Here is a 143,889-nt window from a genome sequence, read left to right as displayed (position 1 = left end):
AGAACGCTTAGGATGCGTAATACTGCAATATAATGTGCGTTGGTTTATGTTTTAAAAGTTTAGTCCGTTGGAAATACAAAAAAACTTAACATGCGCAATACAGTAACATAATGAACTTTAAATAAGACGTACGTCTGGTGTTTTTTTCCGGAGATATTAATATGCGTAGCATTTGATCTTAATGTGCGTTGTTGAATTTTGTCTAAAGGTACTCGGATTTGCATGTTTATTTACCCAATATGAAAAATAACCAATTGACCAAAATGAATAAATTGCAATGGAATTTATTATTCATTGCAATAACTTACACTTTGAACTGCTACTTCAACAAATATAATAATATTAATAATAACAACAACAAGATCAATAATAAAGGAAACATCCACTTATTATCAACCACCAAACACAATATAAAGAAGCCATGAGAGCTTATTTTAAATAACAGACAAAAAGAAAAAAAAAAAAAAACCCCAGGCAAACGACAGGATCCATCTATACCTTTTGAAGATATTTCTTTTGGATAAGCCTGCATTAAGGTACCAAAAGATATATCTACAAAAGGATTAGAGGATCCTGCCGTATGTCTGGGCGACACATTCTAAACCTGAAAAGATCGACATTTGTGAAGCTAAAATTTAACCGATCCAACACATCCAAATCAGTTAGCGTTTAGCTCCACAGAAGAAAATCTTCTCAGGCTTAGAATGTGCTGTTTTAGATGAAAACAACTAAAACATGTGCTCTGCACGAAGAACGTCTGCTTCGCTCATATCTCCTGTAACTCCTCGTATAAACTTCCGGGTTTGTGGTATTTTGTATTTGATACATGGGATGTTTAGAATAAAGTTGCTATTGTTATCAACTACATTGACAAACAAATAGAAGGAGGGCGAGTAAGATGATAATATGTAAACATCGTTATGAATGCTCTGTAAAACTCAAATTACAACATTTCAATATATATACAGTATGGTAATGAGATACTCCACTATTATAGGCGAATAACTTGAATGCGTACGTTTATTAACGAGTGATTGCTTATCCGAAGCCTAATAACACGCACCCATTGAAGAATCCGTTTCCTATTATATAAAGGGTATTATTATTCAAATAAATTTTTATTTTTATTTTTTTCTGTTTTCAATTTATATTATTTCGCATATTGAAATATTTTTGTTCCATTTTTAAATAACTTTCCATTGTAATATGGCGTATGCATGTATTACTTAACATGTGCATCAATATATTTTAAAATGCGCACGTTAACACGCTATTGTGCGTGTCTTTCATACTTGATGTGCGAGAGAGATTATATACTCGTTTCAATATATATATTCAGTATGGTAATGAGATACTCCACTCTTATAGGCGAATAACTTGAATGCGTACGGTTATTAACAGGTGGATTGCTTATACGAAGCCTAATAACACGCACCCATTGAAGAATCCGTTTCCTATTATAATAAAGGGTATTATTATTCAAATATTTTTTTTTTTCCGTTTTCAATTTATATTATTTCACATATTGAAATATTTTTTTTTCTATTTTTTAAATACGTTTCCATTATTGTATGGCGTATGCACGTATTACTTAACATGTGCAGCATTATATTTTTAAAATTCGCACGTTAAAATGTTATTGTGCGTGTCTTTCCTACTTAATGTGCGAGACATTATATACTCGTTGACTTGGACGAAATAAAAATAAAGATTAAAAAAAAACAATGGGTACGTTTTTTAAAGATTGAATGACTAGACAACTTTAAAAGATTCCCATTATGGGAACACCTTTGACGGGACTTATTGCCCTAATATGCGTTACATATGCACTTAACATGCGTGTTCTTTATGTATAACTTAACATATATTTTGAGAAAAAAAAATTAAAATGTGTCTATTAATATTACAGTTTGCTTTGGGGTGATCTTAAAAGCATATTTGTCAATTTATTCGTTAATATGCGCACTTTTATACTTTATTATTCGTGTTTTTCAAACAAAGTATGCATTATACTGTATGCTAACTTACTTAGATCCAATGAAAATAAAAAATGCGTTAACAAACCATAAAACTTGCGCAACATTAAACATTATCTGCGTTAAAAAAAAGAAGACAATATGCCTATATTAAACTCTTTATATGCGTTGAATTGTATAACATGCGTATATAAATATTATATTGTGCATACGAAAAATAAAGAAATAATATAAAATATAAAATATATATGTGTATATATTTAATTGGCGGAACATTAACGCTTAATATGCGTAACAAATAAACAATTTGCGAGTTGGCTTGTGTATTAAGACTTTACTTTATTAATAAATTTATCCAATGAAAATACATGCGTTACATAACATCTAACATGCGCAAACTGCCAAGATACAATATTATCCCCGTTCTTAATCAAAAACACAAAAAAAAAAAAACATTAAAAAAAAACACCACGTTCATGTCCTCTGCGAGCTTGTAAGTTTCTTGGATCTGCTCTGAATGGGCGGGCAGACCACGTCTTTCAAACTGGAATAGGTGGCAGAGACCATCCCAAACTTCCATCGATCTCAGGATAGAAGTTTGTATTAAGTGATGTTTGATTTCAGGTTTAGAATGTGTTGTTATTGAAATCAATTACAACGAAAACACAAAGGAGAAGGAGGGCGAATATGATGAGGAGGGTACACACTGTAAAGAATGTACATAATACGACGATGAAGGATTGATGGTGGTTGTGGTAATGGAGTGAAAGACTCAAACAGTGCCATTACGACGTATGCTTTCTTGACGAGTGTTCCTCCCCTTTTATAGGCGAATAACTAGGTTAAATTGAATAATTTGAAAAATACAGTGTTACCCCATTTTATAAAATAAATAATATATTCTTTCCATCTTTAACTTACCTATAATTGGTGTTGTATACAGTTAATGATATAATCAAATATTATCCTTCCAAAAATAATAATATGTGCACCAAAAAATTATATAAAATGCGTATGTTAATATTTCAATGTGCGCGACTGATATTTAACACTATATTATAATGTCTGTCCATGAAAATATTAATGTGCGTGACCAGTTGTATTAACATGCGTGAATGCATACACCATTAACGGTACGCCAATACTTTAAAAAGCGTGCGTGATTTTCATCTCTAACATGCGCACAGAAATACTAATTTATTATGCGTAAGGTCAGGTCTTAGTGTGCGAACAAATGATCAAAGACAATTTGCCTTATTGATTACTAACACTCTGAATTTCTTTATTTGAATAAAAAAAAATTAAAGTCTTGTGGTGGGGGAAGATTCAATCCTAGGCGGAGTCGATAAAGACAAACAACACTACCACTTCGTCGTTAGGCTCATCCGTTTATTTATTGTATCTTAAAACATATGTAACCTTTCAACTGATCACAGATTAATAAGCTTGTGTGAAATGCACATTACGGCCTTAATGTATTTTATAGACTAACTTAATGAATATGCGTTAACTTAGTTCTTAATATGCGAACAGTAATATTTAGACGTTTAATAATTTAAGTATGCAACATTGTATTCTTATTGCATGCATTTAAAACACCAAATCAACGCATATTACGGATTTTGCACCACTCATGTTCAAAAAAAGGGTATTTACTCCTTCTGTGTTGATAATAATATTAATTAATAATAATAATAAAAATATAACAATAACAACGCGCGTTTGAATTTTGTTTGTTTATTTAATGACTATCAAGTAAATAAACAGAAAAAATATATAACAACCAAAAAAAAGATTTATTATTTACATTGAACTAATTTATACATTGATCTGCCACTACCACTCACATAATGAAAATAATAATAAACAACATCCCCCTAACGATCTAAATCAACACCAACCAACACAACAATTCAAATCAAATGCCCGAAGATAGCTTATTTAATTGATAAAGAACCCCAGACAAACGGCAGGATCCGTCTACATCTTTTGGAGATATTTCTTTTGGTTAAGCCTGCATTAAGGTACCAAAGGATATATCTCCACGAGGAGTAGAGGATCCTGCCGTATGACTGGGCTAAAACGACACATTCTAAACCTGAGAAGATTGACTTCAATGAATGTAAACCCCAACTAATCCAAAAGTGTTAAATTGCTCCAACAGTTACATGCAACTTATTGGAGACCAACAACATCGGGATTTGTTACGGTTTAGACCCATAAAAGAACCTTCTCGGGTTTAGAATGTGCCGTCTTAGTTGATATAACCACACGGTTCGCCACAGCTACCACCGCCGAGCTCCACTCAAAGGATGTCGAAGCGTAGCAGTAACTGCTCAGCGACGTAAGGGACTGGCTGAGTATGCTAACTTCCCGCTCTAGGGCCAGTGTGGGGAAAGATGGGGGCATCTGGGGACGGCTGAAATATTGTGGTGTTGTATTTCATTAATGGGATGTTTATTCTCAGGTTTAGAATGTGTTGTTTTTGTAACTAATTACAATCACAACCAGAAGAAGGGGGGCGAGTATGAAGAACATGAGGGTAAATATTATGAACAACATGAAGAACGCGACGAGGAAGAAATGATGCTTGTTGTTGAGATGGAGTGGGTAACTGAATTGATGCCATTTCAACATATAAAAATGTAAAGAAAACCCTTGATACTCGGTCGTTGAGTGTTCATTCCTTTTTATAGGCGAAATACCTGTACACATTCCCTAACTTGACACATTTTATTATTATTTTGACATTTCATAAACATTGAAATGAAATGGAGCTCACACATTTAATGTGCTTCACATAAATTTATAAAGTGCGCCAAACATTAGTACTGCGTGCGTGAAAAAAATAATGTCCGTTTTTTTAGTCCTTTAAAGCATTGAATGACCACTATAAAAATACTGTACGTTTCGCCAACTACACATGCATAGTTAATAGTCATAAATGACAACTCAATGTTGGAAGACTCCCTTTATGGGGAAAAGGTAAATAACTGACACCGATTAGTCTTTTCACCTACCTTGCCGATACGACTGGTAATTGAATAGTGACGGTGTCCACCAATTTTTAATGTGCTTTAATTTACACTGTAACATGCGTGAATAAATAATACAATGTGCGTGTTGATAATAATTTATAATGTGAGATGACTTCAAAAAAGTTACATTTACCAAGATTTCCTTTATGGGAAGTAGATAAATTGCTGACAACGATTAGTCTTGTCGCCTGACCACGCAACCCCATCGTATGGGTGTGTGGTGAGCGAGGATTTATAGGGGTGAGGTGGTTAATTTGCCTATGCATGACAATTATATATGTGCGTTGGATACACGCTTAATGTGCGTGACAAAATACTTTAAAATGCTTTTATTGTTTACTTAATATTAGCTCATGAATACAATACCATGCGTATAGTAAACTTATACGTTGACGCACGCTGTATTATTTTGAAACACACATAAGCAACTGAGTAAGCGCATGTTAAAATATGATGATCTATAAACACGAAAGTAAATGTCACCCATCCACACCCCGTACTATGTTATTATTGGACTATAAAAGGGAGGTAAGATGCAACAATCCAACATCAAAATTCATTACCTATATATATTGTCTAATTGTTTATTACTCCTACTTGGTTTCTTTGCAATACATGGATATACACAATGCCGTATGGTGACTCTTTCTCACCCACGCTGGATCCTTCATCTTTTCTTCATCTCCTTCTTATTCTTCGAAATCTTTATCCTCCTCATATTAACCACTCCCACCACCCCATCTCTTGTTGTTTTAAACATAATTAATAACTAAAGCGACACATTCTAAACCTGAAACAACCGACCTGGACAAAAAAGACCAGGTGACGGTTTTCCTTACCCCGACAACGCTGGATTGTTCAAGTTGTGGAAGGGAATATCCACATTCCATTTTCGGAATTCAGCTTCCCAGGTATGAAGCATGCTTCGAGGGGCTATAATTACCGGATGGAAATCGGGGAAGAGCTTTATAAACGACTGGAGAAACACTATCGTGAGAGCGGGTTTTCCCAGTATTAGGCGCGTGCGAGGCTATGCATCCCTTCCCACAATCAGACTGCAGCTTTTTCAGAATCTCGATGTGAGTATCCCCACCAATGTTTCAGCACAAGAACTCAAACCCCTCGTGTTGATGAAGATACACTGTTCCACACTGTCGTTCCACCATGTATTGAATTACAATGATTTCCAGAACCACCATCCAATCATTATTCAACTTTATATGCGTCTTGATACTTTGACAAATTGAAAACAAAACTATATGCCTGCATTTAATTGTTTATGTGCGTTACATTATTCTATCAATGCCTTTTAACAAAATCATTAAAAAATTCCGTTACTTCGATTTATATTCGTCCAATTATCTCAATCGTAAAATGTGCCCTTACGTATAACTTAATGAGCGTATCCACATGGATTAACATGCGTCACAATTTGCGTGTCCAAATAGCTTAATGTCCGTGTACACATGGATTACATGCACATATACACAAACCATTGAACGTGCGCCCGTATTTTAACGAGTGTGCGTGAATTTAATCTTTAATATGCGCACAATAATACTTTAATATGCTTATATTCTGTTCTTGCTATGCGAACAAACGGTAAGAAAACTTTTTAAGTCTTTTAGGGAGATTCAATCCTGGGCGAAGTCGATGTGTTCAAAGAATTCTACCGTTTCGCCAGTGGGCTCATCCGTTTATTCCTTGTATACCAAAATATATGTTGCCTGCCAACTGCTCACAAATCTGAAAAAGAAACAACATGCCTGTATTTAGTTGTTTATGTGCGTTAGATTATTCATTCATTTCCCAGAAATACATAACCTTAATTAACAACTAATAACAAATTAATTGTATATACCTTAATGTGCGTGTACACATGCATTACATGCGCGAGTCCACACACCATTGAACGTGCTCGATTACTTCAACGAGTGTGCGTGAATTTAATATTTAATATGCGCACACTAATACTTTAATATGCTTATATTCTGTTCTTGCTGTGCGAACAAACGACCAGAAAAATTTTTAGTCTTTTGGGGGGATTTGATCCTGGGCAGAGTCGATGTGTTCAAAGATTTCTACCATTTCGCCAGTGGGCTCATCCATTTATTCCTTGTATACCAAAATATATGTTGCCTGCCAACTTTTCACAAATCTGAAAAGAAACAATATGCCTGTATTTAGTTGTTTATGTGCGTTAGATTATTCATTCATTTCCCAAAAATACACAACCTTAATTAACAACTAATAACAAATTAATTGTATATACCTTAATGTGCGTGTACACATGCATTACATGCGCGAGTCCACACACCATTGAACGTGCCCGATTAATTCAAATAACGTGCGTGAAGTTTATCTTTAATATGCGCACACTAATACTTCAATATTCTTATATTTTGTTCTTTCTGTGCGAACAAACGGCCAAAAACATTTTAACTCTTTTAAGGGAGGGGTTCAGGGATTCGATCTTGGGCGGAGTCGGAGTGTTCAAAGACGTCGATTAGAATTCCGATCAATTCAAATCAATTTCGTCCGATGTCAACGGAAATTAACTAAAATACCACCCCGGGTATTAACTAAAAAAAAAAAAAAGAAACAAAATACGCAAACCTTTCTTCTTCCCCACGACCGGTTAGAAACTCATTATCAGAGCTTCTTACCTTTAACAACGCGATTTTCCAGTTTGTTTCACAGTCCCACTGCGCAACCTTTACAAGCTTTTACTACTTCGACGGTGCTTAACTACCAACACCTTGCGTGAAGCAAATATGGCGTCTGAAGAGCATCCAACCCACACGGCCGAATCCAGCAAACAGCGACCTTCTAGAAAAGGTAAATTTCATACATTCATATCACATGCGCATCTTACATATTAATTTCATGCACGTTAGCTCTTGTATGTATAATTTTAAGATTTCAGTTTCTCACGCATTGTGATTTTAGTTGACAATCCCTAATAAATTCGAATTTAGGAATATTATTTCGTTGAATGTATACTTCGCGTGGATTCATCTTAGTGTTTTTTTTTTGCCGCACATTGTTTACTATTTATACGCATATTCTATTTCTATGTTTTATGATTAGCCCCAAAAATTATGAAATTGTTGTACGCATTTTGTTTTCATCTTTAACGCACACTAACCTATAGACTGACGCACATAAATTATAAACTCGCACACCTTCAAACAATGAACACTCATTCTGCATTTAGTCTCTTTTGCAGTTTAAAATAGCAAAAGTTTGTATTTGTTTGCAAATATAGGTTCCAAACGCAAGAGGGAAGCTAATATGCAGATTGTTGTGGCTCCAGTGGATGATGGACCTATACAATCTTCAAAAAAGAAACGATCACGAAAGCCTAAACCTGATGACATTCTTAGCAAATTTGAAGAAGCTCAGAACAGGGGGTCATCACCAATGTTGGTTAATGCCATTGCAAAATTTAGTCCAGAACAAAAAACTGCAGTTCGGGAGATGGGATTTGGAAGTATTTTAAATCTGAAAATCAAACAGTTCCCGAACTACCTATGCTACTGGATCCTAACACACTATGATGGCATGGTAGGCAAGCTGACTCTACGTACAAATGAAACTTTGGACGTAACAGAAGATGATGTGGAAGTTGTTTTAGGATTGCCTAAGGGACCCCTTGAGATTAAATACAAGGGAAAGAGGATCTCCTCTACGAATGCATTGTTCAACGAGTGGAAGAATAATATTGTGGCAGAAAAACTGTCATCCGTTAAGTATTCGGAAACTGTAAGAGCAATGCTTGCCTGCACTGATGGAGGGAAATTGTTCAAATTCCATTTTATTCTTCTATTCAACTCCATGTACATCGAAAGTACAAAAAATGGGTATATTGTGCCACATATTCTGGAAGTTGTGGACAATGTAGACAAAATTCCCCATTTCAATTGGTGCAGATTCATCCTCCGAACCTTGAGTGCTGCAGCTGTCAGTTGGAGGGAAAACGAAAAGGGATATTTTCCCGGTTGCATGCTGTTTATGCTTGTAAGTTTTGAAGCATATTAAATTTGTGCAAAAAAAATTAAAATGGCAAAATGTAGAAGATATTTATTTTAACGATCTTTTCATTTGTATTCAGGTGCATTATGTTGATAGGGTGATCCTCCACTTCGACCGACCTGTCCAGAGGTCTATTCCGGCATTAGTGGGGTGGACAACTCGACTTCTAAAGCAGCGGCAGAGAGCAGAAGCTGTGGCTGGTGGATTTGGACGAGGAAGAGTCGAGCCACACAATCCAGAATATATACCAACCCAACCAGCTTCTCACATTCCTGCTGTTAATGCTCAGAGTATCCTTGAGGTACAGAATGTTAGGATTGATGCTGATGAGGTATGTTCATTTTTTGTTTTGTTTTTTTGTTTTTTTTTTTAAACGCATATAAAGCTATAACCATACTCACATTTAGTATTTTTATCACGCACGTTAGGATTTACTGTGGCGCATACTAGTTGATAACCCTTTGCATATTACCACGATTATATACATATCGGTTGAAAGCACATTAACACAATACAGGACGCACATTAAGGTCTGTTAGATGTAATTAACATTGATACACATCATGTAATAATCATACAAACGTTCATTTCCCACACAGGAATACTGCAATGCATATGAACAGAGTTTAAAAAACTTCTGTGATGAGGTGAACAATCTTATTAAATACAACAGCAGATCATCCTGCATCATCCACAACACAGATAGGGTCAGGAATCTGAAAACGCTTGCACACAAAGCACTTGCTGCTGCAATTCCAGGGGTGGAATCAACCCTCTCCCAAGAGGAAAGAAGTGCATTTGATCCTGAAACATGTACTGCAATTGAACTTGCAATACAGAATAAGGTGAAATATATTAGGGAAACTTGTGATATCCCTGCTTCAGACTTTGCAATTAGCCCCCTTCAAACAACACCAATTCCAACACAACCACATACAAATACTCTGTATAATATTGCACATATTGCCTCTATCTACCATGAACAACAACAAGACGACGTTTCAGAAGAGGAGCATGAGGATTCAGACCAACAGCCAGACTGTGCAGAAAAAGAGGGTGAGCAGGTTGAGGCTGTTGCCACAGAAGCTGTTGCACACGTCATAGAACAAACTATAGTTCAGCAGGTTGTGAGTGAGCAGGTTACATCTCTTGCCAGAGAGTCTAATGCGGGCGTTGAAGAATGAACTGGAGTTGATGAGGTTCAGAACAGAAGTTTAATGCTGTTGCCAGTGAAGCTATAGCAAACGTTGCACAACAAACTAGAACCAATGAAGTTGATAGTGAGCACATTAAAGCTGTTGCCACTGCAGCTTGTGCAGATGTTGCAGAAAACACTAGACTTAAGGAGGTTGAGCAAGCTGAGCTTCCAGAACAAGTTTCACTGCTGGACAGTGTTACACATGCTGATGGTGAGTGTCAGAAAACTATGACTGCTAGAAATGAAGAGCACCTAACAGTCACACCAGACATTTCAGTATCTGACATAGAGCAAGGTGAGATTGAAATAAATCGTCCAGTGTCACCTATTGGCGACAGGGCGAATGCGAAGGACGCTGAGGATGCAGTTTCTCTTTCAGAACTTGTAAGCATACCAAAGCCGTGTCTTAGTGTTCAAGCAGCTCATCTTCCTCTCGATGCAGTGCCTCCTGGTGTTCAAGCAGACATAGGGCAAGGTGAGATTGAAATAAATCTTACAGTGTTACCTATTGATGCCGGGGCGAATGCGAAGGACGCTGAACTTGTAAGCATACCAACGCCGTGTCCTAGTGTTCAAGAAGCTCATCTTCCTCCCGATGTAGTGACTCCTGGTCTTCAAGCAGACATAGTCCCAGAAGCAGCACCTTCAAAGAAAGCTGGAAAGGCTATATCAAAGCCTGCTGAAGATCATCAGAGAGGACGGAGAACACGAAAACGGTTAGAAACAATGAAATCCCCGTTCTTTTTAAGACAGGTGCAACTCTCATCACCAATCACTACTGCTGAAAAAGCACTTAAACTTTGGATTGAAAAGGCAGATGAATCAATTGAGTAAGTTATACATAAGATCCCTATTTTGTTTTGTTTTTTGTTTTTTTTTTTTTTTTGTTTTTTTTTTGGTAATTGATCCTGCTAATATCTTGAATTATTTATTTTATTATTTTTTTGTTTTTTTCTAATCTTTATGTTAAATATTTTTATCTGCATATTTGTAGGTATCATAATGTGTTTCAGGATGGTGAAAAACTCATATTCTTGATCAATATGAAATCACTGCTAAAGAAAAATTATGTTGAGTCGGCAGTGTTAGACACATGGAGTTTGATCCTAAACTACTTGGAGTATAACTGCAGTTCCAAAGAGTCAGTTAAGAGATTCTTTTTTACGACAAATCCAGTGGTAAGTTATTATTTGAACCATTTATAGTTTCATGCACATTTAATAACATATTGAAGCATCTATAAGATTGAAACTGTAATTGTAAACTTTTTCATTTAGGCATTAACATATGCTTTCGCAGGCTTTGATTTCAGAAAAAGATATATAAAATAACATCACTTATTAATGAAATGTATAATTAATATTTAAACAACATGATTTTGTAGACAAATTGTATTGTGAATGCACCAACAGAAGAGATCACTGATAAATTCTACTCTAAGTTTGAAAAAGAAGTCGATGGGGAGCTTGAAGCTTATGATAATCCTTTGATCCGACGTTTGGTATATTACATTCCAAATTCTTTAAATACGATTTGTATTTATTGTTTCTCTATGCTAACACATTTAAAACAAATTCCAACTTGCAGTTCTTTTTTCCAGTCATCAAATCTGATCACATTTATGTAATATGCATTGATATGTACCCTTGGTATACACGGGTTGATATACTTGACAATTCCTCCGTTGGTGGTACTAGCACAGAGAAATATGGCAATCTACCTCGTACATTGGTAAGTATTGACTCACACATTTTAAGTCATTATACAAACTTTAACATTTTATTATAATTTTTTTTAAAAAAATAATGATCTATTTTATTGCAGCAACAATATTTTGCGCGATATTTGAACAGTAGGATGCTGCACACTTCTTCAAAGACACTTAAAAAAGCTGTAATAACAAGAATGGAGATGAGATGTCGAGATACATGATGGGCATATTTTACACTCATATTTTAGGTACATCTTTATAATATTTTCGCATTTCTTATTTAGTATTATATAATAATTATTTCTTTTTAAAGTTTAATAATTAATAGGCTAAATAAGTGTTTTATTTAGTTAATAATGTTTTTTAGTCCAACAAACTGTTTCTTTTTATTTAATATAATTTATGCATTAGTAATTTAGTGTGGACCAAACTCTTAGCAAGAAAACAAAGCTAATTAAAGATTTGTGTTTTAATTTCTTAACTACAGAACGTATGACGCGGAAGCAGAAATCTTCATCGACCGATTCTGGTGATGAGCGGCATTCGCGGAAGAAACAATAGAAATGAGTGGTACAAAATAGCTTTAGTTAATTTAGGAAGTATATAAATAGTAGAAGTTTTTCTGTTGTAAAACGTTCATTCTTCCCCTCTCGATTATTCTTTAATGTTGTTACCAATGTCCATTCGTGGCTAATTTCTTCTAGCTTGGCTTAGTGAATTGATGCCCCGGAATTGATTATGCTGTAAGATTATTTATTTATTTTTATTATATATGTTTCTATGCATTTGAGTATTAAATATTCTGCTAAAATTATTTGAATAGTTGTATCATTTAATTGCTAGGGAGGCCTACTAGTTATTTATTTGATATAATTATTTGCTATATTAGATAATGTTGTGCTACAAATTATTCTAATATTCAGTAGCAACTGAGGTTAATTATTGACGGCTTAGTGATAATTAGTCTCGGGTAGAATATTTTCCTAAACTAAATGCAACCGCTTGTGCTTGTGTTATTTAGTTTGTCGGTTTTCCTAGTTCCTATTGCTGCTATTAAATTAAATCTATAGCGCTTGTCTTAGATTATTTAGTAGTTAGGGGTAATTAAACCGCTTGTGCTTTATTTACCTACAACTAAGGGAAAACAGAAACGAAATAATTTCACGACAAATATTCAATTGCATATTAATTACTTTATTAATCAATGATCAGTGTTGAATTCCGGTGGTGGATCATTACTAACCAAGGTCTCCTATTATAAGTGTTTTCGATATATTATTTCCATTGCTCTATTCGTTCAATTAAATTTCTTGTTTATTTAAATTCTCTTTTATTTTATCTTTATTCTCGATATATTCCAAACCCCCTTACCTTTAATTTGAGCACAAAAGTTAAACTAGTTACTCCTCGTGGGATCGATCCTTACTCCCGCTACTACGTTTGTAAGGTTTTAATTTGGAAGCCTACGACAGCTCACCAAATTTTGGCGCCGTTGCCGGGGAGCTTTTCTTGTTTATTTTGTGTTTATTTAATTATTTATTTGTTCATCTGTTTTTCTCGCTAATTTGTCCCATAAAAATTAAAAAAAAAAAACATTTTCTTTCGTTACCTTTACATAATCGCTGCAATATATTTTCTTTTTGTTTATGCCTATAACTCGATCTGCTAATCAAAAAATCTTGCCGTACGATTTGGAAATTGAAAGAACTGTACGCAGGTGGAAGAAACAAGCTTTGAGGAAATTGGAGTTTAGTGATCTGGCTACCGACCCTCAACCTTCCAACAATTCTGATTCAGAAGGGGAACCCATGGCTCAAAATCAGACTTTAAAAGAGCTTGGAGCTCCAAATTTGGATCAGCAACCTTTATGCATCACTTTTCCCGCTCTAGATGCTAATGTACAATTCGAACTGAAATCTAGATTAATTCATCTTTTGCCTTCTTTTCATGGACTTGCAGGTGAAGATCCGCACAAACATTTAAAGGAATTTCATGTGGTGTGTTCGAGTATGAAACCCACAGGGGTTACTGAAGAACAAATTAAGTTGAGAGCCTTTCCCTTTTCGTTGAAAGATTCAGCGAAGGATTGGCTATACTATCTACCTTCTGGGAGCATCACCACATGGAATAACTTAAAGACACTATTCCTTGAAAAATATTTCCCAGCTTCAAGGGCGGCCAACATTAGAAAGGAAATTTGTGGTATAAGGCAAAACAATGGAGAGTCATTGTATGAATATTGGGAGCGTTTCAAGAAACTCTGTGCAAGCTGCCCACACCATCAAATTAGTGATCAATTACTCATTCAGTATTTTTATGAAGGACTTTTTCCTATGGATAGAAGCATGATTGATGCCGCAAGCGGTGGTGCTTTAGTTGACAAGACACCGGACGCTGCGAGAACTCTATTTGCAAACATGGCTGCAAATTCTCAACAGTTTGGCATAGACTTGTCCAACCGTCTAAGCAAGTGAATGAGGTAAATATTTCTGCTCTTGAACAACAAATTACTGGTTTAACTACTCTTGTTCGTCAATTAGCAGTAGGCAATATGCAAACTATAAAAGCATGTGGAATTTGCTCGGTAGTTGGGCACCAAACTGATGCTGCCCAACTCTTCAAGAAGAACCTATTGAACAAGTCAACATGGCTGGAGGTTTTCCTGGACAACCTCAAGTTAAGTATGATCCATTTTCTAATAAATATAATCCTGGATGGAGGGATCATCCGAACCTTAGCTATGGGAACTCGCAAGGGAACCAGTTTGTTCAGAATCGTTCCAATTTTCAACAGTGTAGACAACTGTTTCCTTCAAGACAACAACCAGCCCAAAGCTCTAGCTCAGGTATGAATCTCGAAGATATTGTTAAATCTCTTGCTACTAACACTTTGCAGTTTCAACAAGAAACACAACTATTCCAACAAGAGACAAGGGCTAGTATTCAAGAAACAAAGGCTAGTATACAAAACTTAGAAAGGCAAGTGGGCCAACTAGCAACTACGGTAAGTCGGTTGGAAGCACAGAGTTCTGGCAAATTACCCTCTCAAACGATCGTTAATCCTAAAGAGAATGTAAGTGCAATTACTATGAGAAGTATGTCGCTGGAAAAGAACGTCGATATAAACAAGGGAGTATGTGCAGGTATCAATGTCAATAATAAAGAGACGTCCCAAGGTATGCTTTCTTATTTTTCTGATTATGAACCAGTACCCCCATTCCCTCAAGCTCTTTTAGAACCAATAAGAGGAAACTCAAATAATGATTTATATGAGACATTTCGTGAATGTGAGGCTAATAAACCATTTTTAGATTCTATGAAAAAGGTACCCCGCTATGCAAACTTTCTTAAAGAGTTATGCACTTTGAAAAAGAAACCAAATAAAGGAGTTGAAGAAGTGAAAGTGCAAGAGAATGTCTCTATGGCTAGTCAAGGCAATCTTCCTGAAAAGTGCAAAGACCCAGGTATGTTTACTATTCCGTGCATGATAAGTGGTGTTAAACTTGAAAATGCTATGTTAGATTTAGGAGCTTCTATTAATGTTATGCCATATCCTGTGTATGCTTCTTTAAATCTTGGACCCCTGAATAAATCTAGTATAGTAATTCAATTGGCTGATGGATCTACTACATATCCTAGGGGTGTGGTTGAGGATTTGCTTGTTAAAGTTAATAACTTGGTTTTTCCTGCTGATTTTTATGTCCTTGATATGGAAAATAATAATCAAATTTCTCATATTTTGTTAGGAAGACCATTTTTAAAAACTGCAAAAATGAAAATTGATATTCATAGTGGCATGCTTACAATGGAGTCTAATGGTAAATTTGTGAACTTTAATATTTTTGATACCATGAAATCTCCTAGTGATGATAATTTTGCAATTTTTGTTGATTCCTTGAAACTTGTTAAATTTAATACAATTGCTTCTATTGAAAATAAAGAAGAACCAAATAATAAATCATCTTTGAGTCCTAATCTGCATGAAGGGACTGTTTCTTTGAATACTCATAATCATCGAAGGTACTCAAAAAGACGATGGAAATTTAAAGATATATCATAAGTCGAGCCAACGACGATAAACAAAGGCGCTGCTTGGGAGGCAACCAAAGGTGTGTTTGTTCCATTTTTATTTTATTTTATTTTATTTTATTCCCTATTCTCATTCAATAACCCTTTTTCTGCATGTTTTTATTCAACATTGGGGACAATGTTGATAATAAGTGTGGGGGAGGAGATTTAGTTTTATTATTTGTTTACTTAATTTAGTTTTATTGTTTGTTTGCTTATGTAAAAAAAAATTTTATTATTATTTGTTTTCTTATTTCATAATTTTCAAAAAATATTTTACTAATATTTTATGCAAAATAAGTATTATTTTGAAAAAAAAAAATAAATTCGTCCCTTCTTGGAATTCATGACATGATTGAATAAATAGTTTGCCAAGTTGTGATTAGTTTGTTAACATCTCTTGTTTGATATGTAGTGGCTATATTAAGTAAGCAATAAACCTGTGAGTATTTTGAGCCATTGACCGACACTTCGGTCTTATTTTTCTTTCTATTGTGCGCTTTCTTCCATAATTTTGTTTCTCTAGAACTTGCCTTGATTCTCTTTTAAAGCTAATTAGACCATGCATGATTCAAATGTGATTAAGGCCATTATTTTACTTTGAGCCTCACTAGCCAAATAACCGGTTTGTCCTATGATTTATTTCTCTTTGTTAACCACTTTGAGCTTTATGGCCATTCCTTTCTTTATTTTGGACCACATTACAAGCCTTTTATATCTAAAATAATGCCTTCACCCAGCTGAATAACTAGTGGAACAAATTTTGGATTATTTTTGTAATCTACGTGAGGTTGGGAAGGATAAGTGTGGGGGAGATCACTTACTCTTATTAATATGATTGAGAGTGAGGTGAGTTGTATCTTCGTTGCCAATATGTCGTTGGTCTTTTATGAAAAAAGAAAAGAGGAAGCAGTTCACGATTCAAAAAAAAAAAAAAAGCATGAAAAATTGAAAAAAATGAAATGGAAAAATGAAGAATATACGTTTGAAAAAGAAGAATATTGCTGAAAATTTATGAGAAAATGAAAAAGAATCAGCAATTGATTTTGAGTTGAAGTTACTTCTAAATAAATGAAGTAAGGGGAAATTCTGGTAATACTGAGGAAGCATTCTGTACCTCAATGGGATGTGTTTTTTGATTGGAAATTGAGGGTGTTGGATTACTTGTATTTATTTGTTCCTCTAGTTTGAAGCTTTTGTTTAAGCCAATTTCTTAAAAATTTCCTACCTTAACCCTAGCCCCATTACAACCTGTGAAAAGTCCTTATGATTTGTGTCATGCATGACTCTTGTAGTGGTGATTGAGAAGATATGCAAGCCTATGGTAGATCAATTTTATAGGAATGAACTTGAGTGAAATTTATACGCATCAAACACTTGAGTGATGAGTGATATTCCTGAGAGGGCTTACTTATTTATTTTTCTCCATTTTCAAACAGGGTGCTAACTTATTAATTGCAGGGTGCTTCAGATTGTTGTTCATGATATGTTATGAGTTTTGGGAATTTCAATACAACAAACAAGCATGACTGTGGTGTATTTACAATGCGCCACATGGAAACATACATGGGGACTGGATCGAGCGATTGGGACTGTGGCATCAGGAAGGGAAAGACAAAAGATCTTGATGATCTCAGGATCAAGTACATTGCAGCGATTTTAACTGCTGAAAATAACCAATTGTCCACTGAGAACACCAAAAAAGCTGGTCTTGAAAAAAAATAGCCCACTTAGTATTAGTTTATGTAATTAGCAAACATTAATATATTTTTGTTATATAAAAATCCTTTTGATACGTTAAGCAAATTAGGTTATATTTTAGCGCACATTACAACTTGCGTGACTGCATATCTTAATGTGTGTTCATTTGCATACTAAAAATAACATTGAAAATAATAATTATTAAAAACAAAGAAAAAAAAATCAAGTAAATTAATGTGCGTTCATATTCATCATTACTTGCGACTTACTAACGAACACCGTGCGACACCTCATATCTTAATGTGCGTTCGTTTGAGTACCAATTGAGATAAATCATTTCTCTCATTACTCTTTTAATATGCGTATCACATATATTTAATATGCGTCTCGTATATCTTTAATATGCGTCACGTATATCCTTAATGTGCGTATCATAACTCTTTGATGTGCGGCCGTTAGAATAATACTTCGGTATGCATTTGTGTTAGTTTATTTCGCGCATTCAAATTAAAAATATCACTGTTCTATCATTTCAAACAAATTTCGCGCACTCCGGTTCTAAGACAACTGAATTAGTACTCCACGATCACTCCACAGAAATCTTCCTACATTCGCCTTCTTCAGATTCCAATATCATTTTTCAAACATTTTACAGATTACAGCCGTCGTTCTCCATTCCAAACTGTTTTTAACAACATCGCACGCATGGCATCGCCGGGAAATGCTCCACAATCTGATAAATCTACTCAAATAGCAGCTACTGCGCAAGGTAAATTTGACCCCTGTTCATCCCAATAATATCGTTTACTGATTAATTTCACGCACGATTTGATTTCCATGTTGATCTCAGAATGATACAAAAAAATAAAGTTTAGATGCAAACACAACGTCATGCTACATCAACCATTCTATGAGCTAAATTGTTACAATATATATATATATATATATATATATATATATATATATATATATATATATATATATATATATATATATATATATATATATATATACTCATTGACGCATACTAGTATCTAATTGCACAAACATGTTTTTTCAACGGACTGAACTTCAAATTCATACATTAGGTTTTTATTAAACACACACCTTAAGTAATGTTTCTATTCAATTTACTTTACGAACTAACGCATAATAAGTACTACAATATCGCATAACCTGTACTCACCTGACGCACATTAAATTTCACACTCACTGAATAAGTTATACTAACACGCATATAAAGAACTATCCTAACGCACATTAAATTTCAAAACTCCCATATCTTTATGTTACATAACTTATGTAGTTTTCCTTGTGCAAACTACATTCAACTTACTGCACATTGATCATGCATTTACACTTCCTTGCATTTATTTATTTTTTTCAAAAAAAACAATAGGTAAAAAACGGAAAAGCCAGCAGAAATTAGATATGGTTATTGCTACATCATCTGGGGGGCTGGACAGGTTGGATAACAAAGACAACGATCAAAAAATAGAAACCAGGGAATTTATGACGGTGTGCCTGAAGTTAAGAATATGGGATCATCAGCTAAATTGGTTGATGCAATGAAAGATTTTAGCGCTGACAACGGGCTGCAGTCAATGATATAGGTTTTGGGAGTATCCTTAGCCTGCAGATTACTGAATTCCCAATACGGCTAAGCTATTGGATACTCCATAACTATGATCCAATGGACGGAACCTTAACATTGCACTCTGGTTCAAAGCTTGATGTGACAGAAGATGACGTTGAATCTGCCTTGGGCTTCCCAAGGGGACCAATTGAAATTGCATATGAGAAAGAAAGGTTGTCTCCTACTCTCCCACTGTTCTTGGATTGGAAAGCCAAGATTCAACCAAAGAACCCAACCAAAATCCTGTATGGTGAGGCTATTAAAGCAATGATGGAGTGCACTAATGGAGGAGACTGGTTCAAGATCCACTTCATGGTGATACTAAGCTCTATGTACATTGATGGCCCTAAGAGTGGCTACGTTGGTCCACGCATCTTAGATGCATTAAATGATATCTCCAAAATCCATGAATTCAATTGGTGCCACTTCCTATTGCAGCGATTGAATACTGCAGTACTTGCTTGGCAACCAACCCCGACTGGTTATTTCCCCGGGTCCCTCCTGTTCATGCTTGTAAGTGTTACATATGTATTTGTTCTATTTAAAATACAAAACATAGAACATTCTCTTGCTGACATTTGTCATTTGTATTCAGGTACACTATGTTGATCGTGTTCTGTTACAATTCCATCGACCTGTTAAAAGAGCTATTCCAGCTTTAATAGTATGGACAACTAAACATTTAAAAGACCTAGAGTTGGAAGAGTTTAAGTCTGGGGCTTTTGGAAGAGGCAGAATTCATAAACGTAATCCACAGTTTGTGCCCACTCAAACATATTCAGAAGAATTTGATTGCACTAATCAACCGGAAGTGGAAGCTTTTCCTGCTGTCAATGGTCAACAACAGACTGAAGTACAACCTGTGCCACTTGAAAGAGTGAAGGTGTGTTCTTCATTCTATGACGTTTTTTGTTTATTTTTATTCAAACTACTTTCACTTATATTACTGTATAATTGTAAAGCACATTACGTTTTACCATAAAACACACAATAATTCATGTGCTTGCAAATTTAAAGATCCTATTCCACGCACATTATGACATAATCGTACGCAAATTAATTCTTGCAACAGGAATTCTGCACTGGTTATGTACAGTCTATGCAGAGGTTTACTGGTGAGATGGTAGCCCTGATTGACTACTCAAAAAATTCACCAGCCATGTTTGAAAACAATGAGAATCTAAAAACCCTGCATTCAATGGCTATGAAGGCACTCAGTCCTGTAGTTCAAGGCGTGCAATCATGTCTCTCCCAGGAAGAGCGGGAAGCATTTAGCAGCCAAGACTCCTTTTGGGCGATCCAGAAACATATATTGCAATCGACCTTGCAATACAAAAAAGGAAAGAATATTTGGAAGAACAGTAGTATGAAATTCCTAGTTTCAACCTTTTAAAAACACCAACCCCAAGCCCCACTTGCAACAATGCTGATATTGCTACAGTGACCTCCGTTGCCACTTCAAATCCAAAGGAGGCACAGACAGAAACCAGCATCTCAGATGATGTTTTAAATATTGCTTCTTGCTACGTTGTTGATGATCTTCAACAGAATACTTCGAATGGGAACATGAATGACCAGTATAAGTCTTGTGACGAAGAGCACAATGCTGACAGTCCAAATAAAGAACATGTTGAAAAACATAACACTCAGAATACAAATAAGACAAGTGTTAAAGAAGCTGCAAAAGAAGGATCAACACCTGTTGGGGAGAAACTACAAACACACTGTGCCCAAATCAAAAAGATCTATTCGATGGACTATCCATGCTTTACAATGAACCTGAACTTCACTGCACCGCACACTCCGAATGAAATCATGCTCAACAACTGGGTTTATACCGCCAATAATACAAATAAGTAAGTTACATTTCAAATTCCTATGTGTAAAATGAATTTCTTAACAAGTTAGTGTTTCCTTTATGCTATTAAATGTTACTGATGTGTGTGAGTTTTATACTTAATATGCCTGAAATGTCTACTTAATGTGCGTCTATGTAATGCTTAATGTGCGTCTATGTAATGCTTAATGTGCGTCTATATAATGCTTAATGTGCGTCTATGTAATGCTTAATGTGCGTCTATGTAATGCTTAATGTGCGTGTGTATTTAATTACTGATTTTTTTACTTCATATCTGGAAATTTTTGTAGGTGTGAATTTGTTTTTAAACATAAAGACAAACGTTTACTGATGATTGAGTTGAGATCATTGAGAAAGAGTGAAAATGTGGAAGCAGGTGTTTTGGACACTTGGAGCGTAATTCTAAATAAAATCTACACCTTTAAGTATTGTAACAAAAGACGATTCTTTTTTCTCAACGATACCAGTTGTAAGTTATTTTATTATTGATTTATGATTTCATGCACGTTAACAACTGTCTTGAAGCACATATTGCAATGCTAACAACATTATCATACTCGTGTAGGCATCTTCTATTGTGTATAGACCACCTGGATACAGTACTGATCAGCTGTATGAAAAGTTTCGAGAAAGCGTTAATAATGACATTGACACTGCTACTGGTGACCCTATGAAGTGTCGTTTGTTAAATTAAATTCTACATACTTAAATTACATTTGTATTTATAATTTCTCTGAACTAAAAGAGTACAAAATGCAGTTCTTTTTCCCAGTGATTGCAGCTGGTCAAATATATGTCATATGCATTGATATGGATGTCTATCATACATGCATACACATACTTGACACCTCTTTTGCCGATGTTGCTAGTACTGCCAAATATGGTCAAATATCATTTCTTTTGGTGAGTACTAATTAACACATTATAAAACATTTTATGAAATCTAGTTTTTCCTGTATTTAATGCTTTTCTATCTATTTGCAGAAAGACTACTTTGTAAGATATTTGAATGAAAGGAATTCATACAATGCTGCAAACAGACTTAGAAAAGCTACACCTGAAAGAATGCTAATCCAATGTAGTGGCCCCGAGAAGAAAGGTGATTGTGGAGTACTTACAATGTGCCACATGCAAACATACATTGGGGGTGGATTGATTGGTTTTCAAACTGACAGCAGTGAAATTAAAACATCAGATATTGCAGACCTCAGGGTCAAATACATTACAGCAATTTTGACTGCTGAAATCAATGAATTGTCTATAAAAAACATGGAAAGGACTGGTATTAAGTACGAAAAATAATTAATATTTTTGATTGTTAAAGGATCTATTAATTTACATTATTCCAATCTTGATGTAACCTACTTTGTAAGATAATTGAAACACATTAATATATATTTCCACGCATCTTGTATGTTGCATGAACGCATATTAAAAATCAACTTATTAATTCATACAATTTATATTCTTAATATGCGTCCACTTAACCTTTAACGTGCTTTTAAAAAAACTTTAATGTGCGTTAATTTTCGTGACAAATGAAAAGTTGAAATAAAAAATTGCATTACACATTGCTTAAGTTCCTATATTAATGAGCGTTCGTTTGCATACTAAAATAACATAGAAAATAATTATTATTAAAAACAACTATAAAAAAAGAATATAAATTCAAAGAAATTAATGTGCGTACAAAAACAACATTATGTGCGAGTTATTAAAATACAACGTGCGGGATCTCAGTTCTTGATTCCGTACGTTTGAGTACCAATTAAAATAAATCATTTCACAAAACTCCTTAATATGCGTCTCATATATCCTTAATATGCGTCTCAGATCTCTTTGATATACTTATCATATATCTTTAATATGCGTCTCATATCTCTTTAATTATGCGTCTCATGTCTCTTTAATATGCATCTCGTAACTCTTTAATATGCGTCTGCGATCTCTTTAAAATGCATCTCTTATATCTTTACTATGCGTCTCATATCTCATTAATGAACATCCGTCCGTCTAACTCTTACTATGCGTAGATGTAATACACAATGTCCTTCAAAAATATAACTTATCGTTCTCCATTTTCATAACCAAATAAAGCAGATCAAATTTCTGAAAAAAAAATGTATATCCACGATAACTACATACTATATAACAACAGAATATTGAAAAAGATTTGGAAGCAAAAACAATGGGCATCGCAATGCTAAACGATCGAGAAACGATAGACAACTGGGCGATTCTTTGAAAAGCAAAAACAACGGCGACGGCAATGCGAACGACGAAATAGAACAGCGATGAAAGTTACTTTAATCTAAATTACTAATTTGTCCCTCAGTACGCGAATTTCAAACTTTGAAATCAACGGTCAGGATATTTGCGCTCATTAAAAACGAACGGCATCCTCGCAACCGCACAACCGCACCTAACAGTGCCACCCGCACCAGAACCCTTGACTATATATATATATATATATATATATATATATATATATATATATATATATATATATATATATATATATATAAACATATTTCAACTTTTGATGTAAGTAAAATAATACAGTAAAAGATGAGTTAGGTAAGTCGGTAAATCATGCTTTTAATGTAAGAAAGCTTAAGGATTTGAATCTTACTGCTTTTTACACAGTGCATCCATGATTCCATGAATGGATTTCGGTAGGCTCAACATGTACATGTTGTTATAGTACAACAAAAAAATAGTTAAACCCCCTTTGATTTGCTTAAACCCAAAAAACGTTTGTAATTTTTCTCTTTCAGGTTTTCAAATAAAAGGTGTCATATTTATTACTTAAGTGATCTGCATACATGCAGTACAGTTTCAAAAGTGAGCCTCGCAAGCCACACAAGAGAGGTAAATTGTAATAGACAAATTCGATGCGATGAATCAATCGAGAAGTTGCATTCTAGAACGAGAGTCATGCTCTACCCACTCAACCACCCCTTTTAGGATTACTTAATTAGTACCATTTATTATCACGCAATGGGTGTATAACTATATATAGTACTTCTAGGTTCCAAGCTTTGCAGTATTAGAATATAATATTAATCTTTAATTGGCTACATTCATCTCTACAAACCAAAATCCGTCACACCTTTAATTAACTATTTGAGTACTAACTGAGATATTCGTGCTGGCTACAAATCATCAAAATTCTCCATTTACAGATTCTTATCGATCTCCAACTTGGGATGTCATATAAATCACATTGATTACACCCAAACAATAACAACAACAAATATTTAGATGTACTATCTTATATGCGCACATACATTTGATCAAAATTTTAAAAATAAACAAATAAATAATCTTATGAAAATTGGTAGTTAGGTGAGTGAGAAAATTTAATGTGCCCAACAAATGCCATGCACATATAGCACCCACGTGGCGGACTAAAAGTTGTCGATACATTTTTTTTTTGTTGTTGAATTAGATTTTTATATATAATATAAATAATTATAATTAAATTATAATTTATTTAATTCAAAATATAATTAATAAATAAAATCGATGATTTAAATGATGGTGGACCACAAATATGCATGTATAATGGGGGAGAGAACATATCAGATATAAACCAATATTATCTTGTTTGGTAGAATTTATTTTAGAGATAATGACTTATTTTAAGTTGCAAACAAGCTATAACTTCTATTTGGTAAAACATAGAAAGTTTAAAATAATAGTTTATTTTGAAACACTACGCTAAGTAGCATTTCAAAATGAGATAAAAATTGAATTTTTAACTATGAGAGGGTTTATGTGTATATAAATGAAAATTTTAATCACTTATGGATCCAACAAATATACAAATTTGACAAAATTAGTATAAATCAAAATTTTAACCACTTACGAAACCAGAAAAAAAAATACAACTTTGTTAAAGCTACAATTTCATTCACTATGTGGGGATCGAACCCACAACCATATGATTAAAAACCACACGCTCCACCACTAAGCTATGAAAGCCTACCCAATAATATGCATGTATAATGGGGGAGAGGATATTGGATATAAACCAATTCAATATTATCCTGTTTGGTAGAATTTATTTTTGAGATTATGACTTATTTTAAGTTGCAACCAAGATATAACTTCTATTTGGTAAAACATAGAAAGTTTAAAATAATAGCATATTTTGAAACGCTACCTTAAGTAGCATTTCAAAATGAAATTAAAATGGAATTTTCAACTACTTACGAGAGGGTTTATGGGTATATAAATGAAAATTTTAACCACTTATGGATCCAACAAATATATAAATTAGTGTAAATCAAATTTATGGGCACTTACGGACCAAAGAAATACAACTTTGTTAAAGCTACAATTTCATTTGCCATCTGTAAGGATCAAACCCACAACCACATGGTTAAAAGCCACGCATTTTACCACTATGCAAATATGGTTTACTTAATAACATGCATGTAGAATGGTGGAGAGGATATTGGATATAAACCAATATTATCTTGTTTAGTAGAATTTATTTTAGAGATTATGACTTCTTTTAAGTTTCAAACAAGCTATAACTTCTATTTGGTAAAACATAGAAAGTTTAAAATAATAGTTTATTTTGAAACGCTATTGATGGTAAATATGTTACCTGAGATATAATATTATAAGAGTAACGAATTGTTGTATTGCAAGTGTTTGAGTACAAAATAGTGAGCGTGTCCTAGTACTATTGAACGTGTGTCCTATTACAGAGTATTGAACGTGCCCCCTCCTTATCCAAGAATCATCTACTTGCACAATTTAATGGTAACAGCTTTAATAATAGGTAGCAAGGGCCTTCTAATAAGTGCAACGGCTCCCTTCCATAAGTGTAGGTCCCCTCAGTAACTGCTTTTTGATGAGGCGGTACGTAACAACTATCGTAATGAGGAGTTGAGCCATTATCTCATTGTCTTAAATGAGTGGGGTAGTAAATGACTTCTGGCCGTTGGAGTTTTGCCCGTTGGGTTTCCACGGGGCGCCGGGTTAGGTGCCTGTTGACAACATGGGTCGGGTGCTAGCACCATTACTCTGTCACCAGCCCCCTACTCCCGAGTCTGGGATATTCTTGAGCTGGCTTGGGAGTAAAGCTGAATTACTTTGACACTGCATGGAATTCTATACAATATAAAATATATGATTTTGTTTTCCAAATCATATATGATTTGTTTTTGATGCTGGCCGAGACGGGCTTCGGCCTTGGCTGGCCGAGGTGCGCGCCTCGGCCGATCGTGGCCGAGATGGGCTTCGGCCTAGGCTGACCGAGGTGTGCACCTCGGCCGACTGTGCCCGAGGCATGCGCCTCGGCCGATTGTGGCCGAGGCGTCGCCTCGACTGATCGTCGTTGAAACGGGCTCCGACCTACTTTTTATTTTTATTTTTTTTAACCTGTATGTTTGTTTGTAGCTTACTTCGACATGCCGTAGGCTCGGTCAAAGGTCGGCACTTCCGTAGGGTAGTGGGCGAGGTTTGACCTCGTACTATTCCTTTGGGTATAGTGTTTTCGTAACCAAACTTTGAGTTTGACCAAGAAACGCCCTTCCGTTGGGCAACTAGATGGACCAGATCCAGTGCCAGCCCTTAGGGAGTAGAATGCGGTAATTAATATTATTGTTATTTTTTTTATTTTTTTTGGAATTGGAGCACCGCTTCCCCTACCATGGCCGGGGGCCGTGGTAGAAGCCGAGGAGCGTGGCCTTTCTTATTTGTTTCGGACATGCCTCCCACTTTATTAGCACGAGGGCTCCATGGAATTTTTTCCTCTTATTCAACACAATTGATCAGAGCGGACCATGAACAATAGTTACATCAATAATTATATTGTTGATCTTGTCGTGTTTTAGCGAATAACATGCTTTTTGCGCTGCATGGGTTCCACCTCTAGCTCATTGTCTCCCTCTTCCATGATCTGGTCGTACTCCTCTTTGTGTCTGAGGAGGATGACTAAGGGCCCTCTCCTTCTCGCCACATGTTCACGGGTTGGCCTTGTTGCCGATGCTGTTGTTGTTGCCTTGGATGCTTCACAAACTGAGTGAAGTATCCCCATTGAATGAGCTCCTCTATTTGTCTCTTCAAAACGTGACACTCATCCGTATCGTGGCCGGCTCGCCTATGAAACCTGCAGTACTTTGTTTGGTCTGCCTTTGGGGAGACTTTTATGCACTCCGGCGGGAATTCTACTATTCCCATCTCCTCAGCTTGATCTAAAATGACACTGACAGGATGGGTAAGCGGGGTTAAATTATGTAGGGGACCAAGCGAGGTTGCTCGTGGTCTCGGCCTTTCATTGGGGACGAGTGGTCTGGGCGGGCCAGCTTTCTTAGGCTTCCCACCCTTTCTACCATCTTCTTCATCCTTCTTCTTCCTATCCACCTCTTCTGCTTTCGCATAACGGTTGGCTGTCCTCATCAAATCTTCGTAAGAGCGGGGTTATGAGCGTTTAGCTACTTGTAAAAATATCCTGATCTTAGGCCATGGAGTAATATCCAGATCGCTGCCTTGGAGTCGAAGTCGTAGACATTATTGACTTCCTTTTTCCATTTGTTCAGGAAATCTTTGAGGCTCTCGCCTCTATCTTGCTTTACTACGCAGAGCTGAAAGAAGGGTTTCTTACGTTGTATGCTACTGGAGAAGTATGTCAGGAAGCTCTTGGACAACTCTTCAAAATTTTGGATCGACCCATCCAGGATGTGTTGAACCAGTCTTGGGCCGCTCCATCCAAGGTGGACAAGAATGCTCGGCACATGATGACATCCCCCGCCCCGATCATTACCATAGCAGCCTTATATCTTGTCATGTGGACACGTGGGTCGGTGGTCCCCGTGTATGATTTGATGGCGGGCAACCTAAAATCCCTCGGCAAAGGCACGTCCATTATACTTTGGGAGAATGGTGCTGCCATCCGTACCTCGGGTTACGTTCCAGCGATTGCTCCCATGCCTCCACCCTCCTTGCTAACTCCTAGATTCTTCTTTGCAACCTCTCGACCAGGTCCTGTTAGAAATATACAAATGAAATAGACATGTTTCATATAATCTAACCTCAATAGCGGAAGCATAGGATCAAGCATACCTCCAGCCATAGTTGATACCTTCATTGCATTGCTTGAAGAACAGTAAAGAACTTTTTTTGTCTACCACTTGATCTCCTATTCAACTAGATGATGTAGTCACAATAGATCACAGGAGCAGTGGGAGGACCAAACATATATATAACCTATGTGCCATCATTATAGGTTAAGTAACGGAAACCGTTACTTCTGTTTCAAACCACAATCATAATGACCATAAATGGCCTATTCATTTGTACAATATTAATGGAAAATGTTACAATTTTCCACTTGGTGCAAGTACTGGCATAACCCTTGTTGAAGATAAAAAAAACATGAATCATAGTGGTATGTTTTCTAAATTAAAGGGTGAGTAATACCATATATGCATCACATGCATTTTGATTCCCAACTTAGGTCCTTTATGAATAAACTCTACGTTTACTCTTGGTCCAACCTTAGGAATGTTTCTCAAATAAATATGCACATAAACATAAGAGAAACCATCCAAATTATTTCATAGAAGTGACAACATAAATGTACGTACAATATAGTCACATAATAAGCTCCATGTACCATGTACGATCCCTAAAATTCTTATAAGCATGCCTTAAGTAGGGATCCGAAACTATTAGCAAAATGCTAATATATTACAGGACTAACTCATTATCTTTAATATTATCGTTGACAGCTAAGTTTTCAGAGTTGACACGTCTGCCACTCCTACTCTCATTAATCTTAGCCAAAGATAATAATTGAGCAGTCCATATTCCAACGATTTAGATAACAAATTCATGCGTCTAAGCCCACAAGCGGAACTTTAAACATACACCTTATAAATAATCTCCAAAACAAAAGGGAAGTCCAACTTTTATGCCCGAGGGCAATAACGAGGATTTATTAATGTAACTTTATGAAACAACAAAAAATATTGTATCATCATAAAAACAAAAAATCCTCAAGATTCATCTATATGAACCAACATCATGAGTCTTTGCATGTTTTATGTCTCTCAACATTGAATCTTGAACCTTTTAAATCTTAATGGCCCAGGATCAATTTGATGAGACGAAAGACTCCAATAAATGCTAAAGAATCTAACCCGTGATAGTTCACCATAAACTTAATGCCATTGTTATAATAAAAACTATTAATGTTGTTACAACATTTTCAGAAATATGTTGCACAACTTGTAGTTCAACAAATTGAACTATTGATTTTATAATAAGACAAGGTGTCTTATCCTTGAAGTGGAGCAATCTTGAAGTGGGACATCTTTAATGATCTTTCCAAATGATCACTCCCACTGATCAAATGGGGCATCTTATTGATATTTTAAATGATCACTCCCACTGATCAAACCATTACTCCCACTAAAAAGGTTATTCTTGAGTATAAATGATATACACACTAATGATCATCAAGTCCAACTAATTTTAACAAGGATTATAATTCCCCACCATAGTTGGACATGTTAAATATGTACATATAACAGACACAATTTCCAACTCCTTAAACAAATTAAATTACTTTAGTTAAAATTTGGCTAGATATGTACAATTTCAATATAAGGATCCAAAAGGTATATCATGTCCAAATTCAAAGGCTCTATTGTGGTTGGGCTGAAAAATCAAGTAAGCCACGTACAGTAACAATTTCAAGTTACTAAAGTTTTTGAGGTTAACAAAATACTTGTGTTACCAATGCAACCCATGTGACATAGAATTGTAACTGGCCTTAAAGTTATAAATTCTAAAATTGGTATGATAAAATTTTATCTTGATCATCAATTTAAACAGAAGAATCAAGTGACATAAAACTTGCCTGTAGGCTAAAGATTTATTCAATTAGACTCAACTAAGAGTTTATGATAATCAAATAGAAGAATCTAGTGACTCAAAGAAAGGGGACGATGCCCGGTCAGCGAATATTGCTGGTAACCCATCAATACGCGTTCAATAACATATATAGATAGTTCAATACAAAAATCATTTTCGAAACGGAATACAATATATATCGGTTCAAAACCTTAAAGAGAGAAGTCGACTGTAAAGACTCTATTTCACTCTCAAAAGAACAAGGGAATCACATCCCAAGACAACATCAAGACAAGAACAACAACAGAACAACTCAACACCGCTCAAGATGTAATCAAATGGTCACTAAGCAGAAAACATCAAGGCAAAGACAACAACAACAACAACAACAACAAGTACAACACGAGGTGTATTCTACTGATCACAAAGTAGGATACCACTCGACATGCTCATCAAAAAGGATAGACAATCACACATTGGCACTACATGCCACCGTGACACTTCATGTCATAAGTTCCAACCTTATGCCTTGTTCCAACCTTACGCCTACCACCGGCCTTATTACAGTTCCAACCATTATCTCCGAGAACCCCTGTACTTCTGAGTCCAACCTTATGCCTCCGGGAATCGTCGTTCCTCAGCCAACAACCGCCAATATTTCAGCCAACATATAGTACACGAGGGTACCGTTCATTTCAATCACACAACCGCCAACAAGTGAGCCTGAAGCCCATAATACAACTCCATAATATCATTTCGAGGCCACCACGAGGACCACATCTGTACCTTGGTGATTAATGTCCCATACCATTAATCGTGCAATCCAGGTACAACCAACACACACATCATCATAGGAATCAATCAATGGATCGCAACAAAGATATGAAACCATACTTAATCAAGGAAGGATTACAATCCGACACCAACGATGATAAACACAAGTTATCATCAACTATAGGAAAGAACAGACCACACACACTAGCATTTCAACATCAAACAAGCATGCTTATCAAACGGGTAAACAAAACATGGTTCCGAAGAACATACAAGACTCATCATGGTTCAACAAATCACAAGGTTGAATACTTAGCACGATTCAAGACACCAAATCCAACATGGAATCACCACATACAGTTCTAAACCTACGAAACATCAAGAAGACACTTAAATAGCCCAACAAAACAACATCGGGAAGTCAAAACATCAATTACCGAGTCAAAAGAATCACGGGGAACCAATCCCCAAACAACACCAAAGGTGTACCCCGCGGGTGGGGTCACGGGTGGACCCCCACCCGTGGTTCCGCCCGCGGGAGCCCTTCCTCCCAAGCCACGTACCCCGCGGGTGGGGTGGCGGGTGGTGCACTACCCGCTATTCCGCCCGCAGGTACACTACTGTACCAAAATAATCCCTTCGGGGATTTTCAACACCAAGTCCAAATTCAAATCCAAAACACCCAAAATATCACAAAATACAACAATATGACTTAAATCAAAGGAATAGCCAAGCAATGGCAGACAAGAACCCTAATAAAAGGCTCTAGATATGCATTCTCACAAGACAATGCATCAAAACTCACATTTCATAGCAAAATTCACATGTAGAAGTCAAGAAATCATCATATATGTAAGAAAATAGATTTTGTAAAGCATGGGTTACCTCTTGTAGCCTAAACCTTCACTTATCACACCTTTACAAGCTCCTAACAAGGCTCTCCTTCAACTTCTACTTCACAAACACACCAAAAGACAACAAAGATTCTATCTTTTAGAAAAGACACCTAAAAAGGTATTAAAAACACTAAGGAACCAAAGATCTTACCCTCCTATATGCTCAAGCTTAAGAAATGTTGAATCTTGGAGACCAACTTGAAGAATCTTGAATTGCCCAAACTTGGCTTGGAGAAGAAGCTAGCTATTTTCTAGATAGAAGGAGGAGCTTTTTTTTTTTTTTTTTTTTTTTTTTTTTTTTTTTTAGGGTGTTTTGGAAAAGAAATGAAAGATGACTCTAGGTTAGCTTGGGATACAAACATAAGGTGAAAAGTCTTCTTTACCCTTACTAAAATGAGAAGTGTAAGGATACAAGGGAACAATTCTTAAAGCATAGAGTACAACCCATTGACGTGGACTGACTAGTCAATTACTAGTCCTCTGACTATTGAATTTTCAAGATTTTAAGAATAAATTACCAATTGAGCTAGGATTGATTATTTAATTAATCCTTAAATAGAATTTGGATTTACGGGGTGTCACATCCTCTCCCCATTAAAATAAGCTTCGTCCCCGAAGCTTGGGTACGACTGTAATACCCCAGATTTTCAAGACTTTTAAAACTTATATAATAAAGATAGAATCTCATTAAATCCCAAAATACGATACAAAGAGTACGGGGTGCTATGCCACACCCGAGCTAGAGAACTCGGGTGCACAGGCTAAATTCTAAAACCTCAATCAGTATCAATACTAACTCATGGCACGCAGGCCGAAAGGGAAACTATCTATGCTATGCCCCAAGCTTCTAGCGCGCTCCAGTGATCTACTCGTCTGTGCCTGAAAGCCAAATATATCTGTTCAGCGAGAGATGCTGGTAACCCACTCCAACGCGTTGAAATACAATACATATAGATATATATATATAGATATACGAAAACCATTTTGAACATGAAGATATATCCTACGAACTCTAGCTTTTAAAACAGGGATAGACTCAACAGGTAGGGCTAAGCACAGACAGCAGTTATACCAAGCATATACAGTTTACAAGAGGCAAGACAGATAAGATAAGCATAATTAATAATCATAACCCAACATATACGATCCCCGGTATAAATCCCATAGTCTCATCCCCAAGATACTCATAACAACAACTCATCCATACTTCATCACATAGCACACTTTGTTGGCGCCACAGGACCAATCGCATGCCCATACATGAGGGCCAGCGCATATAGCTCTGACACGGCCGCGCAGCACCCTGCCCCGTCTCACAGCACGGAGGGGTCGATCGCAACCGACCGATGAACCGCAGCTCTATATAATATTTATATACCTGACCGGTCTTTACCAGCCTGGTTAACAGTTGGGATGGTTCTCAACCCATTCAACTGCCCGTATAGTGGACCTCTGTCCTATATAATATTTATATACCTAACCGGTCTCTACCAGCCTGGTTAACAGTTGGGATGGTTCTCAACCCATTCAACTGCCCGTATAGTGGACCTCAGTCCTATATAATATTTATATACCTGACCGGTCTTTACCAGCCTGGTTAACAGCCGGTATGGTTCTCAGCCCATCCGACTGCCCGTATAGCCCGATTGATCTCAACCAATTCGGGGTAACATGCACACATAACACATAGCAAGCACATGCAACCCACATTAACACATTGGGAAGGGGGAGGAAACGTATAACAAAACCTATGCGTGATCCTTCACATACTAAGAATAGTCCTAAGGGGTTCATACTTCTTTCACCTAGGTCAACGGGGTACCAATTCAACTAGCATGCAATATGTAAAACTCATACCCTACCCCCACCTACCCCCCACTGACTCTTTTTCACCAAAAACGCCCCGGGAACCTTTGTGGAACCCGAAACCATGCTTAGACACTTTCAAACGCAATTGATAACACACGTAGACAATTAACGGATCAAAATCAAGAAACAAGCGGCACATAACCTATCATGCTTTTCTAAACATAATCAACACCTAATCATGCTAATTCCCACCCAATATACCAAGAATAATACCATACGAATTCCACGATATAACCTAGGGTTCTAACTATTTTTAAATCAACAAGAACACAATTCATCTTCTAAAATCAAGATTTGGTTGGAATATCATATAAATATCAAGAATATCATATAATCATTAAGAACATCACATAATCATCAAGAACATCAAGGACACCTTTTAATCGTCAAGAACTTCTCAAGAACATCAAGATCACCCATGGAATCATAATACCAATTATCAAGATCATTATAACGAATCATCAATCTCACAAGAACATGGGGGAAATCCTAAGAGGGGAAACATAGCTATGAAAATAGGTTTTGTTGAGACATGGGTTACCTCTTAGCCTTAATTAATTCCTTGGCCATGAAGGGTCTTTCTTTAAGCTTTCTTCTTTCTTGATTTCTCCTAAGGGGATTCTTGGAACTTCTTGTGTGGTGAGAGATTATGGTGGTGAAAGATCTAGGTGCCTCCTATATCCCTATTTATATATTTAAGACTCCTAATTAGGGTCTGAATGGTATAGGTTTACTAATTCTATTCCTTATAGGACTAAGGGCTTATTTTAGGGATAAGGGTCCATGGTCCATAGTGGACCATATAATTAATTAAAGGGAATCCTAATCTTAGTCTGAATAGTAAAAGGCCTACTTCCTTTATCCCTAATAGATAACTAGGTCTAGGATTCCTAATTAGAATCTGAATAGTAAAGGGTTTACTTTCTTTATTCCTAATAGGCTTAAGACTCTAATTTAGGCAAGGGTCCACGGTTCATGGTGGACCTTATTAATTAATTAAAGGAAACCTAATCGAATTAAATCATATTTAATTATTATTAACGGGATTAATTAAATAATTAATCCGGGATTGAAGGCCGTAACACGGGGTGTTACAATGACGAATTCAAACAAACGGCAACATGAAACAACAATGTGACAAGAGAATCAAGAACATCTTTTTGACCCAAAACTTCAAGATTTCAAAAGGATACAAAATGGTTAAGAAGTCATAACATTGAAAGGTTGAAAAGAAATAGCCAACGAAGTTCTTTGAGCATAACAAACACTAAAGCCAAACACCACAACCCAACTTTCTAATCAACACCAAAGTTCTAAACAACTAGGACCTAGTAAACAACCCATAAAGCTAACTACTCAACAAAACTAGCAACAAGAAAGATCACACAAGGTAAACAACAAAATAACTAACAAGAGACAACACCAACGAGAAAAGGGAAATGAGATTACCACAACTCCACGCTAGAAGGACTCGCTCTCCGACTCCTCGGTGTCTTCATCGGACTCCTTATCCTCTCCTCTTCGGCTAGAGCTGGCCTCTATCTGGTCTAACCTCTGTTTAACTGCAACGAACTGCGTCTTCATAAAGGCAAATCCCTTTTCTATCATTCTGTTTTGCTGGCGGAGAAGGGTGACCACACGCTCCTCGTATGTCATGGCGTCGTGCTCCCTCTTGGTTCTAGCTTCCCTCTTTCTCCGGTTTTCTTCACTCTCCTCAACCTCGGCAGCTTCTCCTACCTCCGCATCCTCCTCTTGGTCTTCCTCTTCATCATCCCCCACATCACCTCCCAAACTCTGAACCGCGAGGTTCAACTACCCAATGGGAATCTCGAGCTCAACAACCAACGCGTCTCTATTCTCGGGGGTTTTCTTGGCAGCTTCGTCAAGCGTGATGTACTCTCCGTCATCCAACTGAAACAGATTGCAACTCCACAGGTTGGTGGCATCCAATACCATTTTACCCACTGGCTTCGGCACATAACCTTCAACACTCACACCTTTAATTTCCTGACGAAGATCCAGCTCAAAACCATCCCGTACGGTAGACTCTTTCGGTTATGATCCCGGCAAAAGACCATGTGTTGCAACATTAGGGCAGGCAGGTTAAACTTCACCATATTCTTCAAACAAAAGGCAAAAGTGCACTCTATTTTTCCCAACAAACGACTTTTGTTATTAGGCAACAGACAGTCTGATACAAGCATAACCAAGATCCTCTGCTCAGCAGTAAACAATTTCTTTTCCGGTCTCGTAGCTTGGGTAAAACCACTAGTCCGACCCAACAGATAACTCAAATAATCTCGGTACCTCATGGTATCCGTTCCAATCCAGGAGTTACCGTTGTACTGTGAAACTCCCGTAGTGGTCACACTTAATAGTTGAGCCAGCCTCTTTTTAGACAAAACAACCTTCACACCCTTCACTTTAGAGGTAATCTCTAGCTTTCCACCATCTTTAGTCACCACCATGTGACGGTAAAACTCCTTAACCAAACTCGGGTATGTCTCAACCCTTATGGCGAGAAACCCATCCAACAAACCTTGGTATCTTAACATCTCTAGCAAGGAACTTGAAAAAGAGTATGGGTCAAAGGCTTTACCTTCCAACACGAGATAGTGGGCATCCACCCATTCCACTCTCCTTGTCACATTTGTCCTCCTAAGCATGGTTGCACGATCACCCAAAGACTCAAAGGGAAGTCCTAAATCTTACTCTTCTCTCTTCTTCTTCTCTCCCGCACTCTCTCCCTCTCTTGCAGTTCTCGGCTTCACGGCGGACGCAGCAGGATGGCGGAAACGAGGCTCCGGTTGGCGGCTATGGCGTCGGCAGGTGCGGCGTCGGCGGTGGCTCTTGGTTGCGACGGCGATGGGAAGCCGACGGGCAGGGGATGGGTTCGGGTGCTTCACGGGTAGAAGAGGGAAGAAGGGGAAAGGGTTTGGGAATTTGGGGAAAATTTGAGAAAGAGAAGATTTAATTTGAGGATTTTGGGTAAAATGAGAAATTATAGGTTAAATAGAATTTAAGTGAGGTAAAGTTTAACAAATATAACTAGCTCAAGTGGTTCAAGTGTTGGATTGGTAACTTGCACACCTGAGTTTGAAACTTAGTGGTTATAAATTAAGGTTTCCTTGGTTTTTTTGGCTACACAAGAAGGAATTTCTATGGGTTGTCTTTTAACAAATTCAAAGGGCACATAATTAAACTTAAATGACCCACAAGAAAGGGTGGGTTACAAGAGTGCATATGCAAGGCTACGGAATTAACACAAGCATTACCCATTCTAAGAATAAACAATTAACTTCACGAAAGACTCTCACTTAAAACCGAAAGAATCACACAACAAGGCAATAAGGAAAAAGATACACTCTCAAGATAAGGATAGGCTAAGGAAAGGGTTACCTGTCATCTCGTCCTCAACCAACCCCTCCGTCTCAGCCTGGGATCGTCCCATCACAAACACACGACCCGAAGGTCTAGCTCCAGCTGCTCCTCGACTTGAACTCCCTCCCGAAGCTCCCCCGGGTCCTGAACTAGGCGGCAACACCCTTTGACTAACTTGCTGATGGCATACAGCAACTTTATGTCCTCTCTCCCCGCATATGTAGCATCGAAGAGCTTGCCCAAGGCAATCTTTCCCTGCATGCTCCTTTCCACATCTTCGGCATGCGAACGTCTTAGCTTGACTTCCGGACTCTGCCCGATTTGGTCCTTGGGGTAGGGAAGGTGCGGTCTTGGCTCGGAAATCCTGTCTTGGCTTTTTGAAGGTAAAAGATCCACCACTCTCATTCCTCTTCCTAGCAAGCTCAAAAGATCTGTGCTGCAACTGTTGCACCCAATAAAAGTCCGCAGCACTCAGGTAAGTCTCCTTCAAGGTCCTCGGCTTGCTCACGGTCAAAGCCTTGCGAGCCTCGTAGTTGAGTCCAGCTACGAACTTCTCAACTTTCGCGAGCTCGATGGGGACACGCATCCTAGCGAAACGAGCGAGCTCCAAAAACCTCTTGTGGTACTCCACCACCGTCGATGAACCCTGCTGGAGGTGCAAAAACTCCTCATACATAGCAGCTCGAACATGTGCCGGGTAGAACCACTCTCTCATCTAGTCCTTCAAAGATATACAGTCGAAATCTGGTTCCTCAAGGCATGCGGGTCCCTCGTGCACCCACCACAAGTCAGCTTCATGACTGAAGTAGAACGATGCTAGCTTCACTCGGCGCTCTTCGGGACTCTCTACCACGGAGAAGATCTTATCAAAGGTTCGCACCCACTCCTCGAGCACGACAAGGTCTTCCTCACCGGCAAACATCGGTGGTCTATGGCCCGACACAAGGCGTCCAACATATCTATGCCTAGCAGGCTGTGGTGGCGGAGCGGGATGATTGTTGTGCAAGAGAGCTTCACTTAGAGTTTGCATGGTCTGCGTGAGGTGTTGCAGATTCCGGGCTAGCTGCTCATTTGTTGGGCTCTTCGGCGTGCGTGCGCGTTGACGAGGAGGTGCCATGGCAAAGCTTCAACAACAACAACACGGTTACGATAGGTACAAACAACATCGTACCCGTTCCTGGCGCTAACGAAAGGAACACAAAGCTAAACAGAAACAACAAGCAAGCAGAATAAACTATAAGCAACACACAGCTCACCACGCGTCCTAAAAGTCCTAAGTCCTAAACACTTAGATACTTAAGGTCGCCTTAGGGTCTCAAACCACACTTAACTTCTTAAAAGTCTAGACTCTAACATCCTAGGCTCAAACCTAGGCTCTAATACCAACTGTAACACCCCCGACTTTCATGCCATTTTAAAACTTAAATACGCAAGGTAAACTAACCAACATATAACATAAAACGTAAGCACATCGGAAGTCTAATATAAAACCGGGAAAACCAAGGAGTGTTATGCCACATTCACCTCAACGTGAATGCACAGGCAAATCTAAAACCATCAATCTAATTGTTCAACAACTGTGGCACACAGGCCAAAACACTAACTACAATGTTCAAGAGATCTAAACTATCAATAGCTAACGCTATCGCCACGTCTACTCAGGACCTGTAAAACACATAAAGAAAGGGGACGACGCCCGATCAGCGAATATTGCTGGTAACCCATCAATACGCGTTCAATAGCATATATAGATAGTTCAATATAGTATATATCGGTTCAAAACCTTAAAGAGAGAAGTACATTGTAAAGACTCTATTTCACTCTCAAAAGAACAAGGGAATCACATCCCAAGACAACATCAAGACAAGAACAACAACAGAACAACTCAACACCGCTCAAGATGTAATCGACTGGTCACTAAGCAGAAAACATCAAGGCAAAGACAAAAACAACAACAAGTACAACTCGAGGTGTATTCTACTGATCACAAACTAGGATATCACTCGACATGATCATAAAAAAGGATAGACAATCACACATTGGAACTACATGCCACCGTGACACTTCATGTAACAAGTTCCAACCTTATGCCCTGTTCCAACCTTATGCCTAACCCCGACCTTATTACAGTTCCAACCATTACCTCCGAGAAACCCTGTTCTTCTGAGTCCAACCTTATGCTTCCGGGAACCGTCGTTCCCCAGCCAACAACCGCCAACATTTCCGCCAACATATAGTACACGAGGGTACCGTTCATTTCAATCACACAACCGCCAACAAGTGAGCCTGAAGCCCATGAGCCTGAAACCCATAATACAACTCCATAATATCATTTCGAGGCACCCACGAGGATCACATATGTACCTTGGTGATTAATGTCCCATACCATTAATCGTGCAATCCAGGTACAACCAACACACACATCATCATAGGAATCAATCAATAGATCACAACAAAGATATGAAACCATACTCAATCAAGGAAGGATTACAATCCGACACCAACGATGATCAACACAAGTTATCATCCACAATAGGAAAGAACAAACCACACACACTAGCATTTAAACATCAAACTAGCATACTTATCAAACGGGTAAACAAAACATGGTTCCGAAGAACATACAAGACTCATCATGGTTCAACAAATCACAAGGTTGAACACTTAGCACGATTCAAGACACCAAATCCAACATGGAATCACCGCATACAGTTCTAGACCTACGAAACATCTAGAAGACACTCAAATAGCCCAACAAAACTACATCGGGAAGTCAAAACATCAATTACCGAGTCGAAAGAATCACGGGTAACCAATGCCCAAACAACACCAAAGGTGTACCCCGCGGGTGGGGCCACTGGTGGACCCTCACCCGCGGTTCCGCCCGCGGGAACCCTTCCTCCGAAGCCACGTACCCCGCGGGTGGGGCGGCGGGTGGTGCACTACCCGCCTTTCCGCCCGCGGGTACACTACTGTACCAAAATAATCCCTTCGGAGATTTTCAACACCAAGTCCAAATTTAAGTCCAAAACACCCAAAATCTCACAAAATACAACAATATGACCTGAATCAAAGGATTAGCCAAGCAATGACATACAAGAACCCTAATAACAAGCTCTAGATATGCATTCTCACAAGACAATGCATCAAAACTCACATTTCATAGCAAAAATCACATATAGATGTCAAGAAATCATCATATAGGTAAGAAAATAGATTTTGTAATGCATGGGTTACCTCTTGTAGCCTAAACCTTCACTTATCAAACCTTTACAAGCTCCTAGCAAGGCCCTCCTTCAACTTCTACTTCACAAACACACCAAAAGACAACAAAGATTCTATCTTTTAGAAAAGACACCTAAAAAGGTATTAAAAACACTAAGGAACCAAAGATCTTACCCTCCTATATGCTCAAGCTTAAGAAATGTTGAATCTTGGAAACCAACTTGAAGAATCTTGAATTGCCCAAACTTGGCTTGAAGAAGAAGCTAGTTATTTTCTAGAGAGAAGGAGGAGCTTTTCTTTTTTTGGGTGTTAGGGCAAAGAAATGAAAGATGACTCTAGGTTAGCTTGGGATACAAACATAAGGTGAAAAGTCTTCTTTACCCTTACTAAATGAGAAGTGTAAGGATACAAGGGGACAATCCTTAAAGCATAGAGTACAACCCATTGACTTGGATTGACTAGTCAATTACTAGTCCTCCGACTATTGAACTTTTAGGATTTTAAGAATAAATTACCAATTGAGCTAGGATTAATTATCTAATTAATCCTTAAACAGGATTTGGATTTACGGGGTGTCACATCCTCTCCCCCTTAAAAGAAGCTTCGTCCCCGAAGCTTGGGTACGACGAATTCAAATAAACGGCAACATGAAACAACAATGTGACAAGAGAATCAAGAACATCTTTTTGACCCAAAACTTCAAGATTTCAAAAGAATACAAAATGGTTATGACTTATTTTAAGTTGGATATAAACCGTTATTATCTTGTTTGATAGAATTTATTTTAGAGATTATGACTTATTTTAAGTTGAAACCAAGCTATAACTTCTATTTGGTAAAACAAAGAAAGTTTTAAATAATAGTTTATTTTGAAACGCTACCCTAAGTAGCATTTAAAATGAGATGAAAACAGAATTTTCAACTACTTACAAGAGGGTTTATGCGTTTATAAATGAAAATTTTAACAACTTATGGATCCAACAAATAAATAAATTTGACAATATTAGTGTAAATAAAATTTTTAACCACTTTCGAGAACAAAAAAATACAACTTTGTTAAACTTACAATTTCAATCACCTTCTATGGGGATCGAACCCACGACCACGTGGTTAAAAGCCACACGCTCTACCACTGAGCTAAGAAAGCCTACTCAATAATATGCATGTATAATCGGGGAGAGGATAAAGGATATAAATCAATATTATCTTGTTTTGTAGAATTTATTTAAGAGATTATGACTTATTTTAATTTGAAACCAAGCTATAACTTCGATTTGGTAAAACAAAGAAAGTTTAAAATAATAGTTTATTTTGAAACGCTACAATAAATAGCTTCTAAAATGAGATGAAAACTGAATTTTCTACTACTTACAAGAGGGTTTATGCGTATATAAATGAAAATTTTAACCACTTATGGATCCAACAAATAAACAAATTTGACAAAATTAGCGTAAATAAAATTTTTAACCACTTTCGAGACCAAAAAAATACAACTTTGTTAAACCTACAATTTCAATCACCGTCTGTAGGGATCGAACCCATGACCTCATGGTTAAAAGCCACGCGCTCTACCACTGAGCTAAGAAAGACTACTCAATAATATGCATGTATAATCATGGAGAGGGATATTGGATATAAACCAATATTATCTTGTTTGGTAGAATTTATTTTAGAGATTATGACTTATTTTAAGTTGAAACCAAGCTATTACTTCTATTTGGAAAAACAAAGAAAGTTTTAAATAATAGTTTACTTTGAAACGCTACCCAAAGTAGCATTTAAAATGATATGAAAATTGAATTTTCAACTACTTACGAGAGGGTTTATGGGTATATAAATGAAAATTTTAACCACTTATGGATTCAACAAATATACAAATATGACAAAATTAATATAAATCAAATTTTTAACCACTTACGAGACCAAGAAAATACAACTTTGTTAAACCTACAATTTCGATCACCGTCTGTGGGGATCAAACCCATGACCACGTGGTTAAAAGCCACGCGCTCTACCACTAAGCTAAGAAGGCATACTCAATAATATACATTTATAATGAGGGAGAGGTTATTGGATATAAACCGTTATTAACTTGTTTGGTAGAATTTATTTCAGAGATTATGACTTAGTTTAAGTTGAAACCATGGTATAACTTCGATTTGGTAAAACAAAGAAAGTTTAAAATAATAGTTTATTTTGAAACGCTACAATAAATAGCAGTTAAAATGAGATGAAAACAGAATTTTCTACTACTTACAAGAGGGTTTATGCGTATATAAATGAAAATTTTAACCACTTATGGATCCAACAAATAAACAAATTTGACAAAATTAGCGTAAATAAAATTTTTAACCACTTTCGAGACCAAAAAAATCCAACTTTGTAAAACCTACAATTTCAATCACCGTCTGTGGGGATCAAACCCACGACCTCATGGTTAAAAGCCACGCACTCTACCACTAAGCTAAGAAAACCTACTCAATAATATGCATGTATAATCACGGAGAGGGATATTGGATATAAACCAATATTGTCTTGTTTGGTAGAATTTATTTTAGAGATTATGACTTATTTTAAGTTGAAACCAAGCTATTACTTCTATTTGGTAAAACAAAGAAAGTTTTAAATAATAGTTTACTTTGAAACGCTACCCAAAGTAGCATTTAAAATGATATGAAAATTGAATTTTCAACTACTTACGAGAGGGTTTATGGGTATATAAATGAAAATTTTAACCACTTATGGATTCAACAAATATACAATTATAACAAAATTAATATAAATCAAATTTTTAACCATTACGAGACCAAGAAAATACAACTTTGTTAAACCTACAATTTCAATCACCGTCTGTGGGGATCGAACCCACGACTACGTGGTTAAAATCCACACGCTCTACCACTAAGCTAAGAAGGAATACTCAATAATATACATTTATAATCGGGGAGAGGATATTGGATATAAACCGTAATTTACTTGCTTGGTAGAATTTATTTCAGAGATTATGACTTATTTTAAGTTGAAGCCAAGGTATAACTTCGATTTGGTAAAACAAAGAAAGTTTAAAATAATAGTTTATTTTGAAACGCTACAATAAATAGCATTTAAATTGAGATGAAAACTGAATTTTCTACTACTTACAAGAGGGTTTATGCGTATATAAATGAAAATTTTAACCACTTATGGATCCAACAAATAAACAAAGTTGACAAAATTAGCGTTAATAAAATTTTTAACCACTTTCGATACCAAAAAAATACAACTTTGTAAAACCTACAATTTCAATCACCTTCTGTGGGGATTGAACCCACCACCTCGTGGTTAAAAACCACGCGCTCTACAACTGAGCTAAGAAACCCTACTCAATAATATGCATGTATAATCACGGAGAGGGATATTGGATATAAACCAATATTATCTTGTTTGGTAGAATTTATTTTAGAGATTATGACTTATTTTAAGTTGAAACCAAGCTATTACTTCTATTTGGTAAAACAAAGAAATTTTTAAAAATAGTTAACTTTGAAACGCTACCCAAAGTAGCATTTAAAAAGAGATGAAAATTGAATTTTCAACAACTTACGAGCGGGTTTATGGGTATATAAATAAAAATTTTAACCACTTATGGATTCAACAAATATACAAATATGACAAAATTAATATAAATCAAATTTTTAACCACTTACGAGATCATGAAAATACAACTTTGTTAACCCTACAATTTCAATCACCGTCTGTGGGGATCGAGAACCCACGATCACGTGGTTAAAAGCCACACGCTCTACCACTGAGCTAAGAAGGCCTACTGGAGAGGATATTGGATATAAACCAATATTATCTTGTTTGGTAGAATTTATTTTAGAGATTATGACATATTTTAAGTTGAATCCACGCTATAACTTTTATTTGGTAAAACAAAGGAAGTTTTAAATAATAGTTTACTTTGAAACGCTACCCAAAGAAGCATTTAAAATGAGATGAAAATTGAATTTTCAACTACTTACGAGCGGGTTTATGGGTATATAAATGAAAATTTTAACCACTTATGGATTCAATAAATATACAAATATGACAAAATTAATCTAAATCAAATTTTTAACCACTTACGAGATCATGAAAATACAACTTTGTTAACCCTACAATTTCAATCACCGTCTGTGGGGATCGAGAACCCACGACCACGTGGTTAAAAGCCACGCGCTCTACCACTGAGCTAAGAAGGCCTACTCAATAATATGCATGTATAGTTGAGGAGAGGATATTGGATATAAACCAATATTATCTTGTTTGGTAGAATTTATTTTTGAGATTATGACATATTTTAAGTTGAATCCACGCTATAACTTCTATTTGGTAAATCAAAGAAAGTTTTAAATAATAGTTTACTTTGAAACGCTACCCAAAGTAGCATTTAAAATGAGATGAGAATTGAATTTTCAACTACTTACGAGCGGGTTTATGGGTATATAAATGAAAATTTTAACCACTTATGGACTCAACAAATATACAAATATGACAAAATTAATATAAATCAAAATTTTAACCACTTACGAGATCAAGAAAATTCAACTTTGTTAAACCTATAATTTCAATCACCGTCTGTGGGGATCGAACCCACAACCACGTTGTTAAAAGCCACACTCTCTACCACTAAGCTAAGAAGGCCTACTCAATAATATGCGTGTATAGTTTAGGAGAGGATATTGGATATAAACCAATAGGAAAAATTGTAAAAAATGTCCCTCTATAATATGCCAATTATCAATGTCACCCCTGAATTATAAATGGTGTAAATGTTGCCCTTCAATCATCAAAACGGTTCACATATAGCCCCTCTCGTAACGGACATGTGGTTCCTCGTTAGTGTACAACACTGTTAAGTCAAAGTAAATATGTAATTTAGTTATTTTTCCCTCCCGCAATTCGAAATAACAGCGATGGATAGCAGTGGGGAACCACAGGTCCGTTATGGGAGGGGCTATATGTGCACCATTTTGATAATTGAGGCGCAACATTTACACCACTCATAATTCAGGGGTAACATTGATAATTGGCATATTATAGAGGGGCACTTTTTACAATTTTCCCTAAACCAATATTATCTTGTTTGGTAGAATTTATTTTAGAGATTATGACATATTTTAAGTTGAATCCAAGCTATAACTTCTATTTGGTAAAACAAAGAAAGTTTAAAATACTAGTTAATTTTGAAACGCTACCCTAAGTAGCATTTAAAATGATATGAAAATTGAATTTTCAACAACTTACGAGAGGGTTTATGGGTATATAAATGAAAATTTTAACCACTTATGGATTCAACAAATATACAAATATGACAAAATTAGTATGAATCAAATTTTTAACCACTTACGAGACGAAGAAAATACAACTTTGATAATGTTACAATTTCATTCACCGTCTGTGGGGATCATACCCACAACCACGTGGTTAAAAGCCACGTGCTCTACCACTGATCTAAGAAGGCCAACTCAATTATATATATGTATAATGTGGGAGAGGATATTGGATATAAACCAATATTTATCTTGTTTCGAAGAATTTATTTTAGTGATTATGACATATTTGAAATTGAAACAAAGCTATAACTTCTATTTGGTAAAACAAAGAAAGTTTTAAATAATAGTTTACTTTGAAACGCTACCCAAAGTAGCATTTAAAATGAGATGAAAATTGAATTTTCAACTACTTATGAGCGGGTTTATGGGTATATAAATGAAAATTTTAACCACTTATTGATTCAACAAATATACAAATATGACAAAATTAGTATGAATCAAATTTGTAACCACTTACGAGACGAAGAAAATACAACTTTGAGAATGTTACAATTTCATTCACCGTCCGTGGGGGTCAAACCCACAACCACGTGGTTAAAAGCCACGCACTCTACCACTGAGCTAAGAAAGCCAACTAAATTATATACATGTATAATGTGGGAGAGGATATTGGATATAAACCAATATTTATCTTGTTTGGAAGAATTTATTTTAGAGATTATGACATATTTTAAGTTGGAACCAAGCTATAACTTCTATTTGGTAAAACAAATAAAGTTTTAAATAATAGTTTACTTTGATAATGTTACAATTTCATTCACCGTCTGTGGGGATCATACCCACAACCACGTGGTTAAAAGCCACGTGCTCTACCACTGATCTAAGAAGGCCAACTCAATTATATACATGTATAATGTGGGAGAGGATATTGGATATAAACCAATATTTATCTTGTTTGGAAGAATTTGTTTTAGAGATTATGACATATTTTAAGTTGAAACCGGGCTATGATTTCTATTTGGTAAAACAGAGAAAGTTTTAAATAATAGTTTACTTTGAAATGCTACCCAAAGTAGCATTTAAAATGAGATGAAAATTGAATTTTCAACTACTTACGAGCGGGTTTATGTGTATATAAATGAAAATTTTAACCACTTATGGATTCAACAAATATACAAGTATGACAAAATTAATATAAATCAAATTTTTAACCACTTACGAGATCAAGAAAATACAACTTTTTTAAACCTAAAATTTCAATCACAGTCTTTGGGGATCGAATCCACGACCACGTGGTTAAAAGCCACGAGCTCTACATCTAAGCTAAGAAGGCCAACTCAATAATATGCATGTATAGTTGAGGAGAGGATATTGGATATAAACCAATATATATCTTGTTTAGAAGAATTTATTTTAGAGATTATGACATATTTTAAGTTGAAACCAAGCTATAACTTCTACTTGGTAAAACAAAGAAAGTTTTAAATAATAGTTTACTTTGAAACGCTACCCAAAGTAGCATTTAAAATGAGATGAAAATTGAATTTTCAACTACTTACGAGCGGGTTTATGTGTATATAAATGAAAATTTTAACCACTTATGGATTCAACAAATATACAAGTATGACAAAATTAATATAAATCAAATTTTTAACCACTTACGAGATCAAGAAAATACAACTTTTTTAAACCTAAAATTTCAATCACAGTCTTTGGGGATCGAATCCACGACCACGTGGTTAAAAGCCACGAGCTCTACATCTAAGCTAAGAAGGCCAACTCAATAATATGCATGTATAGTTGAGGAGAGGATATTGGATATAAACCAATATATATCTTGTTTAGAAGAATTTATTTTAGAGATTATGACATATTTTAAGTTGAAACCAAGCTATAACTTCTACTTGGTAAAACAAAGAAAGTTTTAAATAATAGTTTACTTTGAAACGCTACCCAAAGTAGCATTTAAAATGAGATGAAAATTGAATTTTCAACTACTTACGAGAGGGTTTATGGGTATATGAATGAAAATTTTAACCACTTATGGATTCAACAAATATACAAATATGACAAAATTAATATAAATAAAATTTTTAATCACTTACGAGACGAAGAAAATACAACTTTGATAATGTTACAATTTCATTCACCGTCTGTAGGGATCAAACCCACAACCACGTGGTTAAAAGCCACGCGCTCTACCACTTTGTTAAGAAGGCCAACTCAATTATATACATGAATAATGTGGGAGAGGATATTGGATATAAACCAATATATATCTTGTTTGGAAGAATTTATTTTAGAGATTATGACATATTTTAAGTTGAAACCAGGCTATAACTTCTATTTCGTAAAACAATGAAAGTTTTAAATAATAGTTTACTTTGAAACGCTACCCAAAGTAGCATCTAAAATGAGATGAAAATTAAACTTTAAACTACTTACGAGCGGGTTTATGTGTATATAAATGAAAATTTTAACAACTTATGGATTCAACAAATATACAAATATGACAAAATTAATATAAATCGAATTTTTAACCACTTACGAGATCAAGAAAATACAACTTTGTTAAACCTACAATTTCAATCACCGTCTGTGGGGATCAAATCCACGACCACGTGGTTAAAAGCCACACACTCTACCACTGAGCTAAGAAGGCCAACTCAATAATATGCATGTATAGTTGTGGAGAGGATATTGGATATAAAGCAATATATATTTTGTTTGGAAGAATTTTTTTTTTTTTTTTTTTGAATGCTACTAGCTCTATTACATTGTAGTATCTGTTCATATACTTTCTCAACCTACTGAAACAAAAAGAGCTAATAACGCCTCCACTGAGGCTTGAACTCAAAACCTTCCTAATGGAAGTCCAACCCGGGTACCATTGGACCACATAGTCCTGGTTGTTTGGAAGAATTTATTTTAGAGATTATGACATATTTGAAGTTGAAACCAAGCTATAACTTCTATTTGGTAAAATAAAGTAAGTTTTAAATAATAGTTTACTTTGAAACGCTACCCAAAGTAGCATTTAAAATGAGATGAAAATTGAATTTTATACTACTTACGAGCGGGTTTATGGGTATATAAATGAAAATTTTAACCACTTATGGATTCAACAAATATACAAATATGACAAAATTAATATAAATCAAATTTTTAACCACTTACGAGATCCAGAAAATATAACTTTGTTAAACCTACAATTTCAATCACCGTCTGTAGGGATCGAACCCACGACCACGTGGTTAAAAGCCACGTGCTCAACCAATACGCTAAGAAGGCCTACTTAATAATATGCATGTATAGTTTAGGAGAGGATATTGGATATAAACCAATATTATCTTGTTTGGTAGAATTTATTTTCGAGATTATGACATATTTTAAGCTGAAACCAGGCTATAACTTCTATTTGGTAAAACAATGAAAGTTTTAAATAATAGTTTACTTTGAAACGCTACCCAAAGTAGCATCTAAAATGAGATGAAAATTAAATTTTCAACTACTTACGAGCGGGTTTATGTGTATATAAATGAAAATTTTAACAACTTATGGATTCAACAAATATACAAATATGACAAAATTAATATAAATCTAAGTTTTAACCACTTACGAGATCAAGAAAATACAACTTTGTTAAACCTACAATTTCAACCACCGTCTGTAAGGATCGAATCCACGACCACGTGGTTAAAAGCCACGCACTCTACCAATGAGCTAAGAAGGCCAACTCAATAATATGCATGTATAGTTGAGGAGAGGATATTGGATATAAACCAATATTTATCTTGTTTGGAAGAATTTATTTTAGGGGTTATGACATATTTTAAGTTGAAACCATGCTATAACTTCTATTTGGTAAAACAATGAAAGTTTTAAATTATAGTTTACTTTGAAACGCTACCCAAAGTAGCATTTAAAATGAGATGAAAATTAAATTTTCACCAACTTACGAGCGGGTTTATGTGTATATAAATGAAAATTTTAGCCACTTATGGATTCAACAAATATACAAATATGAAAAAATTAATATAAATCAAATTTTTAACCACTTACGAGATCAAGAAAATACAACTTCGTTAAACCTACAATTTCAATCACCGTCTGTGGGGAACGAACCCACGACCACGTGGTTAAAAGCCACGCGCTCTACCACTGAGCAAAGAAGGCCTACTCAATAATATGCATATATAGTTGAGGAGAGGATATTGGATATAATCCAATATTATCTTGTTTGGTAGAATTTATTTTAGAGATTATGACATATTTTAAGTTGAATCCAAGCTATAACTTCTATTTGGTAAAACAAAGAAAGTTTAAAATACTAGTTAATTTTGAAACGCAACCCTAAGTAGCATTTAAAATGAGATGAAAATTGAATTTTCAACTACTTACGAGAGGGTTTATGGGTATATAAAAATGTTATAAAACCACTATTTATGGACATTTATATTTGTAACGGAATGTAACAGATGTAACAGTTATATACATTTATTGTATTTATTACATTGAGTCCTTTATATTCTGTACTCTTGTAACTAAAGAGAGTGGCTAATGAGAATACAACATTCATCTCACATATATCTCTACTCCTTTCTTTTGCTTTTGTTCTTCACGAGTTCACCGAACTCAAGGAGGCTAAGGCCAACTAACCTGCAATACAACACGTTATCGGCACTTTGCTCTACTAGAAAAAACTCTCGCTCCTTTTCCTTAAAAATCTCGGTTCGGCCGAGACGGTCTCCGCAATTTCCGGCGCCAGCGGGCCTCAAACGGGCGATCGGCTCCGGCCATCTTCTTCGTCTCGTCGAGGCATTCATGGCGGTGGGTCAGCCGCCTCCCAACTCGCTAGAACAAGAGCTGGATCGGGTGCGCAATATTCTGATCGATTTGCGCCGCCGAGGCGTGAACTTGTGTCCATCGGCGGTCCGCCGCCTTCAGGCCGGCGATGGAGACTTGGAGCCGTCCGATGCTGTCTCTGATGTCCAGCAACATCATCGCCATCATCAATCTGATGTCGCAGGCCTTTTGCGACAACTTTGATCGCGAACCATTCTTCGCCTTTGAGAACGACTTCGAGGTGCCTGCTGGAGTGTTGACTGAAGGAGTTGGTGGTCCATACTCTCAGAATCGTTGATAATGGCCCCCACTCCATCTATTGCTCCATTGCCGGTCACTTTGATGTATTCTGTTTCGCGGGGTGATGGTGAACACCGGTCTGTAGCCTTAGCGGTGACGGCCTCATCAGTCTCAGGTGGTGGCGGTCATCCCTTGATGCTTGGCTTCGCGTATGGAGAATCCGACCTCAGACTCTGCTCCAGAAGGCGCTGGTCCCCAACTGGTGGGTCTTCGCGATCTGTTGGTGGTCTCGCCAGTCGTGGCTACGTCTTGGCCTGGTGGTTTGGTTGTGCGGCAAAGGAACCATTTGTGAGGTTGGTAACTCTTCTCTTGGTTAAATCTTACACTCTTAACCTACTGAAAATTCCAAGGTTATGGGTATAAATTCTGAAAAGCTATTTGCTAGTGTTTCTACTTGATTTGAGTACTGCCCTACTTGATTTCATATGCTCTGCATATATTATAATGTAATTTATGGTGTGTGATGGTAGATCTGCTAGCTGTTTTCATTGTAAATGTAGTGAATCGCGCCACGTTGGTCAAAAGCATGTTTTTGTGAGTTAGAATTGCATTTTTATGATTCACTCGCACTTGGACTTTTGTGTGCCATCTGCGTCGCATCACCACTGCTTCCACCATAATTCTTCAATCGCAACTGGCGTCCGGCAATCTGCCTTGGACTGTGGCGGTTGCGAATCGAGCTAGGGTGGCGTTTTACAGTCGCTTTTTTTTGCACTGAGAATATTGATCCTTTTGGGATGATGATAATTGGCAGTTTCGTATATAAGGTTTTGCTCTCCAATATTGACCCTAATCCAGTGATTATTACTAATATTAGAGGTGCAAGTACTGTGTCTAATCTAAATTTGCCAACTCCTATATTTTGTGCTTAATAATACTGCCAATGTTGTTTAGAAGCTAAGTCTCATGTTGATTAGAATATGGTACAATTATTTGCTATAGCTCATATTTGATGATGAGATTTTTTCATAAATTTTAATCGAAATTTGCATAAATGCATGTAATTTTTGCTTAGAAATAAAGCACTTATTATATGACCGTCCCTGAAGGATCGTTTTGATCAACAAGTGATTATAGCCAAATTTCTAAACATAGCACTGCCCAGAAGGCAACAAGTCATAGCACAAATTAAAAATATTAGCACTAGGGCAGTTTCCCCAATGTAAAATTGGCTTTGTATTGTTTTAAAAGTTTATGGTGCTAATTTGCTATAGAAATTATTTCACATGAGTTTTGGGCATTAGAATAAATCTTAAATCGGAGTATTTAAACAAAATGATAGTGTCTAATTTTTTTTAATATAGTTTTACCCAGAAGGTAAATCAAGAGCACTAATTTTATCAGTCACCCGTTATCTTTATCTTGCCTCAAGGCCTCGATTATAGATATTTGATCTAAAAGGATTTATAAACCCTAAGTGAATCCCTGAAGGATATTTGGTGTATGCGGGTCTCATTGTCAATGGTCGTATTGTACTCCAGTAGTAGTACATGACAAAATTATGCTAAGTGTTTGGTCATTGGGTTTTTTTTAATAAGGTCTGGAAGACCCTGAATGTGGATTAATCTTTAAAGTGACTAATGACTTATGAATGAAGTTTGCAACTTCTATTTCTAATGCTATGATACTCTCCAAAAGTCAAAATTGACTCACATCATGTTGGTTTGCCTGAAGCAAACAAATTGTGATTTTTTTTTACACATAGTAATCACTGCCTGAAAATTCTGACCGGCGCAGTTTGAAAATTAAATTCGTGAAAAATACTTCTTGAACTCCTTTTGGCATGGAATTTTTTCTGGAGAACCTAGACTCGTGGTATTTGATGTCTGTAAAAAGATTTTGTTAAAAATATGCTTTGGTGATTCCAGAAAACTTAAAGTTTTGGCACTGTGCTGTCAATTATTTTTCTGCCTGGAGCAATGTTGGGAAAATTTTTAGAAAAAATACTTCTACACCTTGGATTGCCATGAAAATTTTTGTGTACGTTCTAGACTTGATGAACTACATATCTGAAAGATTTTGTACCAAAATGTGTTACCATTTGTTACCAGAAAATTCAGCAATCCAGGTCAAAATTCTGAAAATTTATGCCTTTTTCAGCTTGTATATCTTGCTATTTTGTGATATTTTCATGCTTGTATGAAACTATGAGATAAAATGAGAGCTTGCTTGGAAAAGTGCTGTTTTGACTCCCCGAAATAGGAATGAACACTATCGGAAATTCAATAATTTCCAGTAGTGGAATGGGCCCGACAGCGAACATGTGCTCATTATTCTTCGGCGAACGGTACTTCTCTCATTTTTCTAATTTATGAATTAATAAGAATATCTCTTGTCATGTGATGCCTTGTGTGTACCAAATATGATGTGCATGACTAAATTGAGTTTTTGATGTCCAAGACATAAGGGACAATTATATCACATGCTATTGCATGCTTCTCTTTAATTGACATATTTTAGCATATAATCTCTTGATTATGTTCATATAAGAGATTTTGTTATTTCTCTTGTTGGCAATTTATGATTTGCTATAGGCCATATCTATTGAGATTCATCACCCAACTTATAAGTGGCAAAATAGCATGAATTCTTAATATGGTTAGGTTGCACATGTCGTTGCTAAACCTTAACTTGCATGTGATAACAATTAAAGGCTATGACATGTTTACAATGCTAGTTTCTGCTATAGAAACTCTTTGACATGAGATTTGGGCATATGATATTTAAATTTATAGCCCTCATTGTTTTGTATATTTATTTGCCCAGAAGGTAGATTAAGGTTTTTAATTCTCTAAGTCACCCTTTAGGATGAACCTTGACGATAAATTCATGACCAAAAATGGTCCACCTATCCCATCAATCCCCGAAGGATTGCTATGACGTTACTATGAGTCAAGTTCTTTTTACCCAAGTCTAACTCAATGCATATCACAAATCAATCCCTCAAGGATTGCTATACCCCCTTTTTTACCTAGTACGTGGTTTCAGAAGTAACATTTCCCTATTTGCGTTATTTTATTTGCGCAGTCTATTTTATATCACCACCACAACGTACCTCTAAAAGGGCTATCGAAGAAACCCCCGTATATTGGTTAAATACCGAAAGCCCATGATAGGGGATCAATGCATATAATTGGGTACGTTGACTGCATTCATAATGAAGATTGTTTCTCGGCATTAGGGGGAGATAATATACTACTCCGTAGCTTTTTGGAATGCCAAGAAATTTCATAAGAATAAAAACATCTTCATTATTTAAATCCATGTACTAGTTTGATTGAACTAGAAGTTCAAAAGATAATCTATTTGCAATTTTAGCAAATAATCTGCCAAATACATCTATTGATCATAATGATCATAAACGAAGTGACTAGGTCCTATATCCTTGGACCAAACATATCTATCGATACTCCTTGACACTAGAAGTGTAGGAGATCTATCGGTGAAAGATATATGGATCATAATACTAGATCTAGTAAAGAAATATTGTCACTCTTGAAATAGTTTGAACAATTATGTCCTGCAGACGTTCGTCCAGATGATGAAAAACCCTGGTAAGACTTATAAGTGCACCAAACAAACGTAATACTAGGGATGCGGAACGACCAGATCAAAATATTTTTGGGAAATGTTTAGAATCTGGTTGTTTTAGAAATTGCCATTACTTTTACAAATATGGGAGTTTTACAAAAATGTTATAGTTGTCGACAACACAATTGCCATTACAAATTGCTCATTATATGATAATCTGGATCCAAAATTAGGCACCAAAAGTGCCATGACTATTTAATATATAAAGGAGCAATTAAGGCATAGCTCGACTCGCTAAAATGAATAAATTATCTTTATAACAATACACCATTTGAGCGTTAACCCTGAAGGTTACAAATGGGTGTGTGCATGAAAGAGAAATAAGAATAATGAGGTGATAAAGCGAGTTTGTAGCCTATGGGTCCACGCAGAGATCCTTAATTGATTTTAATCAAATATACTCTCCCATGGTAAATGTCATTAAGTTCCGCTACATAATACAATTGGCAGAATAATAAATTTAGATATGCAGTTAAATTTATCTTGAGAAATCCCTGATGGATTCATAATTCTCGAAATGATGATTTATTTAAGTATTATTATGTGTCATTATTTACTCTTTAAAGGGTTGCGAATGGAGTTAATATCCTCATTGAAGGAATAATATGTACCATTGTGTGCTCAATAAAGGGTTGATAATGAACTTATTTATTATTTATTATCTCAGTCAAGATTGATGGTGTAAACATCAATATATAAAGAGCTTGATAATGTCAGTTCATGTTTAAAGACTGAGACTTTTGAAATAAAAAGCTTGTAAAAGCTATAAGTATTATCTCGACTTGAAGATCGAGTTTTTCTTTGAAGTTTTTTTTATACACCAGTCAGCCTACATCTAAAAATGTTTTTTGTACATGTCTATATGCATATAAGTGTCATGTTTTATCAAACTAAAGGTTGCCTAATAATATCTTGAAGCAGATAAGGAACCTTTTTGGACTCGAAGTCCCTTACTTCATTATCGTTGGAGCACCATTATAGAACCAGAAGTTCTATAATCGCAACATATTTGCGATGAAATTGCTAGCAAAATCTAGTGCTCCCCCTACAAATGAAGTACTTGAATAATGATTAACATATCCTCCGGTATCTTCGAGATACAAAGACATGACACTGATGTAAGAAACCATGATACGGTTTTAATAGGCTACTTGGGTACTGGCTGTTTTGTTTGATCCCCGCAATGCCAAGTCCAAACGGGTTATACAATGAATTTCTCTAAATGTTCAAAATGAGGACAATAACACTTGTGTTGCACAAATGTTATATGAGCTCTAGAAGAGCCATAAGATTATTGTACACTACTCTAGTGACAATCCAGAAGATTTGTCCAATCCATCCCTTCAAATTTTGAAATATATGTAGAACTTGAAGATTGTTATCTTCAGGGGGAGACGGGAAGTACATTTACTCGAATCAATCCGGAAGATTGAACGTAAAATCCTGAAGATTACATTTACTCGAATCAATCCGGAAGATTGAACGTAAAATCTTGAAGATTAAGTCATAAAAGACTAATGGTTGCGCATTATTTGCAACACATAAATGCATAAATATCATGTACTCTTTTCCTCACTAGTTTTCTCCCATTGGGTTTTCTAGTGTGGTTTTTAATGAGGCATGAGTATGATATTAATGATGTAAATGGGAAAATATTGCAAAATAAGTGCTTAAATGGACAAACCCTCGAATCCTGAAGATTATGCAGTTTGCGCCCTGAAGGCTTATGGTTGTACTCTTTTTCCCTTAACTAAGTTTTTCCCACAGGGTTTTCTTAAGTTAAGGTTTTTAATGAGGCGACCAAATACAATATATGTTTTTACATATATCATGTACTCTTTTCTTCAACTAGGTTTTTCCCACGTGGTTTTCCTAGTGAAGTTTTTAATGAGGCATGAATATATATTTTATTGTACTCTTTTCTTGTCTAGGTTTTTCCCACAGGGTTTTCCAAGCAAGTTTTTTAACGAGACATGATTATGGCAAAATAATGTCCAAGGGGGAGTGTTATAAAACCACTATTTATGGACATTTATATTTGTAACGGAATGTAACAGATGTAACAGTTATATACATTTATTGTATTTATTACATTGAGTCCTTTATATTCTGTACTCTTGTAACTAAAGAGAGTGGCTAATGAGAATACAACATTCATCTCACATATATCTCTACTCCTTTCCTCTGCTTTTGTTCTTCACGAGTTCACCGAACTCAAGGAGGCTAAGGCCAACTAACCTGCAATACAACAAAAAAAAAAATTTAACCACTTATGGATTCAACAAATATAGAAATATGACAAAATTAGTATGAATCAAATTTTTAACCACTTACGAGACGAAGAAAATACAACTTTGATAATGTTACAATTTCATTCACCGTCTGTGGGGATCAAACCAACAACCACGTGGTTAAAAGCTACGCGCTCTACCACTGAGCTAAGAAGGCCAACTCAATTATATACATGTATAATGTGGGAGAGGATATTGGATATAAACCAATATTTATCTTGTTTGGAAGAATTTATTTTAGGGGTTATGACATATTTTAAGTTGAAACCATGCTATAACTTCTATTTGGTAAAACAATGAAAGTTTTAAATAATAGTTTAGTTTGAAACGCTACCCAAAGTAGCATTTAAAATGAGATGAAAATTAAATTTTCAACTACTTACGAGCGGGTTTATGTGTATATAAATGAAAATTTTAGCCACTTATGGATTCAACAAATATACAAATATGAAAAAACTAATATAAGTCAAATTTTTAACCACTTACGAGATCAAGAAAATACAACTTTATTAAACCTACAATTTCAATCACCGTCTGTGGGGATCGAACCCACGACCACGTGGTTAAAAGCCACGCGCTCTACCACTGAGCTAAGAAAGCCTACTCAATAATATGCATGTATAGTTGAGGAGAGGATATTGGATATAAACCAATATTATCTTGTTTGGTAGAATTTATTTTAGAGATTACGACATATTTTAAGTTGAATCCAAGCTATAGCTTCTATTTGGTAAAACAAAGAAAGTTTAAAATACTAGTTAATTTTGAAACGCTACCCCAAGTAGCATTTAAAATGAGATGAAAATTCAATTTTCAACAACTTACGAGAGGGTTTATGGGTATATGAATAAAAATTTTAACCACTTATGGATTCAACAAATATACAAATATGACAAAATTAGTATGAATCAAATTTTTAACCACTTACGAGACGAAGAAAATACAACTTTAATAATGTTACAATTTCAAACCTACAATTTCAACCACCGTCTGTGGGGATCGAACCCACAACCACGTGGTTAAAAGCCACGCGCTCTACCACTGAGCTAAGAAGGCCTACTCAATAATATGCATGTATAGTTGAGGAGAGGATATTGGATATAAACCAATATTATCTTGTTTGGTAGAATTTATTTTAGAGATTATGACATATTTTAAGTTGAATCCAAGCTATAGCTTCTATTTGGTAAAACAAAGAAAGTTTAAAATACTAGTTAATTTTGAAACGCTACCCTAAGTAGCATTTAAAATGAGATGAAAATTCAATTTTAAACTACTTACGAGAGGGTTTATGGGTATATGAATAAAAATTTTAACCACTTATGGATTCAACAAATATACAAATATGACAAAATTAGTATGAATCAAATTTTTAACCACTTACGAGACGAAGAAAATACAACTTTAATAATGTTACAATTTCATTCACCGTCTATGGGGATCAAACCCACAACCACGTGGTTAAAAGCCACGCGCTCTACCACTGAGCTAAGAAGGCCAACTCAATTATATACATGTATAATGTGGGAGAGGATATTGGATATAAACCAATATTTATCTTGTTTGGACGAATTTATTTTAGAGACTATGACATATTTTATGTTGAAACCAGGCTATAACTTCTATTTGGTAAAACAATGAAAGTTTTAAATAATAGTTTACTTTGAAACGCTACCCAAAGTTGCATCTAAAATGAGATGAAAATTAAATTTTCAACTACATACGAGCAGGTTTATGTGTATATAAATGAAAATTTTAACCACTTATGGATTCAACAAATCTACAAATATGACAAAATTAATATAAATCAAATTTTTAACCACTTACGAGATCGAGAAAATACAACTTTGTTAAACCTACAATTTCAATCACCGTCTGTGGGGATCGAACCCACGACCACATGGTTAAAAGCCGCGCGCTCTACCACCAAGTTAAGAAGGCCAACTCAATAATATGCATGTATAGTTGAGGAGAGGATATTGGATATAAACCAATATTATCTTGGTTGGTAGAATTTATTTTAGAGATTATGACATATTTTAAGTTGAATCCAAGCTATAACTTCTATTTGGTAAAACAAAGAAAGTTTAAAATACTAGTTAATTTTGAAACGCTATCCTAAGTAGCATTTAAAATTAGATGAAAATTCAATTTTCAACTACTTACGAGAGGGTTTAAGGGTATATGAATAAAAATTTTAACCACTTAAGGATTAAACAAATATACAAATATGACAAAATTAGTATGAATCAAATTTTTAACCACTTACGAGACGAAGAAAATACAACTTTGATAATGTTACAATTTCATTCACCGTCTGTGGGGATCAAACCAACAACCACGTGGTTAAAAGCCACGCGCTCTACGACTAAGCTAAGAAGGCTAACTCGATTATATACATGTATAATGTGGGAGAGGATATTGGATATAAACCAATATTTATCTTGTTTGGAAGAATTTATTTTAGGGGTTTTGACATATTTTAAGTTGAAACCATGCTATAACTTCTATTTTGTAAAACATTGAAAGTTTTAAATAATAGTTTACTTTGAAACGTTACCCAAAGTAGCATTTAAAATGAGATGAAAATTAAATTTTCAACTACTTACGAGCGGGTTTATGTGTATATAAATTAAAATTTTAGCCACTTATGGATTGAAGAAATATACAAATTTGAAAAAATTAATATAAATCAAATTTTTAACCACTTACGAGATCCAGGAAATACAACTTTGTTAAACATACAATTTCAATCACCGTCTGTGGGGATCGAACCCACAACCACGTGGTTAAAAGCCACGCACTCTACCACAGAGCTAAGAAGGCCTACTCAATAATATGCATATATAGTTTAGGAGAGGATATTGGATATAATTCAATATTATCTTGTTTGGTAGAATTTATTTTAGAGATTATGACATATTTTAAGTTGAATCCAAGCTATAACATCTATTTGGTAAAACAAAGAAAGTTCAATATACTAGTTAATTTTGAAACGCTACCCTAAGTAGCATTTAAAATGAGATGAAAATTGAATTTTCAACTACTTACGAGAGGGTTTATGGGTATATAAATAAAAATTTTAACCACTTACGGATTCAACAAATATAGAAATATGACAAAATTAGTATGAATCAAATTTTTAACCACTTACGAGACGAAGAAAATACAAATTTGATAATGTTACAATTTCATTCACCGTCTGTGGGGATCAAATCAACAACCACGTGGTTAAAAGCCACGCGCTCTACCACTGAGCTAAGAAGGCCAACTCAATTATATACATTTATAATGTGGGAGAGGATATTGGATATAAACCAATATTTATCTTGTTTGGAAGAATTTATTTTAGGGGTTATTACATATTTTAAGTTGAAACAATGCTATAACTTCTATTTGGTAAAACAATGAAAGTTTTAAATAATAGTTTACTTTTAAACGCTACCCAAAGTAGCATTTAAAATGAGATGAAAATTCAATTTTCAACTACTTACGAGAGGGTTTATGGGTATATGAATAAAAATTTTAACCACTTATGGATTCAACAAATATACAAATATGACAAAATTAGTATGAATCAAATTTTTAACCACTTACGAGACGAAGAAAATACAACTTTAATAATGTTACAATTTCATTCACCGTCTATGGGGATCAAACCCACAACCACGTGGTTAAAAGCCACGCGCTCTACCACTGAGCTAAGAAGGCCAACTCAATTATATACATGTATAATGTGGGAGAGGATATTGGATATAAACCAATATTTATCTTGTTTGGACGAATTTATTTTAGAGATTATGACATATTTTAAGTTGAAACCAGGCTATAACTTCTATTTGGTAAAACAACGAAAGTTTTAAATAATAGTTTACTTTGAAACGCTACCCAAAGTTGCATCTAAAATGAGATGAAAATTAAATTTTCAACTACTTACGAGCAGGTTTATGTGTATATAAATGAAAATTTTAAGCACTTATGGATTCAACAAATCTACAAATATGACAAAATTAATATAAATCAAATTTTTAACCAATTACGAGATCGAGAAAATACAACTTTGTTAAACCTACAATTTCAATCACCGTCTGTGGGGATCGAACCCACGACCACATGGTTAAAAGCCGCGCGCTCTACCACCGAGTTAAGAAGGCCAACTCAATAATACGCATGTATAGTTGAGGAGAGGATATTGTATATAATCCAATATTATCTTGTTTGGTAGAATTTATTTTAGAGATTATGACATATTTTAAGTTGAATCCAAGCTATAACTTCTATTTGGTAAAACAAAGAAAGTTTAAAATACTAGTTAATTTTGAAACGCTACCCTAAGTAGCATTTAAAATTAGATGAAAATTCAATTTTCAACTACTTACGAGAGGGTTTATGGGTATATGAATAAAAATTTTAACCACTTATGGATTCAACAAATATACAAATATGACAAAATTAGTATGAATCAAATTTTTAACCACTTACGAGACGAAGAAAATACAACTTTGATAATGTTACAATTTCATTCACTGTCTGTGGGGATCAAACCAACAACCATGTGGTTAAAAGCCACGCGCTCTACCACTAAGCTAAGAAGGCCAACTCGATTATATACATGTATAATGTGGGAGAGGATATTGGATATAAACCAATATTTATCTTGTTTGGAAGAATTTATTTTAGGGGTTTTGACATATTTTAAGTTGAAACCATGCTATAACTTCTATTTTGTAAAACAATGAAAGTTTTAAATAATAGTTTACTTTGAAACGTTACCCAAAGTAGCATTTAAAATGAGATGAAAATTAAATTTTCAACTACTTACGAGCGGGTTTATGTGTATATAAATGAAAATTTTAGCCACTTATGGATTGAAGAAATATACAAATATGAAAAAATTAATATAAATCAAATTTTTAACCACTTACGAGATCAAGAAAATACAACTTTGTTAAACATACAATTTCAATCACCGTCTGTGGTGATCGAACCCACAACCACGTGGTTAAAAGCCACGCGCTCTACCACAGAGCTAAGAAGGCCTACTTAATAATATGCATATATAGTTTAGGAGAGGATATTGGATATAATCCAATATTATCTTGTTTGGTAGAATTTATTTTAGAGATTATGACATATTTTAAGTTGAATCCAAGCTATAACATCTATTTGGTAAAACAAAGAAAGTTTAAAATACTAGTTAATTTTGAAACGCTACCCTAAGTAGCATTTAAAATGAGATGAAAATTGAATTTTCAACTACTTACGAGAGGTTTTATGGGTATATAAATAAAAATTTTAACCACTTATGGATTCAACAAATATAGAAATATGACAAAATTAGTATGAATCAAATTTTTAACCACTTACGAGACGAAGAAAATACAAATTTGATAATGTTACAATTTCATTCACCGTCTGTGGGGATCAAATCAACAACCACGTGGTTAAAAGCCACGCGCTCTACCACTGAGATAAGAAGGCCAACTCAATTATATACATTTATAATGTGGGAGAGGATATTGGATATAAACCAATATTTATCTTGTTTGGAAGAATTTATTTTAGGGGTTATGACATATTTTAAGTTGAAACAATGCTATAACTTCTATTTGGTAAAACAATGAAAGTTTTAAATAATAGTTTACTTTGAAACGTTACCCAAAGTAGCATTTAAAATGAGATGAAAATTAAATTTTCAACTACTTACGAGCGGGTTTATGTGTATATAAATGAAAATTTTAGCCACTTATGGATTGAAGAAATATACAAATATGAAAAAATTAATATAAATCAAATTTTTAACCACTTACGAGATCAAGAAAATACAACTTTGTTAAACATACAATTTCAATCACCGTCTGTGGTGATCGAACCCACAACCACGTGGTTAAAAGCCACGCGCTCTACCACTGAGCTAAGAAGGCCAACTCAATTATATACATGTATAATGTGGGAGAGGATATTGGATATAAACCAATATTTATCTTGTTTGGACGAATTTATATTTGAGATTATGACATATTTTAAGTTGAAACCAAGCTATAACTTCTATTTGGTAAAACAATGAAAGTTTTAAATAATAGTTTACTTTGAAACGCTACCCAAAGTTGCATCTAAAATGAGATGAAAATTAAATTTTCAACTACTTACGAGCAGGTTTATGTGTATATAAATGAAAATTTTAAGCACTTATGGATTCAACAAATCTACAAATATGACAAAATTAATATAAATCAAATTTTTAACCACTTACGAGATCGAGAAAATACAACTTTGTTAAACCTACAATTTCAATCACCGTCTGTGGGGATCGAACCCACGACCACATGGTTAAAAGCCGCGCGCTCTACCATCGAGTTAAGAAGGCCAACTCAATAATATGCATGTATAGTTGAGGAGAGGATATTGGATATAAACCAATATTATCTTGTTTGGTAGAATTTATTTTAGAGATAATGACATATTTTAAGTTGAATCCAAGCTATAACTTCTATTTGGTAAAACAAAGAAAGTTTAAAATACTAGTTAATTTTGAAACGCTACCCTAAGTAGCATTTAAAATTAGATGAAAATTCAATTTTCAACTACTTACGAGAGGGTTTAAGGGTATATGAATAAAAATTTTAACCACTTATGGATTCAACAAATATACAAATATGACAAAATTAGTATGAATCAAATTTTTAACCACTTACGAGACGAAGAAAATACAACTTTGATAATGTTACAATTTCATTCACTGTCTGTGGGGATCAAACCAACAACCATGTGGTTAAAAGCCACGCGCTCTACCACTAAGCTAAGAAGGCCAACTCGATTATATACATGTATAATGTGGGAGAGGATATTGGATATAAACCAATATTTATCTTGTTTGGAAGAATTTATTTTAGGGGTTTTGACATATTTTAAGTTGAAACCATGCTATAACTTCTATTTTGTAAAACAATGAAAGTTTTAAATAATAGTTTACTTTGAAACGTTACCCAAAGTAGCATTTAAAATGAGATGAAAATTAAATTTTCAACTACTTACGAGCGGGTTTATGTGTATATAAATGAAAATTTTAGCCACTTATGGATTGAAGAAATATACAAATATGAAAAAATTAATATAAATCAAATTTTTAACCACTTACGAGATCAAGAAAATACAACTTTGTTAAACATACAATTTCAATCACCATCTGTGGGAATCGAACCCACAACCACGTGGTTAAAAGCCACGCGCTCTACCACAGAGCTAAGAAGGCCTACTCAATAATATGCATATATAGTTTAGGAGAGGATATTGGATATAATCCAATATTATCTTGTTTGGTAGAATTTATTTTAGAGATTATGACATATTTTAAGTTGAATCCAAGCTATAACATCTATTTGGTAAAACAAAGAAAGTTTAAAATACTAGTTAATTTTGAAACGCAACCCTAAGTAGCATTTAAAATGAGATGAAAATTGAATTTTCAACTACTTACGAGAGGTTTTATGGGTATATAAATAAAAATTTTAACCACTTATGGATTCAACAAATATAGAAATATGACAAAATTAGTATGAATCAAATTTTTAACCACTTACGAGACGAAGAAAATACAAATTTGATAATGTTACAATTTCATTCACCGTCTGTGGGGATCAAATCAACAACCACGTGGTTAAAAGCCACGTGCTCTACCATTGAGATAAGAAGGCCAACTCAATTATATACATTTATAATGTGGGAGAGGATATTGGATATAAACCAATATTTATCTTATTTGGAAGAATTTATTTTAGGGGTTATGACATATTTTAAGTTGAAACAATGCTATAACTTCTATTTGGTAAAACAATGAAAGTTTTAAATAATAGTTTACTTTTAAACGCTACCCAAAGTAGCATTTAAAATGAGATGAAAATTCAATTTTCAACTACTTACGAGAGGGTTTATGGGTATATGAATAAAAATTTTAACCACTTATGGATTCAACAAATATACAAATATGACAAAATTAGTATGAATCAAATTTTTAACCACTTACGAGACGAAGAAAATACAACTTTAATAATGTTACAATTTCATTCACCGTCTGTGGGAATCAAACCCACAACCACGTGGTTAAAAGCCACGCGCTCTACCACTGAGCTAAGAAGGCCAACTCAATTATATACATGTATAATGTGGGAGAGGATATTGGATATAAACCAATATTTATCTTGTTTGGACGAATTTATTTTAGAGATTATGACATATTTTAAGTTGAAACCAGGCTATAACTTCTATTTGGTAAAACAATGAAAGTTTTAAATAATAGTTTACTTTGAAACGCTACCCAAAGTTGCATCTAAAATGAGATGAAAATTAAATTTTCAACAACTTACGAGCAGGTTTATGTGTATATAAATGAAAATTTTAACCACTTATGGATTCAACAAATCTACAAATATGACAGAATTAATATAAATCAAATTTTTAACCACTTACGAGATCGAGAAAATACAACTTTGTTAAACCTACAATTTTAATCACCGTCTGTGGGGATCGAACCCACGACCACATGATTAAAAGCCGCACGCTCTACCACCGAGTTAAGAAGGCCAACTCAATAATATGCATGTATAGTTGAGGAGAGGATATTGGATATAAACCAATATTATCTTGTTTGGTAGAATTTATTTTAGAGATTATGACATATTTTAAGTTGACTCCAAGCTATAACTTCTATTTGGTAAAACAAAGAAAGTTTAAAATACTAGTTAATTTTGAAACGCTACCCTAAGTAGCATTTAAAATTAGATGAAAATTCAATTTTCAACTACTTACGAGAGGGTTTAAGGGTATATGAATAAAAATTTTAACCACTTATGGATTCAACAAATATACAAATATGACAAAATTAGTATGAATCAAATTTTTAACCACTTACGAGACGAAGAAAATACAACTTTGATAATGTTACAATTTCATTCACCGTCTGTGGGGATCAAACCAACAACCACGTGGTTAAAAGCCACGCGCTCTACCACTAAGCTAAGAAGGCCAACTCGATTATATACATGTATAATGTGGGAGAGGATATTGGATATAAACCAATATTTATCTTGTTTGGAAGAATTTATTTTAGGGGTTTTGACATATTTTAAGTTGAAACCATGCTATAACTTCTATTTTGTAAAACAATGAAAGTTTTAAATAATAGTTTACTTTGAAACGTTACCCAAAGTAGCATTTAAAATGAGATGAAAATTAAATTTTCAACTACTTACGAGCGGGTTTATGTGTATATAAATGAAAATTTTAGCCACTTATGGATTGAAGAAATATACAAATATGAAAAAATTAATATAAATCAAATTTTTAACCACTTACGAGATCAAGAAAATACAACTTTGTTAAACATACAATTTCAATCACCGTCTGTGGGGATCGAACCCACAACCACGTGGTTAAAAGCCACGCACTCTACCACAGAGCTAAGAAGGCCTATTCAATAATATGCATATATAGTTTAGGAGAGGATATTGGATATAATCCAATATTATCTTGTTTGGTAGAATTTATTTTAGAGATTATGACATATTTTAAGTTGAATCCAAGCTATAGCATCTATTTGGTAAAACAAAGAAAGTTTAAAATACTAGTTAATTTTGAAACGCTACCCTAAGTAGCATTTAAAATGAGATGAAAATTGAATTTCAACTACTTACGAGAGGTTTTATGGGTATATAAATAAAAATTTTAACCACTTATGGATTCAACAAATATAGAAATATGACAAAATTAGTATGAATCAAATTTTTAAGCACTTACGGGACGAAGAAAATACAAATTTGATAATGTTACAATTTCATTCACCGTCTGTGGGGATCAAATCAACAACCACGTGGTTAAAAGCCACGCGCTCTACCACTGAGCTAAGAAGGCCAACTCAATTATATACATTTATAATGTGGGAGAGGATATTGGATATAAACCAATATTTATCTTGTTTGGAAGAATTTATTTTAGGGGTTATGACATATTTTAAGTTGAAACAATGCTATAACTTCTATTTGGTAAAACAATGAAAGTTTTAAATAATAGTTTACTTTGAAACGCTATCCAAAGTAGCATTTAAAATGAGATGAAAATTAAATTTTCAACTACTTACGAGCGGGTTTATGTGTATATAAATGAAAATTTTAGCCACTTATGGATTCAAGAAATCTAACTCTATAATAAAGCAAGAAGTTTTGCCAATCATTGTTTCCCGCCCAATGAAAACGACGCAGTTTTGGTATAGTTATGCATCTCGAATTACTTCCGTTTTTACTCTGCGCGTGTAATGGGAATTGCTATTGGGAATATACCTAGCCGTTGTTATTATTACACAGTCCTTGGTTCCCAAGGAGTTCAATTAATGTAGAACTCTTTGGTATTGTAACCAAGATCACTCCTATGGATTCAACAAATATACAAATATGACAAAATTAATATAAATCAAATTTTTAACCACTTACGAGATCAAGAAAATACAACTATGTTAAACCTACAATTTCAATCACCGTCTGTGGGGATCAAACCCACGACCACGTGGTTAAAAGCCACGTGCTCTACCCCTGAGCTAAGAAGGCCTACTCAATAATATGCATGTATAGTTGAGGAGAGATATTGGATATAAACCAATATTATCTTGTTTGGAAGAATTTATTTTAGAGATTATGACATATTTTAAGTTGAATCCAAGCTATAACTTCTATTTGGTAAAACAAAGAAAGTTTAAAATACTAGTTAATTTTGAAATGCTACCCTAAATAGCATTTAAAATGAGATGAAAATTCAATTTTCAACTACTTACGAGAGTGTTTATGGGTGTATAAATAAAAATTTTAACCACTTATGGATTCAACAAATATAAAAATATGACAAAATTAGTATGAATCAAATTTTTAACCACTTCCGAGACGAAGAAAATACAACTTTGATAATGTTACAATTTCATTCACCATCCGTGGGGATCAGACCCACAACCACGTGGTTAAAAGCCACGCGCTCTACCACTAAGCTATGAAGGCCAACTCAATAATATGCATGTATAATTGAGGAGAGGATATTGGATATAAACCAATATATATCTTGTGTAGAAGAATTTATTTTAGAGATTATGACATATTTTAAGTTGAAACCAAGCTATAACTTCTACTTAAATAATAGTTTACTTTGAAACGCTACCCAAAGTAGCATTTAAAATGAGATGAAAATTGAATTTTCATCTACTTACGAGAGGATTTATGGGTATATGAATGAAAATTTTAACCACTTATGGATTCAACAAATATACAAATATGACAAAATTAGTATGAATCAAATTTTTAACCACTTACGAGACGAAGAAAATACAACTTTGATAATGTTACAATTTCATTCACCGTCTGTAGGGATCAAACCCACAACCACGTGGTTAAAAGCCACGCGCTCTACCACTTTGTTAAGAAGGCCAACTCAAATATATACATGTATAATGTGGGAGAGGATATTGGATATAAACCAATATTTATCTTGTTTGGAAGAATTTGTTTTAGAGATTATGACATATTTTAAGTTGAAACCAGGCTATAACTTCTATTTGGTAAAACAATGAAAGTTTTAAATAATAGTTTACTTTGAAACGCTACCCAAAGTAGCATCTAAAATGAGATGAAAATTAAATTTTCAACTACTTACGAGCAAGTTTATGTGTATATAAATGAAAATTTTAACCACTTATGGATTCAACAAATATACAAATATGACAAAATTAATATAAATCAAATTTTTAACCACTTACGAGATCAAGAAAATACAACTTTGTTAAACCTACAATTTCAATCACCGTCTAGGGGATCGAACCCACGACCACGTGGTTAAAAGCCACGAGCTCTACATCTGAGCTAAGAAAGCGAACTCAATAATATGCAAGTATAGTTGAGGAGAGGATATTGGATATAAACCAATATATATCTTGTTTGGAAGAATTTATTTTAGAGATTATGACATATTTTAAGTTGAAACCAAGCTATAACTTCTATTTGGTAAAACAAAGAAAGTTTGAAATAATAGTTCACTTTGAAACGCTACCCAAAGTAGCATTTAAAATGAGATGAAAATTGAATTTTCAACTACTTACGAGAGGGTTTATGGGTATATAATTGAAAATTTTAACCACTTATGGATTCAACAAATATACAAATATGACAAAATTAGTATGAATCAAATTTTTAACCACTTACGAGACGAAGAAAATACAACTTTGATAATGTTACAATTTCATTCACCGTCTTTAGGGATCAAACCCACAACCACGTGGTTAAAAGCCACGCACTCTACCACTTTGTTAAGAAGGCCAACTCAATTATATACATGTATAATGTTGGCGAGGATATTGGATATAAACCAATATTTATCTTGTTTGGAAGAATTTGTTTTAGAGATTATGACATATTTTAAGTTGAAACCAGGCTATAACTTCTATTTGGTAAAACAACGAAAGTTTTAAATAATATTTTACTTTGAAACGCTACCCAAAGTAGCATCTAAAATGAGATGAAAATTAAATTTTCAACTACTTACGAGCAAGTTTATGTGTATATAAATGAAAATTTTAACCACTTATGGATTCAACAAATATACAAATATGACAAAATTAATATAAATCAAATTTTTAACCACTTACGAGATCAAGAAAATACAACTTTGTTAAACCTACAATTTCAATCACCGTCTTTGGGGATCGAACCCACGGCCACGTGGTTAAAACCCACAAGCTCTACATCTTAGCTAAGAAAGCGAACTCAATAATATGCACATATAGTTGAGGAGAGATATTGGATATAAACCAATATATATCTTGTTTGGAAGAATTTATTTTAGAGATTATGACATATTTTAAGTTGAAACCAAGCTATAACTTCTATTTGGTAAAACACAAAAAGTTTCAAATAATAGTTTACTTTGAAACGCTACCCAAAGTAGCATTTAAAATGAGATGAAAATTGAATTTTCAACTACTTACGAGAGGGTTTATGGGTATATAATAGAAAATTTTAACCACTTATGGATTCAACAAATATACAAGTATGACAAAATTAATATAAATCAAATTTTTAACCACTTACGAGACGAAGAAAATACAACTTTGAGAATGTTACAATCTCATTCACCGTCCGTGGGGATCAAACCCACAACCACGTGGGTAAAAGCCACGCGCTCTACCACTAAGCTAAGAAGGCCAACTCAATAATATACATGTATAGTTGAGGAGTGGATATTGGATATAAACCAATATATATCTTGTTTGGAAGAATTTATTTTAGAGATTATGACATATTTTAAGTTGAAACCAAGCTATAACTTCTATTTGGTAAAACAAAGAAAGTTTTAAATAATAGTTTACTTTGAAACGCTAACCAAAGTAGCATTTAAAATGAGATGAAAATTGAATTTTCAACTACTTACGAGAGGGTTTATGGGTATATATATATGAAAATTTTAACCACTTATGGATTCAACAAATATACAAATATGACAAAATTAGTATGAATCAAATTTTTAACCACTTACGAGACGAAGAAAATACAACTTTGATAATGTTACAATTTCATTCACCGTCTGTGGGGATCAAACCCACAACCACGTGGTTAAAAACCACGCGCTCTACCACTTTGTTAAGAAGGCCAACTCAATTATATACATGTATAATGTGGGAGAGGATATTGGATATAAACCAATATTTATCTTGTTTGGAAGAATTTGTTTTAGAGATTATGGCATATTTTAAGTTGAAACCAGGCTATAACTTCTATTTGGTAAAACAATGAAAGTTTTAAATAATAGTTTACTTTGAAACGCTACCCAAAGTAGCATCTAAAATGAGATGAAAATTAAATTTTCAACTACTTACGAGCGGGTTTATGTGTATATAAATGAAAATTTTAACCACTTATGGATTCAACAAATATACAAATATGACAAAATTAATATAAATCAAATTTTTAACCACTTACGAGATCAAGAAAATACAACATTTTTAAACCTAAAATTTCAATCACCGTCTATGGGGATCGAACCCACGACCACGTGGTTAAAAGCCACGCGCTCTACCACTGAGCTAAGAAGGCCAACTCAATAATATGCATGTATAGTTGAGAGGAGGATATTGGATATAAATCAATATATATCTTGTTTGGAAGAATTTATTTTAGAGATTATGACATATTTTAAGTTGAAACAAGGCTATAACTTCTATTTGGTAAAACAATGAAAGTTTTAAATAATAGTTTACTTTGAAACGCTACCCAAAGTAGAATCTAAAATGAGATGAAAATTAAATTTTCAACTACTTACCAACGGGTTTATGTGTATATAAATGAAAATTTTAACCACTTATGGATACAACAAATATACAAATATGACAAAATTAATATAAATCAAATTTTTAACCACTTACGAGATCAAGAAAATACAACTTTGTTAAACCTACAATTTCAATCACCGTCTTTGGGGATCTAACCCACGACCACGTGGTTAAAAGCCACGAGCTCTACATCTGAGCTAAGAAAGCGAACTCAATAATATGCAAGTATAGTTGAGGAGAGGATATTGGATATAAACCAATATATATCTTGTTTGGAAGAATTTATTTTAGAGATTATGACATATTTTAAGTTGAAACCAAGCTATAACTTCTATTTGGTAAAACAAAGAAAGTTTGAAATAATAGTTCACTTTGAAACGCTACCCAAAGTAGCATTTAAAATGAGATGAAAATTGAATTTTCAACTACTTACGAGAGGGTTTATGGGTATATAATTGAAAATTTTAACCACTTATGGATTCAACAAATATACAAATATGACAAAATTAGTATGAATCAAATTTTTAACCACTTACGAGACGAAGAAAATACAACTTTATAATGTTACAATTTCATTCACCGTCTTTAGGGATCAAACCCACAACCACGTGGTTAAAAGCCACGCACTCTACCACTTTGTTAAGAAGGCCAACTCAATTATATACATGTATAATGTGGGCGAGGATATTGGATACAAACCAATATTAATCTTGTTTGGAAGAATTTATTTTAGAGATTATGACGTATTTTAAGTTGAAACCAGGCTATAACTTCTATTTGGTAAAACAATAAAAGTTTTAACTAATAGTTTACTTTGAAACGCTTCCCAAAGTAGCATCTAAAATGAGATGAAAATTAAATTTTCAACTACTTACGAGCGGGTTTATGTGTATATAAATGAAAATTTTAACCACTTATGGATTCAACAAATATACAAATATGACAAAATTAATATAAATCAAATTTTTAACCACTTACGAGATCAAGAAAATACAACTTTGTTAAACCTACAATTTCAATCACCGTCTGTGGGGATCGAACCCACGACCACGTGGTTAAAAGCCACGCGCTCTACCACTGAGCTAAAAAGGCCAACTCAATAATATGCATGTATAGTTGAGGAGAGGATATTGGATATAAACCAATATATATCTTGTTTGGAAGAATTTATTTGAGAGATTATGACATATTTTAAGTTGAAACCAAGCTATAACTTCTATTTTGTAAAACAAAGAAAGTTTTAAATAATAGTTTACTTTGAAACGCTACCCAAATTAGCATTTAAAATGAGATGAAAATTGAATTTTAAACTACTAACGAGAGGGTTTATGGGTATATAAATGAAAATTTTAACCACTTATGGATTCAACAAATATACAAATATGACAAAATTAGTATGAATCAAATTTTTAACCACTTACGAGACGAAGAAAATACAACTTTGATAATGTAACAATTTCATTCACCGTCTGTGGGGACCAAACCCACAACCACGTGGTTAAAAGCCACGCGCTCTACCACTTTGTTAAGAAGGCCAACTCAATTATATACATGTATAATGTGGGAGAGGATATTGGATATAAACCAATATTTATCTTGTTTGGAAGAATTTGTTTTAGAGATTATGACATATTTTAAGTTGAAACCGGGCTATAACTTCTATTTGGTAAAACAAAGAAAGTTTTAAATAATAGTTTACTTTGAAACGCTACCCAAAGTAGCATCTAAAATGAGATGAAAATTAAATTTTCAACTACTTACGAGCGGGTTTATGTGTATATAAATGAAAATTTTAACCACTTATGGATTCAACAAATATACAAATATGACAAAATTAATATAAATCAAATTTTTAACCACTTACGAGATCAAGAAAATACAACTTTTTAAAACCTAAAATTTCAATCACCGTCTGTGGGGATCGAACCCACGACCACGTGGTTAAAAGCCACGCGCTCTACCACTGAGCTAAGAAGGCCAACTCAATAATATGCATGTATAGTTGAGGAGAGGATATTGGATATAAATCAATATATATCTTGTTTGGAAGAATTTATTTTAGAGATTATGACATATTTTAAGTTGAAACAAGGCTATAACTTCTATTTGGTAAAACAATGAAAGTTTTAAATAATAGTTTACTTTGAAACGCTACCCAAAGTAGCATCTAAAATGAGATGAAAATTAAATTTTCAACTACTTATGAGCGGGTTTATGTGTATATAAATGAAAATTTTAACCACTTATGGATTCAACAAATATATAAATATGACAAAATTAATATAAATAAAATTTTTAACCACTTACGAGATCAAGAAAATACAAATTTGTTAAACCTACAATTTCAATCACCGTTTGTGGGGATCGAACCCACGACCAAGTGGTTAAAAGCCATGTGCTCTACCCCTGAGCTAAGAAGGCGTACTCAATAATATGCATGTATAGTTGAGGAGAGGATATTGGATATAAACCAATATTATCTTGTTTGGTAGAATTTATTTTAGAGATTATGACAAATTTTAAGTTGAATCCAAGCTATAACTTCTATTTGGTAAAACAAAGAAAGTTTAAAATACTAGTTTATTTTGAAATGCTACACGAAGTAGCATTTAAAATGAGATGAAAATTCAATTTTCAACTACTTACGAGAGGGTTTATGGGTATATAAATAAAAATTTTAACCACTTATGGATTCAACAAATATACAAATATGACAAAATTAGTATGAATCAAAATTTTAACCACTTACGAGACGAAGAAAATACAACTTTGATAAATTGACAATTTCATTCACCTTCTGTGGGGATCAAACCCACAACCACGTGGTTAAAAGCCACGCGCTCTACCACTGAGCTACGAAGGCCAACTCAATTATATACATGTATAATGTGGGAGAGGATATTGGATACAAACCAATATTTATCTTGTTTGGAAGAATTTATTTTAGAGATTATGACGTATTTTAAGTTGAAACCAGGCTATAACTTCTATTTGGTAAAACAATAAAAGTTTTAAATAATAGTTTACTTTGAAACGCTTCCCAAAGTAGCATCTAAAATGAGATGAAAATTAAATTTTCAACTACTTACGAGCGGGTTTATGTGTATATAAATGAAAATTTTAACCACTTATGGATTCAACAAATATACAAATATGACAAAATTAATATAAATCAAATTTTTAACCACATACGAGATCCAGAAAATACAACTTTGTTAAACCTACAATTTCAATCACCGTCTGTAGGGATTGAACCCACAACCACATGGTTAAAAGCCATGTGCTCTACCACTAAGCTAAGAAGGCCTACTTAATAATATGCATGTATAGTTTAGGAGAGGATATTGGATATAAACCAATATTATCTTGTTTGGTAGGATTTATTTTAGAGATTATGACATATTTTAAGCTGAAACCAGGCTATAACTTCTATTTGGTTAAACAATGAAAGTTTTAAATAATAGTTTACTTTGAAACGCTACCCAAAGTAGCATCTAAAATGAGATGAAAATTAAATTTTCAACTACTTACGAGCGGGTTTATGTGTATATAAATGAAAATTTTAACAACTTATGGATTCAACAAATATACAAATATGACAAAATTAATATAAATCTAAGTTTTAACCACTTACGAGATCAAGAAAATACAACCTTGTTAAACCTACAATTTCAATCACCGTCTGTAGGGATCGAATCCACGACCACGTGGTTAAAAGCCACGCACTCTACCAATGAGCTAAGAAGGCCAACTCAATAATATGCATGTATAGTTGAGGAGAGGATATTGGATATAAACCAATATTTATCTTGTTTGGAAGAATTTATTTTAGGGGTTATGACATATTTTAAGTTGAAACCATGCTATAACTTCTATTTGGTAAAACAATGAAAGTTTTAAATTATAGTTTACTTTGAAATGCTACCCAAAGTAGCATTTAAAATGAGATGAAAATTAAATTTTCACCAACTTACGAGCGGGTTTATGTGTATATAAATGAAAATTTTAGCCACTTATGGATTCAACAAATATACAAATATGAAAAAATTAATATAAATCAAATTTTTAACCACTTACGAGATCAAGAAAATACAACTTCGTTAAACCTACAATTTCAATCACCGTCTGTGGGGAACGAACCCACGACCACGTGGTTAAAAGCCACGCGCTCTACCACTGAGCAAAGAAGGCCTACTCAATAATATGCATATATAGTTGAGGAGAGGATATTGGATATAATCCAATATTATCTTGTTTGGTAGAATTTATTTTAGAGATTATGACATATTTTAAGTTGAATCCAAGCTATAACTTCTATTTGGTAAAACACAGAAAGTTTAAAATACTAGTTAATTTTGAAACGCTACCCTAAGTAGCATTTAAAATGAGATGAAAATTGAATTTTCAACTACTTACGAGAGGGTTTATGGGTATATAAAAATGTTATAAAACCACTATTTATGGACATTTATATTTGTAACGGAATGTAACAGATGTAACAGTTATATACATTTATTGTATTTATTACATTGAGTCCTTTATATTCTGTACTCTTGTAACTAAAGAGAGTGGCTAATGAGAATACAACATTCATCTCACATATATCTCTACTCCTTTCCTTTGCTTTTGTTCTTCACGAGTTCACCGAACTCAAGGAGGCTAAGGCCAACTAACCTGCAATACAACACGTTATCGGCACTTTGCTCTACTAGAAAAAACTCTCGCTCCTTTTCCTTAAAAATCTCGGTTCGGCCGAGACGGTCTCCGCAATTTCCGGCGCCAGCGGGCCTCAAACGGGCGATCGGCTCCAGCCATCTTCTTCGTCTCGTCGAGGCATTCATGGCGGTGGGTCAGCCGCCTCCCAACTCGCTAGAACAAGAGCTGGATCGGGTGCGCAATATTCTGATCGATTTGCGCCGCCGAGGCGTGAACTTGTGTCCATCGGCGGTCCGCCGCCTTCAGGCCGGCGATGGAGACTTGGAGCCGTCCGATGCTTTCTCTGATGTCCAGCAACATCATCGCCATCATCAATCTGATGTCGCAGGCCTTTTGCGACAACTTTGATCGCGAACCATTCTTCGCCTTTGAGAACGACTTCGAGGTGCCTGCTGGAGTGTTGACTGAAGGAGTTGGTGGTCCATACTCTCAGAATCGTTGATAATGGCCCCCACTCCATCTATTGCTCCATTGCCGGTCACTTTGATGTATTTTGTTTCGCGGGGTGATGGTGAACACCGGTCTGTAGCCTTAGCGGTAACGGCCTCATCAGTCTCAGGTGGTGGCGGTCATCCCTTGATGCTTGGCTTCGCGTATGGAGAATCCGACCTCAGACTCTGCTCCAGAAGGCGCTGGTCCCCAACTGGTGGGTCTTCGCGATCTGTTGGTGGTCTCGCCAGTCGTGGCTACGTCTTGGCCTGGTGGTTTGGTTGTGCGGCAAAGGAACCATTTGTGAGGTTGGTAACTCTTCTCTTGGTTAAATCTTACACTCTTAACCTACTGAAAATTCCAAGGTTATGGGTATAAATTCTGAAAAGCTATTTGCTAGTGTTTCTACTTGATTTGAGTACTGCCCTACTTGATTTCATATGCTCTGCATATATTATAATGTAATTTATGGTGTGTGATGGTAGATCTGCTAGCTGTTTTCATTGTAAATGTAGTGAATCGCGCCACGTTGGTCAAAAGCATGTTTTTGTGAGTTAGAATTGCATTTTTATGATTCACTCGCACTTGGACTTTTGTGTGCCATCTGCGTCGCATCACCACTGCTTCCACCATAATTCTTCAATCGCAACTGGCGTCCGGCAATCTGCCTTGGACTGTGGCGGTTGCGAATCGAGCTAGGGTGGCGTTTTACAGTCGCTTTTTTTTGCACTGAGAATATTGATCCTTTTGGGATGATGATAATTGGCAGTTTCGTATATAAGGTTTTGCTCTCCAATATTGACCCTAATCCAGTGATTATTACTAATATTAGAGGTGCAAGTACTGTGTCTAATCTAAATTTGCCAACTCCTATATTTTGTGCTTAATAATACTGCCAATGTTGTTTAGAAGCTAAGTCTCATGTTGATTAGAATTATTTGCTATAGCTCATATTTGATGATGAGATTTTTTCATAAATTTTAATCGAAATTTGCATAAATGCATGTAATTTTTGCTTAGAAATAAAGCACTTATTATATGACCGTCCCTGAAGGATCGTTTTGATCAACAAGTGATTATAGCCAAATTTCTAAACATAGCACTGCCCAGAAGGCAACAAGTCATAGCACAAATTAAAAATATTAGCACTAGGGCAGTTTCCCCAATGTAAAATTGGCTCTGTATTGTTTTAAAAGTTTATTGATGGTGCTAATTTGCTATAGAAATTATTTCACATGAGTTTTGGGCATTAGAATAAATCTTAAATCGGAGTATTTAAACAAAATGATAGTGTCTAATTTTTTTTAATATAGTTTTACCCAGAAGGTAAATCAAGAGCACTAATTTTATCAGTCACCCGTTATCTTTATCTTGCCTCAAGGCCTCGATTATAGATATTTGATCTAAAAGGATTTATAAACCCTAAGTGAATCCCTGAAGGATATTTGGTGTATGCGGGTCTCATTGTCAATGGTCGTATTGTACTCCAGTAGTAGTACATGACAAAATTATGCTAAGTGTTTGGTCATTGGGTTTTTTTTAATAAGGTCTGGAAGACCCTGAATGTGGATTAATCTTTAAAGTGACTAATGACTTATGAATGAAGTTTGCAACTTCTATTTCTAATGCTATGATACTCTCCAAAAGTCAAAATTGACTCACATCATGTTGGTTTGCCTGAAGCAAACAAATTGTGATTTTTTTTTACACATAGTAATCACTGCCTGAAAATTCTGACCGGCGCAGTTTGAAAATTAAATTCGTGAAAAATACTTCTTGAACTCCTTTTGGCATGGAATTTTTTCTGGAGAACCTAGACTCGTGGTATTTGATGTCTGTAAAAAGATTTTGTTAAAAATATGCTTTGGTGATTCCAGAAAACTTAAAGTTTTGGCACTGTGCTGTCAATTATTTTTCTGCCTGGAGCAATGTTGGGAAAATTTTTAGAAAAAATACTTCTACACCTTGGATTGCCATGAAAATTTTTGTGTACGTTCTAGACTTGATGAACTACATATCTGAAAGATTTTGTACCAAAATGTGTTACCATTTGTTCCCAGAAAATTCAGCAATCCAGGTCAAAATTCTGAAAATTTATGCCTTTTTCAGCTTGTATATCTTGCTATTTTGTGATATTTTCATGCTTGTATGAAACTATGAGATAAAATGAGAGCTTGCTTGGAAAAGTGATGTTTTGACTCCCCGAAATAGGAATGAACACTATCGGAAATTCAATAATTTCCAGTAGTGGAATGGGCCCGACAGCGAACATGTGCTCATTATTCTTCGGCGAACGGTACTTCTCTCATTTTTCTAATTTATGAATTAATAAGAATATCTCTTGTCATGTGATGCCTTGTGTGTACCAAATATGATGTGCATGACTAAATTGAGTTTTTGATGTCCAAGACATAAGGGACAATTATATCACATGCTATTGCATGCTTCTCTTTAATTGACATATTTTAGCATATAATCTCTTGATTATGTTCATATAAGAGATTTTGTTATTTCTCTTGTTGGCAATTTATGATTTGCTATAGGCCATATCTATTGAGATTCATCACCCAACTTATAAGTGGCAAAATAGCATGAATTCTTAATATGGTTAGGTTGCACCTGTCGTTGCTAAACCTTAACTTGCATGTGATAACAATTAAAGGCTATGACATGTTTACAATGCTAGTTTCTGCTATAGAAACTCTTTGACATGAGATTTGGGCATATGATATTTAAATTTATAGCCCTCATTGTTTTGTATATTTATTTGCCCAGAAGGTAGATTAAGGTTTTTAATTCTCTAAGTCACCCTTTAGGATGAACCTTGACGATAAATTCATGACCAAAATTGGTCCACCTATCCCATCAATCCCCGAAGGATTGCTATGACGTTACTATGAGTCAAGTTCTTTTTACCCAAGTCTAACTCAATGCATATCACAAATCAATCCCTCAAGGATTGCTATACCCCCTTTTTTACCTAGTACGTGGTTTCAGAAGTAACATTTCCCTATTTGCGTTATTTTATTTGCGTAGTCTATTTTATATCACCACCACAACGTACCTCTAAAAGGGCTATCGAAGAAACCCCCGTATATTGGTTAAATACCGAAAGCCCATGATAGGGGATCAATGCATATAATTGGGTACGTTGACTGCATTCATAATGAAGATTGTTTCTCGGCATTAGGGGGAGATAATATACTACTCCGTAGCTTTTTGGAATGCCAAGAAATTTCATAAGAATAAAAACATCTTCATTATTTAAATCCATGTACTAGTTTGATTGAACTAGAAGTTCAAAAGATAATCTATTTGCGATTTTAGCAAATAATCTGCCAAATACATCTATTGATCATAATGATCATAAACGAAGTGACTAGGTCCTATATCCTTGGACCAAACATATCTATCGATACTCCTTGACACTAGAAGTGTAGGAGATCTATCGGTGAAAGATATATGGATCATAATACTAGATCTAGTAAAGAAATATTGTCACTCTTGAAATAGTTTGAACAATTATGTCCTGCAGACGTTCGTCCAGATGACGAAAAACCCTGGTAAGACTTATAAGTGCACCAAACAAACGTAATACTAGGGATGCGGAACGACCAGATCAAAATATTTTTGGGAAATGTTTAGAATCTGGTTGTTTTAGAAATTGCCATTACTTTTACAAATATGGGAGTTTTACAAAAATGTTATAGTTGTCGACAACACAATTGCCATTACAAATTGCTCGTTATATGATAATCTGGATCCAAAATTAGGCACCAAAAGTGCCATGACTATTTAATATATAAAGGAGCAATTAAGGCATAGCTCGACTCGCTAAAATGAATAAATTATCTTTATAACAATACACCATTTGAGCGTTAACCCTGAAGGTTACAAATGGGTGTGTGCATGAAAGAGAAATAAGAATAATGAGGTGATAAAGCGAGTTTGTAGCCTATGGGTCCACGCAGAGATCCTTAATTGATTTTAATCAAATATACTCTCCCATGGTAAATGTCATTAAGTTCCGCTACATAATACAATTGGCAGAATAATAAATTTAGATATGCAGTTAAATTTATCTTGAGAAATCCCTGATGGATTCATAATTCTCGAAATGAGGATTTATTTAAGTATTATTATGTGTCATTATTTACTCTTTAAAGGGTTGCGAATGGAGTTAATATCCTCATTGAAGGAATAATATGTACCATTGTGTGCTCAATAAAGGGTTGATAATGAACTTATTTATTATTTATTATCTCAGTCAAGATTGATGGTGTAAACATCAATATATAAAGAGCTTGATAATGTCAGTTCATGTTTAAAGACTGAGACTTTTGAAATAAAAAGCTTGTAAAAGCTATAAGTATTATCTCGACTTGAAGATCGAGTTTTTCTTTGAAGTTTTTTTTATACACCAGTCAGCCTACATCTAAAAATGTTTTTTGTACATGTCTATATGCATATAAGTGTCATGTTTTATCAAACTAAAGGTTGCCTAATAATATCTTGAAGCAGATAAGGAACCTTTTTGGACTCGAAGTCCCTTACTTCATTATCGTTGGAGCACCATTATAGAACCAGAAGTTCTATAATCGCAACATATTTGCGATGAAATTGCTAGCAAAATCTAGTGCTCCCCCTACAAATGAAGTACTTGAATAATGATTAACATATCCTCCGGTATCTTCGAGATACAAAGACATGACACTTATGTAAGAAACCATGATACGGTTTTAATAGGCTACTTGGGTACTGGCTGTTTTGTTTGATCCCCGCAATGCCAAGTCCAAACGGGTTATACAATGAATTTCTCTAAATGTTCAAAATGAGGACAATAACACTTGTGTTGCACAAATGTTATATGAGCTCTAGAAGAGCCATAAGATTATTGTACACTACTCTAGTGACAATCCAGAAGATTTGTCCAATCCATCCCTTCAAATTTTGAAATATATGTAGAACTTGAAGATTGTTATCTTCAGGGGGAGACGGGAAGTACATTTACTCGAATCAATCCGGAAGATTGAACGTAAAATCCTGAAGATTACATTTACTCGAATCAATCCGGAAGATTGAACGTAAAATCTTGAAGATTAAGTCATAAAAGACTAATGGTTGCGCATTATTTGCAACACATAAATGCATAAATATCATGTACTCTTTTCCTCACTAGTTTTCTCCCATTGGGTTTTCTAGTGTGGTTTTTAATGAGGCATGAGTATGATATTAATGATGTAAATGGGAAAATATTGCAAAATAAGTGCTTAAATGGACAAACCCTCGAATCCTGAAGATTATGCAGTTTGCGCCCTGAAGGCTTATGGTTGTACTCTTTTTCCCTTAACTAAGTTTTTCCCACAGGGTTTTCTTAAGTTAAGGTTTTTAATGAGGCGACCAAATACAATATATGTTTTTACATATATCATGTACTCTTTTCTTCAACTAGGTTTTTCCCACGTGGTTTTCCTAGTGAAGTTTTTAATGAGGCATGAATATATATTTTATTGTACTCTTTTCTTGTCTAGGTTTTTCCCACAGGGTTTTCCTAGCAAGTTTTTAACGAGACATGATTATGGCAAAATAATGTCCAAGGGGGAGTGTTATAAAACCACTATTTATGGACATTTATATTTGTAACGGAATGTAACAGATGTAACAGTTATATACATTTATTGTATTTATTACATTGAGTCCTTTATATTCTGTACTCTTGTAACTAAAGAGAGTGGCTAATGAGAATACAACATTCATCTCACATATATCTCTACTCCTTTCCTCTGCTTTTGTTCTTCACGAGTTCACCGAACTCAAGGAGGCTAAGGCCAACTAACCTGCAATACAACAAAAAAAAAAATTTAACCACTTATGGATTCAACAAATATAGAAATATGACAAAATTAGTATGAATCAAATTTTTAACCACTTACGAGACGAAGAAAATACAACTTTGATAATGTTACAATTTCATTCACCGTCTGTGGGGATCAAACCAACAACCACGTGGTTAAAAGCTACGCGCTCTACCACTGAGCTAAGAAGGCCAACTCAATTATATACATGTATAATGTGGGAGAGGATATTGGATATAAACCAATATTTATCTTGTTTGGAAGAATTTATTTTAGGGGTTATGACATATTTTAAGTTGAAACCATGCTATAACTTCTATTTGGTAAAACAATGAAAGTTTTAAATAATAGTTTACTTTGAAACGCTACCCAAAGTAGCATTTAAAATGAGATGAAAATTAAATTTTCAACTACTTACGAGCGGGTTTATGTGTATATAAATGAAAATTTTAGCCACTTATGGATTCAACAAATATACAAATATGAAAAAATTAATATAAGTCAAATTTTTAACCACTTACGAGATCAAGAAAATACAACTTTATTAAACCGACAATTTCAATCACCGTCTGTGGGGATCGAACCCACGACCACGTGGTTAAAAGCCACGCGCTCTACCACTGAGCTAAGAAAGCCTACTCAATAATATGCATGTATAGTTGAGGAGAGGATATTGGATATAAACCAATATTATCTTGTTTGGTAGAATTTATTTTAGGATTACGACATATTTTAAGTTGAATCCAAGCTATAGCTTCTATTTGGTAAAACAAAGAAAGTTTAAAATACTAGTTAATTTTGAAACGCTACCCTAAGTAGCATTTAAAATGAGATGAAAATTCAAATTTCAACAACTTACGAGAGGGTTTATGGGTATATGAATAAAAATTTTAACCACGTATGGATTCAACAAATATACAAATATGACAAAATTAGTATGAATCAAATTTTTAACCACTTACGAGACGAAGAAAATACAACTTTAATAATGTTACAATTTCAACCACCGTCTGTGGGAATCGAACCCACAACCACGTGGTTAAAAGCCACGCGCTCTACCACTGAGCTAAGAAGGCCTACTCAATAATATGCATGTATAGTTGAGGAGAGGATATTGGATATAAACCAATATTATCTTGTTTGGTAGAATTTATTTTAGGATTACGACATATTTTAAGTTGAATCCAAGCTATAGCTTCTATTTGGTAAAACAAAGAAAGTTTAAAATACTAGTTAATTTTGAAACGCTACCCTAAGTAGCATTTAAAATGAGATGAAAATTCAAATTTCAACAACTTACGAGAGGGTTTATGGGTATATGAATAAAAATTTTAACCACGTATGGATTCAACAAATATACAAATATGACAAAATTAGTATGAATCAAATTTTTAACCACTTACGAGACGAAGAAAATACAACTTTAATAATGTTACAATTTCAACCACCGTCTGTGGGAATCGAACCCACAACCACGTGGTTAAAAGCCACGCGCTCTACCACTGAGCTAAGAAGGCCTACTCAATAATATGCATGTATAGTTGAGGAGAGGATATTGGATATAAACCAATATTATCTTGTTTGGTAGAATTTATTTTAGAGATTATGACATATTTTAAGTTGAATCCAAGCTATAACTTCTATTTGGTAAAACAAAGAAAGTTTAAAATACTAGTTAATTTTGAAACGCTACCCTAAGTAGCATTTAAAATGAGATGAAAATTCAATTTTCAACTACTTACGAGAGGGTTTATGGGTATATGAATAAAAATTTTAACCACTTATGGATTCAACAAATATACAAATATGACAAAATTAGTATGAATCAAATTTTTAACCACTTACGAGACGAAGAAAATACAACTTTAATAATGTTACAATTTCATTCACCGTCTATGGGGATCAAACCCACAACCACGTGGTTAAAAGCCACGCGCTCTACCACTGAGCTAAGAAGGCCAACTCAATTATATACATGTATAATGTGGGAGAGGATATTGGATATAAACCAATATTTATCTTGTTTGGACGAATTTATTTTAGAGATTATGACATATTTTAAGTTGAAACCAGGCTATAACTTCTATTTGGTAAAACAATGAAAGTTTTAAATAATAGTTTACTTTGAAACGCTACCCAAAGTTGCATCTAAAATGAGATGAAAATTAAATTTTCAACTACTTACGAGCAGGTTTATGTGTATATAAATGAAAATTTTAACCACTTATGGATTCAACAAATCTACAAAAATGACAAAATTAATATAAATCAAATTTTTAACCACTTACGAGATCGAGAAAATACAACTTTGTTAAACCTACAATTTCAATCACCGTCTGTGGGGATCGAACCCACGACCACATGGTTAAAAGCCACGCGCTCTACCACCAAGTTAAGAAGACCAACTCAATAATATGCATGTATAGTTGAGGAGAGGATATTGGATATAAACCAATATTATCTTGTTTGGTAGAATTTATTTTAGAGATTACGACATATTTTAAGTTGAATCCAAGCTATAGCTTCTATTTGGTAAAACAAAGAAAGTTTAAAATACTAGTTAATTTTGAAACGCTACCCTAAGTAGCATTTAAAATGAGATGAAAATTCAATTTTCAGCAACTTACGAGAGGGTTTATGGGTATATGAATAAAAATTTTAACCACTTATGGATTCAACAAATATACAAATATGACAAAATTAGTATGAATCAAATTTTTAACCACTTACGAGATCAAGAAAATACAACTTTGTTAAACATACAATTTCAATCACCGTCTGTGGGGATTGAACCCACAACCACGTGGTTAAAAGCCACGCGCTCTACCACTGAGCTAAGAAAGCCTACTCAATAATATGCACGTATAGTTGGGGAGAGGATATTGGATATAAACCAATATTATCTTGTTTGGTAGAATTTATTTTAGAGATTACGACATATTTTAAGTTGAATCCAATCTATAGCTTCTATTTGGTAAAACAAAGAAAGTTTAAAATACTAGTTAATTTTGAAACGCTACCCTAAGTAGCATTTAAAATGAGATGAAAATTCAATTTTCAACAACTTACGAGAGGGTTTATGGGTATATGAATAAAAATTTTAACCACTTATGGATTCAACAAATATACAAATATGACAAAATTAGTATGAATCAAATTTTTAACCACTTACGAGATCAAGAAAATACAACTTTGTTAAACATACAATTTCAATCACCGTCTGTGGGGATCGAACCCACAACCACGTGGTTAAAAGCCACGCACTCTACCACTGAGCTAAGAAGGCCTACTCAATAATATGCATGTATAGTTGAGGAGAGGATATTGGATATAAACCAATATTATCTTGTTTGGTAGAATTTATTTTAGAGATTGTGACATATTTTAAGTTGAATCCAAGCTATAACTTCTATTTGGTAAAACAAAGAAAGTTTAAAATACTAGTTAATTTTGAAACGCTACCCTAAGTAGCATTTAAAATGAGATGAAAATTCAATTTTCAACTACTTACGAGAGGGTTTGTGGGTATATGAATAAAAATTTTAACCACTTATGGATTCAACAAATATACAAATATGACAAAATTAGTATGAATCAAATTTTTAACAACTTACGAGACGAAGAAAATACAACTTTAATAATGTTACAATTTCATTCACCGTCTATGGGGATCAAACCCACAACCACGTGGTTAAAAGCCACGCGCTCTACCACTGAGCTAAGAAGGCCAACTCAATTATATACATGTATAATGTGGGAGAGGATATTGGATATAAACCAATATTTATCTTGTTTGGACAAATTTATTTTAGAGATTATGACATATTTTAAGTTGAAACCAGGCTATAACTTCTATTTGGTAAAACAATGAAAGTTTTAAATAATAGTTTACTTTGAAACGCTACCCAAAGTAGCATTTAAAATGAGATGAAAATTAAATTTTCAACTACTTACGAGCGGGTTTATGTGTATATAAATGAAAATTTTAGCCACTTATGGATTGAAGAAATATACAAATATGAAAAAATTAATATAAATCAAATTTTTAACCACTTACGAGATCAAGAAAATACAACTTTGTTAAACATACAATTTCAATCACCGTCTGTGGGGATCGAACCCACAACCACGTGGTTAAAAGCCACGCGCTCTACCACAGAGCTAAGAAGGCCTACTCAATAATATGCATATATAGTTTAGGAGAGGATATTGGATATAATCCAATATTATCTTGTTTGGTAGAATTTATTTTAGAGATTATGACATATTTTAAGTTGAATCCAAGCTATAACATCTATTTGGTAAAACAAAGAAAGTTTAAAATACTAGTTAATTTTGAAACGCTACCCTAAGTAGAATTTAAAATGAGATGACAATTGAATTTTCAACTACTTACGAGAGGGTTTATGGGTATATAAATAAAAATTTTAACCACTTATGGATTCAACAAATATAGAAATATGACAAAATTAGTATGAATCAAATTTTTAACCACTTACGAGACGAAGAAAATACAAATTTGATAGTGTTACAATTTCATTCACCGTCTGTGGGGATCAAATCAACAACCACGTGGTTAAAAGCCACGCGCTCTACCACTGAGCTAAGAATGCCAACTCAATTATATACATTTATAATGTGGGAGAGGATATTGGATATAAACCAATATTATCTTGTTTGGTAGAATTTATTTTAGAGATTATGACATATTTTAAGTTGAATCCAAGCTATAACTTCTATTTGGTAAAACAAAGAAAGTTTAAAATACTAGTTAATTTTGAAACGCTACCCTAAGTAGCATTTAAAATGAGATGAAAATTCAATTTTCAACTACTTACGAGAGGGTTTATGGGTATATGAATAAAAATTTTAACCACTTATGGATTCAACAAATATACAAATATGACAAAATTAGTATGAATCAAATTTTTAACCACTTACGAGACGAAGAAAATACAACTTTAATAATGTTACAATTTCATTCACTGTCTATGGGGATCAAACCCACAACCACGTGGTTAAAAGCCACGCGCTCTACCACTGAGCTAAGAAGGCCAACTCAATTATATACATGTATAATGTGGGAGAGGATATTGGATATAAACCAATATTTATCTTGTTTGGACGAATTTATTTTAGAGATTATGACATATTTTAAGTTGAAACCAGGCTATAACTTCTATTTGGTAAAACAATGAAAGTTTTAAATAATAGTTTACTTTGAAACGCTACCCAAAGTTGCATCTAAAATGAGATGAAAATTAAATTTTCAACTACTTACGAGCAGGTTTATGTGTATATAAATGAAAATTTTAACCACTTATGGATTCAACAAATCTACAAATATGACAAAATTAATATAAATCAAATTTTTAACCACTTACGAGATCGAGAAAATACAACTTTGTTAATCCTACAATTTCAATCACCGTCTGTGGGGATCGAACCCACGACCACATGGTTAAAAGCCGCGCGCTCTATCACCTAGTTAAGAAGGCCAACACAATAATATGCATGTATAGTTGAGGAGAGGATATTGGATATAAACCAATATTATCTTGTTTGGTAGAATTTATTTTAGAGATTATGACATATTTTAAGTTGAATCCAAGCTATAACTTCTATTTGGTAAAACAAAGAAAGTTTAAAATACTAGTTAATTTTGAAACGCTACCCTAAGTAGCATTTAAAATTAAATGAAAATTCAATTTTCAACTACTTACGAGAGGGTTTAAGGGTATATGAATAAAAATTTTAACCACTTATGGATTCAACAAATATACAAATATGACAAAATTAGTATGAATCAAATTTTTAACCACTTACGAGACGAAGAAAATACAACTTTGATAATGTTACAATTTCATTCACCGTCTGTGGGGATCAAACCAACAACCACGTGGTTAAAAGCCACGCGCTCTACCACTAAGCTAAGAAGGCCAACTCGATTATATACATGTATAATGTGGGAGAGGATATTGGATACAAACCAATATTTATCTTGTTTGGAAGAATTTATTTTAGGGGTTTTGACATATTTTAAGTTGAAACCATGCTATAACTTCTATTTTGTAAAACAATGAAAGTTTTAAATAATAGTTTACTTTGAAACGTTACCCAAAGTAGCATTTAAAATGAGATGAAAATTAAATTTTCAACTACTTACGAGCGGGTTTATGTGTATATAAATGAAAATTTTAGCCACTTATGGATTGAAGAAATATACAAATATGAAAAAATTAATATAAATCAAATTTTTAACCACTTACGAGATCAAGAAAATACAACTTTGTTAAACATACAATTTCAATCACCGTCTGTGGGGATCGAACCCACAACCACGTGGTTAAAAGCCACGCGCTCTACCACAGAGCTAAGAAGGCCTACTCAATAATATGCATATATAGTTTAGGAGAGGATATTGGATATAATCCAATATTATCTTGTTTGGTAGAATTTATTTTAGAGATTATGACATATTTTAAGTTGAATCCAAGCTATAACATCTATTTGGTAAAACAAAGAAAGTTTAAAATACTAGTTAATTTTGAAACGCTACCCTAAGTAGAATTTAAAATGAGATGACAATTGAATTTTCAACTACTTACGAGAGGGTTTATGGGTATATAAATAAAAATTTTAACCACTTATGGATTCAACAAATATAGAAATATGACAAAATTAGTATGAATCAAATTTTTAACCACTTACGAGACGAAGAAAATACAAATTTGATAATGTTACAATTTCATTCACCGTCTGTGGGGATCAAATCAACAACCACGTGGTTAAAAGCCACGCGCTCTACCACTGAGCTAAGAAGGCCAACTCAATTATATACATTTATAATGTGGGAGAGGATATTGGATATAAACCAATATTATCTTGTTTGGTAGAATTTATTTTAGAGATTATGACATATTTTAAGTTGAATCCAAGCTATAACTTCTATTTGGTAAAACAAAGAAAGTTTAAAATACTAGTTAATTTTGAAACGCTACCCTAAGTAGCATTTAAAATGAGATGAAAATTCAATTTTCAACTACTTACGAGAGGGTTTATGGGTATATGAATAAAAATTTTAACCACTTATGGATTCAACAAATATACAAATATGACAAAATTAGTATGAATCAAATTTTTAACCACTTACGAGACGAAGAAAATACAACTTTAATAATGTTACAATTTCACTCACTGTCTATGGGGATCAAACCCACAACCACGTGGTTAAAAGCCACGTGCTCTACCACTGAGCTAAGAAGGCCAACTCATTTATATACATGTATAATGTGGGAGAGGATATTGGATATAAACCAATATTTATCTTGTTTGGACGAATTTATTTTAGAGATTATGACATATTTTAAGTTGAAACCAGGCTATAACTTCTATTTGGTAAAACAATGAAAGTTTTAAATAATAGTTTACTTTGAAACGCTACCCAAAGTTGCATCTAAAATGAGATGAAAATTAAATTTTCAACTACTTACGAGCAGGTTTATGTGTATATAAATGAAAATTTTAACCACTTATGGATTCAACAAATCTACAAATATGACAAAATTAATATAAATCAAATTTTTAACCACTTACGAGATCGAGAAAATACAACTTTGTTAAACCTACAATTTCAATCACCGTCTGTGGGGATCGAACCCACGACTACATGGTTAAAAGCCGCGCGCTCTATCACCAAGTTAAGAAGGCCAACTCAATAATATGCATTATAGTTGAGGAGAGGATATTGGATATAAACCAATATTATCTTGTTTGGTAGAATTTATTTTAGAGATTATGACATATTTTAAGTTGAATCCAAGCTATAACTTCTATTTGGTAAAACAAAGAAAGTTTAAAATACTAGTTAATTTTGAAACGCTACCCTAAGTAGCATTTAAAATTAGATAAAAATTCAATTTTCAACTACTTACGAGAGGGTTTAAGGGTATATGAATAAAAATTTTAACCACTTATGGATTCAACAAATATACAAATATGACAAAATTAGTATGAATCAAATTTTTAACCACTTACGAGACGAAGAAAATACAACTTTGATAATGTTACAATTTCATTCACTGTCTGTGGGGATCAAACCAACAACCACGTGGTTAAAAGCCACGCGCTCTACCACTAAGCTAAGAAGGCCAACTCGATTATATACATGTATAATGTGGGAGAGGATATTGGATATAAACCAATATTTATCTTGTTTGGAAGAATTTATTTTAGGGGTTTTGACATATTTTAAGTTGAAACCATGCTATAACTTCTATTTTGTAAAACAATGAAAGTTTTAAATAATAGTTTACTTTGAAACGTTACCCAAAGTAGCATTTAAAATGAGATGAAAATTAAATTTTCAACTACTTACGAGCGGGTTTATGTGTATATAAATGAAAATTTTAGCCACTTATGGATTGAAGAAATATACAAATATGAAAAAATTAATATAAATCAAATTTTTAACCACTTACGAGATCAAGAAAATACAACTTTGTTAAACATACAATTTCAATCACCGTCTGTAGGGATCGAACCCACAACCACGTGGTTAAAAGCCACAACTCTACCACAGAGCTAAGAAGGCCTACTTAATAATATGCATATATAGTTTATGAGAGGATGTTGGATATAATCCAGTATTATCTTGTTTGGTAGAATTTATTTTAGAGATTATGACATATTTTAAGTTGAATCCAAGCTATAACATCTATTTGGTAAAACAAAGAAAGTTTAAAATACTAGTTAATTTTGAAACGCTACCCTAAGTAGCATTTAAAATGAGATGAAAATTGAATTTTCAACTACTTACGAGAGGTTTTATGGGTATATAAATAAAAATTTTAACCACTTATGGATTCAACAAATATAGAAATATGACAAAATTAGTATGAATCAAATTTTTAACCACTTACGAGACGAAGAAAATACAAATTTGATAATGTTACAATTTCATTCACCGTCTGTGGGGATCAAATCAACATCCACGTGGTTAAAAGCCACGCGCTCTACCACTGAGCTAAGAAGGCCAACTCAATTATATACATTTATAATGTGGGAGAGGATATTGGATATAAACCAATATTTATCTTGTTTGGAAGAATTTATTTTAGGGGTTATGACATATTTTAAGTTTAAACAATGCTATAACTTCTATTTGGTAAAACAATGAAAGTTTTAAATAATAGTTTACTTTGAAACGCTACCCAAAGTAGCATTTAAAATGAGATGAAAATTAAATTTTCAACTACTTACGAGCGGGTTTATGTGTATATAAATGGAAATTTTAGCCACTTATGGATTCAAGAAATCTAACTCTATAATAAAGCAAGAAGTTTTGCCAATCATTGTTTCCCGCCCAATGAAAACGACGCAGTTTTGGTATAGTTATGCATCTCGAATTACTTCCGTTTTTACTCTGCGCGTGTAATGGGAATCGCTATTGGGAATTTACCTAGCCGTTGTTATTATTACACAGTCCTTGGTTCCCAAGGAGTTCAATTAATGTAGAACTCTTTGGTATTGTAACCAAGATCACTCCTATGAATTCAACAAATATACAAATATGACAAAATTAATATAAATCAAATTTTTAACCACTTACGAGATCAAGAAAATACAACTTTGTTAAGCCTACAATTTCAATAACCGTCTGTGGGGATCAAACCCACGACCACGTGGTTAAAAGCCACGTGCTCTACCCCTGAGCTAAGAAGGCCTACTCAATAATATGCATGTATAGTTGAGGAGAGATATTGGATATAAACCAATATTATCTTGTTTGGAAGAATTTATTTTAGAGATTATGACATATTTTAAGTTGAATCCAAGCTATAACTTCTATTTGGTAAAACAAAGAAAGTTTAAAATACTAGTTAATTTTGAAATGCTACCCTAAGTAGCATTTAAAATGAGATGAAAATTCAATTTTCAACTACTTACGAGAGGGTTTATGGGTATATAAATAAAAATTTTAACCACTTATGGATTCAACAAATATACAAATATGACAAAATTAGTATGAATCAAATTTTTAACCACTTACGAGACGAAGAAAATACAACTTTGATAATGTTACAATTTCATTCACCGTCCGTGGGGATCAGACCCACAACCACGTGTTTAAAAGCCACGCGCTCTACCACTAAGCTAAGAAGGCCAACTCAATAATATGCATGTATAATTGAGGAGAGGATATTGGATATAAACCAATATATATCTTGTTTAGAAGAATTTATTTTAGAGATTATGACATATTTTAAGTTGAAACCAAGCTATAACTTCTACTTGGAAAAACAAAGAAAGTTTTAAATAATAGTTTACTTTGAAACGCTACCCAAAGTAGCATTTAAAATGAGATGAAAATTGAATTTTCATCTACTTACGAGAGGATTTATGGGTATATGAATGAAAATTTTAACCACTTATGGATTCAACAAATATACAAATATGACAAAATTAGTATGAATCAAATTTTTAACCACTTACGAGACGAAGAAAATACAACTTTGATAATGTTACAATTTCATTCACCGTCTGTAGGGATCAAACCCACAACCACGTGGTTAAAAGCCACGCACTCTACCACTTTGTTAAGAAGGCCAACTCAATTAAATACATGTATAATGTGGGTGAGGATATTGGATATAAACCAATATTTATCTTGTTTGGAAGAATTTGTTTTAGAGATTATGACATATTTTAAGTTGAAACCAGGCTATAACTTCTATTTTGTAAAACAATGAAAGTTTTAAATAATATTTTACTTTGAAACGCTACCCAAAGTAGCATCTAAAATGAGATGATAATTAAATTTTCAACAACTTACGAGCAAGTTTATGTGTATATAAATGAAAATTTTAACCACTTATGGATTCAACAAATATACAAATATGACAAAATTAATATAAATCAAATTTTTAACCACTTACGAGATCAAGAAAATACAACTTTGTTAAACCTACAATTTCAATCACCGTCTTTGGGGATCGAACCCACGACCACGTGGTTAAAAACCACAAGCTCTACATCTGAGCTAAGAAAGCGAACTCAATAATATGCATGTATAGTTGAGGAGAGGATATTGGATATAAACCAATATATATCTTGTTTGGAAGAATTTATTTTAGAGATTATGACATATTTTAAGTTGAAACCAAGCTATAACTTCTATTTGGTAAAACACAAAAAGTTTCAAGTAATAGTTTACTTTGAAACGCTACCCAAAGTAGCATTTAAAATGAGATGAAAATTGAATTTTCAACTACTTACGAGAGGGTTTATGGGTTTATAAATGAAAATTTTAACCACTTATGGATTCAACAAATATACAAGTATGACAAAATTAATATAAATCAAAATTTTAACCACTTACGAGACGAAGAAAATACAACTTTGAGAATGTTACAATTTCATTCACCGTCCGTGGGGATCAAACCCACAACCACGTGGGTAAAAGCCACGCGCTCTACCACTAAGCTAAGAAGGCCAACTCAATAATATGCATTTATAGTTGAGGAGTGGATATTGGATATAAACCAATATATATCTTGTTTGGAAGAATTTATTTTAGAGATTATGACATATTTTAAGTTGAAACCAAGCTATAACTTCTATTTGGTAAAACAAAGAATGTTTTAAATAATAGTTTACTTTGAAACGCTAACCAAAGTAGCATTTAAAATGAGATGAAAATTGAATTTTCAACTACTTACGAGAGGGTTTATGGGTATATATATATGAAAATTTTAACCACTTATGGATTCAACAAATATACAAATATGACAAAATTAGTATGAATCAAATTTTTAACCACTTACGAGACGAAGAAAATACAACTTTGATAATGTTACAATTTCATTCACCGTCTGTGGGGATCAAACCCACAACCACGTGGTTAAAAGCCACGCGCTCTACCACTTTGTTAAGAAGACCAACTCAATTATATACATGTATAATGTGGGAGAGGATATTGGATATAAACCAATATTTATCTTGTTTGGAAGAATTTGTTTTAGAGATTATGACATATTTTAAGTTGAAACCAGGCTATAACTTCTATTTGGTAAAACAATGAAAGTTTTAAATAATAGTTTACTTTGAAACGCTACCCAAAGTAGCATCTAGAATGAGATGAAAATTAAATTTTCAACTACTTACGAGCGGGTTTATGTGTATATAAATGAAAATTTTAACCACTTATGGATTCAACAAATATACAAATATGACAAAATTAATATAAATCAAATTTTTAACCACTTACGAGATCAAGAAAATACAACATTTTTTAACCTAAAATTTCAATCACCGTCTGTGGGGATCGAACCCACGACCACGTGGTTAAAAGCCACGCGATCTACCACTGAGCTAAGAAGGCCAACTCAATAATATGCATGTATAGTTGAGGGGAGGATATTGGATATAAATCAATATATATCTTGTTTGGAAGAATTTATTTTAGAGATTATGACATATTTTAAGTTGAAACCAGGCTATAACTTCTATTTGGTAAAACAATGAAAGTTTTAAATAATAGTTTACTTTGAAACGCTACCCAAAGTAGCATCTAAAATGAGATGAAAATTAAATTTTCAACTACTTACCAACGGGTTTATGTGTATATAAATTAAAATTTTAACCACTTATGGATACAACAAATATACAAATATGACAAAATTAATATAAATCAAATTTTTAACCACTTACGAGATCAAGAAAATACAACTTTGTTAAACCTACAGTTTCAATCACCGTCTGTGGGGATCGAACCCACGACCAAGTGGTTAAAAGCCATGTGCTCTACCCCTAAGCTAAGAAGGCCTACTCAATAATATGCATGTATAGTTGAGGAGAGGATATTGGATTTAAACCAATATTATCTTGTTTGGTAGAATTTATTTTAGAGATTATGACAAATTTTAAGTTGAATCCAAGCTATAACTTCTATTTGGTAAAACAAAGAAAGTTTAAAATACTAGTTTATTTTGAAATGCTACACGAAGTAGCATTTAAAATGAGATGAAAATTCAATTTTCAACTACTTACGAGAGGGTTTATGGGTATATAAATAAAAATTTTAACCACTTATGGATTCAACAAATATACAAATATGACAAAATTAGTATGAATCAAAATTTTAACCACTTACGAGACGAAGAAAATACAACTTTGATAATTTAACAATTTCATTCACCGTTTGTGGGGATCAAACCCACAACCACGTGGTTAAAAGCCACACGCTCTACCACTGAGCTACGAAGGCCAACTCAATTATATACATGTATAATGTGGGAGAGGATATTGGATACAAACCAATATTTATCTTGTTTGGAAGAATTTATTTTAGAGATTATGACGTATTTTAAGTTGAAACAAGGCTATAACTTCTATTTGGTAAAACAATAAAAGTTTTAAATAATAGTTTACTTTGAAACGTTACCCAATGTAGCATCTAAAATGAGATGAAAATTAAATTTTCAACTACTTACGAGCGGGTTTATGTGTATATAAATGAAAATTTTAACCACTTATGGATTCAACAAATATACAAATATGACAAAATTAATATAAATCAAATTTTTAACCACTTACGAGATCAAGAAAATACAACTTTGTTAAACCTACAATTTCAATCACCGTGTGTGGGGATCGAACCCACGACCACTTGGTTAAAAGCCACGCGCTCTACCACTGAGCTAAAAAGGCCAACTCAATAATATGCTTGTATAGTTGAGGAGAGGATATTGGATATAAACCAATATATATCTTGTTTGGAAGAATTTATTTGAGAGAATATGACATATTTTAAGTTGAAACCAAGCTATAACTTCTATTTTGTAAAACAAAGAAAGTTTTAAATAATAGTTTACTTTGAAACGCTACCCAAATTAGCATTTAAAATGAGATGAAAATTGAATTTTCAACTACTTACGAGAGGGTTTATGGGTATATAAATGAAAATTTTAACCACTTATGGATTCAACAAATATACAAATATGACAAAATTAGTATGAATCAAATTTTTAACCACTTACGAGACGAAGAAAATACAACTTTGATAATGTTACAATTTCATTCACCGTCTGTGGGGATCAAACCCACAACTACGTGGTTAAAAGCCACGCGCTCTACCACTGAGCTAAGAAGGCCAACTCAATTATATACATGTATAATGTGGGAGAGGATATTGGATATAAACCAATATTTATTTTGTTTCGAAGAATTTATTTTAGAGATTATGACATATTTTAAGTTGAAACAAAGCTATAACTTCTATTTTGCAAAACAATGAAAGTTTTAAATAATAGTTTACTTTGAAATGCTACCCAAAGTAGCATTTAAAATGAGATGAAAATTGAATTTTCAACTACTTATGAGTGGGTTTATGTGTATATAAATGAAAGTTTTAACCATTTATGGATTCAACAAATATACAAATATGACAAAATTAATATATATCAAATTTTTAACTACTTACGAGATCAATAAAATACAACTTTGAGAATGTTACAATTTCATTCACCGTCCGTGGGGGTCAAACCCACAACCACGTGGTTAAAAGCCACGCGCTCTACCACTGAGCTAAGAAAGCCAACTCAATTATATACATGTATAATGTGGCAGAGGATATTGGATATAAACCAATATTTATCTTGTTTGGAAGAATTTATTTTAGAGATTATGACATATTTTAAGTTGGAACCAAGCTATAACTTCTATTTGGTAAAACAAAGAAAGTTTTAAATAATAGTTTACTTTGAAACGCTACCCAAAGTAGCATTTAAAATGAGATGAAAATTGAATTTTCAACTACTTACGAGCGGGTTTATGGGTATATAAATGAAAATTTTAACCACTTATGGATTCAACAAATATACAAATATGACAAAATTAGTATGAATCAAATTTTTAACCACATACGAGACGAAGAAAATACAACTTTGATAATGCTACAATTTCATTCACCGTATGTGGGGATCAAACCCACAACCACGTGGTTAAAAGCCACGCGCTCTACCACTGAGCTAAGAAGGCCAACTCAATTATATACATGTATAATGTGGGAGAGGATATTGGATATAAACCAATATTTATTTTGTTTCGAAGAATTTATTTTAGAGATTATGACATATTTTAATTTGAAACAAGGCTATAACTTCTATTTGGTAAAACAAAGAAAGTATTAAATAATAGTTTACTTTGAAATGCTACCCAAAGTAGCATTTAAAATGAGATGAAAATTGAATTTTCAATTACTTACGAGCGGGTTTATGTGTATATAAATGAAAATTTTAACCACTTATGGATTCAACAAATATACAAATATGACAAAATTAATATCAATCAAATTTTTAACCACTTACGAGATCAAGAAAATACAACTTTGTCAACCCTACAATTTCAATCACCGTCTGCGGGGATCGAACCCACGACCACGTTATCAAAAGCCACGTGCTCTACCACTGATCTAAGAAGACCAACTAAATTATATACGTGTATAATGTAGGAGAGGATATTGGATATAAACCAATATTTTTCCTGTTTGGAAGAATTTATTTTAGAGATTATGACATATTTTGAGTTGGAACCAAGTTATAACTTCTACTAGGTAAAATAAAGAAAGTTTAAAATAATAGTTTATTTTAAAACACTACCCTAAGTAGCATTTAAAATGAGATGAAAATTGAATTTTAAACTACTTACGAGCGGGTTTATGGGTATATAAATGAAAATTTTAACCACCTATGGATTCAACAAATATACAAATATGACAAAATTAATATAAATCAAATTTTTAACCACTTACGAGATCAAGAAAATACAAATTTGTTAAACCTACAATTTCAATCACCGTCTGTGGGGATCGAACCCACAACCACGTGTATAAAAGCCAGGTGCTCTACCACTAAGCTAAAAAGGCCTACTCAATAATATGCATGTCTAGTTGAGGAGAGGACATTGGATATAAACCAATATTATCTTGTTTGGAAGAATTTATTTTAGAGATTATGACATATTTTAAGTTGGAACCAAGCTATAACTTCTACTAGGTAAAACAAAGAAAGTTTAAAATAACAGTTTATTTTAAAACGCTACCCTAAGTAGCATTTAAAATGAGATGAAAATTGAATTTTCAACTACTTACGAGCGGGTTTATGGGTATATAAATGAAAATTTTAACCACTTATGTATTCAACAAATATACAAATATGACAAAATTAATATATATCAAATTTTTAACCACTTACGAGATCAAGAAAATACAACTTTCTTAAACCTACAATTCCAATCACCGTCTGTGGGGATCGAACCCACGACCACATTGTTAAAAGCCACACGCTCTACCATTGATCTAAGAAGGCCAACTAAATTATATACGTGTATAATATAGGAGAGGATATTGGATATAAACCAATATTTATCTTGTTTGGAAGAATTTATTTTAGAGATTATGACATATTTTGAGTTGGAACCAAGCTATAACTTCTACTAGGTAAAACAAAGAAAGTTTAAAATAATAGTTTATTTTAAAACGCTACCCTAAGTAGCATTTAAAATGAGATGAAAATTGAATTTTAAACTACTTACGAGCGGGTTTATGGGTATATAAATGAAAATTTTAACCACCTATGGATTCAACAAATATACAAATATGACAAAATTAATATCAATCAAATTTTTAACCACTTACGAGATCAAGAAAATACAACTTTGTTAAACCTACAATTTCAATCACCGTCTGTGGGGATCGAACCCACGACCACGTTGTCAAAAGCCACGTGCTCTACCACTGAGCTAAGAAGGCCAACTCAATAATATGCATGTATAGTTGAGTAGAGGATATTGGATATAAACCAATATTATCTTGTTTGGTAGAATTTATTTTAGAGATTATGACAAATTTTAAGTTGAATCCAAGCTATAACTTCTATTTGGTAAAACAAAGAAAGTTTAAAATACTAGTTAATTTTGAAATGCTACACTAAGTAGCATTTAAAATGAGATGAAAATTCAATTTTCAACTACTTACAAGAGGTTTATGGGTATATAAATAAAAATTTTAACCACTTATGGATTCAACAAATATACAAATATGACAAAATTAGTATGAATCAAATTTTTATCCACTTACGAGACGAAGAAAATACTAATTTGATAATTTGACAATTTCATTCACCGTCTGTGGGGATCAAACCCACAACCACGTGGTTAAAAGCCACGCGCTCTACCACTGAGCTATGAAAGCCAACTCAATTATATACATGTATAATGTGGGAGAGGATATTTGATACAAACCAATATTTATCTTGTTTGGAAGAATTTATTTTAGAGATTATGACGTATTTTACGTTGAAACCAGGCTATAACTTCTATTTGGTAAAACAATGAAAGTTTTAAATAATAGTTTACTTTGAAACGCTACCCAAAGTAGCATCTAAAATGAGATGAAAATTAAATTTTCAACTACTTACGAGCGGGTTTATGGGTATATAAATGAAAATTTTAACCACTTATGGATTCAACAAATATACAAATATGACAAAATTAGTATGAATCAAATTTTTAACCACATACGAGACGAAGAAAATACAACTTTGATAATGCTACAATTTCATTCACCGTATGTGGGGATCAAACCCACAACCACGTGGTTAAAAGCCACGCGCTCTACCACTGAGCTAAGAAGGCCAACTCAATTATATACATGTATAATGTGGGAGAGGATATTGGATATAAACCAATATTTATTTTGTTTCGAAGAATTTATTTTAGAGATTATGACATATTTTAATTTGAAACAAGGCTATAACTTCTATTTGGTAAAACAAAGAAAGTATTAAATAATAGTTTACTTTGAAATGCTACCCAAAGTAGCATTTAAAATGAGATGAAAATTGAATTTTCAATTACTTACGAGCGGGTTTATGTGTATATAAATGAAAATTTTAACCACTTATGGATTCAACAAATATACAAATATGACAAAATTAATATCAATCAAATTTTTAACCACTTACGAGATCAAGAAAATACAACTTTGTCAACCCTACAATTTCAATCACCGTCTGCGGGGATCGAACCCACGACCACGTTATCAAAAGCCACGTGCTCTACCACTGATCTAAGAAGACCAACTAAATTATATACGTGTATAATGTAGGAGAGGATATTGGATATAAACCAATATTTTTCCTGTTTGGAAGAATTTATTTTAGAGATTATGACATATTTTGAGTTGGAACCAAGTTATAACTTCTACTAGGTAAAATAAAGAAAGTTTAAAATAATAGTTTATTTTAAAACACTACCCTAAGTAGCATTTAAAATGAGATGAAAATTGAATTTTAAACTACTTACGAGCGGGTTTATGGGTATATAAATGAAAATTTTAACCACCTATGGATTCAACAAATATACAAATATGACAAAATTAATATAAATCAAATTTTTAACCACTTACGAGATCAAGAAAATACAAATTTGTTAAACCTACAATTTCAATCACCGTCTGTGGGGATCGAACCCACAACCACGTGTATAAAAGCCAGGTGCTCTACCACTAAGCTAAAAAGGCCTACTCAATAATATGCATGTCTAGTTGAGGAGAGGACATTGGATATAAACCAATATTATCTTGTTTGGAAGAATTTATTTTAGAGATTATGACATATTTTAAGTTGGAACCAAGCTATAACTTCTACTAGGTAAAACAAAGAAAGTTTAAAATAACAGTTTATTTTAAAACGCTACCCTAAGTAGCATTTAAAATGAGATGAAAATTGAATTTTCAACTACTTACGAGCGGGTTTATGGGTATATAAATGAAAATTTTAACCACTTATGTATTCAACAAATATACAAATATGACAAAATTAATATATATCAAATTTTTAACCACTTACGAGATCAAGAAAATACAACTTTCTTAAACCTACAATTCCAATCACCGTCTGTGGGGATCGAACCCACGACCACATTGTTAAAAGCCACATGCTCTACCATTGATCTAAGAAGGCCAACTAAATTATATACGTGTATAATATAGGAGAGGATATTGGATATAAACCAATATTTATCTTGTTTGGAAGAATTTATTTTAGAGATTATGACATATTTTGAGTTGGAACCAAGCTATAACTTCTACTAGGTAAAACAAAGAAAGTTTAAAATAATAGTTTATTTTAAAACGCTACCCTAAGTAGCATTTAAAATGAGATGAAAATTGAATTTTAAACTACTTACGAGCGGGTTTATGGGTATATAAATGAAAATTTTAACCACCTATGGATTCAACAAATATACAAATATGACAAAATTAATATCAATCAAATTTTTAACCACTTACGAGATCAAGAAAATACAACTTTGTTAAACCTACAATTTCAATCACCGTCTGTGGGGATCGAACCCACGACCACGTTGTCAAAAGCCACGTGCTCTACCACTGAGCTAAGAAGGCCAACTCAATAATATGCATGTATAGTTGAGTAGAGGATATTGGATATAAACCAATATTATCTTGTTTGGTAGAATTTATTTTAGAGATTATGACAAATTTTAAGTTGAATCCAAGCTATAACTTCTATTTGGTAAAACAAAGAAAGTTTAAAATACTAGTTAATTTTGAAATGCTACACTAAGTAGCATTTAAAATGAGATGAAAATTCAATTTTCAACTACTTACAAGAGGTTTATGGGTATATAAATAAAAATTTTAACCACTTATGGATTCAACAAATATACAAATATGACAAAATTAGTATGAATCAAATTTTTATCCACTTACGAGACGAAGAAAATACTAATTTGATAATTTGACAATTTCATTCACCGTCTGTGGGGATCAAACCCACAACCACGTGGTTAAAAGCCACGCGCTCTACCACTGAGCTATGAAAGCCAACTCAATTATATACATGTATAATGTGGGAGAGGATATTTGATACAAACCAATATTTATCTTGTTTGGAAGAATTTATTTTAGAGATTATGACGTATTTTACGTTGAAACCAGGCTATAACTTCTATTTGGTAAAACAATGAAAGTTTTAAATAATAGTTTACTTTGAAACGCTACCCAAAGTAGCATCTAAAATGAGATGAAAATTAAATTTTCAACTACTTACGAGCGGGTTTATGGGTATATAAATGAAAATTTTAACCACTTATGGATTCAACAAATATACAAATATGACAAAATTAGTATGAATCAAATTTTTAACCACATACGAGACGAAGAAAATACAACTTTGATAATGCTACAATTTCATTCACCGTCTGTGGGGATCAAACCCACAACCACGTGGTTAAAAGCCACGCGCTCTACCACTGAGCTAAGAAGGCCAACTCAATTATATACATGTATAATGTGGGAGAGGATATTGGATATAAACCAATATTTATTTTGTTTCGAAGAATTTATTTTAGAGATTATGACATATTTTAATTTGAAACAAGGCTATAACTTCTATTTGGTAAAACAAAGAAAGTATTAAATAATAGTTTACTTTGAAATGCTACCCAAAGTAGCATTTAAAATGAGATGAAAATTGAATTTTCAATTACTTACGAGCGGGTTTATGTGTATATAAATGAAAATTTTAACCACTTATGGATTCAACAAATATACAAATATGACAAAATTAATATCAATCAAATTTTTAACCACTTACGAGATCAAGAAAATACAACTTTGTCAAACCTACAATTTCAATCACCGTCTGTGGGGATCGAACCCACGACCACGTTATCAAAAGCCACGTGCTCTACCACTGATCTAAGAAGACCAACTAAATTATATACGTGTATAATGTAGGAGAGGATATTGGATATAAACCAATATTTTTCCTGTTTGGAAGAATTTATTTTAGAGATTATGACATATTTTGAGTTGGAACCAAGTTATAACTTCTACTAGGTAAAATAAAGAAAGTTTAAAATAATAGTTTATTTTAAAACACTACCCTAAGTAGCATTTAAAATGAGATGAAAATTGAATTTTAAACTACTTACGAGCGGGTTTATGGGTATATAAATGAAAATTTTAACCACCTATGGATTCAACAAATATACAAATATGACAAAATTAATATAAATCAAATTTTTAACCACTTACGAGATCAAGAAAATACAAATTTGTTAAACCTACAATTTCAATCACCGTCTGTGGGGATCGATCCCACAACCACGTGTATAAAAGCCAGGTGCTCTACCACTAAGCTAAAAAGGCCTACTCAATAATATGCATGTCTAGTTGAGGAGAGGACATTGGATATAAACCAATATTATCTTGTTTGAAAGAATTTATTTTAGAGATTATGACATATTTTAAGTTGGAACCAAGCTATAACTTCTACTAGGTAAAACAAAGAAAGTTTAAAATAACAGTTTATTTTAAAACGCTACCCTAAGTAGCATTTAAAATGAGATGAAAATTGAATTTTCAACTACTTACGAGCGGGTTTATGGGTATATAAATGAAAATTTTAACCACTTATGGATTCAACAATTATACAAATATGACAAAATTAATATATATCAAATTTTTAACCACTTACGAGATCAAGAAAATACAACTTTCTTAAACCTACAATTCCAATCACCTTCTGTGGGGATCGAACCCATGACCACATTGTTAAAAGCCACGTGCTCTACCATTGATCTAAGAAGGCCAACTAAATTATATACGTGTATAATATAGGAGAGGATATTGGATATAAACCAATATTTATCTTGTTTGGAAGAATTTATTTTAGAGATTATGACATATTTTGAGTTGGAACCAAGCTATAACTTCTACTAGGTAAAACAAAGAAAGTTTAAAATAATAGTTTATTTTAAAACGCTACCCTAAGTAGCATTTAAAATGAGATGAAAATTGAATTTTAAACTACTTACGAGCGGGTTTATGGGTATATAAATGAAAATTTTAACCACCTATGGATTCAACAAATATACAAATATGACAAAATTAATATCAATCAAATTTTTAACCACTTACGAGATCAAGAAAATACAACTTTGTTAAACCTACAATTTCAATCACCGTCTGTGGGGATCGAACCCACGACCACGTTGTCAAAAGCCACGTGCTCTACCACTGAGCTAAGAAGGCCAACTCAATAATATGCATGTATAGTTGAGTAGAGGATATTGGATATAAACCAATATTATCTTGTTTGGTAGAATTTATTTTAGAGATTATGACAAATTTTAAGTTGAATCCAAGCTATAACTTCTATTTGGTAAAACAAAGAAAGTTTAAAATACTAGTTAATTTTGAAATGCTACACTAAGTAGCATTTAAAATGAGATGAAAATTCAATTTTCAACTACTTACAAGAGGTTTATGGGTATATAAATAAAAATTTTAACCACTTATGGATTCAACAAATATACAAATATGACAAAATTAGTATGAATCAAATTTTTATCCACTTACGAGACGAAGAAAATACTAATTTGATAATTTGACAATTTCATTCACCGTCTGTGGGGATCAAACCCACAACCACGTGGTTAAAAGCCACGCGCTCTACCACTGAGCTATGAAAGCCAACTCAATTATATACATGTATAATGTGGGAGAGGATATTTGATACAAACCAATATTTATCTTGTTTGGAAGAATTTATTTTAGAGATTATGAGGTATTTTACGTTGAAACCAGGCTATAACTTCTATTTGGTAAAACAATGAAAGTTTTAAATAATAGTTTACTTTGAAACGCTACCCAAAGTAGCATCTAAAATGAGATGAAAATTAAATTTTCAACTACTTACGAGCGGGTTTATGGGTATATAAATGAAAATTTTAACCACTTATGGATTCAACAAATATACAAATATGACAAAATTAGTATGAATCAAATTTTTAACCACATACGAGACGAAGAAAATACAACTTTGATAATGTTACAATTTCATTCACCGTCTGTGGGGATCAAACCCACAACCACGTGGTTAAAAGCCACGCGCTCTACCACTGAGCTAAGAAAGTCAACTCAATTATATACATGTATAATGTGGGAGAGGATATTGGATATAAACCAATATTTATTTTGTTTCGAAGAATTTATTTTAGAGATTATGACATATTTTAATTGGAAACAAGGCTATAACTTCTATTTGGTAAAACAAAGAAAGTTTTAAATACTAGTTAATTTTGAAATGCTACACTAAGTAGCATTTAAAATGAGATGAAAATTCAATTTTCAACTACTTACGAGAGGTTTATGGGTATATAAATAAAAATTTTAACCACTTATGGATTCAACAAATATACAAATATGACAAAATTAGTATGAATCAAATTTTTATCCACTTACGAGACGAAGAAAATACTACTTTGATAATTTGACAATTTCATTCACCGTCTGTGGGGATCAAACCCACAACCACGTGGTTAAAAGCCACGCGCTCTACCACTGAGCTATGAAAGCCAACTCAATTATATACATGTATAATGTGGTAGAGGATATTGGATACAAACCAATATTTATCTTGTTTGGAAGAATTTATTTTAGAGATTATGACGTATTTTACGTTGAAACCAGGCTATAACTTCTATTTGGTAAAACAATGAAAGTTTTAAATAATAGTTTACTTTGAAACGCTACCCAAAGTAGCATTTAAAATGAGATGAAAATTGAATTTTCAACTACATACGAGAGGGTTTATGGGTATATATATGAAAATTTTAACCACTTATGGATTCAACAAATATACAAATATGACAAAATTAGTATGAATCAAATTTTTAACCACTTACGAGACGAAGAAAATACAACTTTGATAATGTTACAATTTCATTCACCGTCTGTGGGGATCAAACCCACAACCACGTGGTTAAAAGCCACGCGCTCTACCACTTTGTTAAGAAGGCCAACTCAATTATATACATGTATAATGTGGGAGAGGATATTGGATATAAACCAATATTTATCTTGTTTGGAAGAATTTGTTTTAGAGATTATGACATATTTTAAGTTGAAACCGGGCTATAACTTCTATTTGGTAAAACAAAGAAAGTTTTAAATAATTGTTTACTTTGAAACGCTACCCAAAGTAGCATCTAAAATGAGATGAAAATTAAATTTTCAACTACTTACGAGCGGGTTTATGTGTATATAAATGAAAATTTTAACCAATTATGGATTCAACAAATATACAAATATGACAAAATTAATATAAATCAAATTTTTAACCACTTACGAGATCAAGAAAATACAACTTTTTTAAACCTAAAATTTCAATCACCGTCTGTGGGGATCGAACCCACGACCACGTGGTTAAAAGCCACGCGCTCTACCACTGAGCTAAGAAGGCCAACTCAATAATATGGATGTATAGTTGAGGAGAGGATATTGGATATAAATCAATATATATCTTGTTTGGAAGAATTTATTTTAGAGATTATGACATATTTTAACTTGAAACCAGGCTATAACTTCTATTTGGTAAAACAATGAAAGTTTTAAATAATAGTATACTTTGAAACGCTACCCAAAGTAGCATCTAAAATGAGATGAAAATTAAATTTTCAACTACTTACGAGCGGGTTTATGTGTATATAAATGAAAATTTTAACCACTTATGGATTCAACAAATATACAAATATTACAAAATTAATATAAATCAAATTTTTAACCACTTACGAGATCAAGAAAATACAACTTTGTTAAACCTACAATTTCAATCACCGTCTGTGGGGATCGATCCAATATTGACCCTAATCCAGTGATTATTACTAATATTAGAGGTGCAAGTACTGTGTCTAATCTAAATTTGCCAACTCCTATATTTTGTGCTTAATAATACTGCCAATGTTGTTTAGAAGCTAAGTCTCATGTTGATTAGAATTATTTGCTATAGCTCATATTTGATGATGAGATTTTTTCGTAAATTTTAATCGAAATTTGCATAAATGCATGTAATTTTTGCTTAGAAATAAAGCACTTATTATATGACCGTCCCTGAAGGATCGTTTTGATCAACAAGTGATTATAGCCAAATTTCTAAACATAGCACTGCCCAGAAGGCAACAAGTCATAGCACAAATTAAAAATATTAGCACTAGGGCAGTTTCCCCAATGTAAAATTGGCTCTGTATTGTTTTAAAAGTTTATTGATGGTGCTAATTTGCTATAGAAATTATTTCACATGAGTTTTGGGCATTAGAATAAATCTTAAATCGGAGTATTTAAACAAAATGATAGTGTCTAATTTTTTTTAATATAGTTTTACCCAGAAGGTAAATCAAGAGCACTAATTTTATCAGTCACCCGTTATCTTTATCTTGCCTCAAGGCCTCGATTATAGATATTTGATCTAAAAGGATTTATAAACCCTAAGTGAATCCCTGAAGGATATTTGGTGTATGCGGGTCTCATTGTCAATGGTCGTATTGTACTCCAGTAGTAGTACATGACAAAATTATGCTAAGTGTTTGGTCATTGGGTTTTTTTTAATAAGGTCTGGAAGACCCTGAATGTGGATTAATCTTTAAAGTGACTAATGACTTATGAATGAAGTTTGCAACTTCTATTTCTAATGCTATGATACTCTCCAAAAGTCAAAATTGACTCACATCATGTTGGTTTGCCTGAAGCAAACAAATTGTGATTTTTTTTTACACATAGTAATCACTGCCTGAAAATTCTGCCCGGCGCAGTTTGAAAATTAAATTCGTGAAAAATACTTCTTGAACTCCTTTTGGCATGGAATTTTTTCTGGAGAACCTAGACTCGTGGTATTTGATGTCTGTAAAAAGATTTTGTTAAAAATATGCTTTGGTGATTCCATAAAACTTAAAGTTTTGGCACTGTGCTGTCAATTATTTTTCTGCCTGGAGCAATGTTGGGAAAATTTTTAGAAAAAATACTTCTAGACCTTGGATTTCCATGAAAATTTTTGTGTACGTTCTAGACTTGATGAACTACATATCTGAAAGATTTTGTACCAAAATGTGTTACCATTTGTTCCCAGAAAATTCAGCAATCCAGGTCAAAATTCTGAAAATTTATGCCTTTTTCAGCTTGTATATCTTGCTATTTTGTGATATTTTCATGCTTGTATGAAACTATGAGATAAAATGAGAGCTTGCTTGGAAAAGTGCTGTTTTGACTCCCCGAAATAGGAATGAACACTATCGGAAATTCAATAATTTCCAGTAGTGGAATGGGCCCGACAGCGAACATGTGCTCATTATTCTTCGGCGAACGGTACTTCTCTCATTTTTCTAATTTATGAATTAATAAGAATATCTCTTGTCATGTGATGCCTTGTGTGTACCAAATATGATGTGCATGACTAAATTGAGTTTTTGATGTCCAAGACATAAGGGACAATTATATCACATGCTATTGCATGCTTCTCTTTAATTGACATATTTTAGCATATAATCTCTTGATTATGTTCATATAAGAGATTTTGTTATTTCTCTTGTTGGCAATTTATGATTTGCTATAGGCCATATCTATTGAGATTCATCACCCAACTTATAAGTGGCAAAATAGCATGAATTCTTAATATGGTTAGGTTGCACCTGTCGTTGCTAAACCTTAACTTGCATGTGATAACAATTAAAGGCTATGACATGTTTACAATGCTAGTTTCTGCTATAGAAACTCTTTGACATGAGATTTGGGCATATGATATTTAAATTTATAGCCCTCATTGTTTTGTATATTTATTTGCCCAGAAGGTAGATTAAGGTTTTTAATTCTCTAAGTCACCCTTTAGGATGAACCTTGACGATAAATTCATGACCAAAATTGGTCCACCTATCCCATCAATCCCCGAAGGATTGCTATGACGTTACTATGAGTCAAGTTCTTTTTACCCAAGTCTAACTCAATGCATATCACAAATCAATCCCTCAAGGATTGCTATACCCCCTTTTTTACCTAGTACGTGGTTTCAGAAGTAACATTTCCCTATTTGCGTTATTTTATTTGCGTAGTCTATTTTATATCACCACCACAACGTACCTCTAAAAGGGCTATCGAAGAAACCCCCGTATATTGGTTAAATACCGAAAGCCCATGATAGGGGATCAATGCATATAATTGGGTACGTTGACTGCATTCATAATGAAGATTGTTTCTCGGCATTAGGGGGAGATAATATACTACTCCGTAGCTTTTTGGAATGCCAAGAAATTTCATAAGAATAAAAACATCTTCATTATTTAAATCCATGTACTAGTTTGATTGAACTAGAAGTTCAAAAGATAATCTATTTGCGATTTTAGCAAATAATCTGCCAAATACATCTATTGATCATAATGATCATAAACGAAGTGACTAGGTCCTATATCCTTGGACCAAACATATCTATCGATACTCCTTGACACTAGAAGTGTAGGAGATCTATCGGTGAAAGATATATGGATCATAATACTAGATCTAGTAAAGAAATATTGTCACTCTTGAAATAGTTTGAACAATTATGTCCTGCAGACGTTCGTCCAGATGACGAAAAACCCTGGTAAGACTTATAAGTGCACCAAACAAACGTAATACTAGGGATGCGGAACGACCAGATCAAAATATTTTTGGGAAATGTTTAGAATCTGGTTGTTTTAGAAATTGCCATTACTTTTACAAATATGGGAGTTTTACAAAAATGTTATAGTTGTCGACAACACAATTGCCATTACAAATTGCTCGTTATATGATAATCTGGATCCAAAATTAGGCACCAGAAGTGCCATGACTATTTAATATATAAAGGAGCAATTAAGGCATAGCTCGACTCGCTAAAATGAATAAATTATCTTTATAACAATACACCATTTGAGCGTTAACCCTGAAGGTTACAAATGGGTGTGTGCATGAAAGAGAAATAAGAATAATGAGGTGATAAAGCGAGTTTGTAGCCTATGGGTCCACGCAGAGACCCTTAATTGATTTTAATCAAATATACTCTCCCATGGTAAATGTCATTAAGTTCCGCTACATAATACAATTGGCAGAATAATAAATTTAGATATGCAGTTAAATTTATCTTGAGAAATCCCTGATGGATTCATAATTCTCGAAATGAGGATTTATTTAAGTATTATTATGTGTCATTATTTACTCTTTAAAGGGTTGCGAATGGAGTTAATATCCTCATTGAAGGAATAATATGTACCATTGTGTGCTCAATAAAGGGTTGATAATGAACTTATTTATTATTTATTATCTCAGTCATTATTGATGGTGTAAACATCAATATATAATGAGCTTGATAATGTCAGTTCATGTTTAAAGACTGAGACTTTTGAAATAAAAAGCTTGTAAAAGCTATAAGTATTATCTCGACTTGAAGATCGAGTTTTTCTTTGAAGTTTTTTTTATACACCAGTCAGTCTACATCTAAAAATGTTTTTTGTACATGTCTATATGCATATAAGTGTCATGTTTTATCAAACTAAAGGTTGCCTAATAATATCTTGAAGCAGATAAGGAACCTTTTTGGACTCGAAGTCCCTTACTTCATTATCGTTGGAGCACCATTATAGAACCAGAAGTTCTATAATCGCAACATATTTGCGATGAAATTGCTAGCAAAATCTAGTGCTCCCCCTACAAATGAAGTACTTGAATAATGATTAACATATCCTCCGGTATCTTCGAGATACAAAGACATGACACTTATGTAAGAAACCATGATACGGTTTTAATAGGCTACTTGGGTACTGGCTGTTTTGTTTGATCCCCGCAATGCCAAGTCCAAACTGGTTATACAATGAATTTCTCTAAATGTTCAAAATGAGGACAATAACACTTGTGTTGCACAAATGTTATATGAGCTCTAGAAGAGCCATAAGATTATTGTACACTACTCTAGTGACAATCCAGAAGATTTGTCCAATCCATCCCTTCAAATTTTGAAATATATGTAGAACTTGAAGATTGTTATCTTCAGGGGGAGACGGGAAGTACATTTACTCGAATCAATCCGGAAGATTGAACGTAAAATCCTGAAGATTACATTTACTCGAATCAATCCGGAAGATTGAACGTAAAATCTTGAAGATTAAGTCATAAAAGACTAATGGTTGCGCATTATTTGCAACACATAAATGCATAAATATCATGTACTCTTTTCCTCACTAGTTTTCTCCCATTGGGTTTTCTAGTGTGGTTTTTAATGAGGCATGAGTATGATATTAATGATGTAAATGGGAAAATATTGCAAAATTAGTGCTTAAATGGACAAACCCTCGAATCCTGAAGATTATGCAGTTTGCGCCCTGAAGGCTTATGGTTGTACTCTTTTTCCCTTAACTAAGTTTTTCCCACAGGGTTTTCTTAAGTTAGGGTTTTTAATGAGGCGACCAAATACAATATATGTTTTTACATATATCATGTACTCTTTTCTTCAACTAGGTTTTTCCCACGTGGTTTTCCTAGTGAAGTTTTTAATGAGGCATGAATATATATTTTATTGTACTCTTTTCTTGTCTAGGTTTTTCCCACAGGGTTTTCCTAGCAAGTTTTTAACGAGACATGATTATGGCAAAATAATGTCCAAGGGGGAGTGTTATAAAACCACTATTTATGGACATTTATATTTGTAACGGAATGTAACAGATGTAACAGTTATATACATTTATTGTATTTATTACATTGAGTCCTTTATATTCTGTACTCTTGTAACTAAAGAGAGTGGCTAATGAGAATACAACATTCATCTCACATATATCTCTACTCCTTTCCTCTGCTTTTGTTCTTCACGAGTTCACCGAACTCAAGGAGGCTAAGGCCAACTAACCTGCAATACAACAAAAAAAAAACAAATTTAACCACTTATGGATTCAACAAATATAGAAATATGACAAAATTAGTATGAATCAAATTTTTAACCACTTACGAGACGAAGAAAATACAACTTTGATAATGTTACAATTTCATTCACCGTCTGTGGGGATCAAACCAACAACCACGTGGTTCAAAGCTACGCGCTCTACCACTGAGCTAAGAAGGCCAACTCAATTATATACATGTATAATGTGGGAGAGGATATTGGATATAAACCAATATTTATCTTGTTTGGAAGAATTTATTTTAGGGGTTATGACATATTTTAAGTTGAAACCATGCTATAACTTCTATTTGGTAAAACAATGAAAGTTTTAAATAATAGTTTACTTTGAAACGCTACCCAAAGTAGCATTTAAAATGAGATGAAACTTAAATTTTCAACTACTTACGAGCGGGTTTATGTGTATATAAATGAAAATTTTAGCCACTTATGGATTCAACAAATATACAAATATGAAAAAATTAATATAAGTCAAATTTTTAACCACTTACGAGATCAAGAAAATACAACTTTATTAAACCTACAATTTCAATCACCGTCTGTGGGGATCGAACCCACAACCACGTGGTTAAAAGCCACGCGCTCTACCACTGAGCTAAGAAAGCCTACTCAATAATATGCATGTATAGTTGAGGAGAGGATATTGGATATAAACCAATATTATCTTGTTTGGTAGAATTTATTTTAGAGATTATGACATATTTTAAGTTGAATCCAAGCTATAACTTCTATTTGGTAAAACAAAGAAAGTTTAAAATACTAGTTAATTTAGAAACGCTACCCTAAGTAGCATTTAAAATGAGATGAAAATTGAATTTTCAACTACTTACGAGAGGGTTTATGGGTATATAAATAAAAATTTTAACCACTTATGGATTCAACAAATATACAAATATGACAAAATTAGTATGAATCAAATTTTTAACCACTTACGAGACGAAGAAAATACAACTTTAATAATGTTACAATTTCAAACCTACAATTTCAACCACCGTCTGTGGCGATCGAACCCACAACCACGTGGTTAAAAGCCACGCGCTCTACCACTGAGCTAAGAAGGCCTACTCAATAATATGCATGTATAGTTGAGGAGAGGATATTGGATATAAACCAATATTATCTTGTTTGGTAGAATTTATTTTAGAGATTATGACATATTTTAAGTTGAATCCAAGCTATAACTTCTATTTGGTAAAACAAAGAAAGTTTAAAATACTAGTTAATTTTGAAACGCTACCCTAAGTAGCATTTAAAATGAGATGAAAATTCAATTTTCAACTACTTACGAGAGGGTTTATGGGTATATGAATAAAAATTTTAACCACTTATGGATTCAACAAATATACAAATATGACAAAATTAGTATGAATCAAATTTTTAACCACTTACGAGACGAAGAAAATACAAGTTTAATAATGTTACAATTTCATTCACCATCTATGGGGATCAAACCCACAACCACGTGGTTAAAAGCCACGCGCTCTACCACTGAGCTAAGAAGGCCAACTCAATTATATACATGTATAATGTGGGAGAGGATATTGGATATAAACCAATATTTATCTTGTTTGGACGAATTTATTTTAGAGATTATGACATATTTTAAGTTGAAACCAGGCTATAACTTCTATTTGGTAAAACAATGAAAGTTTTAAATAATAGTTTACTTTGAAACGCTACCCAAAGTTGCATCTAAAATGAGATGAAAATTAAATTTTCAACTACTTACGAGCAGGTTTATGTGTATATAAATGAAAATTTTAACCACTTATGGATTCAACAAATATACAAATATGACAAAATTAATATAAATCAAATTTTTAACCACTTACGAGATCGAGAAAATACAACTTTGTTAAACCTACAATTTCAATCACCGTCTGTGGGGATCGAACCCACGACCACATGGTTAAAAGCCGTGCGCTCTACCACCGAGTTAAGAAGGCCAACTCAATAATATGCATGTATAGTTGAGGAGAGGATATTGGATATAAACCAATATTATCTTGTTTGGTAGAATTTATTTTAGTGATTATGACATATTTTAAGTTGAATCCAAGCTATAACTTCTATTTGGTAAAACAAAGAAAGTTTAAAATACTAGTTAATTTAGAAACGCTACCCTAAGTAGCATTTAAAATGAGATGAAAATTGAATTTTCAACTACTTACGAGAGGGTTTATGGGTATATAAATAAAAATTTTAACCACTTATGGATTCAACAAATATACAAATATGACAAAATAAGTATGAATCAAATTTTTAACCACTTACGAGACGAAGAAAATACAACTTTAATAATGTTACAATTTCATTCACCGTCAATGGGGATCAAACCCACAACCACGTGGTTAAAAGCCACGCGCTCTACCACTAAGCTAAGAAGGCCAACTCAATTATATACATGTATAATATGGGAGAGGATATTGGATATAAACCAATATTTATCTTGTTTGGACGAATTTATTTTAGAGATTATGACATATTTTAAGTTGAAACCAGGCTATAACTTCTATTTGGTAAAACAATGAAAGTTTTAAATAATAGTTTACTTTGAAACGCTACCCAAAGTTGCATCTAAAATGAGATGAAAATTAAATTTTCAACTACTTACGAGCAGGTTTATGTGTATATAAATGAAAATTTTAACCACTTATGGATTCAACAAATATACAAATATGACAAAATTAGTATGAATCAAATTTTTAACCACTTACGAGATGAAGAAAATACAACTTTAATAATGTTACAATTTCATTCACCGTCTATGGGGATCAAACCCACAACCACGTGGTTAAAAGCCACGCGCTCTACCACTGAGCTAAGAAGGCCAACTCAATTATATACATGTATAATGTGGGAGAGGATATTGGATATAAACCAATATTTATCTTGTTTGGACGAATTTATTTTAGAGATTATGACATATTTTAAGTTGAAACCAGGCTATAACTTCTATTTGGTAAAACAATGAAAGTTTTAAATAATAGTTTACTTTGAAACGCTACCCAAAGTTGCATCTAAAATGAGATGAAAATTAAATTTTCAACTACTTACGAGCAGGTTTATGTGTATATAAATGAAAATTTTAACCACTTATGGATTCAACAAATATACAAATATGACAAAATTAATATAAATCAAATTTTTAACCACTTACGAGATCGAGAAAATACAACTTTGTTAAACCTACAATTTCAATCACCGTCTGTGGGGATCGAACCCACGACCACATGGTTAAAAGCCGTGCGCTCTACCACCGAGTTAAGAAGGCCAACTCAATAATATGCATGTATAGTTGAGGAGAGGATATTGGATATAAACCAATATTATCTTGTTTGGTAGAATTTATTTTAGTGATTATGACATATTTTAAGTTGAATCCAAGCTATAACTTCTATTTGGTAAAACAAAGAAAGTTTAAAATACTAGTTAATTTAGAAACGCTACCCTAAGTAGCATTTAAAATGAGATGAAAATTGAATTTTCAACTACTTACGAGAGGGTTTATGGGTATATAAATAAAAATTTTAACCACTTATGGATTCAACAAATATACAAATATGACAAAATAAGTATGAATCAAATTTTTAACCACTTACGAGACGAAGAAAATACAACTTTAATAATGTTACAATTTCATTCACCGTCAATGGGGATCAAACCCACAACCACGTGGTTAAAAGCCACGCGCTCTACCACTAAGCTAAGAAGGCCAACTCAATTATATACATGTATAATATGGGAGAGGATATTGGATATAAACCAATATTTATCTTGTTTGGACGAATTTATTTTAGAGATTATGACATATTTTAAGTTGAAACCAGGCTATAACTTCTATTTGGTAAAACAATGAAAGTTTTAAATAATAGTTTACTTTGAAACGCTACCCAAAGTTGCATCTAAAATGAGATGAAAATTAAATTTTCAACTACTTACGAGCAGGTTTATGTGTATATAAATGAAAATTTTAACCACTTATGGATTCAACAAATATACAAATATGACAAAATTAGTATGAATCAAATTTTTAACCACTTACGAGATGAAGAAAATACAACTTTAATAATGTTACAATTTCATTCACCGTCTATGGGGATCAAACCCACAACCACGTGGTTAAAAGCCACGCGCTCTACCACTGAGCTAAGAAGGCCAACTCAATTATATACATGTATAATGTGGGAGAGGATATTGGATATAAACCAATATTTATCTTGTTTGGACGAATTTATTTTAGAGATTATGACATATTTTAAGTTGAAACCAGGCTATAACTTCTATTTGGTAAAACAATGAAAGTTTTAAATAATAGTTTACTTTGAAACGCTACCCAAAGTTGCATCTAAAATGAGATGAAAATTAAATTTTCAACTACTTACGAGCAGGTTTTTGTGTATATAAATGAAAATTTTAACCACTTATGGATTCAACAAATATACAAATATGACAAAATTAATATAAATCAAATTTTTAACCACTTACGAGATCGAGAAAATACAACTTTGTTAAACCTACAATTTCAATCACCGTCTGTGGGGATCGAACCCACGACCACATGGTTAAAAGCCGTGCGCTCTACCATCGAGTTAAGAAGGCCACCTCAATAATATGCATGTATAGTTGAGGAGAGAATATTGGATATAAACCAATATTATCTTGTTTGGTAGAATTTATTTTAGAGATTATGACATATTTTAAGTTGAATCCAAGCTATAACTTCTATTTGGTAAAACAAAGAAAGTTTAAAATACTAGTTAATTTAGAAACGCTACCCTAAGTAGCATTTAAAATGAGATGAAAATTGAATTTTCAACTACTTACGAGAGGGTTTATGGGTATATAAATAAAAATTTTAACCACTTATGGATTCAACAAATATACAAATATGACAAAATTAGTATGAATCAAATTTTTAACCACTTACGAGACGAAGAAAATACAACTTTGATAATGTTACAATTTCATTCACCGTCTGTGGGGATCAAACCAACAACCACGTGGTTAAAAGCCACGCACTCTACCACTGAGCTAAGAAGGCCAACTCAATTATATACATGTATAATGTGAGAGAGGATATTGGATATAAACCAATATTTATCTTGTTTGGAAGAATTTATTTTAGGGGTTATGACATATTTTAAGTTGAAACCATGCTATAACTTCTATTTGGTAAAACAATGAAAGTTTTAAATAATAGTTTACTTTGAAACGCTACCCAAAGTAGCATTAAAAATGAGATGAAAATTAAATTTTCAACTACTTACGAGAGGGTTTATGCTTGTATAAATGAAAATTTTAACCACTTTTTAGATTTAAGAAATATACAAATATGACAAAATTTGTATAAATCAAAATTTAAACCACTACTTATGAGACAAAGAAAATACAACTTTGATAATGTTACAATTTCATTCACCATCTGTGGGGATCAAACCCACGACCACGTGGTTAAAAGCCACGCGCTCTACCACTGAACTAAGAAAGCCTACTCAATAATATGCATGTATAGTTTAGGAGAGGATATTGGATATAAACCAATATTTTATCTTGTTTGGAAGTATTTATTTTAGAGATTATGACATATTTTAAGTTGAAACCAAGCTATAACTTCTATTTGGTAAAATAAAGAAAGTTTAAAATAATAGTTCACTTTGAAACGCTACCCAAAGTAGCATTTAAAATGAGATGAAAATTGAATTTTCAACTACTTACGAGCGGGTTTATGGGTATATAAATGAAAATTTTAACCACTTATGGATTCAACAAATATACAAATATGACAAAATTAGAATGAATCAAATTTTTAACCACTTACGAGACGAAGAAAATAAAACTTTGATAATGTTACAATTTCATTCACCGTCTGTGGGGATCAAACCAACAACCATGTGATTAAAAGCCACGCGCTCTACCACTGAGCTAAGAAGGCCAACTCAATTATATACATGTATAATGTGGGAGAGGATATTGGATATAAACCAATATTTATCTTGTTTGGAAGAATATATTTTAGGGGTTATGACATATTTTAAGTTGAAACCATGCTATAACTTCTATTTGGTAAAACAATGAAAGTTTTAAATAATAGTTTACTTTGAAACGCTACCCAAAGTAGCATTTAAAATGAGATGAAAATTAAATTTTCAACTACTTACGAGCGGGTTTATGTGTATATAAATGAAAATTTTAGCCACTTATGGATTCAAGAAATATACAAATATGAAAAAATTAATATAAATCAAATTTTTAACCACTTACGAGATCAAGAAAATACAGCTTTGTTAAACCTACAATTTCAATCACCGTCTGTGGGGATCGAACCCACGACCACGTGGTTAAAAGCCACGCACTCTACCACTGAGCTAAGAAGGCCTACTTAATAATATGCATGTATAGTTGAGGAGAGGATATTGGATATAAACCAATATATATCTTGTTTGAAAGAATTTATTTTAGAGATTATGACATATTTTAAGTTGAAACCAAGCTATAACTTCTATTTGGTAAAATAAAGAAAGTTTTAAATAATAGTTTACTTTGAAACGCTACCCAAAGTAGCATTTAAAATGAGATGAAAATTTAATTTTCAACTACTTACGAGCGGCTTTATGGGTATATAAATGAAAATTTTAACCACTTATGGATTCAACAAATATAGAAATATGACAAAATTAGTATGAATCAAATTTTTAACCACTTACGAGACGAAGAAAATAAAACTTTGATAATGTTACAATTTCATTCACCGTCTGTCGGGATCAAACCAACAACCATGTGGTTAAAAGCCACGCGCTCTACCACTGAGCTAAGAAGGCCAACTCAATTATATACATGTATAATGTGAGAGAGGATATTGGATATAAACCAATATTTATCTTGATTGGAAGAATTTATTTTAGGGGTTATGACATATTTTAAGTTGAAACCATGCTATAACTTCTATTTGGTAAAACAATGAAGGTTTTAAATAATAGTTTACTTTGAAACGCTACCCAAAGTAGCATTTAAAATTAGATGAAAATTAAATATTCAACTACTTACGAGCGGGTTTATGTGTATATAAATGAAAATTTTAGCCACTTATGGATTCAAGAAATATACAAATATGAAAAAATTAATATAAATCAAATTTTTAACCACTTACGAGATCAAGAAAATACAGCTTTGTTAAAACCTACAATTTCAATCACCGTCTGTGGGGATCGAACCCACGACCACGTGGTTAAAAGCCACGCGCTCTACCACTGAGCTAAGAAGGCTTACTCAATAATATGCATGTATAGTTGAGGAGAGGATATTGGATATAAACCAATATATATCTTGTTTGTAAGAATTTATTTTAGAGATTATGACATATTTTAAGTTGAAACCAAGCTATAACTTCTATTTGGTAAAATAAAGAAAGTTTTAAATAATAGTTTACTTTGAAACGCTACCCAAAGTAGCATTTAAAATGAGATGAAAATTTAATTTTCAACTACTTACTAGAGGGTTTATGCGTATATAAATAAAAATTTTAACCACTTATGGATTCAACAAATATAGAAATATGACAAAATTAGTATGAATCAAATTTTTAACCACTTACGAGACGAAGAAAATACAAATTTGATAATGTTACAATTTCATTCACCGTCTGTGGGGATCAAACCAACAACCACGTGGTTAAAAGCCACGCGCTCTACCACTGAGCTAAGAAGGCCAACTCGATTATATACATGTATAATGTGGGAGAGGATATTGGATATAAACCAATATTTATTTTGTTTGGAAGAATTTATTTTAGGGGTTTTGACATATTTTAAGTTGAAACCATGCTATAACTTCTATTTTGTAAAACAATGAAACTTTTAAATAATAGTTTACTTTGAAACGTTACCCAAAGTAGCATTTAAAATGAGATGAAAATTAAATTTTCAACTACTTACGAGCGGGTTTATGTGTATATAAATGAAAATTTTAGCCACTTATGGATTCAAGAAATATACAAATATGAAAAAATTAATATAAATCAAATTTTTAACCACTTACGAGATCAAGAAAATACAGCTTTGTTAAAACCTACAATTTCAATCACCGTCTGTGGGGATCGAACCCACGACCACGTGGTTAAAAGCCACGCGCTCTACCACTGAGCTAAGAAGGCCTACTCAATAATATGCATGTATAGTTGAGGAGAGGATATTGGATATAAACCAATATATATCTTGTTTGTAAGAATTTATTTTAGAGATTATGACATATTTTAAGTTGAAACCAAGCTATAACTTCTATTTGGTAAAATAAAGAAAGTTTTAAATAATAGTTTACTTTGAAACGCTACCCAAAGTAGCATTTAAAATGAGATGAAAATTTAATTTTCAACTACTTACGAGCGGCTTTATGGGTATATAAATGAAAATTTTAACCACTTATGGATTCAACAAATATAGAAATATGACAAAATTAGTATGAATCAAATTTTTAACCACTTACGAGACGAAGAAAATAAAACTTTGATAATGTTACAATTTCATTCACCGTCTGTCGGGATCAAACCAACAACCATGTGGTTAAAAGCCACGCGCTCTACCACTGAGCTAAGAAGGCCAACTCAATTATATACATGTATAATGTGAGAGAGGATATTGGATATAAACCAATATTTATCTTGATTGGAAGAATTTATTTTAGGGGTTATGACATATTTTAAGTTGAAACCATGCTATAACTTCTATTTGGTAAAACAATGAAGGTTTTAAATAATAGTTTACTTTGAAACGCTACCCAAAGTAGCATTTAAAATTAGATGAAAATTAAATTTTCAACTACTTACGAGCGGGTTTATGTGTATATAAATGAAAATTTTAGCCACTTATGGATTCAAGAAATATACAAATATGAAAAAATTAATATAAATCAAATTTTTAACCACTTACGAGATCAAGAAAATACAGCTTTGTTAAAACCTACAATTTCAATCACCGTCTGTGGGGATCGAACCCACGACCACGTGGTTAAAAGCCACGCGCTCTACCACTGAGCTAAGAAGGCCTACTCAATAATATGCATGTATAGTTGAGGAGAGGATATTGGATATAAACAAATATATATCTTGTTTGTAAAAATTTATTTTAGAGATTATGACATATTTTAAGTTGAAACCAAGCTATAACTTCTATTTGGTAAAATAAAGAAAGTTTTAAATAATAGTTTACTTTGAAACGCTACCCAAAGTAGCATTTAAAATGAGATGAAAATTTAATTTTCAACTACTTACTAGAGGGTTTATGCGTATATAAATAAAAATTTTAACCACTTATGGATTCAACAAATATAGAAATATGACAAAATTAGTATGAATCAAATTTTTAACCACTTACGAGACGAAGAAAATACAAATTTGATAATGTTACAATTTCATTCACCGTCTGTGGGGATCAAACCAACAACCACGTGGTTAAAAGCCACGCGCTCTACCACTGAGCTAAGAAGGCCAACTCGATTATATACATGTATAATGTGGGAGAGGATATTGGATATAAACCAATATTTATCTTGTTTGGAAGAATTTATTTTAGGGGTTTTGACATATTTTAAGTTGAAACCATGCTATAACTTCTATTTTGTAAAACAATGAAACTTTTAAATAATAGTTTACTTTGAAACGTTACCCAAAGTAGCATTTAAAATGAGATGAAAATTAAATTTTCAACTACTTACGAGCGGGTTTATGTGTATATAAATGAAAATTTTAGCCACTTATGGATTCAAGAAATATACAAATATGAAAAAATTAATATAAATCAAATTTTTAACCACTTACGAGATCAAGAAAATACAGCTTTGTTAAAACCTACAATTTCAATCACCGTCTGTGGGGATCAAACCCACGACCACGTGGTTAGAAGCCACGCGCTCTACCACTGAGCTAAGAAGGCCTACTCAATAATATGCATGTATAGTTGAGGAGAGGATATTGGATATAAACCAATATATATCTTGTTTGTAAGAATTTATTTTAGAGATTATGACATATTTTAAGTTGAAACCAAGCTATAACTTCTATTTGGTAAAATAAAGAAAGTTTTAAATAATAGTTTACTTTGAAACGCTACCCAAAGTAGCATTTAAAATGAGATGAAAATTTAATTTTCAACTACTTACTAGAGGGTTTATGCGTATATAAATAAAAATTTTAACCACTTATGGATTCAACAAATATAGAAATATGACAAAATTAGTATGAATCAAATTTTTAACCACTTACGAGACGAAGAAAATACAAATTTGATAATGTTACAATTTCATTCACCGTCTGTGGGGATCAAACCAACAACCACGTGGTTAAAAGCCACGCGCTCTACCACTGAGCTAAGAAGGCCAACTCGATTATATACATGTATAATGTGGGAGAGGATATTGGATATAAACCAATATTTATCTTGTTTGGAAGAATTTATTTTAGGGGTTTTGACATATTTTAAGTTGAAACCATGCTATAACTTCTATTTTGTAAAACAATGAAACTTTTAAATAATAGTTTACTTTGAAACGTTACCCAAAGTAGCATTTAAAATGAGATGAAAATTAAATTTTCAACTACTTACGAGCGGGTTTATGTGTATATAAATGAAAATTTTAGCCACTTATGGATTGAAGAAATATACAAATATGAAAAAATTAATATAAATCAAATTTTTAACCACTCACAAGATCAAGAAAATACAACTTTGTTAAACATACATTTTCAATCACCGTCTGTGGGGATCGAACCCACAACCACGTGGTTAAAAGCCACGCGCTCTACCACAGAGCTAAGAAGGCCTACTCAATAATATGCATATATAGTTTAGGAGAGGATATTGGATATAATCCAATATTATCTTGTTTGGTAGAATTTATTTTAGAGATTATGACATATTTTAAGTTGAATCCAAGCTATAACATCTATTTGGTAAAACAAAGAAAGTTTAAAATACTAGTTATTTTGAAACGCTACCCTAAGTAGCATTTAAAATGAGATGAAAATTGAATTTTCAACTACTTACGAGCGGCTTTATGGGTATATAAATGAAAATTTTAACCACTTATGGATTCAACAAATATAGAAATATGACAAAATTAGTATGAATCAAATTTTTAACCACTTACGAGACGAAGAAAATAAAACTTTGATAATGTTACAATTTCATTCACCGTCTGTCGGGATCAAACCAACAACCATGTGGTTAAAAGCCACGCGCTCTACCACTGAGCTAAGAAGGCCAACTCAATTATATACATGTATAATGTGAGAGAGGATATTGGATATAAACCAATATTTATCTTGTTTGGAAGAATTTATTTTAGGGGTTATGACATATTTTAAGTTGAAACCATGCTATAACTTCTATTTGGTAAAACAATGAAGGTTTTAAATAATAGTTTACTTTGAAACGCTACCCAAAGTAGCATTTAAAATTAGATGAAAATTAAATTTTCAACTACTTACGAGCGGGTTTATGTGTATATAAATGAAAATTTTAGCCACTTATGGATTCAAGAAATATACAAATATGAAAAAATTAATATAAATCAAATTTTTAACCACTTACGAGATCAAGAAAATACAGCTTTGTTAAAACCTACAATTTCAATCACCGTCTGTGGGGATCGAACCCACGACCACGTGGTTAAAAGCCACGCGCTCTACCACTGAGCTAAGAAGGCCTACTCAATAATATGCATGTATAGTTGAGGAGAGGATATTGGATATAAACCAATATATATCTTGTTTGTAAGAATTTATTTTAGAGATTATGACATATTTTAAGTTGAAACCAAGCTATAACTTCTATTTGGTAAAATAAAGAAAGTTTTAAATAATAGTTTACTTTGAAACGCTACCCAAAGTAGCATTTAAAATGAGATGAAAATTTAATTTTCAACTACTTACTAGAGGGTTTATGCGTATATAAATAAAAATTTTAACCACTTATGGATTCAACAAATATAGAAATATGACAAAATTAGTATGAATCAAATTTTTAACCACTTACGAGACGAAGAAAATACAACTTTGATAATGTTACAATTTCATTCACCGTCTGTGGGGATCAAACCAACAACCACGTGGTTAAAAGCCACGCGCTCTACCACTGAGCTAAGAAGGCCAACTCGATTATATACATGTATAATGTGGGAGAGGATATTGGATATAAACCAATATTTATCTTGTTTGGAAGAATTTATTTTAGGGGTTTTGACATATTTTAAGTTGAAACCATGCTATAACTTCTATTTTGTAAAACAATGAAACTTTTAAATAATAGTTTACTTTGAAACGTTACCCAAAGTAGCATTTAAAATGAGATGAAAATTAAATTTTCAACTACTTACGAGCGGGTTTATGTGTATATAAATGAAAATTTTAGCCACTTATGGATTGAAGAAATATACAAATATGAAAAAATTAATATAAATCAAATTTTTAACCACTCACGAGATCAAGAAAATACAACTTTGTTAAACATACATTTTCAATCACCGTCTGTGGGGATCGAACCCACATCCACGTGGTTAAAAGCCACGCGCTCTACCACAGAGCTAAGAAGGCCTACTTAATAATATGCATATATAGTTTAGGAGAGGATATTGGATATAATCCAATATTATCTTGTTTGGTAGAATTTATTTTAGAGATTATGACATATTTTAAGTTCAATCCAAGCTATAACATCTATTTGGTAAAACAAAGAAAGTTTAAAATACTAGTTATTTTGAAACGCTACCCTAAGTAGCATTTAAAATGAGATGAAAATTGAATTTTCAACTACTTACGAGCGGCTTTATGGGTATATAAATGAAAATTTCAACCACTTATGGATTCAACAAATATAGAAATATGACAAAATTAGTATGAATCAAATTTTTAACCACTTACGAGACGAAGAAAATAAAACTTTGATAATGTTACAATTTCATTCACCGTCTGTCGGGATCAAACCAACAACCATGTGGTTAAAAGCCACGCGCTCTACCACTGAGCTAAGAAGGCCAACTCAATTATATACATGTATAATGTGAGAGAGGATATTGGATATAAACCAATATTTATCTTGTTTGGAAGAATTTATTTTAGGGGTTATGACATATTTTAAGTTGAAACCATGCTATAACTTCTATTTGGTAAAACAATGAAGGTTTTAAATAATAGTTTACTTTGAAACGCTACCCAAAGTAGCATTTAAAATTAGATGAAAATTAAATTTTCAACTACTTACGAGCGGGTTTATGTGTATATAAATGAAAATTTTAGCCACTTATGGATTCAAGAAATATACAAATATGAAAAAATTAATATAAATCAAATTTTTAACCACTTACGAGATCAAGAAAATACAGCTTTGTTAAAACCTACAATTTCAATCACCGTCTATGGGGATCGAACCCACGACCACGTGGTTAAAAGCCACGCGCTCTACCACTGAGCTAAGAAGGCCTACTCAATAATATGCATGTATAGTTGAGGAGAGGATATTGGATATAAACCAATATATATCTTGTTTGTAAGAATTTATTTTAGAGATTATGACATATTTTAAGTTGAAACCAAGCTATAACTTCTATTTGGTAAAATAAAGAAAGTTTTAAATAATAGTTTACTTTGAAACGCTACCCAAAGTAGCATTTAAAATGAGATGAAAATTTAATTTTCAACTACTTACTAGAGGGTTTATGGGTATATAAATAAAAATTTTAACCACTTATGGATTCAACAAATATAGAAATATGACAAAATTAGTATGAATCAAATTTTTAACCACTTACGAGACGAAGAAAATACAACTTTGATAATGTTACAATTTCATTCACCGTCTGTGGGGATCAAACCAACAACCACGTGGTTAAAAGCCACGCGCTCTACCACTGAGCTAAGAAGGCCAACTCGATTATATACATGTATAATGTGGGAGAGGATATTGGATATAAACCAATATTTATCTTGTTTGGAAGAATTTATTTTAGGGGTTTTGACATATTTTAAGTTGAAACCATGCTATAACTTCTATTTTGTAAAACAATGAAACTTTTAAATAATAGTTTACTTTGAAACGTTACCCAAAGTAGCATTTAAAATGAGATGAAAATTAAATTTTCAACTACTTACGAGCGGGTTTATGTGTATATAAATGAAAATTTTAGCCACTTATGGATTGAAGAAATATACAAATATGAAAAAATTAATATAAGTCAAATTTTTAACCACTTACGAGATCAAAAAAATACAACTTTGTTAAACATACAATTTCAATCACCGTCTATGGGGATCGAACCCACAACCACGTGGTTAAAAGCCACGCGCTCTACCACAGAGCTAAGAAGGCCTACTCAATAATATGCATATATAGTTTAGGAGAGGATATTGGATATAATCCAATATTATCTTGTTTGGTAGAATTTATTTTAGAGATTATGACATATTTTAAGTTGAAACCAAGCTATAACTTCTATTTGCTAAAACAAAGAAAGTTTTAAATAATAGTTCACTTTGAAACGCTACCCTAAGTAGCATTTAAAATGAGATGAAAATTGAATTTTCAACTACTTACGAGCGGCTTTATGGGTATATAAATAAAAATTTTAACCACTTATGGATTCAACAAATATAGAAATATGACAAAATTAGTATGAATCAATTTTTTAACCACTTACGAGACGAAGAAAATAAAACTTAGATAATGTTACAATTTCATTCACCGTCTGTCGGGATCAAACCAACAACCATGTGGTTAAAAGCCACGCGCTCTACCACTGAGCTAAGAAGGCCAACTCAATTATATACATGTATAATGTGAGAGAGGATATTGGATATAAACCAATATTTATCTTGTTTGGAAGAATTTATTTTAGGGGTTATGACATATTTTAAGTTGAAACCATGCTATAACTTCTATTTGGTAAAACAATGAAGGTTTTAAATAATAGTTTACTTTGAAACGCTACCCAAAGTAGCATTTAAAATTAGATGAAAATTAAATTTTCAACTACTTACGAGCGGGTTTATGTGTATATAAATGAAAATTTTAGCCACTTATGGATTCAAGAAATATACAAATATGAAAAAATTAATATAAATCAAATTTTTAACCACTTACGAGATCAAGAAAATACAGCTTTGTTAAAACCTACAATTTCAATCACCGTCTGTGGGGATCGAACCCACGACCACGTGGTTAAAAGCCACGCGCTCTACCACTGAGCTAAGAAGGCCTACTCAATAATATGCATGTATAGTTGAGGAGAGGATATTGGATATAAACCAATATATATCTTGTTTGTAAGAATTTATTTTAGAGATTATGACATATTTTAAGTTGAAACCAAGCTATAACTTCTATTTGGTAAAATAAAGAAAGTTTTAAATAATAGTTTACTTTGAAACGCTACCCAAAGTAGCATTTAAAATGAGATGAAAATTTAATTTTCAACTACTTACTAGAGGGTTTATGCGTATATAAATAAAAATTTTAACCACTTATGGATTCAACAAATATAGAAATATGACAAAATTAGTATGAATCAAATTTTTAACCACTTACGAGACGAAGAAAATACAACTTTGATAATGTTACAATTTCATTCACCGTCTGTGGGGATCAAACCAACAACCACGTGGTTAAAAGCCACGCGCTCTACCACTGAGCTAAGAAGGCCAACTCGATTATATACATGTATAATGTGGGAGAGGATATTGGATATAAACCAATATTTATCTTGTTTGGAAGAATTTATTTTAGGGGTTTTGACATATTTTAAGTTGAAACCATGCTATAACTTCTATTTTGTAAAACAATGAAACTTTTAAATAATAGTTTACTTTGAAACGTTACCCAAAGTAGCATTTAAAATGAGATGAAAATTAAATTTTCAACTACTTACGAGCGGGTTTATGTGTATATAAATGAAAATTTTAGCCACTTATGGATTGAAGAAATATACAAATATGAAAAAATTAATATAAGTCAAATTTTTAACCACTTACGAGATCAAGAAAATACAACTTTGTTAAACATACAATTTCAATCACCGTCTGTGGGGATCGAACCCACAACCACGTGGTTAAAAGCCACGCGCTCTACCACAGAGCTAAGAAGACCTACTCAATAATATGCATATATAGTTTAGGAGAGGATATGGGATATAATCCAATATTATCTTGTTTGGTAGAATTTATTTTAGAGATTATGACATATTTTAAGTTGAATCCAAGCTATAACATCTATTTGGTAAAACAAAGAAAGTTTAAAATACTAGTTATTTTGAAACGCTACCCTAAGTAGCACTTAAAATGAGATGAAAATTGAATTTTCAACTACTTACGAGAGGGTTTATGGGTATATAAATAAAAATTTTAACCACTTATGGATTCAACAAATATAGAAATATGACAAAATTAGTATGATTCAAATTTTTAACCACTTACGAGACGAAGAAAATACAACTTTGATAATGTTACAATTTCATTCACCGTCTGTGGGGATCAAATCAACAACCATGTGGTTAAAAGCCACGCGCTCTACCACTGAGCTAAGAAGGCAAACTCAATTATATACATATATAATGTGTGAGAGGATATTGGATATAAACCAATATTTATCTTGTTTGGAAGAATTTATTTTAGGGGTTATGACATATTTTAAGTTGAAACCATGCTATAACTTCTATTTGGTAAAACAATGAAAGTTTTAAATAATAGTTTACTTTGAAACGCTACCCAAAGTAGCATTTAAAATGAGATGAAAATTAAATTTTCAACTACTTACGAGCGGGTTTATGTGTATATAAATGAAAATTTTAGCCACTTATGGATTGAAGAAATATACAAATATGAAAAAATTAATATAAATCAAAATTTTAACCACTTACGAGATCAAGAAAATACAGCTTTGTTAAACCTACAATTTCAATCACCGTCTGTGGGGATCGAACCCATGACCACGTGGTTAAAAGCCACGCTCTCTACCACTGAGCTAAGAAGGCCTACTCAATAATATGCATGTATAGTTGAGGAGAGGATATTGGATATAAACCAATATATATCTTGTTTGGAAGAATTTATTTTAGAGATTATGACATATTTTAAGTTGAAACCAAGCTATAACTTCTATTTGTTAAAATAAAGAAAGTTTTAAATAATAGTTTACTTTGAAACGCTACACAAAGTAGCATTTAAAATGAGATGAAAATTGAATTTTCAACTACTTACGAGAGATTTATGGGTATAAAAATAAAAATTTTAACCACTTATGGATTCAACAAATATAGAAATATGACAAAATTAGTATGAATCAAATTTTTAACCACTTACGAGACGAAGAAAATACAACTTTGATAGTGTTACAATTTCATTCAACGTCTGTGGGGATCAAACCAACAACCACGTGGTTAAAAGCCATGCGCTCTACCACTGAGCTAAGAAGGCCAACTCAATTATATACATGTATAATGTGGGAGAGGATATTGGATATAAACCAATATTTATCTTGTTTGGAAGAATTTATTTTAGGGGTTATGACATATTTTAAGTTGAAGCCATGCTATAACTTCTATTTGGTAAAACAATGAAAGTTTTAAATAATAGTTTACTTTGAAACGCTACCCAAAGTAGCATTTAAAATGAGATGAAAATTAAATTTTCAACTACTTACGAGCGGGTTTATGTGTATATAAATGAAAATTTTAGCCACTTATGGATTGAAGAAATATACAAATATCAAAAAATTAATATAAATCAAATTTTTAACCACTTACGAGATCAAGAAAATACAACTTTGTTAAACCTACAATTTCAATCACCGTCTGTGGGGATCGAACCCACGACCACGTGGTTAAAAGCCACGCGCTCTACCACTGAGCTAAGAAGGCCAACTCAATTATATACATGTATAATGTGAGAGAGGATATTGGATATAAACCAATATTTATCTTGTTTGGAAGAATTTATTTTAGGGGTTATGACATATTTTAAGTTGAAACCATGCTATAACTTCTATTTGGTAAAACAATGAAAGTTTTAAATAATAGTTTACTTTGAAACGCTACCCAAAGTAGCATTTAAAATGAGATAAAAATTAAATTTTCAACTACTTACGAGCGGGTTTATGTGTATATAAATGAAAATTTTAGCCACTTATGGATTCAAGAAATCTAACTCTATAATAAAGCAAGAAGTTTTGCCAATCATTGTTTCCCGCCCAATGAAAACGACGCAGTTTTGGTATAGTTATGCATCTCGAATTACTTCCGTTTTTACTCTACGCGTGTAATGGGAATCGCTATTGGGAATATACCTAGCCGTTGTTATTATTACACAGTCCTTGGTTCCCAAGGAGTTCAATTAATGTAGAACTCTTTGGTATTGTAACCAAGATCACTCCTATTAATATCTACAAATAATAATGAACTGTTACGGCATACAAGAAACAATTATATGCATTACATACATACAGAGATACCTAGATTACATAGAATATGAAGAGTTGCAATATTCAAATTTACATTAATTGAGATGTGGTATTTCCCAAACATATAATGCCGGTATCTCCTTTTTTTTGAATCTTCAGTATGTATAAATACCGGTCTTCTTCATGGTCGGACACTTCCGAAAGTAATCACACTTTACAGGCCTTTCTAAAGCAATATTTGGTGTTTCAACATGCCTTCCATGTTCATTGCTGTCAGGAACATCAAGCCGGAACACCAGCAAAGGGCAATACGAGTGAGAGCAGTTCGTGTGTTTGAGGTTCCTGAGAAAAGGGGAGAGGGGCAGGTTAGTAAGAGCATGGAAGTTGTGTTCCATGATGAAGAGGTAATTTTATATATTTTCACATATTATTTTGTCTACGAACTGCTGCCATTTTATCTAATAATCTTAGTGTGTTTTACTATCTATAATCTTCTCATATAGTACTCTTTCAATTAAGCTACTATCATGCCATGTTATCTACTCATCCTAAACTGTTTTGCTGTCTAAAATTTGTTTACTATTGTATTCGCAGGGAGACTATATTCATGCGAGTATCATCAAGAAAGACATTGTAAAGTATAGAGATACAATCAAGGAAGGGAAAGTTTATGAAATAAAGAACTTCATGGCCTCTACAAACTACTACGTGTACAAGATTATAGAGCATGGGTTCCTGCTCAAATTTAACTACAGAACACAAGTCAAGGAAATACATTCTAAGGGGTTTCCTTGCAAAATGTTTAGATTAAAGAGTTTTGAGGCTTTGAAAGATCCTGATGATGTGAATGACAAGGAGCTGATTGGTACTAAAATTAACTTTCCTATCTGCTAATATGTTCTTTATTCTACTTTTAGTAGTTATTGATTATACTTTGTTCATTTTGCAGATGTTATTGGAAGGGTAGTTGAGATTTACAATCCTGTGGACAAGATTGTAGGGGGAAAGGCCACCAAACTAATAGACTTCCAACTTCAAGACAATGCGTAAGTTTTTTAAAATAAATTTGATTACATTAGAATATAATGCATTTTTTTTTAATTTTGTGTTTTTTCTGTTTCTAAACCAGTGATAACACCATCATGTGTACACTGTGGAATGAGCATGTTAGTTCTGTGATGCCTTTTTACAATAGTGATTCTGTTGAACCACTGATTGTTGTCATTCAATGCTGTAGGGCCAAAGTTGTGGGTGGTGAGTTTTTATACTGTTTTCTCTTCTAATCTGTAGATTCAAATACTAAATATTCTATACTGTATATATATCCTAACATATATCTAAAAATACATGCATCTATTTTTTTCATTTATTTTAGGTGAAGTGAGAATAACCAGTTCCTATGATGCTACGAAGCTATGGTTTAATGAGGATTGGGAAGAGTTTAAAGAGTTTAAGTCAAAGTAAGTTCCATCTTTTATATTTCTCCTATTCTTTTTGGTTTCTACTAATTTTTTTGCTATTTTAATTACTGTGTGCTCTACTTTCTACAACTTATTTTAGGCAAATGTTGTCTAAAATGCATATCTAAAAATAAGAAAGATAGTTTAAAGAGTTTATGTGCTCTACTTTTTACTCAAATGCATATCTAAAAATAAGAAAGATAGTTTAAATGTTGTCTACTTTATTGTTGTTTTGTGTTTTAGACACATCTAACTAAGTTTCTAATCTTTTTGAAGCATGAAAGCTCAGGGTACTCCAATGAGGAGTCTCAGTACTGGCACACTGCATTCCAACTCTACAGGACTAAGTGATTTTAATAATGCTTCTGTTATTGTCACTAACTGCCATGACATTAAGAATGTGAAACAGGTAATCCACACACTAAACTGCTAATTCCTTTTGTAGTTTGATGTAACTGAAATTATTAAGTGCTATATATACTTATCAATTTTTTTGAATACTATAGGATGGGGACTACTATGTTGCTGCTGAGATTCTTGGGTTGGATTTTGAGGATGGTTGGTATTACTTATCATGCCTGAAACTTGGATGTAATAAGAAGCTTAAAGAACAGGAAGGGACACTTTTTTGTACTAAGTGTAAGAAGAGTTGTATGATGGGTACAGTTAGGTACAAAGTAGTTGTTATTGCTCTTGACAAGTCTGGAGATGCTCCCATGTTGCTTTGGGATAGGGAAGTTACAGAGCTTGTGGGTATTCCTGCCTCTATTTTGTATGCAAAATACAAGGAGGTAAATTCTTATTACCTAATGTCTACATTTTTTTTCTTAAACTGTTTACACTATCTATTTTTAATTTGGTTATTTATCAACTATCTAAACAGCTTGATGTCGAAGTGCCACCTGAATTAGATGCTATAGTTGGTATGAAGATGCTTTTTAAGATCAACTTCAAACTGGCCCAAAAGATGGGTCCCAATTACCCATTCAATGTTGTTAGGGTTGTAAGGGATGAGCACTTTCTTAAGACCTATGCTGACAGATTTGTGGAGCATGAAGAGCAAGACTTAATGTCAAGGATGATTGAGGAGGAAACTAACACTGATGCAGTTTCTGGAGTAAGAATTTGAAACCCTAAATTATAGGTTTTTTTTTTTTTTGGTTACTAATAGGTTTTTCTGCTATTCTTAATTATAGGAAGATTCTATTGGAGTTGAAGTCAATAGTCCTGCCACTGTCCAGCCCTTGCAAAAGGAAGGAGAAGACAATGCAGAAAATGCTGGTGCCATTAAAAGGTCACTTTTGGATGAGTTTTCATCGTCCAAAAGTAGGAAATTGAATGACTCAGAAATAAAAAAGGAAAAGTTGTAATTCAGATTGATGGTTGAAAGTGGCTGTTGTTAGCCGGGCACTATCCAGACAATTTTTTTTTTGTAATACTATGGTGTGACAATTTCTTTTTTTCAGTTCTATGGATGGTTTTGAACTTTTATCTAATGCTTTTAGTAATTACCTATCTGTTTAGTACAATAAATGGTTGTGTATACTGCTATTATATCCTATTTTGCAGTTTTCCTAATTTTCCTTTCAGGTTATTAGGAGTAAGGATGAAAGGTGTTAAAGTTTAGCAAAGATGCAAGGTGGTCAAGGTTTAAAAGGCAAACAGAATGGAAATAGTTTGGCAAGCAATTTAGAGTTTGAAGTTGTGTTTTTATATGTTCCTATTTTCAATTCTAAGACTCTATATCTAAATATATTGTGCCTGTTTTGCAGCAAAGATGCCAGGTGCTAAGGTTTCAGAAGGCAAACGGGATGGAAATTCTTTGGCAAGTAATTTAGAGTTTTAAATTGTGTTTTTTATATGTTCCTATTTCCAATTCTAAGACTTTATATCTAAATATATTGTGCCTGTTTTGCAGTTTTCCTAATTTTCCTAACAGGTTATTCAGAGTAAGGATGAAAGGTGTCAAAGTTTAGCAAAGATGCTAGGTGGCCAAGGTTTAAGAAGGCAAACAAGATGGAAATAGTTTGCCAAGCAATTTAGACTTTGAAGTTTAGGGTTTAGGGTATATTTTCCTATTTCCAATTCTAAGACTTTATATCTAAATATATTGTGCCTATAAAATAGAGTTTGTTTCAATTACCTATTTGCACAATCTTCTTTAACTCTGTTTGAAATTCTAATATGAAGATATGTAAATATACTGTGCTAAAAAAAAGGTGTTAGTTCCAATTACCTATTTGCACAATCTTCCTTTACTCTGTTTGCATCTCTCGAAATCAATTGATGTTCAAGCTGGAATCCATCAATGTTTTCTAGCACATTTAAAAAGAAATTAGATAACAGCAACTAAAAGAAGAGTTTTTTTATTCATTTACATTACTGTTTTAACAAAAAAACCAACAATCCTTTAAACTGAAAAATGTTTTGATCCTAAACATATCTGACTTTTATAGCAATATAGAATAAAATAATTTAACAAATACCAGAGGTCAAATAGCATACAAATAAAAATAGATTAACATTGTCGATACTCGAGGACCATTTGGAGAACAAAGACAGTTTTCAAGGTTTGTATTATTAATAAAATAAAGTTGTTTCTTCCAATAAATACAAATTAAAGAATCTTATGATACATACAAGAACATTATACCAGTCTTAAGCAAAGAGTAAAAAAAGCGAATTTAAATTACTGTGTTCACTAATAAATGAGAATCTGCTTAACAAAAAAAAAGTTTATCATACACAAAGGTCACTTATATGCTTATATAGAATAAAATAATGCACCAAAGTCAAGATATCAAAGACACTACAATTAAAAATATATGAAGTTGTTCGATAGTCGAGGATCATTTATTGAACAAGGACATCTTACTGAATGTGTGTAATATTAAAAAACCAAAGTTGTTGCTTGCAATAAAACACAGTTAAAGTATATTATGATATATACAAAATAGTTATACCAGTTTTGACCAAAGAGCAAAAAAAAGTTATTAACATTACTGTGCTAACATTACAGAATTGTATACTTATATAGAAAAAAACAATGCAGCAAAGTAAAAACCAGTAATGGAAACGTATTGCGTTACAAATTAAAGTAAACAGACTTACAATATGCAAGTATATGCATACAAACTAATCTAACTACAGTCAAGTAAAGAGGAAGTCTTAACCTATTTGCTTATATCACCATATTGCTTTTAGTGGTCTTTGATTGATTGGTTTTTTTCTGACGGATGCTCTTCAATTTCTTCAAAGCTTGAATTATTTAATTCTAAAAAGAATAACAAAAAAAAATTGTTAGAATCTGTGTTCAGAATATTTACAAAGTAAAGTGAACAAAGTTACAAACTATGCAAGTATATGCATACAAATTAATCTAAAGACAGACAAATAAAAATAAAGTCTTAACCTATTTGCTTATATGACCATAATGCTTTTAGTGGTCTTTGATTGCTTGGTTTTTTTCAGCTTGCTGCATTTCAATGTGTCACAAGCTTGGACTATTCCATTCTAAAAAAAATACCCCAAAAATTTAAAATTGTTAGAATGTGTTCATAATATTTCATAAGTAGAATCAAATAATTAATGTATGTGTTCAATGTTCTTACAACAGACTTACAAACTGTGAAACTATAACAGTGCAAAGTCATCTAAACTAAGCCAAATCAAGATAGAGTCTTAACTTATTTTCTGATCAGGCCATAGTGATTCTTTTCTGCTGGCTGCTCTTCAGTAGCTCTAAAAATAAAAAAAAATAAACAAGGTTAGTATTTCTGTCCAGAATAAATAATAACAACACATACATTGAATAAATTGGCAGCCACATTTTGAAAGAAATTAGATAACAGCATTGCAATTCCAGAGTTGTAAACTAATTAACATTGTTCGGTTAACTAAAAAACTGAAACTATATTTTAATTGCCATAACATAGAAGTGAATACACTGCCATACACTGCCAAGGCAAGGGAATTATTGTCCTGTTAAGTATTAGTTAATCATTCTTAGGAAAAGAAACACATTGCCTAAACATTAAATAGAATTGATGGGCAGCTATCATTACTATTAAGAGAAAACTCTTCAGTTCCAATCCTATTTTCAAAATCAAGGCAAAAGTAAAATAAACTACAATGAACCCATCTAAACAAGGATGCCCCATCTAACTACCAACACAACCTGCCAGTTTCATACCCCAGTAAAATAGACAAATCACATCTACATTTTCAAGTAAAAACAATAGACAGAGCAATGAGGAAAATCACTAAATCAACAATTATAGGCATCAAAAGGAAACCAAGGGGATGAAAATAAAGGTAAGTTCGAAACTTATCTTTTTAATACTTCAAATTAAGCTTCATTATAGCATCCTCTTCCTGTGCGATTCTGTTTATGCTCTCTGTCTCCTCAAAAAATTCCAGTATGTTCATGAAAAACAACATGATAAAGTCGAAAAAAGGTTAGGGTTTGTGTGAATAATAATATAGCTATACCATTTTGAAAATGATTGTTAAACAGTTAAGAGTAATTTCTATTTGGTGTTTTTAGAGCAATTTCTAAAAAGAATACGGTTTAGAACACTAATGGCTATGAATCATACAAATCTGAAATCAATAAATTGGACTATGAATTGTCGATATGCATGCGTAGATCCAGAAATGTAGATCAATTTTAGAACAAAGAACAATGAAAAGTACAAAACCCTAAACAAGTTTTGTGTAGATTTAAAGCATACTAACCTTAGAATTGGAGAATTAGCTTCACTGAAACGCGATTGCCACCATTTACCGTTGTTGAACACTACGATCTTTCACAGAAAGGAAAGATCGGGATTGTGTATTGAAAATCGGATCGATGCTAAGCGAGACCCGACTACAATTTCTCCAGAAATAATGTTCAATAAGAACAGTTGAATCGGAGATTACGACTTAGGACTGATCTAGATTTAGGCTTGACAGAGAAATATAGGAAGATCGTTTGGAATTGCTGAAGAACAGAGCGGTTCAGACATGAGAGAAGGAGAGGTCAAGCGAAGGAGAAGGCTTATCAGCCTCCTTCCTCTTCTCTCAATATTCCGACCGGAAAAACAATAATAATTAATGTATATATATATATAAAACAATAATAATTTATATATATATATATATATATATATATATATATATATATATATATATATTATGTGCGGCAAATTATATATATACAGAAAATATATATATTTAAATAGTTTATACATATAAATTAATAAATAAATATATAGATATGTATATAGTTATTTATTTATATATTTAATTTTGAATTGTTATGTGTAATTAATTAGATATATAATCTTAACAATTGTAATGGTATTTATTGTGGACAATGTTATACTTAAGAGTTTGTCAAATAAAATTAGTGTTACTATATAGCCATTACAATTTCAGGTTATATATATATATATATATATATATATATATATATATATATATATATATATATATATATATATATATATATATATATCACAATTAGATTATCTGTTAGGTGTGTTTAGTGGCACAATCACTAATTTGTAAATAATTGTTAGGTAAATCTTGAACAATTCGAAATTAATTATGTACTGTTAGTTGTGTTATGTGTAATTCATTTTTAGGATTTTTAATTATTTGGATTATTATTTATTTTAATGTTCTATTCTAATTCGCAGAAAATGAATTGGGCAACTCATCATCAAGGAATAATTCTGCTCAAGGAAAACAACAGCCTCCGGCAAGAAATCCTTCCCGCATTCCTCTAGGAGGGTGTTTGTCGCAAAACATCACACCCTTGAGTAACATGACTAACGGTAAATCAACTAAGTTCAATTGATATAGCATCATTGTGAATTTAAAAAACCTTTTTATTGGTCTACTTATTATGTAAACCTTATTTAAAACAATTACAATTTACACTTATAGGCTAGCGTAATGAATAGCATTAAGTGTGATTAATTTTAAAAATGTCAATTGTTGTACTTACTGTTGTTTTTATCGTCTTTTAATTGATTCTTTTTTCCTCACAGCAAATAATTTTTGCAAATCATCATTAATGACTAATGCTGGTCAAGGGAAAGAGCAACATACGCCAAATAATCGAACCCAAAATCCGTTGGGATGTGGTTTGTCCCCAGATATCACACCATTCAGTAACATCAGTAATGGTAAATCCCAATATATGAATTGATATACATTAATTGTTCATTTAAATGTCCTTATACTGTTAATTGTTCGAAGCTGTTTGTCAAATTAAATGTTATAATTGTAATGTAATTTATGTTTAATATCAATTTCTAATTAATTGATTAGGTGTAATTAATTGATTACATTGTACTTAATGATATATACTTTTAGATTTGAATTGTATTTAAGTTAGAATGTGGACCATCGTCTACATAATTCTATTCGATTACGTATTAAAGTTGTGCAATTGTAAAATTATTTATGTTATGTGTACTTAATTGTTTCGAGTTATAATTATTGGAATTAGTTCTTAATTTAATGGTATATTTTCAATCACAGCAAATCATTTCGGTTGCTCCTCTTTTACGAATAATGCTGCTCAAGATCAAGACCAACGGACGACAGCTACTCCTTACACTAATCCCCAGCGAGGATGTTTGTCTGAAAATATCACACCATTGAGTAACATCACTACCGGTAAATGCCCTAAGCTGAATTGCTATAGACTCTTTGTGAATTTAATTATAATGTAACTCATGGTACATATAAGTATGTGTGGAATTGTAACTTCACTAATTTTTGCCTGATATATGATTTATTTGATAATATCAATTTCTAATTTTTTGTTCAAATAGTTATATTTCTTTTGTTATGTGTAATTTAATTATAATGTAACTCATGGTACATATAAGTATGTGTGGAATTGTAATTTCACTAATTTTTTGCTGATATATGATTTATTTGATAATATCAATTTCTAATATCAATTTTTTGCTGAAATACACTTTTTCACTTTTATTCCTATTTATGGTGCACACATTATTGTGGACCATGGTCTATCATGTGATTTTTCCAATAAAATATAATAATACTTATACAGTTAAATTACTATTTCATATTCTAGGGTAGCATAAGTTATAATGTTAAGTGTATTTAATTTATAATATTAAGAATTCTATCCTTTTTATGTTAGTACGTGCTACCAACTTATTTTTTTATAGTCCCATAAAATGTAGTGGTCTCAATTAATTGTCACTTTAAATATTGTTATTCTTTAAATTTGTCTAATATTATGTATGTGTACAGTACGGCAGTGCAATACACAAATAGGTCCAAGCAATTGCCAGAAATTTTTTATTGTAGATAAACAAAATCCGGGTTCGACGATAACACAAGATGAATTGGCAATTCGTAAACCATTAGATAAATATGCAATTGTCGAAGACCATGTAACAACCAGAGACTTGTTACCTGCCTTTGAAGATGAAAGTAACAATACAATGAGCGATGTCCCAAATCAGAACATAGATGGTAAAAAAATAGTCCCCTGTGGTGTTTCAAACAAATATAAGTAAAGTACATATGGTCACTCTTTCAATATTAAAAATAATTTTTAAATGTTTTTTAATTTCAGATGCAAATATATCGGGTAACGCTGTTAGGCAGACCTCGGAAATTGGGACATCCTCTGGTCCACAACATGGTATGTATGTTTGTTTTATACCTGCCTGAAATATAAATCAGTATTTAAATTTGTATATATTTGGTTTCAGGTCAATACTGCGATTTTGGTGATGCAACGAATCAGTGCGTCCATTGTGGGGCTCTGTTTTGGTTTGAAGAAAGGAAGAAGAATTTGTCAACAAAAGCATCGCCACTGTTTATGTTGTGTTGCAACAATGGGAAGATCAAATTGCCGGATAATAAGTTGCCACCAAAAGGTATATTTGATCTCTTTTTCGGCAATGACGAAATATCAAAAGAGTTTTTACACAACATTAGGACCTACAACAACATGTTCTGCTTCACATCAATGGGTGGAAAAATTGACAAGAACGTGAACAAGGGGAGAGCACCTCCAATTTTTCGATTAAGTGGTCAAAACTACCACCTAATGGGCACTTTACTTCCAGAGCAAGGCAAAGAACCTCATTTTGCCCAGTTATACATATACGACACGGCAAATGAAAGGAACAACCGTATAAATGCTGTGAGGTAAAGAAGTTTCCGTAATTACACATTAAATACTATTTTTATCTAAATAAATATCAATTCGAAGTATATGTTGTTGTAGGGGTAGTGGTGACCAAGATGACATTCATGTAGAAATAGTGAATGTCATTCAGAAAGACCTGGATGAAAATAATGTCTTGGTTAAGTCTTTTCGCATGGCTATGTCTGAGTTGGATATTAATCCATGCGCCGAAGTAAAAATAAAGTTGTTGGGAAAACGAACTAGAGATGCGAGGACATATAATCTGCCTCAAGTTTCTGAAGTAGCAGCTTTTAATTGTTGGAGATCTGGATACAAGTATTGGAGAGCGTGATATTATTGTTCAATCGAAGGGTGGCCACCTACAGAGGATTACTGAATTAAATCCTTCATACTTACCACTGCAATACCCTATTTTGTTTCCATATGGCGAAGATGGTTATCGGGAGGACATTGCATTCGCCGACGTAGTAGGCAGGCGCTCTTCTGGTGGTAGACAGAGGATTAGCCCCAGGGAGTTTTTTTGCTACCGCATACAATCTAGACAGTCAGCTCCGAGTACCATATTATTTGCCAAACGGTTGTTCCAACAGTTCGTTGTAGATGGCTACACAATGGTTGAGTCTGGAAGACTAATTTATATAAGGACACACCAAAAAAGCTAAGGTGTGAGAGTTATAGTGGATTGACTGATGCTTTGACGAGGGGTGAAATAAGTCCTGCAGCCCAAGGTCGTAGAATAATACTACCTTCGAGTTTTACGGGTGGTGCTAGATACATGATACAAAAACTACCAAGATGCAATGGCAATATGTAGATGGATTGGATACCCAGATTTATTTATAACTTTTACATGCAATCCGAGGCCTGAGGTGCAACGCTTTTTAAAAGATCAAAGGTTGAAGCCAGAAGACCGGCCGGACATAATTTGCCGCTTATTCAAGATTAAGTTGGATGCTTTGATAGCTGACTGTCGAAAGAATCAACTATTTGGCCCTGTGGCTGGAGGTAATATTTTTTTTTTATTATTTTAAATCAATTTATCTAAATAAATTTTAGGTAATTGCTTAACCTTATTATGTTTATTTGTATGTTTGTTACATCATATATACAATTGAGTTTCAAAAGTGAGGTCTTCCGCATGCTCATATATTACTTTTTCTGGAGAAAAAGTAAAGAAGTTAGGCAAGTTCTCACTCTAGACAACATAATTTCCGCAGAGATTCCGGATGAAAAGAAAGATGCTAAGTATTACCAAGCGGTAGAGGAATTTATGATGCATGGTCCATGTGGAAAAAGCGAGGGACAAATTCTCCATGCATGGTAATGCGCGATGCTCTAAACATTTTCCTAAGAGATTTGTTGATAGTTCTACGTTTGATGACAATGGTTACCCGGTATATAGAAGGAGAGACAATGGCAGTGTAGTTACAAAGAACGGTATCGCCTTGGACAACAGGTATGTGGTACCGCACAATAGATATTTATTGCTCAAGTACAAGGCTCATATAAATGTCGAGTGGTGCAACCAATCAAGGTCAATCAAGTACCTGTTCAAGTATGTTAACAAGGGTCATGATCGAGTAACAGCCGAATTTTACAAAACAGGCAATGATGACGAGAATGGCAAAGCAGTAGATGAGATAAATATGTACTATGACTGTAGTACATATCCCGTGTGAAGCGGTCTGGCATCTGTTTGGTTTTGATATACAACTTCGTGCACCTTCGTAGAGAGGTTAAGCTTTCACCTACCTAATCAACAGAGTGTGATATTTGCAGATGATGATGCGGTTGAGAACATTGTGAATAGACCTACGATAGCACAGAGCATGTTTTTAGAATGGTTTGAAGCTAATAAAACATACCCCGGTGCCAGAGAGCTTACTTATGTTGAGATGCCAACAAGATTCGTTTGGAAGAAAGACCTTAGAAAATGGCAGCCACGAAAGAAAGGGTTCTCCATAGGACGTATATTCTATGTTCCGCCAGCTACTGGTGAAATCTTCTATTTGAGGTGTTTGCTCAACAAGTCCGCGGCCCTAAAAAGTTACGAAGATATTAGGACTGTAAATGGAGTACAATATGACTCATTCTGAGATGCGTGTTATGCAAGAGGTTTAGTTGATGATGACAACGAATATGTTGATGCAATAGATGAAGCCAGTCATTGGGCGTCAGCGGAACAATTGAGGAGATTGTTTGTGACAATACTAATGAGCAGTTGCATGGGGAAAACCGGAAATAGTTTGGCACGCCGTTTGGCAACATCTATCAGACGATGCCCAATTCAATATCCGTACACAACTGCAGAACAGAGGTAATCGTACATTTTTAAAAGAATATTAAGTCAAATTTAACGTATTTGAGCTATAACAACAAATGTTTATATATATGTATGCAGAGTTTGTGTTGACCGATTCGCAGAAAATGAACTTTGCTTTAGTTCAGATTGAAAAGCTATTATCTAATCATGGTAAGAGTTTGAAGGACTATCCTGAGATGCCAACGGCCAATTTGGTGCGTTAAACATTATTGCAAATAGGTTGATTCAAGAAGAATTATCATACGATCGTGGAGAACAAGAGAAAGAGAATCAAGAATTGGTAAGGCAGTTAACAGACGAACAAAGGGCAATATACAATGAAGTGTTAACTGACGTCGATTGCCAGCAAGGTGGGTTATTCTTCGTATCTGGTTATGGAGGGACAGGTAAGACTTTCTTGTGGCGAGCACTTTCTTCCGCATTAAGGTCTAAGAGTCAAATAGTTTTAAATGTTGCTTCTAGCGGCATAGCTTCGCTGTTTTACCTGGTGGTCGTACGGCGCATTCCAGATTTGCTATACCGATATCTGTTAATGAAGATTCCACGTGCAACATAAGGAACGGCAGTGAACTGGCGGAACTTCTTGTGCAAACAAAGCTGATAATATGGGACGAAGCCCCAATGATGCATAAATTCTGCTTTGAAGCTTTGGATCGAACTATGCGGGATTTGATGCGCGCTTCGTAAATCCAAGGAGTTCTGATATGACATTCGGTGGCAAAACAGTTGTTTTGGGTGGCGATTTCAGGCAAATTTTACCAGTCATTCCCAAGGGTACTAGACTGATATAGTTCGTGCGAGCATTAGCTCATCCTATCTATGGCAATCCTGTAAAGTCTTGAGGCTGACTAAGAATCTACGCTTGAAAAGTGTTCAATCAGAATCCGAGTGCAAGGAGATCGAGGAATTTGCTAAATGGATAGCTAATATAGGTGACGGAATGATTGGGTGTCAACTGGATGGGGAGTCAGAGATTACTATTCCAGAAGATTTGTTGTTAAAGTGCGAAGATGACCCTATTGCTACAATTGTTGATAGCACTTTCCCCAATTTCCTGGGACTTGCCGATTTGTCATATCTTAATCATAGTGCATTTTAGCTCCAACATTGGATGTGGTAGATGCCGTTAACCAATACATGAATGACCATAATCCCGCTGAGAGTAAGACATACCTGAGTTGTGATTCTGTGTGTAAGTCAGATGCCAATGTGGACATGTTAGCGGATTTGCACACTCCGGAATTCTTGAATGCATTGAGATGTTCTGGAGTCCCAAATCATGCGTTGACATTGAAAGTTGGATCACCTGTTATGCTGTTGCGAAATATTGATCACACATTAGGATTATGCAACGGTACAAGGTTGATTGTTACAAGGTTGGCTGACCATGTGTTGGAAGGCCAAATCATGTGCGGTACAAATGCAGGAACCAGAGTATTGATTCCTAGGATGTCTTTACACCGTCAGATCCTAGATTGCCTTTCAAATTTCAAGAAAGCAATTTCCCTTGATGCTATCCTATGCCATGACAATCAACAAAAGTCAAGGACAAACGCTTGCTAAAGTTGGGTTGTTGTTGAAAAAACCGGTCTTTAACCATGGACAACTATACGTAGCTGTTTCAAGAGTTAGTAACCCCAGGGGTTTGAAAATTTTGATTTGCGGGGAAAGTGTACCATGTCTTAGTACGACTAAAAATGTTGTGTACAAAGAAGTTTTCAATAATGTATAATAACAATTAACAAT

The 143,889-nt window shown here is 33.2% G+C and overlaps 1 protein-coding gene, 1 long non-coding RNA gene and 39 other non-coding genes across 41 annotated transcripts; 2 read left to right on the top strand and 39 right to left on the bottom strand.

Annotated features, from left to right (window-relative positions):
• Positions 1–41,314: 41,314 nt before the first annotated feature.
• On the bottom strand, positions 41,315–41,386 carry TRNAK-UUU. The gene has a single exon. It is a non-coding gene; the product is annotated as a tRNA-Lys (tRNA).
• A 15,705-nt stretch (positions 41,387–57,091) lies between these two features.
• Positions 57,092–57,163, bottom strand: TRNAK-UUU. Its single transcript has one exon. It is a non-coding gene; the product is annotated as a tRNA-Lys (tRNA).
• Positions 57,164–57,547: 384 nt separating this feature from the next.
• TRNAK-UUU lies at positions 57,548–57,619 on the bottom strand. The gene has a single exon. It is a non-coding gene; the product is annotated as a tRNA-Lys (tRNA).
• Positions 57,620–59,317: 1,698 nt separating this feature from the next.
• Positions 59,318–59,389, bottom strand: TRNAK-UUU. The gene has a single exon. It is a non-coding gene; the product is annotated as a tRNA-Lys (tRNA).
• A 3,026-nt stretch (positions 59,390–62,415) lies between these two features.
• TRNAK-UUU lies at positions 62,416–62,487 on the bottom strand. The gene has a single exon. It is a non-coding gene; the product is annotated as a tRNA-Lys (tRNA).
• Positions 62,488–63,743: 1,256 nt separating this feature from the next.
• Positions 63,744–63,815, bottom strand: TRNAK-UUU. Its single transcript has one exon. It is a non-coding gene; the product is annotated as a tRNA-Lys (tRNA).
• An 813-nt stretch (positions 63,816–64,628) lies between these two features.
• On the bottom strand, positions 64,629–64,700 carry TRNAK-UUU. The gene has a single exon. It is a non-coding gene; the product is annotated as a tRNA-Lys (tRNA).
• A 1,256-nt stretch (positions 64,701–65,956) lies between these two features.
• Positions 65,957–66,028, bottom strand: TRNAK-UUU. The gene has a single exon. It is a non-coding gene; the product is annotated as a tRNA-Lys (tRNA).
• A 4,580-nt stretch (positions 66,029–70,608) lies between these two features.
• Positions 70,609–70,680, bottom strand: TRNAK-UUU. Its single transcript has one exon. It is a non-coding gene; the product is annotated as a tRNA-Lys (tRNA).
• Positions 70,681–71,936: 1,256 nt separating this feature from the next.
• TRNAK-UUU lies at positions 71,937–72,008 on the bottom strand. Its single transcript has one exon. It is a non-coding gene; the product is annotated as a tRNA-Lys (tRNA).
• An 814-nt stretch (positions 72,009–72,822) lies between these two features.
• TRNAK-UUU lies at positions 72,823–72,894 on the bottom strand. The gene has a single exon. It is a non-coding gene; the product is annotated as a tRNA-Lys (tRNA).
• Positions 72,895–73,707: 813 nt separating this feature from the next.
• On the bottom strand, positions 73,708–73,779 carry TRNAK-UUU. Its single transcript has one exon. It is a non-coding gene; the product is annotated as a tRNA-Lys (tRNA).
• Positions 73,780–82,479: 8,700 nt separating this feature from the next.
• On the bottom strand, positions 82,480–82,551 carry TRNAK-UUU. Its single transcript has one exon. It is a non-coding gene; the product is annotated as a tRNA-Lys (tRNA).
• Positions 82,552–82,920: 369 nt separating this feature from the next.
• On the bottom strand, positions 82,921–82,992 carry TRNAK-UUU. Its single transcript has one exon. It is a non-coding gene; the product is annotated as a tRNA-Lys (tRNA).
• Positions 82,993–83,361: 369 nt separating this feature from the next.
• TRNAK-UUU lies at positions 83,362–83,433 on the bottom strand. Its single transcript has one exon. It is a non-coding gene; the product is annotated as a tRNA-Lys (tRNA).
• Positions 83,434–84,688: 1,255 nt separating this feature from the next.
• Positions 84,689–84,760, bottom strand: TRNAK-UUU. Its single transcript has one exon. It is a non-coding gene; the product is annotated as a tRNA-Lys (tRNA).
• Positions 84,761–85,130: 370 nt separating this feature from the next.
• Positions 85,131–85,202, bottom strand: TRNAK-UUU. Its single transcript has one exon. It is a non-coding gene; the product is annotated as a tRNA-Lys (tRNA).
• An 813-nt stretch (positions 85,203–86,015) lies between these two features.
• TRNAK-UUU lies at positions 86,016–86,087 on the bottom strand. The gene has a single exon. It is a non-coding gene; the product is annotated as a tRNA-Lys (tRNA).
• Positions 86,088–88,227: 2,140 nt separating this feature from the next.
• On the bottom strand, positions 88,228–88,299 carry TRNAK-UUU. The gene has a single exon. It is a non-coding gene; the product is annotated as a tRNA-Lys (tRNA).
• Positions 88,300–94,226: 5,927 nt separating this feature from the next.
• Positions 94,227–94,298, bottom strand: TRNAK-UUU. The gene has a single exon. It is a non-coding gene; the product is annotated as a tRNA-Lys (tRNA).
• A 1,256-nt stretch (positions 94,299–95,554) lies between these two features.
• Positions 95,555–95,626, bottom strand: TRNAK-UUU. The gene has a single exon. It is a non-coding gene; the product is annotated as a tRNA-Lys (tRNA).
• A 3,028-nt stretch (positions 95,627–98,654) lies between these two features.
• Positions 98,655–98,726, bottom strand: TRNAK-UUU. Its single transcript has one exon. It is a non-coding gene; the product is annotated as a tRNA-Lys (tRNA).
• Positions 98,727–101,309: 2,583 nt separating this feature from the next.
• Positions 101,310–101,381, bottom strand: TRNAK-UUU. Its single transcript has one exon. It is a non-coding gene; the product is annotated as a tRNA-Lys (tRNA).
• An 812-nt stretch (positions 101,382–102,193) lies between these two features.
• Positions 102,194–102,265, bottom strand: TRNAK-UUU. Its single transcript has one exon. It is a non-coding gene; the product is annotated as a tRNA-Lys (tRNA).
• Positions 102,266–103,964: 1,699 nt separating this feature from the next.
• Positions 103,965–104,036, bottom strand: TRNAK-UUU. Its single transcript has one exon. It is a non-coding gene; the product is annotated as a tRNA-Lys (tRNA).
• Positions 104,037–106,176: 2,140 nt separating this feature from the next.
• TRNAK-UUU lies at positions 106,177–106,248 on the bottom strand. Its single transcript has one exon. It is a non-coding gene; the product is annotated as a tRNA-Lys (tRNA).
• Positions 106,249–111,825: 5,577 nt separating this feature from the next.
• Positions 111,826–111,897, bottom strand: TRNAQ-UUG. The gene has a single exon. It is a non-coding gene; the product is annotated as a tRNA-Gln (tRNA).
• A 371-nt stretch (positions 111,898–112,268) lies between these two features.
• TRNAK-UUU lies at positions 112,269–112,340 on the bottom strand. Its single transcript has one exon. It is a non-coding gene; the product is annotated as a tRNA-Lys (tRNA).
• Positions 112,341–112,724: 384 nt separating this feature from the next.
• Positions 112,725–112,796, bottom strand: TRNAK-UUU. The gene has a single exon. It is a non-coding gene; the product is annotated as a tRNA-Lys (tRNA).
• A 5,245-nt stretch (positions 112,797–118,041) lies between these two features.
• On the bottom strand, positions 118,042–118,113 carry TRNAK-UUU. Its single transcript has one exon. It is a non-coding gene; the product is annotated as a tRNA-Lys (tRNA).
• An 815-nt stretch (positions 118,114–118,928) lies between these two features.
• TRNAK-UUU lies at positions 118,929–119,000 on the bottom strand. The gene has a single exon. It is a non-coding gene; the product is annotated as a tRNA-Lys (tRNA).
• An 815-nt stretch (positions 119,001–119,815) lies between these two features.
• On the bottom strand, positions 119,816–119,887 carry TRNAK-UUU. Its single transcript has one exon. It is a non-coding gene; the product is annotated as a tRNA-Lys (tRNA).
• An 815-nt stretch (positions 119,888–120,702) lies between these two features.
• On the bottom strand, positions 120,703–120,774 carry TRNAK-UUU. The gene has a single exon. It is a non-coding gene; the product is annotated as a tRNA-Lys (tRNA).
• An 815-nt stretch (positions 120,775–121,589) lies between these two features.
• TRNAR-UCU lies at positions 121,590–121,661 on the bottom strand. Its single transcript has one exon. It is a non-coding gene; the product is annotated as a tRNA-Arg (tRNA).
• Positions 121,662–122,475: 814 nt separating this feature from the next.
• TRNAK-UUU lies at positions 122,476–122,547 on the bottom strand. The gene has a single exon. It is a non-coding gene; the product is annotated as a tRNA-Lys (tRNA).
• Positions 122,548–123,360: 813 nt separating this feature from the next.
• Positions 123,361–123,432, bottom strand: TRNAK-UUU. Its single transcript has one exon. It is a non-coding gene; the product is annotated as a tRNA-Lys (tRNA).
• Positions 123,433–125,131: 1,699 nt separating this feature from the next.
• TRNAK-UUU lies at positions 125,132–125,203 on the bottom strand. The gene has a single exon. It is a non-coding gene; the product is annotated as a tRNA-Lys (tRNA).
• Positions 125,204–126,903: 1,700 nt separating this feature from the next.
• TRNAK-UUU lies at positions 126,904–126,975 on the bottom strand. Its single transcript has one exon. It is a non-coding gene; the product is annotated as a tRNA-Lys (tRNA).
• A 2,583-nt stretch (positions 126,976–129,558) lies between these two features.
• TRNAK-UUU lies at positions 129,559–129,630 on the bottom strand. Its single transcript has one exon. It is a non-coding gene; the product is annotated as a tRNA-Lys (tRNA).
• Positions 129,631–129,909: 279 nt separating this feature from the next.
• Positions 129,910–136,958, top strand: LOC109170692. Its single transcript, XR_002052483.1, has 3 exons — positions 129,910–129,982; positions 130,329–130,331; positions 136,948–136,958. It is a non-coding gene; the product is annotated as an uncharacterized LOC109170692 (long non-coding RNA).
• A 4,139-nt stretch (positions 136,959–141,097) lies between these two features.
• Positions 141,098–143,577, top strand: LOC109170687 (the record flags this gene model as incomplete). The annotated part of the gene is made up of 6 exons (XM_019319877.1): positions 141,098–141,479; positions 141,600–141,834; positions 141,934–142,137; positions 142,363–142,529; positions 142,980–143,231; positions 143,345–143,577. Coding segments are annotated over exons 1-6 (1,473 nt in total), but the record flags the coding sequence as incomplete, so codon positions are not given.
• Positions 143,578–143,889: the final 312 nt, after the last annotated feature.

Source organism: Ipomoea nil, unplaced genomic scaffold, assembly GCF_001879475.1.
Source record: "Ipomoea nil cultivar Tokyo-kokei standard unplaced genomic scaffold, Asagao_1.1 scaffold3322, whole genome shotgun sequence".
Taxonomy (NCBI): Eukaryota; Viridiplantae; Streptophyta; class Magnoliopsida; order Solanales; family Convolvulaceae; genus Ipomoea; species Ipomoea nil.
Note: the sequence above shows the minus strand (reverse complement) of the source record. Positions and strands in the feature narration are given on the sequence as shown.